Here is a 140,463-nt window from a genome sequence, read left to right as displayed (position 1 = left end):
CTGAACATCAGCACAGCTGGGATTCAGTCGCAGCCCTCAAACCAAATAGAACCGCCTCAAACCTGGATGAACGTCACGTTTCTTGTGTTTAAATTTAATTAACCCTTTGCAACCTGAGCAAACTGGCTTGATTTCTTCCAAAAAATGGACACAAAGGCAGAGAGCAGCTTAGCAAGACATGACCCGAGAGAGAGAGTCAGAAAGTCCGTTAGAAAGTCGTGTAAACAGCAGGGAAAATGTCCATACCTGGTGTGAACATGGGCGATGGGAGCCTGGAGCTCCTGGACGATGCGTCTCAGCTCGGCGATGGTTTTCTCCATCTCAGCGATCTTGTGGCTGCTGAGACGCTCCTGGAGCTCCAGCTTGTCCTTAAGGCCCTGCATCTCGGTTTCTCTGGCCCGGTCTCTCTCCTCCAGCAAAGCCAGCTTCCTCTGAGCCTCCAGCAGACTGGGAGTCTGATGGAGGCTCTGTGGAGCCGGACGGAGCTGTGAGGAGCACGTCTTCCTCTGATCGTTCACCTCCTTCAGTGACATGCTTACAGTAGGTGATCGCTTTGGAAATGAAACTCCAGACACACTCGCAGGTCCAGAGGTCTGCTGTGTGTCGCCGACGTCACAGAGGAGCTTTGTGACGGCGTTCCGATGCTCCTCTGTGACGGGAATTCTGGAACTGGCCGAGTCAGAATCAAACCTTCTGAGACCTCAAAGGAAGAAATATTTTAATATATTAATAACATATAACATGTGTCATATGTATGCAATGCTGCATACATAGTAACCTTTTAATTCACTGTTTAAATATCTGTTCTGGCATTTATTCCAATTAACGCATGTCAAATCAGATAATGTGTGATATGCATGTGTAAACAAAATAATTCAAAGAACTTGTAATTGACTTTTTTTCTTGTCTTTGTGTGTGCAATCAACTTGTGAATTTAAAAAGTAAAATTTTGAACCCCTTTCACCTGTGTGTTAAAAACCTTGTTTTTGTGGTATTATATGGTCATATATTGGTGACTTTCAAAACTTTCCACCAACGGGATTCCTTGGGTCTTTTTTTCCCTCCCTCAGGACAAACTGAGGATACAAAATCAGCTGAGTTTGCTTCTCTTGCAATTTGTCCTAGGTTTTTTCATAAAATGACTGGACTATATCCTACATCTTCAATTTTCATCAACAAATACTGAGGTTGTGTTCCGATTGGATCGCTCCACTCTTCCATGTGAAAAACTTTAATGATTAAAAACCATGTTGAGACGCTAACCTTCACCCTGTTGTATGTATTTGAAGAGCGCGGCCACCTGAACAATTCAACTGGAGTTCTGACCATCACAGGTTTGACCATAAGCGACAGTGGATCGTACGCAGCAGAGATCAACAACCGTGTCATCCTTGAGACTGAGCTTAAAGTCATCGGTAAGCGGGTGTGTTGTGTTGGCAGGTTTGGAATCACTTGTGGAATGGGTGTTGTGCAGGTTATGTGTTGTTGTTTTTTTTCCTGGGGTTCAGATGTTGATTCAGCCCTGGAGGTGCCCTAAAACCCTTAATTACCTTCTATGTGGCACAAAAAAAGTGTGTGTGCATGTGTTGTTTCATGTTTTGCGATCTGTTTGCATTGAGAGATGTTGAGATCAAGGGAAAGAGAAAGAAAGACTGACAAATGAAAATGTCTCAGAGATTCTCCATCAGTGTCATGGCTTTTTTTTTTTCCTTTTATGTCAGCTCCTGTCCCTAAGCCCACCATCAGCGTGTCGTGTGATACTGAACTGACCTCTTGTGTTCTGAGCTTCTGAGCCACACATACTCTTCACAGAGAATGATTCTGATTGGTCAGTGAAGTCATGGTTGATTTGTAGTGAAAGGCGTTGGTCACTGGGTTACTGCATAAGTCCTGTATTTGATGTATTTCATGTGTTTCATGTCAAATGGCTAATATCTTTGGTAAACTGTTTTATTTTTTTTTGCTGAGTCATCCTGCGGCTTATTTTGCAGTCAGTTAATATATAATCCCTGACTTGATGTTGGAGAATCTGAACATGCAGGGACTCAGATCTCATATTAATCAGACGGCAAAGGCACTAAGTGAACAGTGTTTTAAGTTAAATGCGGCCGAGTGATTGATGTTTTTGAACTTTGAGAAAATGATAACTGGCTGACTCATGTCCTAGGAGGAGGATTCGACCTACACACAGTTCAGCTGTACGCTGCAGAACAAAGTGAGCGAGAGCACCAGTGAACCCCTCAACAACCCCCTCGTCCCAGGTGAGTGACCACACGAAAAAATATCCACTTGAGAACTCATTGCACACATTCACCGGGCGATATATATCGATATCGTGAGATGAGACCAGAAATCAAATGTGGAATAATGAACTTTTTTTTTTTTTTCAGTGAAGTCTCCCGATCCTGGTGAACTGAAGCTGAAGACAGGGGTCATCGTCTTGATCTCCCTGGTAGCGGTGTTGTTGGTGCCAGTGTTTTATTGTTTTATCCTAAGCCAGCAGCTGTGCTTTATTTTTTTTATTCAACTTTTTAATTGCCAATCTGCTTGTTAATAAATTATCATATACACAGTTTCATCTCTGCTTCTTGTGTCTGTGTGGTGTGGCCCGGGGATTTTCCCAAGTTAGTACAACCTTGACACAGAGTGTCTGGGAGAACAGCCAACAGGTCGTGTGCCTGTAGGAGAAAGTCTCTACAGGGACATGAACAGACACCGTCCCCGACCGGCGCCGGTGCAAAAGCCCGTCCAACGCTGCTTGCAGGAATCTTTCCTGCCTCCCAAACTTTATTAAATACATTTAAAACCTTCTGAATTCCCTTATCACTTAAATGTCTTAGCATGCTATAGCAAATTTCATCTTTGCCAGGAGCTGAATTCTTACACCTATCCAATGCATTTCTTAATTCTCTTAATATAAATGGAACATTATATTTATCCTGTAGTTTTCCTTTCTTTTGAATAACCTCAGCATATATACTCCTTGTTTCCTCCCTACTCCTTCTTTCTTCTTCTGATAAATTATCAGAACTATGCACCTTACTCAGTGTGTTCACCATCATTTCTGCTTTTTCTAGGTTTGATATGGCCAACTGCTCTCCATCTGAATATCTCCATATCTTGGATAATTCCAATCTCTTCTAGTACCTTCCATTTTCTTAATCATTCCCCATACATCATTTATATTAATATTACTTCCTATTGAACTATAATAATCCCTCCAGCATGTCCTTTTACTTTGTCTTATTGTCCTTCTCACTACTTCCCGTCTTCCCGTGCTTGCTTATATTCAATCAGATGTTGAAAGTTATGGGTTCTTTTTAGCCTTCTAAAGGCTCTGTTCCTTTCCCTAACAACCTCTTCACATTTAACATTCCACCATGGGACTGCTTTCCTTACTAGTTTTCCTGAACTTTTTGGTATTGAAGCCATTGCAGCCATATAAATACTCTGTCGCAACTCAATTTCACTTCTATCAACATCATCCATTTCCTGAACTGAGCTAATATAGAATACAAGTCACTTGTTTTCAGGAACCTCTCCCAATCTGCTTTTTTGAAAATCCACATTCCATGACTATATTCTGTGCTCAACCTCACATCAACATCCAGTTTACATATTATTGGGTGGTGATCACTTCCAATAGTGCTTTCTCCATGCACCTCCCATTCACACTTCAGAGCCAATCTACTAGATAAAAATGTGAGGTCTAACACTGATTCTTTACCAGTTCTGATATCAGTCCTAAACTCTGATTCCACCTGTGGGCCACGAAAAGGGCACAGTGCAGACAGGGCAAGGTTGCAGATTGCTGGGTACCTCTCGGTCTTCCTCACAACGCTCCACCAAGAAATAGCATGATCTATGTATATGGCATTTTCCAGCAATTCAACACTCATGGTAGAGTTTGTTCACTTTTGGATCTTTGGATTGAAACAGTAGGGGATGTTGCTACAGTACGCAATTACTGCTGAATAGAAGTGATGCTCAAGGAGGGTTTTCTTGTCCTCATGTAGCACCTGCCAAAACATGGAAAAATATTTTCCTCACGGTCTAAATCTCATACAAACATATGCAGGGCTTTAATGTGTTGCTTTACTGCATTTCCTCTGCCATGCACCAACGTTTACCACCTCCTTGCAACTACAAACACACACATTGTCCCACTGCACAGTCCATGTGTAGATTATGAAACTGGTTGGAACTGGAACAAAATTATCTTTAGAGCGTCTGAATGGTCAGTTCCCTTCATTTGGACTGACAGCCACAGATGGACAAAGTATTTCTACTGCTAAAATTACAGAAATAAAATGATCTGGACATCCTTATGCAAAACCCAGGCTGTGGACTGATTCCTTATTCAATCTGTTCTGTAGCCTTTTAAGTCAGGCAGTGTTGGACGTCAGGACAGGTAACCAAAACTTGTGCAAATGCCCCATTTGATTACATTGCATTAATTCATACATCAATGCTCTATCTGTTACTTTAGTAATACAAACTGTATCAATCGCAATTTTCACAGGCATGTTAAGAGTCTAAAGAGGGAAGCTGTGTGGCTGCACAACTTGTGGGAAAGATTTCAGACAGATTAGAGCGATGACAACACAATGACAAACATTAGTCCAGGGCTCTTGGTACTATTAATATACTGTCAAGGAAGTTGGCTTAATTCTTTGCCACATACGGTACAGCAGTGTGTCACTCCTCATGTGGCACTTCAGGTGGCCAAGCTATTCTTTGTCACATAATCCTCGGCAGTACAGTTTCTCTCCTGTATGTGTCTTTTTGTGCATCTTCAGCTTTGTGGAAAAGGCTTGGCAACATATGGGACACTTGTATGGTTTCTCTCCCTGCTGCACTGTAGTGGGACGTTTCTGGTCAGTGGCATTATTGAAGGATTCGCCACACTCGTGACACTTGTATGACTTCTTTTTGTGTGTTGTCATGTTTTTCCAAGCATTTTTTGGCTTTGCGTATTGTTCATAACAAGAAGGACACTGGAATAATTTGAAATCTCTTGGCACTCTCTTGGAAGTCTTCTCTCTAACTCTCACTCTCAACTTTGGTTTTGGGTTAGACACACGCCTGTCTCTGTGGGGGTCCACTCCATAATGTTGCCACGCACTTACAAGAACAATCTGAACCAGTCAGTGGTAAAAACAAGCACTGTAAGTGGACGTACTTTGACAACCTGTTAGTGATCTCCCGCAATACTCAACCAATCCTAGACATTTTTGTCCCTATTAGCCACTTAGGCAGAGCAATGTTGTGCACTAGTGCTCGTGCACAAAGAAGATACTCAATAGCAAAAAATGTATTAAAGAATGTACAGTACAATAAATATATTTTCTTCCGGTAAAGTTTGTTTTCACAGCTTCCATTTATAGCCAGATGTGGGCCCATACAAAAACTACCAAAGATGCTAAATATCAAAAATTGTATTCTGCTATGAATTCATTCTCTACTGGGGTGCAAGAAGAGAAAGACAATCAGATAGACAGGACAGATAAGTGACAGAGATTGTATGAGTGAGATTATGAGTGACACTGTTGACATGAGAGGGAGGGAGGGAGGGAGGGAGGTGGGACTGCCATTGCAACATGCAGTTACTTGTCTAAAACCCAGACATTCAGTTTGTCAGATTACAATGTGAAAGCGTCCCCTGTGCTCTTCCAAGTAAACAAGGTTAGTAGGAATTACAATGTGAGAGACAAAACCCATAGTTACATGCTTCAGCTTCTTACTAACGGTGTGCTAATGATTTATCCAGGCTGGGAGTGTGATACTGTAAAAAATGTTAGAATAACTGTGAATAACTGTACCTGACCCAAGGGGATCAACAAAGTGTTTCTGATTCTGATTTAATGTAATTATTATGCAAGAACCCAATAAGGTGTTATGTCTTTTGAGTCTTTTTTGACTCAGTGATTGAAGACAAGGGCAAAGCTTGGAATCAGTTCAGAAGTCATTTATTCTGTCATTTCACTGTCTACTTACTTCACATGCTTGTATGATTCTGTATGTGTATGACTGGAATAGCGTCAACTAATCTAAGTTCAAAAGCTCAGTGGAGAAATATTTCTCAGGCCTGTCAGGTGTGTCTCCACAGGTTGAATATGTTGCCCTTTGCAAGCCAGTTTTACAGGTTTTGAGTGTATTCGGTTCTTGATTTGATCGAATAGAATTTCCATACAATTTTAATTTTGTTTCAGCCACTGGAATAACAAAAATACATACTGTGCAAACACTTGGATGTGCAAAAAGACCCATGAGCTAAAAAAGAAATGTTTGCTCTTCTGCTTCTATCTCTCTATTGCATCTGTTCTCTATTTAACTTTCTTCATTTTTTTTATTCGCTCTTCTTCCAGCTGACACACATAGCGTGCTCCTCTAATCTCAGGATGTCTGTGGCGGGAGCACTCGGTGGCCTGTCCTCCTTTCTGCCCTCTTCTATCCTCCAGGGCGGCCTCTCTCAGGTCCTCAGCTGGGCCGGCCTCTGTCAGGTCCTCTTTGCCATCTTCATCGGGCTTGCGGGCGTGGTGGCGTTTTGCACGGTGAGGCTGCTGGCGCGTCACGTCTGGTACACACACAGGCTGTCCTGCTTCAGCAAGCCACATGCAGACTCTTGGTTGCTGGGCCACCTGAGCCAGGTAAGACACACACACACACACACACACACACACACACACACACACACACATACACAGGTTATGCCCGCATTCAGACATGCACACACTGTCTCATTTGTAAACTGCCAGGCAATCAAAGGCAACATTTGCTGTCTTCATTTCCTTAAAATGTTTCAACTGTAATGCCCCAATTGCACACACAGTGAATTGTGAAAAGCAACTGTAACCTTCCTCAGAAATGATTCAGGACGGTCTGTGTTGCAAAACATGACTCTTACAAGATATCCTCTTCGGCTCTGCCAGCTTCTCTTAACATGCTGCTGCAAGGATTTTGAGAAATTGGTATGAGCTGTAACGTGTGTTGTAAATTGTATTTTTGTTTTGTATTTTTATTTTTGTTTATATTGAGTGTTGTATGCCTCATGATAATCACTGACAAGAGATCATGTGATGTAAAGTATATTTGCTCTCAGTATTTGTGAAGAGCTCAATATTTGATTTTTGCGTGACTGTGCCTACATCTGCTTCTGTTTATGTGTGTCACACATGCAAATATGTGCCTGCATGTGTGTGTGTGTCTACCAGATGAAGAGAGGAGAGGAGGGCCTCCACCACACGGACAAACTGGTGCAGACCTACAAACACTCCTGCTATTGGTTCATGGGACCCTTCTATCACCTGGTCAGAGTCTTCCACCCTGATTACAACAAACCCCTGCTGATGGCCCCTGGTAGGACAACACACCATGGGACCGCATAGCAAACACTAATGTATCATCTACAACACACTGATACCATTGCCATAAATAAATCATCCGACCATCATCATGACCATTGCCAGTAGGATGTTGTATTGCCTCTCATGGCTTGTTGTGAAAGTTGTTCTCCCATTCTTTTCTGTCTGTCTCCATCCAGCCAACATTACAGTGAAAGACGAGCTTTTCTATGGCATTCTGCGTCCATGGCTCGGTAAGTGGAATGGATCGTGTTGCTCTAAATACAGTTTTGTGGGTCTTTCATAAATTCTCCACATGCTCTTGCTAATCCCATGTTTAATAACACAGCCCATCGAATCCTTATGAAAGTCAATGTGTAATATGAAAAAACAAACACACAAAAAACCAGCCTTAACAGAAGACCCTCTCTCTGCGGACTTTCAGGACTAAAAGAGCAGCTCAAGGATTTGTGCTCTAATTATATCAAGAAAGTGAATCAAAAAAACCATTTGGCAATTATCATAAACTGATTTACTAGAGAGCTGGGAGGAGCGAATTAGTCACTTACAGGTGTTTTATGGTGATTATTTTTTTGTACAGCAAATTTTGTAGAGGCTGCATTTATTTAAGCGAGAAAAGATGGAATAACTGTGAAATTTGAGCAATTAATTTATGGTCTCTGTTATCTTTTAATTTGTTGTTTTATATATATATATATATTGATACAGATATAGATATATATAGATATATAGATATAGATATAGATATATAGATAAAGTTTATGTTTTATAACAGTGATGAGTCTTCTTGTATTCCATATGGAATCAATTGCTGGTCTGGAAAAGTAGGTCATCAAACACAACAAACAACAAACAAAAAACTCCTACAACTTCCTACAATCTAACCCTGCCACCCCCGACTATTTGCCCCAGGACGGAGTCTGTTGCTAAGCAACGGAGAAGAGTGGCATCGCAGGAGACGGTTGCTAACACCAGCTTTCCATTTTGACATCTTGAAGAACTATGTCGCCATGTTTAACAGCTCAACTAACACCTTGCATGTAAGACACATACAGATGCACACACGCACACACACACACACACACACACACACACACACACACACACTACAAGTCCAGTGTGAAAAGTTTTCAGCAGTCAGTGCAAATTATTCAGTGTTACCTGAACGTGCATGACTGTTGGTGTTTGCAACAATGACAGCAGCTGTGTGTTTTCATTGCTCTGTTCTGTCTTCATGTGGCTGTGCTGGGAGACCGCCGGTCACACCACAAACAAGCCAAGTTTGATTTCTGTTCCAAACCAGCAGGTCTTTGTATTATTTGGTTTCTCTGTATTTGGTTGTATCTCTCCTCACAACCTGAGCAGGCCCACTAGTCCATCTGTGTTTCCATGTACACTGTGCTCTGAATTTTAATATGGTCTCTCTCTCATTGTGTGTGTTTCAGGCTAAGTGGCGCCGCCTGGTGGAGGAAGGTGAAGGCAACATGGAGATGTTTGACCATGTCACTCTGATGACGCTGGACAGTTTGCTGAAATGTGCCTTCAGCTACAACAGCAACTGTCAGGAGTAAGCACACCTACTCTACTATTTTCTACTGTGATCTTCTTTTAAATTCCTTTTTTTCCCAATGCGGTTCTGGAGATGTGCCTTTCTTTCTTTCTTTAGGTCTACCAGTGAGTATGCGTCTGCCATAGCAGAGTTGCATGACCTGATAATAGAGCGTCGCACAAAGATTTTACACCACTGGGATTGGTTGTACTGGAGGACACGGCAGGGCCAGAAGTTTAAAAAGGCTCTAAGTGTTGTAAACAGGTATGGTACAATTTGTGACACCAATGAAGCAGCACTGCAAGAACTGGCACTGCTTTTGAAACAAAATAGCAGTAACTAGTTTTTTCAAAGATCATTACCTCCCGAATGCACTTCAGTTTTCAGCATCAGTGGACAGAAATTGTGAAAGTCTCTGGTGTGTGCAGGTTCACCAGGGAAGTGGTGCAGCGGCGTCGTGCCCTCATCAGCCAGCAGAGGGAGACAGCAACACAATCTGACTCCACCACAGAGCCACGGAGGAGGAAAGACTTTGTTGATATAATACTGCTGGAAAAGGTAGGAGAAGGAGGAGGAATGGGAAGGGAGGGGAGGGGGAACACAGAGAAGCCTCAAAAAGGGAGTGAGGTTTACAAGATGTGTGTTTGTGTGTATATGTGTTGCAGGATGATGAAGGAAGGGGCCTAACAGACGAGGAGATCCAGGCCGAGGCCAACACCTTCATGTTCGCAGGTCAGACAGCTGGTTTAAATCTGCGCTCTTTGTGAATTTAAGCATGAAAATAACCTCTCTTAAATGAAAGCATGAACTGAGATGCTCTGCAGATGAATCATCATTTGCCATCCAGTGAGACGCCTCCTTCCTGCTCCTCAGGTCACGATACAACAGCCAGCGCAATTTGCTGGGTGCTGTATAACCTGGCATGCCACACCCACTATCAGGAACAATGCAGGCAGGAAGTGATGGATCTCATGCAAGGACGAGATACAGAGGAGATAGAATGGTGAGGAAACACACACACACACACACACACACAATTCAGAACCCGACACACAGAGAAATAAAGGTGCCAGGTGGAGCTGGAAACAGTTCTTCATTCTTTAATTGGTCTTAATGAGCCATAAAAAACAACAGTATTTTAAGGAACCAACAGAGGTTTCTTGAAAGAAGAGAAAAGGTAGATGAAATATCAATTTAGTTTTAGTTGTTAAAAGAAAAATAAAAGTGTTATGTGGAACCAGAAATGGTTCTTCTAAAAGTCCTCTAAAACAAACTTTTCAAACGAGTTCTTGGTAGACCCAACTTTTCATTTTTTCTTCAAATGAGAAACCATCCACTAAATTAAGCGTTTTTTAGTCTTTTAAAGAACTATTTTAGAACCATTAGTTAATTATTTTTACATACATGTATTTCCTTGTCAGGGTGAATGTAGCAGAACCAAGGGATTAAACTGTGTAATTTTGTGTATTTTTGTGAAAGTGTGTATGTCCACATATGTGTGTTTGCCTACAGGGACGATCTCTCCAGCCTCCCTTTCACCACCATGTGCATCAAAGAGGCCCTCAGGCTCCACTCTCCTGTACTGGCTGTCACCAGAAAATACACACAGGACATGAAGCTGCCAGGGGATAGGACCGTCCCAAAGGGTGAGACAGATATGTGAAGTCCACACACTTTAGTCTAAACCCCAATTTTTTTTAAAAACTGTCCACCACAATGATGTTTTCTGAAACCCTCCCCAGGTGCAATCTGTTTGGTCAGTATTTATGGAACACACCGCAACCCCGCTGTCTGGACAAACCCACAAGTAAGGAACCCAAAAACTTAACTTTTGGCATTTGATGCTTTGTGATCAATTCCATTTTGACTTGGCTGGCTGATCTGTGCCTCTCTCCTCCAGGAGTTTCAACCTCTGCGTTTTGACCCTGCCAACACAAGGGGGCACTCTTCTCACGCCTTCATCCCCTTCTCCTCTGGCCCGAGGTACAGTCACTTCACTGCTGCAGGGGTTCAAGTACAGACTAACAAACTGTGGCATGAATTTCAAGTCAAGTAATGAAACTTTCATTGCTGATAACATCACATTGAATGTATTTTATATTATTATATTATATATGTTAGTTATTAGTTACTCATTTATAATTTATTATCTGGACTGCCCATGTCAAATAGGAGCTGATTGCAACATCCAGGACTTAGTCTGGCTTTGATAGACTGACATTAATGATATGATATGAAACATTTCTGACAGAAAGTCATGGTATACATAGGCTACAGTAAATACAGTGCATACTGTATGTATTATACTTAGTATTAATTATATGGGCCATTCCAAATGCTTTAAGAGGTACTACTGTTTTAAAATAATTAAAAATAACAATGATGATGATGATGGTGGTGGCTACTTAAAGGCCCCATGGCATGAAAAATGCAATTTTTGTTGTTTTTGTGTGATAGGGAAGGTCTTGGGGCCACATACATACTGTCCCATGCATTAAACCTGTCACTGATTCTTGGGAATTTGGATAAAACAGGTTTTAATTTTGAAAAAAAAAAAAAAAAAAAAAAAAAAAAAAAAAGTGAGTTAAATTACAAAATCTGAAGGTATATCATGATAGGCCAAGGTCTTGGCTGTTCAGCAATGTACCGGTGCAACCTCCTCATTTTGCATTTTTTTCATAAAATAGGTTTTTCCAGTTATTAGGCTACTTTGTTTTTGTCAACACCGTCACCGTAATGTTTTTTTTTTTATTTGAAAAACATATTTTTGTATTAAAATAGACTAATACTTTATTAATTCAACAGCACCAAAGAAACATATTGTAAGCATATTCATTTAAAACCAATATAACTGCCTCTGACGGTGGTGACACTAATCTGACGGTGGTGACAGTCGCCTCATTAAAACATACATTTCCAAAATTTATACCACTCAAATCAATGGCCTCTTGCTTAACAACTTTATTTAACTATTTGGTACATAAAATAACAATCCTGAGCATTGTTATAAGCATTTTTCAGACTTCAGTCATCACCGTCAGACAGAAAACCTGACGGTGGTGACGTCTGACGGTGGTGACAAAAACCTGCTCTTTCACATGATAAGAATGAGTTGTTCACATTAGCCAGCTTGTTTTCACCCTGTTGCTACCTGCATCAGACCTCTTCTTAAAAAGTATACATTTATTCCATAATCTAATTTAATATTTTTTATACAGAAGTGACGGTGTTGACAATTTATGGTTGTGACAGTAGCAGTGTCCAAAAATATGAAGAGATTTAAGAGAAAATAGAAAACTTCCAGGAGCCTGAGCGGTCTTGAAGCATGCAGTAGAGCTGAAGGTTCGAAAAGGGCTCCTCAGGAATGTAGTTGACCTTGTATTTGTAGATTTTTTTTTTTTTTTTTTTTTTTTTAAATAAATATCTGATGGTGGTGATGAATATGTGGGACACATTTTGAGCAAACACAAAATAATAGTAAATATTGCTCAAAACTCATCGTTTGTAGTTTTTAATACATATTATGATGTACTCTTTCATGTGGTAAATATATTATTCAATGAAATTATTACTTTTTGTTGTTTTAATCAAGTTGAAATGATTATCTCCTATCCAAGGACAACTGGTTTTGTAGGCCATGGGCCAACATATAATCATTAAATTAATAAAAATGATAAATAAACCTATAAAAGAACCTTACAAATGTGCAAAGGACCCCCTGATTATGCCCTTGATTCTTTTTATTCATTAAAATGTTGTAAATTTCCAACAGAAATAGCATTTTTCTTAGTGGGACATGATTTATCCAAATTCCCAAGAATCAGTGCTGTGATAAATGGAGAAGTGCACACAGCCCGTTTTTTGAAAATCTCCCTGTAAAATGAGCGGATTGCACTTCAGTTAACTGATGATGTCATGAGGACAGTGACTCCGCCCACAGCTCACCTTCCCTTCCCTGGGCAACCAGCTCACAAGCCAGCGAACTTAGCCAGTCCGACTCCGTTCCCCGGCCAAAAAGCTTTTATCAACCCGACACAATACAAAGCCAGTTTTGTCTGTGGATCGGGATCGGAGTCGGGCTCAAACAAGTACGGTTGTATAACATCACGCTCAGCAGTAGCCATGACAATCATACATAAGATGATAATTCATCTTATGTATGACTGTTACTTGCTTGTGATTGGCCCGACCATATGTCACTCAGAAAACAGTCAGCCAATCAGTGGAGAGCGGCTGATTCTCTCTTCTGATTGGCTAAACGAACCGTGCTCTGCAAACTACAACCTCAGTAATAAACTCAGAATTAAAAAGTGACACATTTTCCACAATGTCAACACAAACTGAACCTTATAAACTTTCTTTAAAGGTAGACTTTAAGGCAGAGCTGCTGACCTGAACTGCATCAGATGGGACAGCTGGAGCTGATAAAGTGACTCTGAGTGTCTATATTTATTGATTCAATTCTGATGTGCACACATCAGAAGAAAAATAACCTCTTCTCTTCTCAGAATTATGATAGAAAAGTCAAAATTTTGACCTTTTTTCTGAGATAAATCTCAGAACTTTATTGATGTATTTAATTATGTATTCACTGTTTGGTTGGTTCCTTATAATTGCACTTGATGTGTGATTCTTGAAATAATGTCCTCCTTCCTTCTCTGAGTAAAATTTAACTGGCAGAACTTATAATAAAATATGAAATAACAGCATCTACCCAACAAATGACAGTAAAGAGACTTATTCACTAAAAAGCAGCAATCAGGGAGCATCAGCTGAGGGAGAGACAGATTATTTTACTGATGGGGGGAAATTTAGTCGTGTTTTTGGAGTGTGGGAGGAAACCGGAGTGCCCGGAGGAAACCCACGCAGACACGGGGAGAACCACGAAAACTCCACACAGAGAGGGCGGGGCCGTGAGTCCAAGCCCCGCCCCCCTCGCTGTGAGGCCGCAGTGTTTCCACTGAGCCACCGTGCCGCCCGCGGCGCACTCTTAAAAAGGACGTGGCGCTTCTCAAGACGTCCCGGCTCCCAGGCCAGGACGTGTGGAGCGCTGGAAAATAAACTGCCGACGTCCTTTTTAAGAGCGCACATTCATCTTGAAAAAAAAAAATCTAATCTGCCAATCATGATGAGACCTTTTGGTGTGTGTGTGTGTGTGTTTGTGTGTGTGTGTGTGTGTGTGTGTGGTGTTAGAGTGTGTAGGGTTTAAGGGGAGTGGAGATTGAGAGGAGTGAAGGGTTGTGGTGGTGGTGGTGGTGGTGGTGTGTGTGTGTGTGTTTGTGTGTGTGTGGTGTTCATGACTGTGTAGGGTTAAGGGGAGTGGAGGTTGAGAGGAGTGAAGGGTTGTGGTGGTGGTGGTGGTGGTGTGTGTGTGTGTGTGTGTGTGTGTGTGTTAAAATGAGAAGGGATGCTCAAAGGTGAAGTTGGTTTGCAAACACAAACCGACTTCAACCCCGGGATCCTTTTCTCAGTTTAGGACAAAAGGTCTCATCATGAGGAGATTTTTTTTCAAGATGAATGAAAAAAAAAAAAAAAAAAAAAAATTAGCATTGGCCCGAGAGGTCCTCCTTCTTCTTCTTCTCCTCTTTCCTGCAAGCCTTCTCCTGCTGCTTTTCCCTCCACTCATCCTCTCTCTTCTGTCTCTCCTCTTCCTTACGCAGCAGCTTCTTTCTTTTCCTCTGCTGCCGCTCAGCGACCTCCGGGCAGCCGTCCACTGCAGGAGGAGGGGGACAGGTGGACAGGTTAGTGTGGAGTGTCCCATATGCAAATCTGATATATGGCCATATATGTAAATATGTCTCATACATATATGATAATTATATAGGCATATATGACAAATAGATTTTAAAATATAGCAAAAATGGCCACTTTCAAATATGTTCCATATATTTTTCCAGATATACACATATATGGCAAAATATTTCTATTGCATAAATGTTAATATATGATTTAGTCATATACTGTTAATCATATTAAGGATCCAGATCATACTTGCCAACATTGGGTTGTGAAAAATAGGGAGATTTTTTTTTTCTTTGAATGTGCTTGCCACCCTTGCAACCGTGTGGACATGTGATCAACCAGCAGCCCTACACTCCCATATGCAAATCTGATATATGGCCATATAAGAACATATATATTAAATAATGGGACATATAAGTTCACATATTTGGACAAATATTTCAGGATATGTGTGCAAATATGTGGCGTAAATATTTGGTCTCTGACATAAGGTAACATATATGCATATACTGGATTGCATTATTTAGTTTCCACATATATTAAGAACTTTAAGTGTGAATATGTGGCAGATGTATTTGTTTTGCACATATATGATGCAATTATCTATACATACATGCATTGTATATTTGGATCAAACTTGTCAACTCTCCCGATTCACGCGGGAGACTCCCGATTTTTAACCCTATCTCCCGCAATGCTCCCAGTCAGTAATTTCTCCTGCTAATCTCCCGATTTGCAGCGGCTCTGAAGGAGGCCACGCTGCCGTCACACCTCCTGCTGAGTGAGCGCACTGACTTACCTTCACAGCTGCAGCAGACGCCGTGCTCCTTCCTCAGAGACCTGGCCATCTTATTCAGGTGGCGTTCTCTCTGCCACCTGAAGGTCCAGGCCTGGAGCTTCTCCCTGAAGCCGAGGTTCAGCTCGTCTTCAGGGAGTCCTGCTGCTTTGGACGATGCCTCTTCCTCCTCCTCCTCCTTTACCCGGGCCGCTCTCTCTCTGGCCTTCTCCTGCTGCTTTTCCCTCCACTCTTCCTCTCTCTTCTGTCTCTCCTCTTCCTTACGCAGCAGCTTCTTTCTTTTCCTCTGCTGCCGCTCAGCGACCTCCGGGCAGCCGTCCACTGCAGGAGGAGGGGGACAGGTGGACAGGTTAGTGTGGAGTGTGACGGAGCTGCAGCAGACCTGAAGGAGGCCACGCTGCTGTCACACCTCCTGCTGAGTGAGCGCACTGACTTACCTTCACAGCTGCAGCAGACGCCGTGCTCCTTCTTCAGAGACCTGGCCATCTTCTTCAGGTGGCGCTCTCTCTGCTTCCTGAAGGTCCAGGCCTGGAGCTTCTCCCTGAAGCCGAGGTTCAGCTCCTCTTCTGGGAGTCCTGCTGCTGTGGACGACACTTGTTCCTCCTCCTCCTCTTCCTTTTCTTGGGCCTCTCTCTCTCGGGCCTCTCTCTCTTGGGCCTCTCTCTCTTGGGCCTCTCTCTCTCGGGCCTCTCTCTCTTGGGCCTCTCTTTCTTGGGCCTCTCTTTCTTTGGCCTCTCTTTCTTGGGCCTCTCTTTCTTGGGCCTCTCTCTCTCTGGCCGCCTCCTCCTCCTTCCTCTGTCTCTCCTTGTGGAGCTGTTCCTCCCTCGCCTTCCTCTCCTGGGCCTTTTTGAATCCAGGAGGAGGCTCTACCATCCACTCCCTCCTTTTTTTCAGGTTGGCCCTGAACAGCTCTCTTTGGCGGCTGAATCTTTCCTTGGAGAGCTGGGGGCCAACATGGATGAAGGTCGGTTTGAGAGCTTCACCTTCCTTCTCTTTTAGTTTCTGCTCCAGAGGGGCGAGGGAGCTTTGGAGCTCTTCAGTCGTTTGTTCTGGCTCCTTCTCAGCTCTGGTGAAGCTGAAGGTTAAAGGTCAAGAGTCATACATCAACAGCTGTCCAAACATCACAAACTAGAGCAACAACATAATTAGAGCAAAAGAGCAAATATAATATACCACCATACATGTCAGACATGATACAACAGTTTGTTAGTGGCTCATTCTGATTGGACAAGAGGCGCTCAGTGAGTGCTGATATACAGTATAACAGCACTCTGCTGTTTTACTGTTATTATCACTAAATGAGTAAATCATAATCTGTCGTGTCTTATTTCCATTATTTGATGGAAGCTGTTTGTGGAAGTGTTGTGTAAAAGCAGCATCGCAGGAGAGCGAGCGCTGTCACTCTGAACATCAGCACGGCTGGGATTCAGTCGCAGCCCTCAAACCAAATAGAACCGCCTGAAACCTGGATGAACGTCACGTTTACTGTGTTTAAATTTAAGTAACCCTTTGCAACCTGAGCAAACTGGCTTGATTTCTTCCAAAAAATGGACACAAAGGCAGAGAGCAGCTTAGCAAGACATGACCCGAGAGAGAGAGTCAGAAAGTCCGTTAGAAAGTCGTGTAAACAGCAGGGAAAATGTCCATACCTGGTGTGAACATGGGCGATGGGAGCCTGGAGCTCCTGGATGATGCGTCTCAGCTCGATGATGGTTTTCTCCATCTCAGCGATCTTGTGGCTGCTGAGACGCTCCTGGAGCTCCAGCTTGTCCTTAAGGCCCTGCATCTCGGTTTCTCTGGCCCGGTCTCTCTCCTCCAGCAAAGCCAGTTTCCTCTGAGCCTCCAGCAGACTGGGAGTCTGATGGAGGCTCTGTGGAGCCGGACGGAGCTGTGAGGAGCACGTCTTCCTCTGATCGTTCACCTCCTTCAGTGACATGCTTACAGTAGGTGATTGCTTTGGAAATGAAACTCCAGACACACTCGCAGGTCCAGAGGTCTGCTGTGTGTCGCCGACGTCACAGAGGAGCTTTGTGACGGCGTTCCGATGCTCCTCTGTGACAGGAATTCTGGAACCGACCGAGTCAGAATCAAACCATCTGAGACCTCAAAGGAAGAAACTCTGTTTATTTTCAAAAATATTTTAATGTAATAATATCTATAACATATAATATCTATATCCGTATGTAATGCTGCTTTCTCAGCTGTAATATTTTTTAATGTCAGTGGGTCTCAGCCTTGTCCAAATTTTACCGGCTGTCTTGAATTTTAGATTGAAATATTCCTTGCAAATTTCTAATTTTCAGATTTTTTTTCCAAATTTTCCCCTTGATGCACAAAACATCTTTGTTTTTGTTTTTTTTTCAATCACAAAAGAACAAATGTACCTTTTCCATTTGGCAGTCTGTTTGTGTTCTCTCACATCTCTCTGGCCTTAAATAAAGGTTGAAGGAAGCTGAAATGTCGATTGTCAGTATTTAGGCTTGATCTGCTCAAACTTCACTCTCCATCCTGCTGGACTGACACATTTTAGCAGATAATGTGGAAAATCATAACTTCGCAATTACAAGTTATGTAGTTTTTATAGAATTTTGCATATGTTTGGATGCTTATGTTTGCAGTTTACATATGCATATACACTCAGAGACCACTGTATTAGGTCCACCTGCACAATCTAATCTAATCTAATCTAATCCAGCTGTTGTGCCATAAAGTTTCATCTCCTGCTGCCTATAATGCTCAGCTTGTCTTGTTGTCACAGTAATAGAGGTGTTCATTCACTTCTGTGTTCGGCACTGAGCTCATAGTGCTGCTGTTGGACTGGACTGCATTTTACTGACAGTTGTTTCCAATATTCTGTCCCTCCTCATTTTATAGAAATGGGGAGGACAAAAAATTGGAAACACCTCTCAGTATAATGCAGTCCAGTACAAGACCTCTGCGAACTACAACCTCAGTAATGAACACAAAATTAAATTTACACATTCTCCTACACAAACTGAACATTATAAACTTTATTAAAAGGTAGACTTTAAGGCAGAGCTGCTGACCTGAACTACATCAGACTGGACAGGTGGCCACTGAGTGTGTGTCCATGCTGACTTTGCCGTGTTATTTTACAAGTGGCTTATTTTGATTTCATTTGATGATTCTACTTATTTAAAGGCCCCATAGCATGAAAAATGCAATTTCGTTGTTTTTTCGTGATAGGGAAGGTCTTGGGGCCACATAAATTCTGTCCCATGCATTAAACCTGTGATAAATGCCTTTAATACTACTACAGATACACTTGATGACCCATTCAGATTGTATATTTTTAAAGGAAACTTAAGGGAAAAATTATTTGCCTGTTATTCTTTTTGCCGAAGTGTAAAATTCAAAACTCAGAACTAGTCTAACAATGTGTGCGTGGGTCAGGGCATGAATACACCTGAAGTTTTTCTTAACAAATGTGACAAATGTGTGTGTGTGCCTCCACAGGAACTGCATTGGTCAGAAGTTTGCCTTGGCCGAGCTGCGTGTTGTCGTGGCGTTGACCCTGCTCAGGTTCCGTCTGACCCCGGGGATCAACCCTGACCTCGGGACGGCCCCCGGGGAAGTTCGTCGTCTCCCCCTGTTGGTGCTGCGCGCTGAGGGAGGCCTGTGGCTGCAGCTGGAGTCTCTCACTTCACACACCTCTAGGGATGACTGATCCCGATGACATGGAAATGAAGCACTGCAGCTGTAAAGAGCAAAAGTGTACTGCAAAGAGAAATATAATGTATCTGTAAACATGCAAGGACACTCTATTGACAAATACACTCTAGAACTGTAAATATGTGGAAAAATTAATAATGTCTGATTTAAGAAAAAACAGCAAAACAGCAACAGCAGCAGTAGATCAATAATGTGAAACAGCTGCAGTAAGGAATAGATAGGGACAAAAAAGGTGAAATACCTGCACTATAAAATAAATAATGCCTACACTGTGTGTGCTTGTGTATGTTTATAATTCTACCAGCTTAATGTGTGCACATCGGGTTTGCACACATTGAGATGAATATGTTGTGGACAAATCTGAAAAGGTCATTTATTGTGCCAGTTGCAGCTTACTTTTCTAATTGTGCTTTGCCCTGCTGGTGCCTGACTGCTGTAATTTGCATTCGCACACATACACACTGTTAACAAAGAAAAAAACAAAACAACCAATATCCTCCTGACTACCAGTAGTTCAAATTTGTCCTCTGTGGAGGGCAGTTGTAAACCTGAATATCTCCCACCCACTGCTTACTACTGCATTAACTCCTTTTGCTATCTACAGAGGACATTTAGGGCTTTTCAGTGACACCAAATGTGAAGGGGTGGGGCTTTGGTACCTTTCACTTTCTCATTCAGGAAAATGGCATCCGTCAGTGCAAGCACATTTTATGGGAAGACCTACATAACACTTTTTATTGAGCAAATTTTGGCTTGAAATGTTGTTGGCATATTTTATATAAGTCTCTTAAGAACACATTAAAACATTTTCTGAATTATTTTAGCTGTATTTTAGCATAGTATTTAAGTGTTTAAAAAATGTCCTCCGTAGTAGACATTTGTAGTCATTTCCTCCATTTTGTCCATCCTATTGCAGCATCCTCCATCCTCTGCCTATGGCATTGAACCTCAGGACACACACAGAAGATGGTCCGAGAAAGACAAAAAGTTTGTCCAGGTGTCAAGGCCACTGGCAATTGCTGGCAATTGCTGTAAGAGAAAGAGAGAGAGAGAGACCAAGTCCACACCAACATAGGTGGTGTGGACTTGGTTGACCGAATGTTGAGTTCCTACAGGACGGCCTCTCGCAGTCAGAAATGGACAGTGAGTGCAGTTTTCCACTTTTTTGACCTGGCAATCACCAACTCATGGCTTCAGTATAAGAGTGACTGCCAGTTTCTGGGGAAGAAACTACTGAAGTTCCTTGACTTCAAACTGCTCCTTGGTGAAGACTTGGATGTCCACTGTGGACACATGATGTCTTAAAAGCACAACAAAGCAAAACAAAAGTGATGATGGACAGTTATGTGGATGTTAAACTCATTCTTATGTTGACTTTTTGGTATTTTCTTTGGGACTAACTAGTTGCCATCAAGGTTTCGTTTCACATATATGGTGTCCTGATGTCCACTGTAGTGGACACATGATATCTTAAAAATAAAAACTTTTTTTTTTTCAAAAAAAAAAAAAAAAAAAAAAATGTTTTCAGTACTCTAATTACCTTACAAAGACTGGGGATTTTTTTTTTTTTTTTTTTTTTTTTAAAATTGTGATTGGACAATATTTTTTCTCCTGGTAGTCAGGAGGATATTGAGAGAATGAGGTAGCTGAAGGAGGGTGTGTGTGTGTGTGTGTGTGTGTGTGTGTGTGTGTGTGTGTGTGTGTGTGTGCGTGCTCCCTGTCAAAGGCCTATCCCGGCCAGGGGCGGGGACACTGCAGATGCCGCTTTCCGGGCTGCTCGCTCTTACTTTCAGTTTAATTTTGAGAAAACAGCCCTCTCCCCTGCGCGGCGTGTTCACACGACTTTTACGTAACTTTCGGACACTTAACATGCTGCCGGCGGTCCAGGGGCGCAAGTGCGTGCGTGTGAGTGTGTGCGTGTCCTGAGTGTGTGACGGTGTAATGTCCAGCGGGCTACAGAAGAGGATGTCTCCCTCTGGGACGCTGCTCGGGCTGTGCTGCGTTTGCCTGCTGGCAGCGCTGGACGCAGATTCACGTAAGTTTGTGTGTGTGTGTTTGTGTGTGTAAGAGAGAGAGAGAGTGTGTGTGTGTTTATAGAGTACATTCATTGTTTGTAACACTGTTTAATGTAATCCAGACGGCGTTACTGTGCATTGTAACAGCGAATACTGCGCTGTCTTTTTTCCTGTTGCTGGCCGCGCCCATTGAGCAGAATCAGAAGCAGCAGGTAGGACGACTGATATGAATTTAGACAAGAGGCACAGCGATTTTAATGGAGCCGAATCATTAAATAAAAAAGACGATAACACACAGTCATGCACGGGCTGCACTACTTTGTCGGCCATGTCCGCCTGAGTCTACAATAATAAAGAGCATAGTATAAGTTCATAGAAAATAAAGTAGCAAAATAAAGTAGAATAGAACAGATGAGTGCATGTGTAAAATGGAATATGGTACACTTTTCTGCACACATTAGTGAGACTACATAATGAAAGAAAGGCAAAACGGACGGAGGATATTTGGGCATCATGCCTTTTTAAAAAACTTTTTCTTATAAATACATATATTAATGCAGCCTATGAAGTGTTTTTGTATTTCTCTATATGAGTGTATTTCAGACTTGTCTTCCAGACTCATTTTTAATGAATTTATTCATTTAACAATGTTATTTATTTATTTATTTAGTTTAAATGCTGAGAAATAGGCCTGTCAATTATCCATGCAGCTGAGTCATCTTCTCTGTGCAGCCATCTTCTCCAGTGGACTGAGTGATTTGCCTTCTTCGCCCCTGTTTATTGATAGGCTGTTGAAGCAGGTGCGCAAAAAGTGGTGTTTTAAGCACCACTTGCACAGTTTTATTATGTGATGTACTCTTAAGAAAATAGAAAAGGTCACAAAAGGCGGTGTATTCCACAGTTTTGTTTTGTTTTTAGGATATTGTTGGATTCAGAGTCCCTCAGCTGCCAGGCACATTCAGGTTTGTCCTCAATGTGTGAGGACACTGGTTCCAGTAGGACTCCAGGGACTGCCAGGAGTCCTTGACAGGCCCCTGAGCAAAATCATGACAGCTAAACAATGAAATACCTGAAGGAATATTCAACCGTAAAACACATGAACACTGTGTAAACAAAATATGCCTGTTTATCCTTGTGGTTGTGGTGCTGTTTTGTCGTTTTCAAGTTCAGTTTACTTATAAGTTCCTGAAAAACCCGTAGGATGTATCTCGTCATGGGTCGGGATCAGGTGAGGTATTGAACACAAGGAACATATTTGCAAACCTCAGCCAGTCGCTCTTTGATTGGCTCTTTGTTTTCTTCACAATCAGCAGAAAGCAACTGGGCACTTCTGTAAACTTGGGAAATGTTGTGGTCTTGCATTGCCTCACTAGGAGTTACAGTTTTGCTCATGTGCATGCCAACCACAGCAGCTGCCTTTGTGGGCTTCGTCGATACTGCAGACACTTCCTGTGTGGCAACTGCAGCATTTTGACTTAGAATCATAAATCAGGTTTTAACACCTGAATTCAAGATGCCACAACATCCCTTGCATTTGACTGATTTTTGTCATTGCAGAGGCAACACTGTACAAGAAAGCAGGCGACACTGTCATGCTCACTCTGGACCTGTCCTCTGTGACTGGCCCCATCACCAGTATCGTGTGGAAACATAACCGTAACTTGGCCATGGAGTGGGATGGAAAGGAAACTGATTCCTTCCGTAATTTCAAAGGTAAACCCTGACTCAGTGGGAGATTTCATTTCACTTTAAACATGGCGGATGGAAAGCAGAAGTGGCAGTTCTCTCAGATTTATGCTAAATGGTGCAGTGTTTAGGGTTGGATTTATCTGTAAATAAAAGAAAGTTTTTGTTCCTGGGAGTTGTGAGCATAATAAAATCTCCACTCCCTCAGCAACTGCTGTTGAGATGCCCTTGAACAAAGATGCTCCGGCAGTAAGATATCATCAACCTGCGATGTTCATTAACCGCATTCCAGGAGTTACGTCGTGAAGAAGTTGTGCTTTTAACTTTTCTGATGTACCCACTTTCCCTCAGGCTCTGTTGTCTCCTTCTAGATGAATCAGCGATATTAGTCCAGTAATTTTAGGCCAAAATTGGGGTCAACCTAGGACAAATTGCAAGAGAAGCAACTGATTTTGTATCCTCAGTATGTCCTGAGGGAGGGAAAAAAAGTCCCAAGAAATCCCATTGGTGGAAAGTTTTGAAAATCACCTATTTATGACCACATATTACCAAAAAAACAAGGTTTTTAACACACAGGGGAAAGGGGCTCAAAATTTTACTTTCAGATATCACTATAAAAATTCACAATTTGATTACACACACAAAGACAAGAAAAAAAGTCAATTACAAGTTCTTTGAATTATTCTGTTTACACATGCATATCACACATTATCTGATTTGATATGCGCTAATAAGGAATATAAGGAATAAATGCCAGAACAGATATTTAAACAGTGAATTAAAAGGTTACTATATATATATAGTAACCTTTAAATCTACTGTTATATAGTAACCTTTTAATTCAAGGTTACTATATACATAGTAACCTTTTAATTCACTGTTTAAATATCTGTTCTGGCACTTATTCAATTAGTGCATATCAAATCAGATAATGTGTGATATGCATGTGTAAACAGAATAATTCAAAGAACTTGTAATTGACTTTTTTTCTTGTCTTTGTGTGTGTAATCAACTTGTGAATTTTTATAGTGATATCTGAAAGTAAAATTTTGAACCCCTTTCACCTGTGTGTTAAAAACAGTGTTTTTAGGTATTATATGGTCATATAGAGGTGATTTTCAAAACTTTCCCCCAATGGGATTCCTTGGGACTTTTTTTTCCCTCCCTCAGGACATACTGAGGATACAAAATCAGCTGAGTTTGCTTCTCTTGCAATTTGTCCTAGGTTTTTTCATAAAATGACTGGACTATACCCTACATCTTCAATTTTCATCAACAAAAACTGAGGTTGTGTTCCGATTGGATCGCTCCACTCTTCCATGTGAAAAACTTTAATAATTAAAAACCATGTTGAGACGCTAACCTTCACTCTGTTGTATGTATTTGAAGAGCGCGGCCACCTGAACAATTCAACTGGAGTTCTGACCATCACAGGATTGACCATAAGCGACAGTGGATCGTACGCAGCAGAGATCAACAACCGTGTCATCCTTGAGACTGAGCTTAAAGTCATCGGTAAGCGGGTGTGTTGTGTTGGCAGGTTTGGAATCACTTGTGGAGTGGGTGTTGTGCAGGTTATGTGTTGTTTTTTTTTCCTGGGGTTCAGATGTTGATTCAGCCCTGGAGGTGCCCTAAAACGCTTAATTACCTTCTATGTGGCACAAAAAAAGTGTGTGTGCATGTGTTGTTTCATGTTTTGCGATCTGTTTGCATTGAGAGATGTTGAGATCAAGTGAAAGAGAAAGAAAGACTGACAAATGAAAATGTCTCAGAGATTCTCCATCAGTGTCATGGCTTTTTTTTTTTTTTTATTTCCTTTTATGCCAGCTCCTGTCCCTAAGCCCACCATCAGCGTGTTGTGTGATACTGAACTGACCTATTGTGGTCTGAGCTGTGATGGAAACACTACAGACGCTGAACCAGTCACCTACATCTGGAACAAAGACGAAAAAAAGGAAGAGGCTGGATTACTCCAGCTATATCAAATCACAAAGGTAAATAAGAGTCATATGATACTGGTGATGGAGTGTGTTTTTTTTGTCTATATATGCAAGTTAGTGAATGCCTATTGGTCACTGTGATTCTGAAAAGCAACCTGTGGGATTTTGAGAGTTGTGTTCCTGACAGGGAGAATCAGAGATTTTGATAAATTCTTAGGGAAGTAAGAGCACAACTTTTTTTTTTTTTTTTTTTTTTTTTTTACATATTCACTGCATTAAGTAGTTGTTGTAGTTGCTGTAGCTATATATACGATGCAGTTTAAGCTGCCAAACATACTCTTCACAGAGAATGATCCTGATTGGTCAGTGAAGTCATGGTTGATTTGTAGTGAAAGGCGTTGGTCACTGGGTTACTGCATAAGTCCTGTATTTCATGTATTTCATGTGTTTCATGTCAAATGGCTAATGTCTTTGGTAAACTGTTTTTTTTTTTGCTGAGTCATCCTGTGGCTTATTTTGCAGTCAGTTAATGCATAATCCCTGACTTGATGTTGGAGAATCTTAACATGCAGGGACGCAGATCTCATATTAATCAGACGGCAAAGGCACCAAGCGAACAGTGTTTTAAGTTAAATGCGGCCGAGTGATTGATGTTTTTGAACTTTGAGAAAATGATAACTGGCTGACTCATGTCCTAGGAGGAGGATTCGACCTACACACAGTTCAGCTGTACGCTGCAGAACAAAGTGAGCGAGAGCACCAGCGAACCCGTCAACAACCCCCTCGCCCCAGGTGAGTGACCACACGAAAAAACATCCACTTTGAGAACCCATTCCACACATTCACCGGGCGATATATATCGATATCGTGAGATGAGACCAGAAATCAAATGTGGAATAATGAACTTTTTTTTTTTTCAGTGAAGTCTCCCGATCCTGGTGAGCTGAAACTGAAGACAGGGGTCATCGTCTTCATCTCCCTGGTAGCGGTGTTGTTGGTGTCTGTTTTCGTACACAGATGGAAAGCAGGTGGGAAGCCATGAGACACCGTGTTAATTTATTCTTGAATTAATGTTGGATTCATTTTATTTTATCAAATTTGCCTATCATTGACTTCCTTTGTGTCCTGGTTACTGCTGTTTCTGTATGTATATCTGACTCGTTGTCTAATCTTGGATTATAATAACTCTCTTGATGTCTTCCAGGAGAGTGGTTCTTCGAAAAAGGTAAGAAATCCTCTAAGCAGTGAAAAAGCCAAAAGTGAAACGTCTCATTAAAGAGCAGAGAGGAATGAAAGCTCAACCTCTTCCACTCCACCCCCCCTTTTTTTTAGACCCACTTTGGGAATTTTTAGACGCAGCTCAGCACTGTGAGTCTAGTTTTTCTAGTCATAAAGCTACAATAAAAATTTTTTAGACATCAGTTCAAATTTTGAAAGTTTATAATGTCTAAGGGTGAGCAGTATCATTTGTTACACAGATTTGGTGCAAAATTTAAGCATTTTTGTCCACTCAAGAATTGATAAATGTGGTCAAAAAGCCCTCCAAACTACCACATTAGGAAAAATTCATGCTGTGATTTGATGTCAAAAACTTTCCGAAAGAATTGCATTTTTCGGTGATTGAATAGTGAGCACCTCCGTCTGGAAGTTGCTCAGAAATGCCCCTTTATTGCCAATATACCTGGAAAACTAGACATCCTCTGAACGGCCTCACTCTCTAGTTTGTGGCTGTAAAGTTTCATGTGGCTGTGATCATCCTAGAGGTCACTATAGGTCATTTTGTATAGTGATGTCAAGTTTCAAAAAACCCACCCGAAGCTGTTAGTTAACATTAAAAACCATTTAACCATTAAGGACAGTGTCAGTGAGATGCTTTTTGTAATTTCTTTGTATAACTGGCTTAATGTAGATTAATTACGCCATGTTCAGATATTTCCACAGCACAGTCATTTTTATTATGCTGACATTGTGGAACATAGTGGCTTCTTTAACATATTCTTTGTTATAATTCTGTTCCTGTAGCATCAATGCCGTGGGAAGCAGGTCAGTGCCGAAATTACTCATTATCGATGCATTCAAAATAAAAGTATCAGGTCACGGTTGACTTTCACAGTCTGAAATCATGGCTATGTTTCTCCTCCTGTGTTGTCTGCCGATGTCACCGTCATGAAGACTTCTGGAGGAAGCAGGAGACAAGTGAGTTTCAGCCGGAAAGCATGCCGCTTTTGTCCGGCGTCTTTCTCTGATTGTTGTCAAATTTCTCTTTTCTCTGCTCTCATCGTCTCGTCTCCTCTTCAGGGAGAGAAAATAATGCAGATAATGTTGAGAACTCGTCGGCTACAGGCAAGTCATTCACAAGCTGACTTTTTCAAAATCCTGCTGCAGACATTTGTTGTATCCATGTATCAGTAACAGTTCATTTTCATTCAGTCTATTATGATTATCTGACATTATACTGTACTGTATGCAGAGGGCATGTTGCCACTCTGACTACATTTACAGCATCACAGCAGATTTTTTAGTGAACAGCCAGAATAGTAGGCGTTTGTCCAATTTACTGCTAATTCCTCTGCATTTAATCCTTTTTTTTAGAATGGGAAATTACAAGAAAAAACAAAAATAACTAACTGCAAGCTTTTGGTTATTGGTCTTTGGTGTTTTCTGGGTTGAAACTGTAACTGTTAAAACAGTGACAAAGTGAAAAAATCAATTCACTTAAGTATCATAATTTTTTTTTTCATTTTTTTCAATCGATATAATGCAAAAAAAAAAAAAAAAAAGGCAATACACTGTAATAGTGAATCGCAATTTGTGGAGAATTGCAATGCATAAGTGCTTAAATGCTTAAATGCTCAATGTACATTGTTCTTGGCAATATGACTCATCACATGTAGTCTCTAGAAGTGTATGATTAAACTTTTTCCCCATGGTCTCGTTAAAAAGGCAAACAAAAATCAACTTAAGGCAAGATACTGTCAGTATACTAAACAAAGTTCATTAGTTCATTCATTGGACATGTTAACTAATAGACTGTTATAAGTTTGATATGAGCTACATGACCTAATTAGAGCCAACAGTGCTGAAAAATTGCTCATTAATCAGCTTAAGTGACTGCATTGTAATGTTTGCCATTGTCATACAAAAACTGCTCAAGGCCTTTGTATGGCATTTTATGAAATCATTGGGAATTCCTGCACATAGTTTCAAATGTACAACAACAATACTACTACCACTACTACTACTACTACTAATAATAATGATAATCCCTTTAATTTGCTGTCCATCTGTACCATTGACCATTGTAACATCGATTTAAGACAAAAGCACTCTAAATGAATGACATTTCTTTTCACGTTTTGCAGAGAAGAGGCTGATCCCTGGTGCCCACGCAGCAGCAGAGTAGGAGCTGCGACTGTGTTTACAACCGGAGGATTTTCCTCCCAGGCCAGGGGATACAACCAGAGACAAAGCTGACAAACCTTAAGGGATTCAAAATGACTGTACAGTGCTTAAAACCTCTTGGCACAGCAGGGTATTACTGAGGTCTCCAAGCTGTGTAACAGTACTTTTTACAATTATTAAGCCAGTAGCTTTAAAAGTCTGAATCTTAGATGTACCATTTCCCTAATACGTCTGTTGGTGTGGTTGTTTACAGCACACATATATTGTGTTTCTTTCCAAAATATCTGTCATAACAGCCTGTGGATTAGCACTAGATACCAAGTCAGAAATGAAACAAAAGAAATCGACATCTTTTATATTTATTTTGACAGACATGGTGGCCTTTTTAAAGCAATGTAACCTCCTTCTTCTTGTTAATGTTTCAGGTGAAGATGATAACATGCAAAGATCTTCATAGATACAGACTTAAAAATGCGTCATAGGAGTATCTGACTTGGTTGGGAATCTTTTCACAGCGCTTCTCGTTCTCAAACTGCAATTTTTGGGAGCTTTCTAGGCTTAAGGGAAACAGAGTTCACCATGAAACTGAGTACTGTTTGCACATTTCATCTGTTTTTTCAAACAGAAACAGACCAATATTCTCACCAACGTCCTTAAAGTACTATCAAGCCTGAATTAACAGAAAAATCCAAATCTTGGATACGCCAAAGATTGTAAATCTTAATTAATAAAAGTCCTTGTTAGATGACAATCTCAAGGGCAGCAGACGTCCTTCATTCAGTCCTCGAGGGACCAACTCGTCATGTTGGCTTGTTTTTCTTCAGCGTTGGTCCCTCTGTGATTGAATAAAGGACCTTTCCTGTATCATTTAACAAGGATTTTTTTTATTAATTGAGTGAAGTTGACAATCTTTGTGTTATCTTTGTTATTTTTGCCCTGATATATATTTTATCCTCACACTACTATTGTCTTGACCCACTGAAGCACTCTCTCTTTACTCTTTATGCTTTCCAGATTTGGGAGTTTTAGATATTTTGTGACTTTTAATGGCATAGAACTGACATCAATAACAGCAACAAAAAAAAAAAAGTATGGCGCCATTTGGTGTCATTTTTTCAGGCCCAGTCCTACTCCTGCCTGCAGAGTTTACATGTAGTGGAAAAACATAACGGACAAAAGCATCAAAGGCGCCTTCATGGGACCTGTGATGAATTTTATTTCCAAATCCAGGTTTATTTCATCCTGCTTGGCACACCAGGGTGGGTGAGCAGCACGATGAGGGCCAGGAAGTTCGGACAATCACAGGAAAGTAGTCGAAGCTGGAGCGTGTGTGTGCTCTTCTGTGACTCACAAGCCACCTGACACCACCTGGTACACCAAGCACGTTAGAGGAAACGGCGAGGATGGTGTGGTGGTCCGGCGTGAGACTGGTGCGGCGTGGACTCATTGAGCCCGACGGCAGAGAGCTCCTGCCTCGCTGTGTGGAGAAACACTGCGCTGTGCAGAGGCGGGAAGAAAGGACGCCATTGTCAGGCCGGGGCCACCAGCTCAAATAACAGCAGCCTTGTACATTACAGCTGACTCCTGCAACACTTACTCTGTGTGTGTGACAGCATGTGTGTGTGTGTGTGTGTGTGTGACAGAATATGTAAAGTCCCTCTTTCATCTTGTCACTATTAGTGCCTCTTTCTTGTGTGAATTTGTGATGTTTTAGAAGTAGCACTCACAAAACTATTGGGTAGTGAAGTGTTGAGTCCAGTGGATTTGTCTTTCGTTGAATGCTAATAAATTTCTTTTTGATACTACAAAGACACTTCAGCTCTAATGTTGGTCTCTGTCTTGGTGTGTATTTTAATGCTCATGTTTCTCAAGTTCATGATTCTTGACGACTGATCTGAAGTTTCAGTACTGTAATAGTCGGCATTTTGCATATCAGACAGACACTGTGTGTGTTATATGCTGTAGGGGCTCTCTGAAAGATACACTGGTATGTTAAAATTTGAATGTATTTTAACTCGAAGGCATGACCCAACAATATCTGTGTCTAGTGGCCCTGGAGAAGGAGAAGGAAGTGTGTTTTGTTACTTGAATGAAGGAAAATAAAAGACTTATGTCCCATCAACAATATAGATATCTATCTGTCACTCTATATTAGGGGTGTAAAATTAAAAAACGAACCTTAAAAAACAAAATGTTCAATACACAATACACCCTACAAAGTACAGCGAATTTTAAAGTTTGTTTTCAGTAGTAGTAGTAGAATTTGCCTTTGAAAGAAGGGTTCATCATGTTATCCCAAATCTATGAATGAAAAAAGGTATTTTGCAAGAGGACACTGGAAATGGTAGTGATTTTTTTTTCTCTGTAATGAAGAAAAAAATTGAACTGAAACCAAAAATTGTGACCCTAAAACCGCAACACAAACTGCACTGTGGGTTGATTGAACTGTTACAAATCTACCTATCTATCTATATACATGTACATATCTATATATACATAATATATACACAGATGGAGAGAGCATGTTTAATTAAATTTCTCTGGTTAAAGAAACTTGGTTTATTTGGCTTGTCATATTTTCATTCCCAGATAAGCCGCAGTGATGAATACACTGTCTAATAAATCTACACATTAATGCAATACTGCTTCATTTATCAAACAAGCTATGAGGTTAGAAAGAAGTATCACTATTCATGTTGAGGTCAAGCATTGAAAAAGCAAAAAAAAAAAAAAAAAGTGGGGGTGTGTGACTTCCCTCTCCTTCTCATGCTCAGCCACTATGGCACCTCACCAGCTCAGGTTTCTCCTCTCTTGTTGACACTGGCCACCAGATGGCGCTAAAGGTCTACTTATGTAGGCTGGCGTGGTCGCTGGGAGGCCTGGAGGCTGCCAGCAGAGACAGGACCAGAGTGTCTCGGCCCTGCATCAGACTTGTGACCAAACTAATTCAAGGTCAACTCATGTAACCCTGCCGCTTGCTCTGCTCACCTGGACAGGTTCACTCAGAGAGTCAGGTGAGCGCAAGACTGATCCTGGAGCAGCAGGAGGCAGGAGAAAGTCCAGATTTGAACCACAAGACCTGGTGTCAAGTGTTTTCCTGAAAAGCTGCCTTTGGAAAATACCATGATTTAATTCACATTTACTTTATCAGTTACTTTACCACAGGAGGTGCCACTTTTTTTTCAAACAGGATGTCTTATTTTGAAATCTAACTCTTAAAAATATATAGAATTGGTGTATTTTTAGCTTCTGTTAATCGGGAACGTGTGCATTAGAAATCGCTGAAAGTGCTGAGTGATAGCATTTTGGCTGAGATACTAAATTCACAAAGTTTAGGTCCCAAGAGGAAAAAAGTTTATTAACTCCTGCCCTTGAGACTAGATAGAGTGTGTCTGGATACACGTACACACATCCCACCCAGAGGACACACACACACACACACACACACAACCCCATCCCTCCATCTTGACCTTGACCGCTGCTCTGTGTGTGTGTGTGTGTGTGTGTGTGTGTGTCAGAGGGAGAAGGCGAGAGCGAACGTGTTAAAGCGAAAAAGCAGAGAGAGAGAGCAGGGTGATCGAGACCCAGGGAGAGAGAGAGAGAGAGAGAGAGAGAGAGAGAGAGGGAAAAGAGAAACATCAAACATTTTCGTCAGGTGACCTCTGACATTTTGGCTCCTCCCCCTCTCCCCGCAAACCTGCGAGCGTGCTGGGAGAAACAACAAGGGATTCTGGGAAAGACAGGAGGAGGGCTCTCTCTATATAAACAACATCTGTGTGTATTATAGAGAGAGAAGAGGAGGCTACATGTATTAAAGCCCCAGTCGTTTTCATTATTAGATATTTTCTTCCCCAAGAAAAACTGTTGTGGTTGGGAGGGATTTTAGCTCTGGATGAAGGTTTGATCCCAGATTTAGCTGTAGTTGAAGATGTGGCACTGAAATTTGCCACGTTTTGACACGTTGCTGCAATAAAAGCACTATTTATATAATGAAATGTCATTTTTTAATTGTGGCGGTACAGCATCATTGAACAAACGCATTACAAACCTGTCTACATATTGTAAATATCTTTAACTGTTATCCTTTTTTGGACAGTGTTAATGAACTATAATCGAATACACTGCATATTGGCAAGGAAAAGCTCAATTTGTATGACTGTGGTTTGTTGGAGCATCTTTCCACCTGCTGGCAGACGGGCCTTACGGAGGAGGACGGTGTTGCTCCCCCCCTCTGTCCCACCCTGCTGGCTTTATTGCAGTGTTGGTTAGGAAGACAGCGTTGGTGCAGTGCGCTGTGTGGAGTCTGCACTTTTCCTTTACTGCCGGCTGCATATTGCCAACATTTTCTACCGCTTCAGGCTGAGCACTTGGTTGTTTTCCACGTTGTCCATTCCAGTAAATGGGGGAAAAATGGTGCAACTTTTTAACTCTTCATTTTGACTCGTATGATGCAGTTTATGGCCCTGAAACCCAGAAATGAGTCAACATTTTTAAGCCCGGGCCACATTTCTGATGCTTTTTTTTCCCTTAGGATTTTTGGTGCATTGTTGACATAAACCGAAGAGAGTTTGAGGTTTTGTCCTATGACAAAAAATTGCCTTGTTAATTTCTCAACTGCAAAATTTAAGCTGTTATGTTATTTTTGCTTTTTAAAAAGTAAGGTGCTCATTTTGGTTGTACTTCTAGGTTTTGGGGTCATCTAGTCAGCTTCACTCATCTCTGTCCCGACCAGGCTTGTGCCACGATGAAGGCCGACTGGTGAATGGAGATTTCTTCTGCCAGAAAGTAGAAAACACAAAACGACTTCGAGGGATTTACCTGTAATTTACCACGTCAAACAACAAGGTGAATGCTGAAAATATGGACTCCATGGATTACATGCTTTTACACGGACACTGCATGATCCACAGATGTTTTATGGGTCAAATGTTGTTAATTTCCACTTTAAGATTTATACATAACCAGAGCATTGAATTGAACAGTGAGGGCCACTGATGGTTTCGGGCCTGCATGTGCACCATGGAGCCGGTAAGTCATCCTGCCCCGGCTGGTGGTGACACGACATTTCTCCCTCTCTCCTGTTACAGTCTGACCACGGTTGAGTGCTTTGCTCCGGGACACTTCCACAGGATCCGTAACAGGGATCAAACCTGTGACCTTTTGCTCTTGCCGTTGTGCTTCGACCCGCTCGGCCACCCGGCACCTCTCATATTCACGTCTCACGTTTACCCGGCAGTCGCATCGAGTGCTCCGCCAAAAATTTCCCAAAGCAATTGTTTGGAGCGCTTTTGCGTGGCTGTGGTTCAGTTTATTTTAAAAAATAATCCTCTGTTCTTTTCAGTCTCTAAGCTCTGCATTGTCATCCCCTGTCCGCGGTCATTACCAGACTACTTGCAATTCTGGCGATTCACAAATGCGGATTTATTCTGCTGTTTACATTTAATCAAAAGTTGCTCATGATGACTGAGCTCTCAACAGGACGGCGGGGCTCTGCAGAGCTACAGCCGCATTTTGAAGGTATTCTGAGGCTCTCGATGGTTCACGCTTGTATTGTGTGTAAACTGGGACCTGTATTTTGTGTTGTGGTGTGTGTGCACCCGAGAGTCGATATACTCCGATCCTGGATTTGGCCTTTAAGTCGTCTCCATATTGTATGTGCTTTAATAATGCGAGTCAGCTGTTGTGTTGGATAAATATTGTATTAGTTTTCATGATCAGAAGCAGATGTGGAGCGATGTGAATAGGGCTCCCTGAGGAGAACGAACACACACACATTCACACATACACACACACACACACACACACACACACACACACACATGCATGCACAGTCAATACAGAAGGATGAAGAAATATCTCTTTCTCACACACACATATTACACAAAAACTTAATCTCTGAGAATTAAGTTAAAATACAATTATATTTAACCTTCTGCACTGACCCACTGCCACAATTTGAGAAGTTTGATAGCTGTAATGAGGTTTCGCTCAATATTTTTTGCCTGTACATAAGATCCATGTGTAAAAACTGTATGTAAAAGGTACAAATATGTATTTACTGTTTCATATGTTCCCAGTTTTTGCTTATGAGGTTGGTAAGATACAAAACAATTCCTTAACTGATAGCAAATTATCAGCTAATTGATTGATTTATTACATTTATGAGCATACTATATGATGAGTAAGCTTCCCATGAATATGAATGACCTTTCTATTGAATATATACGTGATTGCCTGTATGTGGCCTGGGACATGCAGTTCAGTTACATTCATTCATTCCATCCTTAATCTATACATCCACCCTCAAAGGTTATAAATGAACATGCAGTTACATAATGAATGGCATTTTCTTAATCTGCCCATCTGCATGCCAAACCACCGTATATCTATCTGGCATTGTTGTGCCCAGATGCAGTAGCGACAATACTTTGTGAATGACGTGAGCTTTCAGCGTTATTATTGGCAGTCAGCTGCTCCGAGTGCTGCGGAAACGCCACGGAGCGAGGAGGAGAGGCAGATGTGAGAGGGTTAAGCACGTACTCTTCCTCCACTCACACATGCAGTCGTGTACAAAGGGCTTTAGCGGCAGATGTGAACGCAAATTACATACCATCACGCACATACCGTACAGACAGACAGACAAACACCCACATACACACACACGCACATACATAGAGGGGCGTGGTGACAGATGTGAGCACAGTAGATGCCGTCACATCGCCGGGTCGCCACTGGCAACCATCTGCCATACACACTGACCCTTCATTTAAGCTGATCTGCCTCCTTTGACTCATTCACACTCTGACTTCCTCTGCCCTCCCTGTCTTACATTTCTGAACAAAAGTCTTACATCATATAGTTTTGTTCATTTTAATCTGCCATGTCATATCATACAAAATATGCAGGTGCATAGCATGTTGACAAAAACTGTGTTTTTTAAGTGTGTGTGTGTGTTGTAGTGAGTCAACCGCCTGTGTGCCAGAAACTGCTTATCTTACAGTGCCAGACTCCACATCCCCACTTTTGAAGTCCAAAATGGAGTTTTTTGAGACGCCTGTATCATCCGTGTGTCCCTGGTACAGACACTATATGGACAAAAGCACTGGGACACGGCTCTTCATCATTGAATTCGGCCGTTTCATTCAGTCCCATTGCCACAGATGTGTAAAATCAAACATCAAGCCACGCAGTGAGAAAATATCATAAATTTGCTGTTAGCAGTTGGCAACATGTGAGCACAACCAGATTTTCCAAAAGCTGAAAAAAGTAATTAGTTTGTCAAAATGCTAAACTATAACTGATTTGCTACCTTTTCTGACATTAGCTCAATTAAAACACTGTCCAATATTAATCTGCAACGAGGAATCTGCTGCAACAAATGAGGGACCGGGCGGCTGGCTCACATTGGATCAAACAGTGACATAAATACTGCCAGCTTCTCATCATTATCTTTGTTTTTATCCATCATCGTTGTTCAAACTGCCAACTTTTTTTTTTTTTTTTTTTTTTATTATTGCTAAAGGGTCAGTCTTATTTGTTTTGGATGAAGCATAGGCAATCAACGCAGTGCATGCTGCAGTGTTTGGCGTGCATGTAGCACCAGAGCAAAGGATCTGCCAGGCCAACTGCTCAATAAATACTTTAATCACATGTAGTGCAACTGTTTCCCAACAGTGCATCGACAGTACTCAAGCTGAGAGGATAAAGAGTGAGCAGTTAAAAAGTTTCAAGGGGAGAGGGGGTCAAATATGGTTAACGACCTTATATCTTTAATTTTTATCATATAAAAATGGAGCCCAATGAGAGAGAATGTATGTATCTGAGTGTGGAGGACAGTCCTATACTGATAAACTGTATGAAAACCCTATTATAATTCAGCTCTGAGCCAAGTCCCACAGTTAACACGGGCAGCATGTGTTCAGCCGTATCCCACCAAATGTCAGCTGTATGCTCACAAACACACACACACACACACACACACACATGCACACATGCACACACATGCAGGCAGCTGCTCATTGTGAAGCTCACGCAGTTGGTTGGCCCTAATTAACTGAGTCTCTAATTAGTGACAGGTTATCTAAAGTGTGTGTGTATGTGTGTGTGTGAGAAATGTGTTTGCTGTGTGTGAGCATGTGCATGTGTGTGTGTGTGTGCGCTAAATAACATGCCTTGCCGTGACAGAGTGAGATGCGTGAGCTGTTCTGCCATGAATTCCGATACAGCAATCGTTTCACTGTTTCTGAATTAATTTCTATTTTTGTGAGACTCCACAGCGGTGTAAAGGTTTCCTCACACTAACTAGGCTCTTTTTTTTTTTTTTTTTTTTTTTTTTTTTTTTAAGAGCATTTTATTTGAAGTCCCGGATGCCAAAAGGCTCCCGGCTGAATCAGAAAACACAAACCTTGAATGTGAACCAATGTTTGTCTCAGTGCACCTGCAATGTAACACCGCTACACACACTACATTCTTATTTTTTCCCTTTTTTTCCCTTACTTTCTGAAAGATGAGGGTTATTTAAGGCACACCTCCGGACTCTGGAGCTCCTGTGACCATGGCAACCGGTCGGTGAGCGTGCATGTGTGTGTGTGCAAGAAAGAGAGAGAGAATATTCTAGACAATGATTCATAAAGAAAAGATCTATACTACAACACACACACACGCACGCGCGCTCCTTCAGTGTCTGTCTGTGTTTGCATGTGTGTGTCCTCCACATGAACTCTCCTGCAGCCTCCAGTTTCCCTGCTCTCCTTTTTGGAGTTCAAACTGAAGAAAACTGAATTTGCACTCATAAATAAAACATTCAAATTAGCAAAATGCCACACATTCACGCTCGTTCCTGTTTTATTTTCCAGCTTTGCTTGTGAAATAAAATCCGTATTCACAGATGTCCTCAGCCGTGTTTGTAACTTTGTGTCTTGTTTTGCCTTGTTGCCAGGTGAGAGCACATGCAGAAAACTTTTCATGATCCAGGAGCCGAGCCAAGCCGTTGATAAAAAGTCGTAGGGACAGTCTGACACTCTTCTCACAGTTCCTTCAGAGATGTTTTGTGCAGGACACGGAGAAAATGCCGACTCATTTTACAAAAACATTTCCATAAAGCATGGAACTGTCACTTACAAGTACAGTACGTTCTGTCAGGAAGAGGATTTGGGACCTGATTCAAGCCGCAGCGAGGAGCAACAACAAATTCATGTGAGAAGGTCAGGCTTCAGCAACAAAACATCTTGGTTCTGTTAATGCATGAAAAAAAAAAAATGATCGAGATCAAATAAATCAATAAGTTCTCAGAGAGAGCCTGAAGTTAACAGGGTGAAATTTATGATTAACTGCATTGTCAACACACAGGTAGAATAAATCCAACATGTTCAACACTTGAACTGGTGGCAGATAATCTCACTTGAAATGAATGAACTTCAACTTGCACGGGTGTAAACTGGCCTGAATCGATCAGTTTCTAGATATGATATACTATAATATAGCAAATAATCAAAAATCAAAAATCAAAAATCATAATCAAAAGCAAGTAAGTAATAAAATAGCTTTTTTTTTTAAGTCACAAAAAACATCAGTCAAGTGCAGAGAAGCAAAGGAAATCCTAATTCAGTCACTGCACGGAACATAAAACTAAAGAAATGGCTCAAGATTTGAAAAAGTTCCTATATTTATACAACACAAGGAATTTGCACCATATTTTGTGCATTGGTAAATGTCTGATTTCAAAATCCTGGTCTATTAAATCTTTTATTTCTTTTCATTTTATGTATCTTTACCTCTCTTCTTTTGATTGCATAACCGTCTTCAGCTGTTCGGCTATATCGAGGATGTTTTGTGAACTCATTTCTTAGGGGCGGTTATTTTAAAATCCTTCAGCGTCTCTTGGACAATTTTTTGTTGACATTTTATGTTTTGTTGTTGTCGTTGCTGGTTTATGTCAACCGTGCCAATGATCAACTAAAATGAAATGAAAGTGCATTTTACTAGTGTTAGCTAAAAGATGCCTTTAATAAAAAAAAAAAAAAAAAATGTAAATTAATAATAAAAAAGGAATATTTTGAAAAAGGATAAAGAGATTCATTGGGTCATTTGCACATATAGATAATGCTGACAATATGAAATTTACATTTCCACAGCTCAGGTCCCTGGGGTACATACACACACACACACACACACACACACATAAACTGCAGTTATTGATGACCGTCAACTGTAGCATTTGTCAAGGTACCTCATTATATTAAGCTGATTTTCCATATATGTTGTTTCCTTCTCACACACAATTTCATTTTCACTGCCTTTTCTCTCCTTTGATTTCTCTCTTGTTGGTTATCTCATTTTCTCCTTGTTTTCTTTTTGGTTGCCTTTTTACTCTCTTTATGTTTTGCTCTCTCTCTCTCTCTCTCTCTCTCTCTCTCTGTTTCATTAAAAATGAAGTTGGCCCACTTCTGGGGAACTTGCTACAGGCTGCAATGAGGAGCGATAATGATAGCCTGAAATACTGGGTTCCCCAGGGCGTATGTACACACACACACACACACACACACACACACACCAGGGCTGTCTCCAACTAAGTGTGTCTCTGGAGATTTGGTACAAGCATCATGGAAACAGTGTAGTCTATCACTGGGGACAGGCGCATACACCCCCCCACACACACACTCTCTCTCTCTCTCTCTCACACACACACACAGATGGCATAGTAATCATGCTTGTATGTAACATGGAAGGGAACACACACACTACATGGAAGAGACATGCCATACTGATGCAATCTGGTTGAAAATGTCCATTCAGCAGAAAAAAGAGGGTGGGAAAACGGAGAGAGAAGGGAAGGAAGTGTAAGAGGCGCCATGTTGCTGTTTCCAGTGTGTGTGTGTGTGTGTGTGTGTGTGTGTGTGAGAGAGAGAGAGAGAGAGAACGAGGAACAACAAATTGGTGTTTGTGCATACACACACTGTGTATGTCAGCCAGTTACTTCTTGAGGAGAAATGAGAGGAGAGGGGGCGAGAAACTTGACGGACTGAGAGAGAGAGAGATAAGAGAGGGAGAGAGAGAGAGAGAGAGAGAGAGAGAGAGAGAGAGAGAGAGAGAGAGAGAGAGAGAAGACAAATAGGATGCTAAAAAGAGAGAGAGGGAGCTTTTTCTTTCCTCATTAGTCTGTTTCTAAAAACATCTTTCTCTGTTCCTCCCATCCAATTGCCATGGTTACCTTTTCACCTGCCATACAAACACACAGACACACACACACACACACACACACACACACACACTCAACAACCAATTAGCAACTTTGCAGCCGTCTGTCAGTAAAACCTCACTTGCAACGTGAACTTGGCAGCGGTGACGTCGTTGTGTTTTTTCTCTCTCTCTCTCTCTCGCCCCGTCCTTTCAGGAGGCAGGAGTTCCACGTTCCCCCGGAGCTGACAGGTCGCTGAGATTTGCACAGCAGTGTTGTCACTGGAGGAGGCAGAGACACTCGGGGAGAACTTTCCATTCACATTCTTTGAAATCAAACCCTGGCCTTAAAAGGAAAAAAAAAAAAAACACGCCAAACACTGCTGTGACTCAGCTTCACACTCCCAGCTCCATTCTGCTCTTCATATGTTGCAGTTTATATTATTTTTGCATCACCTTATACATGTAGTGAAATTTCTGCAAACCAAGAATACATTATAACGTCACTTTTTCAAATTGCATGATGCAGTAAAAAAAAAGTGAGTGAGAGTTTACCATGAACTTTTCCTAACCTTAACCACGTCAAAGCGCCTTTTCCTAACATTTTATTTTTGTATATTTTATGGCACCATAATACTACAGCAGGAAATATAAACTCTTAAAATTGATTTATTCACTCATCAGCTGAAAGCCATCATTCATGAATCAAACTTGAAAAAAGAGGATTTAGATTCTAAAATAATAATGGTAGAAGCTTTAAATTTATATAGTCTTATATAAATGAATGTCATTTCACATGTTTTTTAGTTATTTTTGAGTGACAATTTCATGACCGAGAGTTCACTTGAACAGTATTTTTTTTCCTCTACAGTATATATGAACCCGACTTAAGCATTTGTAGCAAAAAGGCAAAGTCCTGATGGAAATAAATGTAGAACTTGCAAATAAGGAACAATTTTAACATGATGACGTGCATGACATCTGGGCATCTGGATTAAGGAAAAGAAATGGATTTTATCCCCCTTCACATGTTTTACTAAGGCGCTAGCATCTGTTTTGGTTCATGGCGACTACCGTTTTGAGTTTATTTGATCATGAACAAGATGCACATGTTTTGCTGAAACGCGGAAGTTTGCTGATTCAGTCGCACACGTGGATGAAAAACTCAAACGAGGGAATAAAACGTTACATAACGAGCATCCGGTTTGCACGCCATGGCAGCACAAGCGCTCCATCCAGTAAACCATGATGAAGAAAAATCCCCTGTCCTGGGACGAGATTTGTGCGTGTGTGTGTGTGTGTGCATTTGAGTGAGTGAGTGAGTGAGTGAGTGTGTGTGTGCATGTGTTTGAGTGTGTGCCTCCAACAGCTTAGATTGGCAGGCTGCTTGCAGTGAAATGTCAGCTGCCTACACCATATGACATGCTCTGCTTCTCTCTGTGTGTGTGTGTATGTGTGTGTGTGTGTGTGTGGGCATGTGCGCGTGTGTGATCGCATGACTCCATTTACAAGTGTGTGTGCGCGACAGTGACGGAGGTAGAGACCTAGATTGACAGAAACAGGGAGAGACAGATGGAGAGACAGCAGGGAAAATCAATACAGTGAAACGTCCAAAGACTTTTGTTCGTAATATTAAATTGATACATCGGCGTAATGCTCTTATTATCTGTGCAAAAACATTTTCTGCAGATTTAAAATTTAAAGTGGTAAAGCATACTGAACCTTAACTTGAGATCCAAAGGTTTCCGAAGATCCCAAATATGTGCTGCTGCTGGAAATGTGTATAAAATGATGCACAAGATATTTTTTCTTTGATGTGATGCTGCAGCCAAAAAACAATGACATCTTGGGTTTTGATATGTCACTCAACATTAAGAGTGATGCAGCTTCTGTGGGAAAAAAAAAAAAAAAAAACAGAGTTCACGGGGTTAAATTTCATGCCATAATCAGGTTAAATGTGTCAAATGTGAGTTTTCCACCTTTGTTGCTTTTTTTTTTTTTTCAAACAGCTGACCTGCAGAGAATGGTGACACGCAAGCTTTTTCACTTGGTCGAATTATCTTCTGCGTCCGCTTTTCCGCTCCCAGGCTGTGCTTTTGTGCATTTGTTATTGTTTTCAGACACTGCAGCTGCTGATGACCCGAATAAATTCTTCATTATCTGCATGTACTGCAGGTTCACGGAGTTATTTTGCAAACATATGTATTTTTCTCACATTCTAGGGAAACAGAGAAAGATATGCTTTTGAGATATTTGGATACATATCTTTAGGATGGATACATTTTTAGGATAGATAAATTCAACATTATAAATATGTATTTTATTTCTAAGTGCAGGGTACAAGCTGCATTAATTCAGAAGAAAAACAGTGAACTAGAATTTAGAATAAAATGACTTTCAGATAGATAGATAGATAGATAGATAGAGCAGCTGCTGAGGACATGTTGTTCTTGCTTTGCTAATCTCATCATCATATGGATGTCCCTAATCCCACACACACACACACACACACACACACACTTTCACACTCAAACTTTCTTAGACACATCCGACACTTGATTGTCAGACTGTCAGGTTTGCTGAGTGAACCTGTTTGTGTGTGTGTGTGTGTGTGTGTGTGTGTCTACATGTAGAGGTCTGGCGCTAGAGTTGCTATCCCAGTGGACAGGGTGGGGATGGTTGTCATAGCAACCGAGTGGTGGGAGCTAAGGCGAGGTGTGTTTGTTTGTGTGTGACAGGGAGAAAGAAAGAGAGAGAGAGAGGGAGAGATCCCATCTCACAGGTCTGTTTCAGCTGTGGGAGTGTGTTACGACATCTTTCTCTCTCAACATGCAAGTGTGTGGTCACATTTGTGTGTGTGTGTGTGTGTGTGTGTGTGCAAAGATGGCATGCAAGTCAGATGAATAGAGGAGAAGAGTGAGAAAACTGTCTGCACTTGACCAAAGATGTTACTGATCTTTTGAAGGATTACTTACTGTGCCGACTGTGTGTGTGTGTGTGTGTGTGTGTGTGTGTGTGTGTGTGTGTGTGTGTGTGTGTGTGTGTGTGTGTGTGTGTGTGTGTGTGTGTGTGTTGTGTGACCGGTTGTGTCTCCTCTCATCCCTCCCTGCTGCAGTAAATCCATCTCTCTGGCCCTGTCGTCATTAAGAGGCTCGGTCCCTCAGGCCCCAGATACAAATCCATGTGCGCACAGTGTGTGTACGTGTATATGTGTGTGTGCGTGCGCGCGCGTGTGTGTGTCTGTGTACAGGCATTTAGATGTCGTGTTACATTCTCTTTCTGCCTTTTTCCGCAGCAGCAGCTCAGACTGGGTCAGGATATATTTTACGGCGCGTCCAGCATCATATCGGCCCCTAGAGGTTCCCGCTGACAACCCCTTTCCATCCCTGTGTGTGTGTGTGTGTGTGTGTGTGTGTGACCAGTGAAAAAATCCATCTGCTCTTTCCTTGTTAAGATCGGCCCCCGAGGTCCCCTCTGGTGCAAATCCTCTCCTCTCCTGCATCCACTTGTTTCCTGAGCATTGGGGAAATGAGAAACGGGCTGCTGTCATGGATGAAGACATGGACCTCGACTTTTAAAGCAAACCGTATGTCTTTCCTTTCACCACGGACAGGAATAAACAAATGAAGTCCTCAAATCAAGGATTTAAGGACTTTTGAGGATGAGGATGCACCGAACAGGCTGCTTCCCATCAAACCCAGGGGCCACCAGCAGTCAGGGCCCATGGACCAAATAGTATTCCGTTTTTTCGTTTTCAGTTTAATCAATACTTGACCAAAATACTGTTGTATACCTTTGAACACTTCCCCTGTTCACCCTGGACCATACCATTGGCACTTACATACAAGTACATATCATATATCATACACCAGTGTAATAACATATTTTTTGAATTTTTTTTCATATATATATTTTGTTATAGGACTAAATAAAGGGTTCAGTTTCAAAAAAACTGGAATTTTCTGCCAATTCTTTCATAGTTCAGGCTTTATAGGGTTAAAGCAATAATATCTCCTTTCTTCCATGACATCAACATGAACACACAGTCAACTTAAGCTTTGCATTGTCTCCAAATTTACTCTCACCGAGATAGATTTTAAAATAATAAGCTGCACTTCAAACAGTCCCTGTGTAAACCTCAGGAAGAGTTGTGCTAACAGTTTATGACTCTTGTCAACACAAAGCGTCACGTTTAAAAGCCTGAACAAAATCCAAACAGAGGCACACTCCGGACCAATCTGAGCATTTTAAAGTCTGAATGGTTTAAGCATAAGGATAATAATAAAGTTTACAAGCACTTTTATAAGCAAAGTAAACAAAATGATGTGGACTGTAAGTTTGAGGGAACTGTATCAGTGCTCCACACCCATGTTCTTTGTGCTGTGTCACTTTAAAATCGCTGTGACGTCAATTAGAAAATTCCCCGGTTCCCCTTTATTTAATTTCCCAAATCAAACACAAGTGACAGCACATATTTGAAATGGAGAGAGGATGAGAGTTCAGCTGTGTCATTCCCTCAGAGCACCACCCCAATGATGCCACACTCGGCTTGTCTTTGTGTTTGTGCTTTTGGGTGCATTGGGCTGTTTTTTTTTTTTTTTCTTTTTTTTAACACACACACACACACACACACACACACACACACACACACACACACACACACACACACACACACACACCTATGTATGTGTGGTGTGCCTGCAGAGCTGAGATGTGTCTTGAGATCTGTGGGTTATCTGAAGCTCAGAGAGGCAGCTGCACACACCAACACCCCATCTTTTTTCCCGTCCATAGAGTTAAATTATGACTTTTTTTTTTTCTCTTTTCCTGTCTCTCCTACTCTGTTTCACCCTGTGCTGTCTCCCTCTCCCTCTTTCTCTGACACACACACATACACGTGCACAAACACACACACACACACCCATATGCACACTCTCACAAACACACACCACCACCATGCCAGCGGTTTGGACAGGACACCTAGTACATCATGTGTGAGGCCTTGTTGCTAAGCAACACTGGCCTATGTCAGAATGTCCCCGCGTGAGAGATCAAGCTCCTGGAATGCAGTGTGTATAAGTGTGTGTATGTGTGTGTGTGTGTGTGTGTGTGTGTGTGTGTGTGTGTCTGTAATTTTCTGAGCATTATACTACATTTTTGTGGTCCAGTTTGATTGCTGATCATAAGGAATGAAGTGTGTGGGGGAAATTAGGACATTTTCTCTCTCTCTCTCTCTCTCTCTCTCTGTGTGTGTGTGTGTGTGTGTGTGCGTGTGTGCATGACCTCTTACATCCTTGTTGCTTTCCTCCACTATCTCTGATGTGATCTTTAAAGTCACACACTGTCTTTTGCATTAAAGACAACATGTGTGATTGTGTGTGTGTGTGAGTGTGTGTGTGTGTGTGTGTGTGTGTGTGTGTGTGTGTGTGCATGTACGTGTGTGTCCCTAACATTATCCCAACAGGACCCAATGTTCCAGAGAACAACAGATAGTAGGATACTGTTGTGACTAATCTGGATTGCTGGGCATGTTGTGTGTGTGTGTGTGTGTGTGTGTGTGTGTGTGAGCGAGCGAAAAGGAGAAAAAGAGAGGATGTGTTCATGTGTTTGTGTGTGTGTCATCTAGTTATTAATAGAGCTATAAAATCCACCTTTCTCGTCAATGCATTAAGCCTTTATTTGTTTTCATACAATTCCACTGTAAGCCTCGCGACACCACACTTGGAAGCCGTTTTTTTTCTTCTTTTCAGATTAACGACCATGTATTGTTTTTATCTATATAGTGTTTTATGCTTTGGCTTAAAGAGGCAATCTGTGAAATCCGTGTTTTTATTGAGGCGATTAAGGCATCATGGCTGTGGGGCTTCAGAGGTCACCTGTCAATCACACTCTGGGACTTTTTCCTTGGATTCTCTGTTCATGGAGGCTGAGTTTCCCGTAGGTGGCGCTGTTTTTGCTCAAGCTAGTGCTGCAATTGGGCGGACCCTTTTGACTGATTGGGTTGCATCTCAAGCTGCGCCCCAGTCAGTTCCTGGAGTGTGGCTCACTGGTTTGGCTCCTGAGTCGATGAGCACTGGGACGCTGATGAGTTGGTGATGAGTGATGTGGTCCCAGCTGCACCTCATAATGATGGTTAATGGCAACATCTTCCAAGGTGTGCACTAGCTGAGAAAGCGTGACATTGCTTTTTGTGTAAAATGTACTTAAAAATAAAGCATAAAGTGTCAAACAGTGGTGCGGTAACAGTACTTTTGTTTGTAAATGAAGAAAGGTCCATCCACCATGAAATCCAACAGGCTGCAGTTGCTGTGGTCCTGAGGTTTGGAAAGATGCTATTTTGAGTCAGTGAACACACTGAGCAGAGATGTTCATATAGATTTATGTGAACGAGACCGAAATAAATTGAGCTTGACGGCACAATATGACCAGTGACTGTTACAAGCCTTTACGCACATTATGAGAAAAAGCCACATTGTAGGAATGTTATTGACCACTGACCTGGTTCACCATTTTCAGTTTCTTGTGCTGATATGTCACAAATCCTAATCTTGGTAATATGGAACTGGCTCGAGTATACCATTTGAATTTTATGACTTATGATGCTGTTTGAGTGCAAATTTCCAGTAGTTGCCTTGGAAATCTCTGTTTTAATGAGTCGACGAGGACCACCCAATTTGCACCATGTAACTACTCGGCTCTTTTTCTGTTTATTTCAGTCAAAACTGCAATAAATCAAATCAAAATGTTAGTTAACAATAAGTTCTGAGTAGAAAACCTCTGTGTCACGTACATTTAAGTTTAACAGCATGGAGCAAATGGGGGCAGAAAAACAAGTTACAGCGGAGATGGGATTTCAACTTGAGAGAAAATGGTGAAAAAATGGTGAACCCCCCGCCCAACCCCATTGATAAAGCAAGAAATTCCACTAATTAACCCTGATAAGGCACACCTGTGAAGTGAAAACCATTTCAGGTGACTACCTCTTGAAGCTCATCGAGAGAATGCCAAGAGTGTGCAAAGCAGTAATCAGAGCAAAGGGTGGCTATTTTGAAGAAACTAGAATATAAAACATGTTTTCAGTTATTTCACCTTTTTTTTGTTAAGTACATAACTCCACATGTGTTCATTCATAGTTTTGATTCCTTCAGTTAGAATCTACAATGTAAATAGTCATGAAAATAAAGAAAACACATTGAATGAGAAGGTGTGAACATTGTTAACACTAATAAATAATTTTCAATAATATAGTAATGTGTGTGTGTTTTTTAGTGTTAAAAAGTTATGACAAATACTGAGCTTTTTATTCTTTCAAAAAGTCTGTCAGGATATTAATGTCTTAAATAGTTCATATTTTACTGATATTTTGAGTTTGTCTCGAGATAGATACCTTTTTTTTTGTATTTTAAGTTGCATTTTTATGTGGCATAGTTTGCTTTCATTTACTTATTTTATCTAAAAGGGACAGTGTACAGCTCAAACATATACTGTATGTAACAAGTTGATGCCATATCTTGCTTTGTTTTTTGTTGACACTACAATAAATATGTTTTTTGAATAATAGTTTGATGTAGTTGGATTAATCAAGGTATTTCCTCTAGTTTTAGAGCTTCTTTTGAGTTTCTAGTTCCTGTAAAGCTACTTTGACAGACTGTAGTGGAAATAGAACAGTGAGCAAAGAAATTTGGTTAGAAGATTATTGCTTTTAATAGCATTATTTAAAACATATGAACATGTTGAGCGCTCAACACTGTACGGCAAGTTTCAAAGGAGTGTAAGAGAGAAAGAGGGAGGTACAGTCGGATTTTCGCTCCTGCATGACATAATCACGCAAAAAAATCTGATTTTTCAGACCATCATGTTCAACTGTATATCTCTGAACTTTACAATTATGGCTGAATAATGTCCAAGAAATAATTAAATTTGCTTATCGCACAAGCCTCCGCAAATCCAATGAACTGCCTTTTTTTCTACTCAGAAGTGGCAACAGACAGTAGCAAATAGACTTTTGTGTGTATGCAAAAAAAGATGCCAATTATCACCTTAAAGTTTCCTAGAAGTGTGAAACGCACTCATTGTGCAGTTTTATGTAAAGACATGCCACATGGAAAAAAAAGTGACAAAACAGAGATGTCATTTCCAAAGATCGTATTATTTCTGCTATTGATGTCATTACACAATTGCCAGGAAAAAGAGAGATGTGGCTCTTCCACATGGTATTACATAATGAGGCTAAAAGAGCTGGCAGCAGAGAGAGGGCGACAGTATGTATTTTGTACAATGCGAATGATCATTCTGCCTAATCCTCATGTTAATCTCTCAAGTGGAGATCAAAATGCCACATGCCAACACATCTGGATCCTGCTGTGTTAAGTTTGAAACAGTATAGCCCACAACCGGGCATCAAGGCAATGGAATAAATAGTTTTCAGTCTAAAAATAACATTTTAAACGCGTTATTATTCTAAGAGGTTGGTGTCTCTGTCACTCTCAGGATAATCACGTTTGAAAGGTTAAAGAGGGCTGCCCTGAATAAAATGTCAATCCTAATCTAAGTTATTTAGGTCATACTTAGTGTTACTTTTCCACTCGTGAACACTGGGTTAGGGCTAATGTATTGGCATAATGACATAAAAGCTGCACTCACAAACTGTGTGTCACAAAAAGCTTTATTTTATTTTATTTGATCTGATTTCCTCCAGTTCAACAGCTTTGTTGGACTAGGATGTTCAGGTTACCCAAACCCTAATCCCAACCTTGAGACTAAAAGTGCATGTTATACAATTAAAAAAAACTTTTTGGACAGGGCATATTGACTAACTCTGCCCACCATTTAGACAAGAGAAATGTTTGTTTGGTTATAGCAAAACATCATCAGCAAAAATCATCCTCAGTTAGAGTCACAAGAACAAAAAGAGAATGTAGTAGTGTAAAATGTAGTAAGAAAAACTGCACATATGTTGGATGGTTGGGTGTAAATATGTGATCAGGAGTGAATTAATATGTAATCAGAATACTTACTAGAATACTAGAATGTAAAGAGGGTAATTGGTACGGAAATGCGGTTACAATTTATATAAAGTAACAAATAACTTGATTATTTTTTGTGTAACTTCCCCAACACTGCAGGGGAACCCACACAGTGGTTTTGCGTCATGTTTGAAGACTGTCCAATGGGCTTCCAATGACAATTTCACAGTAATCAGTGTACCTTAACACATGTACCAAGGTGATTTCCTAGTCAATCTGCATCAAAGGACACTTTCAATTGGAAAACATGGGCAAACATCCACAATCACTGGACCCCTGAGAAGATCTGACTCATGCCACATCCCAAACTCCTGCACAAGGACATCAGCAACCATAACAGGCTCCTTAGAGAAAAGCAACACATCACCATAAGAAATAGGGTATAGACTTAAAGCTCAGACTCACTAGACACAGAGGCCAATTCTGACACAGGACTAGACGTCTTGACCAACACAAACCCAGGACACTATATTCAGGACTCAGACTTAACATGTGGTACGTGCTCTTCCAGGTGAGCCACCTGTACGTCCCTGTTTCTTTCAATAAAAACACACTGGGCTCATAGGCTTCCCTTCTGCACTACTGGAAACACTGATTTTAGAGGGCACCACAGAGGTCACCAGCTGGAGTTTGCACAGACTTCTCACCAAATACAGACTTATTGGTGAGTACATATCTATCAGCAAGACTGGCAGTATCAGATACCTTTACAGCTCCCTGCCCATTCGGATAAGTGATAACTCTGTCAGGCAAACAGTTTTTAAATTCCTCCTTAAGCTCCAAGGCAGTTACAGCGCAGACAGAAAACTAGTCTGTCCAGATGCTCGGTTACCACAGGGGTGGCAGCCACCTCAAGGTTTACCTGAGGTGACCTCCATGTTTACTTTGCTTTGTCATTTCAACTTCCCCTTCAGGGGATCAATAAAGATAAATCTAATCTAATCTAAAGATCTTTCACAGTTTTAACCCCTTATGCTGAGCTTAGCAAACAAATAGTGCTTCTTTCTCAAGAGCAAACTCGACATGTTTGAGACTCCCACTTTTCATACATGCAAAACCTCTGGCGATAAGCCTGCGTCACGAGCTCATATGCCCTACAAATACTAGCTTTGCTCATAATCAAATACACACTGCAGCAGGAGTGTCCACGTGTCTTTAAGCCATGTTGAAATTGTCGCAACACGCTCAACAGGAATGAAATATTTATCCCTTCTTGTGAAGGGCTGGAACACGGGATATATTCCTACTCACATCAAAATTAGTCGATTGCTCAGGTGAAAGCTGCGCAGACTGTGGTGACAAGGTTGCATTCAGTTCTTATTCCTTTAAACACAGCTCGTGGTTGATCTCCTCCTCAAGGTTTCTTGCCTCAAGATTACGACCAATCAGTTTCCTTTTCCTTTAAATCAAGCCAATGCAACTCCAATCCAGGCTCTTTCAAACTCACCTGTTTGCTGAGACCTGCTTTCTCAGATATTGAAGTAACCATACCCCTTGCACCCTCACCAGCTTTCTTGCCTTGCATCTCCAGTAGGAATGTCAAACCTTATTACAACGAATTTAAGATTTTCATTGCACCCCCCTAAATTTTCACAAGCTGGGCCACTAACAAAATCTTCCTCATTAAACTCCATTGCAACATAAACCACTCGATTTGTAAAGACAATACAGAGCCAGGTACTAACAAAGCTACTCTTGACAAACAGCAAACTCACATTTCGGGACAGCATCCCTCAAACAATGCTGCCATTGTTTGGAGGATGTTATGAAGTTCCAAAAATAACACCAGTGGTCTTATTGTACAAACCAAAGCCAAAACAAAATAACCACCAAAGCCACTTGATTACAGTTAAGGAAAGGTTAGATTAAAAAACAAAACAAAACAAAAAACAACAACACAAAAAAAAAAAAAACACAGCGTAACGTAACATGATGTAATGTAATGCAACGCAACACAACGTAACTCAACGTAACATAACATAACATAATGTAACATAATGTAATGCAACATAATGTAACCTAACATAATGTAATGTAATGTAACGTAACTTAATGTAACGTAATGCAACGCAACATAATGCAACGTAACGTAGCGTAACGCGTCACAACGCAACGTAATGTAACGCAACGCAGCGTAACGCAACGCAGCGTAACGCAACGCAACGCAACGCAACGCAACGTAACAAACAAACGTTGTTTCATGCTTAACTTGAACTTGCGTCACCTGGGCGGAAGTCCATTGTTTGACCCAAATTTTAGTTTCAAAGCGAAATTATTTTATTTACAAATGAACAAATTAAATGTGCCACAAGTTGACCAAAACTGCAGGGGTCTGCAGGCCAAACAGAACAAAGGGATGGGGAGGTGTGGACCAGTCACAGGGTGGACTGTCAGAGACCCTCATCACCTGATCTGGAGCACCTGAGAGACAGAAGAGAGGGAGAAGAACACAAGAAGAGGGGAGCACGACCAGACTGTTTAGTGACATGTTTTAGTTTTGTTGCACAGTTAAGTTCAACTTTCTCTTATTGCCACACACTCGCAGGGCAGATCCAGGAAGTCCTATCAGCACAGATGACAAGTGACTCATGACAAACTTGAGGACAATGGGGAAGGTAAACACAAGACACCATGTGAGGAAAAGTACCACAGTGTTTCAACCATGCAGTCAAGACGATGGAATCATTACTCACATAGGTATATAAGCATTAAAATGATACTTTCTCACCTCAGCAATAACCTCAACCAACTTAATGCTCACTATTTACTGTGATAGACTAGTTTGCAATGACCATTTCTTGCTATTTGAGGCTTTACTGTGCTTTTAAACTCAACTGATTCCCTTATTGACAAGAATTGCTTCTACTTTTTAATATTTATTTTAAAAAGTGCACAATTAAAGAACGGGATATGAATACAGTGACAAGCAGAAAATGGTAACAGGTTGTTGGATCGCTGTAGGAGAAGTCATACAAACAACAGTTTTCCAAGAAGCAGATATAAGAACAAAAGGCTTTTGGTGAACAGATTTGCTGTTACGAAATTTAAATTTGTTGAAAGATAAGAGCTGATAATGTACTGCACATGCACTGCACCTTTTCTGTAGATGGCTTAATTCCCACTTCAAACATTCTGCAGGTGCTTTTTTTTGTATTTTTTTTCATGGATGCAAAATGTAATGATGTGGTGACTTACAGTGTTTGTTTCATACAGCTTGGAGACTTGGGGCCCTATCTTGCGCCAGACTCCCTAAACCCGCTATTTGCGGATTTAGGATTTAGGAAGAGGCGTTCCCCCGTAAAAGTTGCTATCTTGTGCACCTCCCGCTATCCGCAAAACACCTCCGCTACCCGCTATATTATGCATAGGTGTGTTTTGGGCGTTACGCCAGTTAAACCAATCAGTGTGCCAGGTGCCATTGCCTTTAAGGGCAGGCTGCGCTATCCTAAATCCTAAATCCTAAACCCGCGATGGAGAGAGGGAGGTAGATTTTCTCAGGACTTCTACTGAGGCTAAAGCAAGTTGGCTTACATATTATATATTATATTATAGGCGAGTTAATTCGGGAGGTGGAGCCACATGTGTCCAAGTGGACGTGTCACAAGGTTGTACTGATTGAGTAAAATCCCGGGTCACACCACACACACACAAGAGGCAGAGGTAGAACTATGTGTAAACTAATTTATTGACAAGGTAGATTGGGCAAATAAAATATTAAAAATAAAAATATAGCACAGCTGCTGGCTTATGATAAAACAATAAAACGTGCTGGCGTAAGTGTCCAATTAAAACAGTCTTTCCTCTATACTATACTCAGTACTATACTCAGTCCATTCCGGCGGCGTCCCGGTATCAGTCCGACCGTGTGCGTGGTGAGGCTCCGTCGGGGCGCGCATTGAAGCCGCCTGGGCGCGCTCTCCTAACAGCCCACACTTAGCGGATAGCGGGTGGTCCTGACCACCCGCTATCCGCTATCCCTAAAGTGTGTGCGCAAGATAGCAACTTTAGGGATAGCGCATGAAACACGCCCACGACGCACCTCCAGGCGCAAATGATGCAGTCGGCATAACGGATAGCGGGTAGCGGGTGGCGCAAGATACCGTTTAGGGATAGCGGAAGTTCCTAAATCCGCAATTTGCGGGTAGCGGGTCGTGGCAGCGGATAGCGGGTGGCACAAGATAGGGCCCTAGATGTGAATTCTCCTGGTGACAAAAGTTGACCACCATGTTCAGTGTCTTCAAACTGTAGGCTAATTCTCAAGCACTCCGATTTTATAGATTTTATAGAATGCTAAATGAAGGCTTCACCAATTACTTCTTTGGTTTGTTTCTATGCTGAATGAAAACTAGGCCTGTGGTTTTGGATCTTTTTCTCCCAAAGGAATGTTTGCAGGGATGTGGCTAACACCGTTTTCTGCCACTTATCCAGGACCGGGTCGTGATGGTCGCAGGCTGAGCGTGGTCCTCCTCCCTGGTCACTGCCACCAGCTCCTCCTGGATGATCCCAAGGCATTCCCAGCCTGAATCCCAGCAGGGATACATGATCCCCCCCTCAGTGGCTTCTGGGTCTCGGTCGTGCCCGGAACATCTCCACAGGGAGGCACACAGGAGGCCTCCTGACGAGATGCCAGAACCACCTCAGCTGGCTCCTTTCAATGTGCAGGAGCTGCAGCTCTACTCTGAACTCGTGGTGGATGTCCCCTCACCCTGTCCCTGTGGCTGCACCTAGCCACCCTGCAGAGGAAACTCATCTTGGGTGAGGGGTTTAGTTACTCTTTTATCTCATTTGTTGTTGCACATAGTTTTGATTGTATTTGAAATGTTTAGTGTAACACCTTAGTTGCATGAAATTGATGCAATTCGCAGCCAAATAGTTACATTAATGAAAAAAAAATCAAGTGTAATGATTTGTTCATTCTAATGCAGTTCTAAGGCTAAGCCCACAATAATCTGTAGAAATCTGAAAATGTATCTTTTTTCTCGCTTTGCCCTCTCCATCAACACTAAAGCAGCATTTTCATCCACCGAAAATGGAACTTCTCAAACACACTCTCCCAAGTGGATAAACTGTATCATGCTCGTTTTGTGTTGTGGCATAGTCAGGGTTGCCACCTTTAGCTCCGAAAAATAAGAGACACTTAACCCTGCGTCATCTCGGCTCCCACGACCGCCTACCCAGGCCCCACGACCCCCCGCTCAAACGAAAAAGTAACAATTTCCCTGATTCTGTGGAAGCACACATAAGTTCAGACAGGTTCATGTAAAGGAAACTATAAAACATTCAAGGCAACTGCATACATCAAGAAGACCTGGTCAGAGTAAAATGTCTCTAGAAAACAGACATGTAGCTACATAATGTTTGAATTAAGAGCTTTTTTGGCAAGGAAAAGCAACACAAAAAATTGTTGATAATAATAAATATACAATTTTACGACTTAGGCCATGTGCCCCTAGTACCCCGGAGAAACTGCTTTGGCAAACCACTGCAATTTTCAGGTGACCAGAGAGGGGAGAAATATGGAGGCACTGCCTGTGTGTTTTCCCTTTTCTGGTTGTTGGATTTGGGGCTGCCTGGAGAATACAGAACAAATCATGTTTCATATCCGTTCAGCAAGGAAAGCATCATTTCCTTCTAAAATACAGGACAATTTCATGTTTTAAGGGACAGGTGGCAGCCCCGAGTGTTGAGGCCAAAGTAATACAGGAGTGGGTCTGCATGCCTATTAAAGACAATTTGAGTTTTGGGTGTTCTGGTGTGGATGCTGTTACTGGGAGGTGCTGGTCCTTTGGGTGGGCTTAATTGTCCGGGACACTCTCTCTCTCTCTCTCTCTACCTTCCTCTGTTTCTCATCACGTGGCTCTCCAACACACTCTCTCCCCTTTGTTTTACTGTCCACTATTAACACAGAGGTCACTGTGTGTGTGTGTGTGTGTGCGTGTGTGTGTGTGTGTGTGTGTGTGTGTGTGTGTGTGTGTGTGTGTGTGTGCGCGCACGTGTGTGCTAGTAGTTTTCCATGAGGGAAGGTTGTGAAGGCCCCGAGGGAAAGTCTTCACAGAGGGGGAGGAGTTAGCAGAGGAATTCTGTGTGTGTATGTGTGTGTATATGTGTGTGTGTGTGTGTGTGTGTGTGTGTGTGTGTGTGTGACAACAGGATTATGATAATGAGGAGGAAGAGGCAATGCGGGAAGACACAGGTGTGTGGTTGATGTGTGTGTGTCTATAGTATGTGTGTATGTGTTTGTGTGTGTGTGTGTGTGAATGCACCTGCCAATTGGACAATAACAGCAGTAGAGCAGAAAGCGGAAAACTCCAAAGTAAAATGGAGCTATGTATCTATGTGTGTGTGTGTGTATGTGTGTGTGTGTGTGTGTGTGTTGGGGGCTTGTCAGGAAGCAAAAGATTTCTGTGTCTCCTTATTTTCTAACTTTTCACACAGGAAACTTCCTCAAGTTTACTGAGGTGAACTGAGAGAGAACGACTGAACTTAGAGAGAGGTACTGAGGATCAAGGAGAGAGAGAGAGAGAGAGAGAGAGAGAGAGAGGGAGGAAAAAAGCATGAAAGAAAGAGAAACCTAGATGTAGAGAGCGAGCGAGGTGCAGACAGTCAGGAGACAATGAACTCGTTTGTTCTGAGACGCCGGTGTCCTTCCCAAGGACGACCAGCCATGCCACTAGCGTCATGTGAGGCGACTCCTCCTCCTCCTCCTCCTCCTCCTTGTCTTCTTCCTCCTCCTCCTCTGTCTGCTCAGCTCCTCCCTCACTGTCCTCCACTTGTCCCTTCTCCTACCCCTCTAACTTTCCCCAGGCTCCTTCTCCTTTTAGGTTTCTCTCCACTTGTTGCCTCTTTCTCTTTTCTTTTCATCCTGCTCACCTGCTGTAGCCAATAAGAATATAATCATATGGATGTTCAATCAGTGATCATCATAAGGCAAAAAAAGAAAGAAAGAAAGAAAGAAATACAAAACGTCTACACATATATAAAAAGAAAACAAATGTATTTTCAGAAAAGCTGAAAAAGAGCCTGTAGTTATGTAATATGGATTTGAATTGAGTTTAATTGATCCTCCACAACGTCCATAATTGTGCTCTCTCTCCTCCTTTCTTTTGCTTCCTTGCATTTTTTCCTCCCTCCCCCAGACTAGATAGCGTCAACATTTTCCATGACATTTCTCTCTCTCTCTCTCTCTCTCTCTCTCTCTCTCTCTCTCCAACTTATCCAGTTGCTCCTACACATTACCCAGACTTCAGTTAAAAAATGTTTGTTCTGTGTCATCCGTCCCCCCCCCACTCTGTCTCTGTCATTTTCCACGAGGCAGACACAGAACTGCTGACCGATCGACCTTCGACCCACAAAGCACACCGGGGTCATGCCGCCGTGACGTTTTCCGGGAAGTGAAAAAGGGCCCGTCACAACACAATCCAGCGAGCGTTTGACGGATGGCGGCGTGCAAGGATGTGGCCAGGTTCAAATTCAGCCCAGGCGCGCACAAAAGTTTCCCAGTATCCCATCGTGGCATGCTTAAAAAATCACTTTAAAACAGCTTTGAGAGCTATAATGAGCTGATATCAGAAAGACACTCTCTCAGCAATCGATTCAGTTTTCATTTTAGCTCTATATTTACACAAGTTTTCATGGAAGTGATGACAATTACCAGGAGGACTATATTTCCCCTGCCTTCTATATTTCCCACAGCCATGACTCAAACAGAACGAGCACTGTGACAGCAGTGAATGAAAGCTGACGTACGGACGGCATGAATATTCATGATTGTGTCATGTCGCTATTACAGGGCTTTTGTTTGACTGTTGTGAAGGTTTTGGACAGTGTTGAGTTATTTAACATTATACTCTCACCATGAATACTGAATAACATAGTGGGGAAAAAAAGCTTTATTTTGCACATGTATGTAATATAGATACCAGAATATGATGCATGCCAAAGAAATCAGTGACTGCAATTGTTGAACTGCTTGATTTTTTTTTTTTTTTTTTTTTTTTTTTTTTTTGTGGAGTGAGGTTTGTTTTTGCAGCTTTCGCAGTTAGATAATTCCCTGTCTCATCATGCCCACTTTCACTATCTTTTTCTTTATCTACTGAAACACTCAGGTCATGTTGTGCTGACTCTGGGCTCTGCTGTTTAACTCCATCATGACTACTGCTGCTTCATTAAGCGTAGGAGAAGTGTGTGTGTGTGTGTGCACACTGCAAAATCACAAAATCTTACCAAGAATATTTGTCTTATTTCTACTCAAAATATCTCATTACACTTAAAATAAGACATGATCACCTAAGAAATAACTTGTTTTTAGACAATTTTCACTTGTTTCAAGTGAATTTTCACTTTTTCAACCGGCAAATTTTGACAGTGAAACAAGCAAATTTTCAAGTGAAAATTGTCTAAAAACAAGTTACTTCTGAGGTGATCATGTCTTATTTTAAATGTAATGAGATATTTTGAGTAGAAATAAGACAAATATTCTTGGTAAGATTTTGAGTTTTTGCAGTGTGTGTGTCTTTGTACTCACACATTGCACTCAGTTTTAAAGTGTGGCTACTTGCTTGCAGCCGCTTTCAGCGTCACCCAAGCTCGACTTGACATGCAGTTTGTCACTGACATAATCTGAGTTCAGGACAAGAACTGTAGTTTGCAGTGAAAAAAATGACAGCCAGAGTGTGTAGGCGCTGATGTTGTGGTTGCGATCAGAGAATAGTTGTAGTTATCAGAGCCGAGGAATGACTGTCACACAGAGGCGATTAAGCAACACTTTTCCTTCTTATCAGGGAGGCTGAGTTCATGACCCTAAAGAATTTGTGGCATTGAGTGGTGATTTCAACACATTCACTGACAGGAAACTCCTGAGTTCTGCCCTTCTGACCGCAGTTTGACTCCCACCCAGTCTTTGTTAATTTTATAACCTGCCATGAAAACTAATGTGCAAGCACTGGAATAAGCCACTGAACCGATTTCAGCTGGATCAAACAGAATGGAAATAAAGTGAGTCCTCTTTTTTTTTTTTTTTTTTTTTTGGATGTCATGTTCTGCTCACTTTTCATCCCAAAACAGCAACAACAACAACAACAAAACAGAGATCTTAAGGAATGTTCCGGGAGCCGAGTTGTCAGAGAGCCACCCCTTTTATGATGATTTAGTTTGGAAAGTAGGCTGCAGTTGTGGCAGCTTCCAAACCGAGCCCCCAGTGTGCACGGGGCAGCTCTTGTAGCCAGCAGGGCTGAACAGATGATGCATGTGGGAAGTGCTGGTCATGGCTCCTGCCGTTGCTAAGCGACGATTGAAAAACCCATTGGAGGCACATCAGTCTTTTGCTAAAAGATAGATTATTTTTAACTTGCAGCGCCCTGCGTGTGGGGCTTGGAAAACTTAATGCACTTGTTGGGATGAACAACAACCATGGCCACCAATCAACAGGCCTTCCTTGCATTTATACTTCAGTTTGAGCAATTAAAGCACCTTTGTTCATTATTGCAGTGTTTGCTTGGGCCATATAACAAGACGACAAGCTTCAAGTCATTTTATCGGTGGAGGATACTGTTTTTGCTCATCACTCTCGGGTTAACCGATTGGGAACATGTTTGTGTTGTGTTTGTGCCTCCTCTGTAAATTCTTTCAGTCTTTTTTTCTACAAGAGATCCTCACTCTTCTCCCTGTCACACATGTTCTCTGTTGGCTACTGCAACGCCCTCCCAGCTGGACCCCCAAATAACCCTCCACAACCCCTATAATTCACAGAGGACGCTGTCTGCAACTCTCAAAATCTCACGAGCTGCACCTCCAAATCTCTTGGTTCCATCCAACCTGGACTCCTCGCTCCCCAAAGGTGAAATAATCTCCCTGCTTCAGACATCGGAGTCAAACCCCGGTCCTGCCGTCTGAGAATAAAGCTCTGTCTAATTTGCAAGGAAGCTTCCGATCACCTTGGCGCCTAGTTAGGAAGATTCCTCATCCAAAAGGTTACATGACTTCCAACAGCCTAACAAGGGAGCGTCTTCCATCAGGCATTAAAAGTAACCTGATGTGAGGGCTTTCGGCTCGCTGCACTGTCTTGGAATGGGACTTTGCATGCACTTCATGTTTCCTTAAAATTTCACCAAATCAAGGAACCTCATTAGGATGTGTCATATGCTTCCTACTATAATGGGACAGTCCTAAGTGACCATATTTCAACCATATTTCCTAAAATGCGACCTAACTAGAGAGGTTCTTTTTCCTACTTTCCTCTGTGCTTTACATCCGATCTTTCCCCTATTGCAAGTGACTGATTTCTTCTCTGATCCATACAAATATCCAAGGGACACTGGATTATTTATGTTCTTGTTTTGACCCTTGCACTTGTGACCTATAATGTCTCTTCTCTATAGGGATTGAAGCTTAATCTACTGTTGCATTTACTGCAAATTACTGTAAATAAATGGATAAAAGCATAGGCTAAATGGCTATCTATACATGTAAATGCACCGTATATTGTGCATTAGATGAGCTCTGTCATACTAAATCTCCATTTTTGTCTTTTCCACTCCTTTTAATCCTTTCATTCTACATTATCTGGCTATCTTTAGAAAAATTTACTTCTGCTGCCCGGCAAGAGGGAAATCAGTGCAACACAATACGCAGTGGCTGCTTAGGTGTGTGTGTGTGTGTGTGCGTCCATCAGCAAACTCGCTTGTGGTGGGTCCATGTGTGTCTATACAGTATGTGTGGCGGTGTGCCTGTGCAAGCGTGCGGGAGAGAGAGCAGAGACAGTAGCTCTTTGTTGCCGTTGCCAGGGTTTTGGAGCAGTCAGGCTGGCAGTGCCCACAGAGACTCTTTCTGTTCTTTTTTTTTTTTATGCTTTCATTCACTCTTTCACTCGCTTTCCCTGTTGCTGTCCCCCTTTGCTGAGTAAGGCTGATGAATTAAAGTTACAAAACGACATAATCACAAAATTGCACAACCAGTTATTGGTATTTTATGTATTTAATGGATTTATTTTCGTAGACTGAAACATTTTACTCAACATATCAATCAGAGAGCTGGGGGGTAACAATATTTTAGCTCTGGTCTTTTCAGATGGTGCATTATACAGAGTGGAGGCTACACCCTGTTTCACTGCCTCTTTCTCTTCTACGGAGATGGCTGTAAAGTAAAAATAGACACGTGTGTGCATTTGTGAGTGTGAGTGTGATCGGTAGTTGAGTCACAAAATGACGTCCTAAACTGATAAACAAACTAACACGAGCCAGCGCCCTCCAGCCAATTGTTATTGTGACTTTTAAAAATACATTTTTTTTCCACTTCACCAGTGTCTTACCAACACTCGTTATGGAAATCTAACACTTTAGAAGTCCTCATAAATCACGGAAATATATACAAATTCCTATTATATGCACACATAAATATGAAAAAATGCCAGTGTGTCTACAGCACAAATAAAAAACAAGTCATTTAGTCTCATATTCAGTGTTAAAATCTTGTTTTTCTTCAAACAAATGCAAAAATCTATAAGTGGGATGAGATAATTCCACTTGTTTCCAAGGCAGTTTCATTTTTTTCAGGATTTTTTTTTCTGGAAACAAGTATGAATCTCTTGAAACAAGGCAGAATAAGGCATATCAGCCCACTAGTATCTCAGTATGATGTGTCCAAGTCTAGAATTTGTCTTTTCATTTTGTCTCTTTGGTTTCCAGGTTTGTCTAAGACTTGACAAACGTTCAAACTTGCAGGAATAATAAATACATGGAGGTGTTGTTTTTTTTCTCCTTTTAACGTGATTACAGGTTCTGTTTTGGATCTCCCAGCTACAGCTTTGCCTGTGGGTGAAAATCCCACCTCCGTGCCACAGTGTAGTAATGCCACTCCAGTCCTCATGTTGCCGTACCAATCAGAGGCAGAAAAAGACATCGCTCCCCGCTCTCTGCATCCCGCCCTCCCTTTCCCTCTCCATCGCTCGCTCTCATTCCTCTAATTGAAGCCGTAATCCTCAGCCAGATTAGAGGGATGTGCAGTGTGCATGTGTGTGTGTGTGTGTATGTGTGTGTGTGCCTGTGTGGTCTGATTGTACAATGCATAGATCTCTGTGAGATTACTCGATCCCTATCATCATCACCTGGGCTGAGACTGACAAGAATCCAAATCCAATTTAGCCTCTGAGGGCATTTACTCGGCCGAGGAATCTGATCCGGCGGCTTGTGCGGCGACAATACAAACATTTTGAGCGTTTCTGAAAGGTGTGCTGTCATGTTGGTTTCACTTCCAAGTCTGATTACATTCATGTATTTTACTCGATAGCTCCGATTTGAATCGCAAAACGTATTTGTGCTGCAATTATTTTACACAAGAGAAATCTAATTAAGAGACACTATATGTTCATTTTGAGATGTTGCTGCAGCTAATAGGCTCTGGTCTTTCTTTATTAACCTACTATATCTTTAATACAGGTTGGCCTGGTAGGGACAGAGATTCTGGCAATTGTTTGGATCTATAAATAGCTCTGCCTTCCCTCCCTTCGCTCTCTCTTTCTGTCTCTCTCTGCTCTATGTGACCTGGTTGCCATGTTCCTTAATTTGTGTTTATTCTTGGTTAATCAATGCAATGGTTAACTGTAATTTTCCGGGCTTCAACGAGAGGCCGCGGCATCTGAAATCCATTAGTTAACAGCTCCTGAATGGAGGTGTTTCACCGTCAAAGCCGTCGCCGCTTTTGTAAGACAAAGCACTGAGACGGTTAATCACTTCAGTAGTATTCCATTGTTTCACGAATGCAATAATTTCCTGGGAGGCGTCTCTGTTTTCAGTGGTGGGTAGTTCATTTTGGGTGAGCAGAAAGCCCAGAGGATGAACTGTCAGTGCCTTTATGTTTTTCTTTTTTTTCCCAGCAGTGAAGCACTGCCGCTAAATAAAGACGGGAGACGTGCTGCCAAGTAAATGCAAGAATAGCCAAATAATTTGAACAATGGAATATGTCATGTTTATGCCCCAGTAGATTAATTTGCTCTGCGCGGGTCAACGTTATGGAGAACAAAGAGAGTGGGTGTTATAATAATGAACATTTACTACCTTGTCTCACTGCCATTATCAACAGAGCAGAGTTTCCACCTCTTAATCTGTCACACTGATGTACAGAGCCACAGAGAGAGGATGGCAAATTCAAATAAAAGCTTTTCCAATCCCACAGGAAAACTGGATCTTTGCACGAGCAGATGGTAATATATAGATATGGATAAGAGCAGAGCAAAGATAATATATTGAAGATGAAGTTAAAATTGAGCTTAATTCTTGCCATATTCGCTACAGACAGATCAGGTTTCCTTGATGTCCACTCATCAAGTTTGCTTTTTACAATGTGACCAAACACTTAGAGGAGGCGGGCCTTGGAGACTGGATGACATCATCGTAATCAGTCATTGCCATCCAAATTTACCAATGTACATCTGAGACTCTCCACCAATGCTGGTCATACTGGCAGAGGGGCTCAATAAATCCATCAGAAATGGGTCAAGAAATAGTATAGAGATGTACAGAAAAATGTACAAGTCTTGTGTGTGAAAACAGGGCAGATCAGTAGCTGTGGAGCAGAGAAACATGATTACACCTTGGATGATTTTCTGGGGCTAAAGGTTAATTTTCCAGTTGAGAAAAGATGCTGCTGTAAAGCTCATTGGAGTGTGAAAGACGGATTTGAGTCTTTGAGCTGTTATTCATGTTTTCATGTCCTTTTCCGCTGTAAAAAAAAAAAAAAAAAAAGAGAGAGAGAACCCACTTACGTATGTACTTACATGTATTGTGCATGCAGTTGTATGTGTGCATTGAACTTACAATACAAAACACAGCTTCAAACAACTTGAAGTTATTTGAGCAAGTTTCACAGTTGATTGTTGTTTCAGCATGATTTTAAATTCATTTTGAATGAACGCTGTGTGTCTCTGATTCGTGCTGGCTGTGAGCTGCTCTCTGAAAAAGCTGACTGTCCAAAGGCAGTGCCCCTCATAGGTATTATACAATCCCCTCTTGCCACTGACTTGTGTGTCCATCATCAGATGTTCTCTGCTTTATAAAAGCACGAAGGGGGAAGAGGAATCAAGCCATGCAGAATCGCAAGCATCTGTAAGTTTGACGAGATCATGGCAGCTCAGTCGATTATGATTTTTTGGGCAGTAATGGCGGTGATGGCTGTTTGGCTTCCTGTGTTGCTTGTTTGCCGTGCCTCAGGTCCACACAACTTCACATTGTGTTGTTATGTGGCGGTCCAGGAGGCTCAGTGGGCTAAGGCGCATGCCGTGCTCATGAGGCTGTGGGCTGGAATCTGACTCATGACTGCTGCTGCATGTCGCCTCCTCTCTGCTATCATTCCCGTCACTCTCCATTGTGCGTTGCGTGTGTAGTTTACAACAATAGAAGAATGCTGTAAACAATGAAGCTGGGTTCTGGTGGCTGAGCTGCTGGGATGTGTGCCTGCCTCGTGTAGCTGCGATCATGTAAAAACAGAAATGGTAGGGAGTGCAGAAAGAGGAGGGAGTTTGTTTTTGTTGTTTAGTTTGAGCAGCTCAGTGGTTGAGCAGTCAAAATGTTGCGTTGGCTGCTGGCTGTTTTTCACCTTGTGATCAAAACAAAAGCACAATAGGTCCTTGTCTATCCAAACTCCTCTGGAGGAGGCACAATTTCACAAATTTTCTCATCATGTGGATTTGCTTTTTGGTTTTCGATGAACACGGTAGATGCAGATGTATCGCTCCATAAATATACAAATACATGGAGAGGTTTTAAACAGGTGTAATCCAAAATGAGATCTCATATCATATCATATCATAATTTTTACTCATGCAAAATGATGCAGAACACAATATATGTGGCACTGTTTTCAGTAACCATTTCACAAAATACTAATAGTTTTACTGACCAAATCAATATTTTAGAGATTGAATGATGACATTCAGGCAATGTTTTTTTTTTTCTGTTTTAAAATAGAACTTGCCATAAATAAAACAAGCTTTTAATACATCAGGTGATTTAATGTTTTAATATTGCACTGCATAGAGCAGTGTCCTATGATTTGGGTCAGCAGTAGGAAGAATTTTTATTTTAGCTCTTCAACCTTGGCATTGAAATGTTGTTCTCAGTAATAAAAAAAATGATATAATCCTCTCACAAACACACTTCAGACAGCCTGGCAGTCGTCATGCCTGAGCCTAAAGCCGAGCAGGTGCCATCGTAGAAATTTGGAAGTGAGCAGGATAGATGCTGAGTGGAGGCCTGAGCACCTGGAGTCTGCCTGCCTCTCTCTCCTGCTCTCTGTCAATCAGTGCCGGCCTTCGATTAAATAGTAACAGCTATAAAAACAGAGGAGGTCTTGGTTTGATTATTAAACAGTTGAATATGCGTAGCTCACACACTTCGCCTGGATCAAAGTTCAGCTTTATATTGTAGTTGTGGAACGTCGAGTGTGCAGAGGAGTGTCCTGCAGACGTCCACTATTTCAGCATTGGGGGGGACAGATATGCCTGAACATTGAATTGCTAATATATCCCAGCATTATTTTTGGGGGGGACATTTTTGGAGTGCCTGAACATTGGGGGGGACTTGTACCTCTCAATGTATATGGGCGTTTGGGCCTTGATACCGCAATAAATATGTCAGGCATTTGGATTTATTTATTGTGTGTTTGGTTTTATGTTCTCTTGATTCTCTTGATTGAAACTATTTTGTCTTTGATGTATTTGTTTTCAAGTTAAAATAATAATCTTGAACCTACAGTACCTACAGTAAATACATTTTGTTGGAGTACTATGTTATTTAAATGATCTAATTCTAAGTTGCGTTTCTCTGTTTATATTGCCAAGTCCTACCACATCATAGTGATTCACCATATAGAAATAACACAACTATTCTTCCCCCTATTAATACTAGTACAGTAGCAATGCTAATACAAATACTAAACTTTAATGCTGATGCTAAAAGTCCTGGTCCTGCTGGTACTGTGTGTATCAATGCCAGTACTTCTACCCTTATAATATTGCCTCTCCAGTACTTCTCGTGCAGTGACATTACAGCTGCTGTATTTTATGTTGCTCCCACACTGTTTATGTATAGCAAAGCATTGTTTTGGGTTAAACAAGTCACTACGCTGCTTTAATTATAGAGCTGTAACCCCCAACAGCGGCAGCAAAGCCCCGAGAGCCTTGAGGCTCACACTCGGCTTGGTTTTGGTTTTATCGGTGCAGCAATGAGATGCAACGTGGGAGGTCGATTTCCCAAAGACTCCGAGTCTCAGTTGGTTGCAAGGCTGGCAAATGCTTGATATACAAATGCACATATAAATACAAACCCTGAATGCCCGTGTGTGCGTTTGAATAGAGGGCGTGGCCATCTGACAGTGTGAAGCCGCAGAAACAGGCTACGGGTAATACACCTACATGGGGAAGACAAGTTTCTGTTAGCACGTGCACAGAAACACACACCCACTCTCTCTCTCTCTCTCTCTCTCTCTCACACACACACAGAAAACCACTTTTCCTAATTTTCCATCCCTAATAGCTTACTTTATCTTTGTCTTGATCTGCCCCCTCCTCCTCCTCCTCATTCCTTCTTGAGGCTTTTCTCAGCCTCCCTCTCGCTCACACACACACACACACACACACACACACACACACACACACACACACATGCACACACGTCACCCGCCTTCCTCCTGGCTGCTGTATCTCTCTCTTCCCCCTGAAAGTGGACAGAAATGAGTTGAGTTTCTGTTGCAGTCGGTTCATGTCGGCCCCTGCCCACACTGCCAAACCAGCCTCTAGATTCATGATGCAACAACTGGAACAACCACACTAAAGATTTAATCCAGTCTCTCTTCCTCTTTCTCTTTCTCTTGCTGTCCTTTTTTTTCTTTTTACCCCCCCTCCCCTTGCGTCCTTTCTTCACGCATTTCCGAAATTCCAATTTTCCCCATTCCTCTCTCTGTCTTACTCTCTCTTGGTCTCTGTATCACCCCCTCCCCCGGCTCCTCTCCACACGGTGACCATAAACACACAGGAGTTTACTACAAACACATTTCAACCGAGCAGCCGTCCACCCGGCCAGCCAACAAGGACACCCCCGCCTGCCTCCACGGGGCCCGAGTGGACAGGAAGGGCATTTCCTGGTTCCATCAGGGCCGTGCATGTCCTTCGGTGCAGCCAAGATGGCCTCTCTGTATCTGTGACAGCACTGTGAATGTCTTCCCCAGCTTTTTTTTTTCCAAGATCCTATTCACTCCTGTTTGTCAGAGGGCATCAGTTAAACTAAACAGAGAAGTATTCGGATCCACTGGCTGGTTCGACCACAGCTTAGCCTTAAAAGAGGGCACCGAATCATCTCTTAATTGAACATAAATGCTCAGGGGTCTTAAACTTTTTCAGCCCACATGGGACCTCAAATGGGTCTGGAAGCCGGGCTCATTAAAATTTATTACCCCCGTTGCCATGTCGGGACCAGCAGGCGGTAATGACTCAGGGCAGTTTGCTTCTATCCATATTAACTTTTTCAACTCTCCACTCCACTCCCACAGGGGGGTTGGTAGTGGAGCTCCTAAGGCTTCCAAAGATACCAAATATGTCCAGCTGAGTTACAGGGAAATGTGTATAAAATGATGCACGGGGCACGTAGATGTTTTCTATTTGATGTACTGCTGCAATGGCATCTTGGCTTTGAACATTTCCACTGCAGCCAGGTGTGTCTGCGACGTTGTTATACAGCATGGGGAAACGGTTTGTTTAATTTAACAGGTCATCCCAGGAAGTTCAAGGGGTTAAACAGTGATTTAGTGTGAAACTCTGTGTATGTTCAGGTTCCTGTGGCCACAGCTGCCGTCCTTGAGCTACAGATAAACACCGAACCGTTCCACCACCTCTCTCCTGAAAATTCAGGTTTTGACCGTTCAGAAATGTTGGCATATAATCTTTTATACTTTATTTTTTGGCTCTTATTTCTCTCTCTCCCTCTCTCCTCTCTCTCTCTCTCTCTGCAGTTACAGTGAACCATCATTAGAGCTAAATACATTCCAGCCCTGCCCTTTTGACTTTTCCTGAGGTGGAAATACTTCAGAATCAATTACCAGGTAGTTTCAGAGTTTTAGAGTATACAGGGCGGGCTGACCTCCGAGAGCGAGAGAGAGAGAGAGAGAGGGAGAGAGAGAGAGAGAGAGAGAGCTGCTGCAAGCTCAGTGGATTCTTCCCATGCATTCCACGTGTTATCTTTGCTGTGAGCAACAGTTTTGTCCAATCTCTTTGTCCAATCCCAATCCCTCGTGGCCAAAAAGTCAGCTCCTGTTTTATCAGCTTTTATTTTTTTCTTTATATACCTTTTCTCTTTCAATCTTTGTTATGGAAATGTCACATTAAGCTCAGGGCAATCACCTGCAGAACTGGACTTCTACCTTTCTCTGTGTGTATTCCTCCCTCCCTCTCTCTCTCTCTCTCTCTCTGTGGCTCTCCATTCACTATTCCACTATCTTGTCTTTTTCCGTTCCTCTGTTTGGACTGTAAACTACGCACTCACACACACACACACACGCAGACATGTTCCTCGGTGGGAGGGAACGGTCACCCGTACGACCTATACCTGAAGGTTGACGCTGAATGAAGGAAAAGAGAGAGAGAGAGTGAGGGGAGGTGGGGGTTGAAGAAAGAGGAACGGGTGGAGGGAGGGAAGGCTATGAAAATGAGTAAAAGTAGTAGGGAGGAGGGGAAGCAACATGAGTGAAACAGGGAAGTGAGTGTGACAGGGAGCCGGGAGGCGTCGGGCTCACCCCTCCTCCCTCTTTCATCCATTACCCTACACCCCCCCATCCCCCTCCTCCCCCTCTCCCGACCCCACCCCCCTCCACCGCTCACCTGTCTCACTCTGACCCCAAGCTCCTCCTCGACAGGGCAGGTGAGCCGGTTTGGGTATAAAGGTATGTTAATGTGAAGTGACCCAACTGCTTCGCTCTGGGGAGTGTGGAAGACACAGCGAGTGACGGAGAGGGAGAGAGAGAGAGAGAGTGTGAGAGAGAGAGAGAGAGAGAGAGGCGGAGTAGAGAAGTTGCAATTTAAAAAGACAATTGGATTGACTGTTCTCCCCAGAGTAGCGTTGCAACCATGGGGCTGGGAGTAAGTATTGGAACTTTCTGTAATGTTTTCATATTTAACTCTGTGTTAATAGTTATAATTCTCTTTTTCTTTTTCCTCATGTGAGAGTTCAAAGCTCAGTCTTCAACTTTATGTCACAAGTTATTGATTAAGCATGACAGTTGCGGGCTGCCTGTAGTTTGTACCTTGGTTTTGAAATCAGCCCTGTGAGCAGAGTGTTTTTTTTTGGACTGTCTTTGGTGTTTCAGGATTCATAAGAAGTTTGACATTTGTTGTACAGTGTTTTTTTTTTTGGAAAACCAAAGTTTTAGAAATTGCTCCTTCGCACGGCAAAAGGGGAAGTTTCGGGGGTAATCATGCCACATTACCAAGTGCACAATCCCTATTCTTCCGAGAAAATAACGTGTTTTGTCTCACTCTCTCTCTCCAAACCAGAAAGGGAAAGATGATTACAAACTGGCGGCGACCTCGGACAGCGGGGACAGAAAGGACAAGAAGGGAAAGAAGGATAAGAAGGATATGGATGAGCTGAAAAAAGAAGTGGACTTGGTGAGTACAGAAGCAAAGCAAAAAAAAAAAAAAAAAGCCTTGCCTTTGCTACACGGATTGGGCAACTTGAATGGTCATTGTCAACTCAAGTATTGCTCAACTTCCTAAATAATTTACAGAGCATTAACAGCTTGAGCTAATGAAGCTTTAACTGGAATGGCATTCTGCAGTTGTGCTTTCTCACACCCATTGCCTCATGCGTTATGAGTCTTATCCGGGCCTTGCTTCACTTTGGTCGCAGGCGTCTTTGACTTCACCGTTAGTCACTTTAGATCCGACCGTCTTGACCAGTGCTTTTCAAACACGCCTTACATCATTGCTTGTACTGTCACATGTTATTTAGTGGCTCACAGTTACTATACTCAACTTCTAGCTCATACTTATCTGTGTTGCTTCAGCGCTGAAATACAGCCTGAGAGACAGAGGCGTCATTGTTGTCTCCTCTGTTTTTCAGACATATGACCTCTGATGTCCCTTTACCTTATTAGTCTCAAAAGTGCCTCACTGAAAAGTCATCCTTGTGATATATATATATATATATATATATAGGGTGCTGACACCACTACAGTGCGGTTTCTAAACAAAGATATGACACTAAACATGTCCACTACTCTCTCATAGGCGTCTAATTCCCTTGAAATCTCGCAGATCATGTGTCGTTTGATCAGCGGTGCGAGACCAGCGGTCCGTTCTCCCGCTGGCGGTCTTCGCTGAAAAACTGAACATGTCGTTGTTCTCAGACACTTTGAACGCGGCTGCAGTTTGCAGAGCGGTGAAGTTGGATGTGTGTTAAATTGGGTTTCAAAGAGCCTGTGCAGTTGAGTTAGGGCAGTCCGCCGGGGTCGCTTGTTCCTGTGTGTGGATGTGTAGGTGGCCAAGGTCATTTCACAAGGTCACCGACGCTCTCTTCCTATAAGTTCAACTCAAAGTCCAAGATAAGGGCTAATAAAACTGTGCCGACAGCTCGACGTTTAAAAGTGCAAGAGTGGCATTTTGAAGAGACACAAATCTGTGCTTTTATTTGTGTTTTGATAAAGATGTGACCCGGAGGTTACATTCTTTCTCTGGGACTAAATCTTATTTTCGTTGGCAAAACCTCTCTCACCGGGAAAAAAAAAAGTTTCCACAGTTGTCCATCAGCTGCCCTGATAATGTCTCCCCATAGCTGTTGAATATGTGCTGCTTAGTGTCCTTCACAAGGTCATGGAGCAAGATTCAAAGTTCACGATCATCTCAAAGTCCAAATAAAACTCAAGTGACAACCCCACGATTGAAGAGATTAAATAATACAGTGAGAGTGTTTTATATGGAATAACCCAGTAAGGTATTAAATGTATGCCCATCTGTGCCTTTCACAAGGTCATGGAGTGTAAGGCCATAGATGCATGTGTCAGCGTCTTAGCTTGCGAGCATAATGTATACTCCAAGGTTAAGTGTTCAGAAAGTGAGACGGTATTTTTTTACAGATATTAATGGCATGGCTTAGTCTCTTCTTTTTTTTTTTTTAAAACTTTAGTTATGGTTTACAGGAAACCTTTTCTGCCTGGTGTCATCCACAAAGTCGCACAGCGAGGCTGCAGTATCATGTTCAGCATGGTTATTAGGCAATAAACTCGCATCTAAGTGACACATTAATGATTATTGTCCCCCATACTTCTTAACTAGATCTCAAAGTCCTGCTGCAGCTGAAGGACGTTGGTACACCACAGCAGTGGTATCATCAGCGTGCCATAACTTTGACTCCGCAACTTAGCACATTTTTTAAACTCTAATTTACAGCAGACATCGGCACCCATGTGTAGAAAACATTTTAATGAGTCAAAGATCAGGCCAAAGCAATGAAAGTGCATAATTAGATCTCAGAAACAACATTGCCACATTCAATATTTATGATCTACAATCTTCTGAATTTGATAAGGCCTAAAAGTGATAGTAGTGAGGGTGTGGGTGTGTGTAACCCTTCTAGTTGACATGTTAATGATTATTGCGCCATCATACAATTGAAGGAGACATCAAAGTCTGGCCAAGGACAAAGGACAGGCCTGCCATGGCAACAGCATGCAGCTGGTGATTTGTTAAAATGTAACACAGTCCAAAGGAAAAGTGCTAAATATAGAAAGATATTCAATCTGATTGAGAGGGTCAACAATGGAGTGAGCATTCCTCTCAAGACGTATTTCCTAATGGTTCAAGAGTGTCATTGACCAGGCGGGTGGCTACAAGGTTAAAGTGTGTGTGTGTTACTGAGACCGGCCATCAGAGCCTGAAAACACTGAGTCTCCTCTACGTGGACCCAAAGCTGCAAAGGAACCGCTGACTGAGAGTTAAAAAAAGCAACAGTGGTTTGGGGCATGTGATAGCACATTATGCATGGCACATTTGGCATGGCACATTTTGCCCGCCTTATTGTAACATAAAGTCATGGTAAGGCAAGCAGACATGGCAATTACACTCATTTTCTCCACCAACTGTAGGGTAAAGAGAGCATATTAACATAAAGAGACGCACTCCATCCGCCGGCGGCTAAACTAAACTCAAATATCTCAAATGTGTTTCATCGCAACAAGTGTTATGTAATCACATAAACAGCGAGCAGTGAGTGACGGACATAAAATTACATATTAGTGCAAATACATCATTCTTTCAGAGGACAAAATAGACTTGTATAATGTTTATTTCTGAATGCATTCATCTGAGCAGGGTGAATACTGAGTGCATTCATTCATTTATTAATATGCACCAACTGTGGCTGAGGTTGATAATTTTTAGCAGAACGAATTGCAAGAATGATCAAAAATGTTTCCAATAATGTGCTGACAGTAAAGCGGAGAAATAGTGTGTGTGAGTTTAGGCGTACAAAATGTTGTTTGTTACACTGCATTTTGCCAACTTGCAAAAACCTCTTGTTCCATTTTATGTCATGGAAAAAGTAATTACTGTGAGTATGAAGAAATCAGCCTCATGCGTGTCAGAGTATAAAATACTGAAATGGAAACCAAATGCTCGCACATTTGGTCAATGTTCCCTTTGTGGCTTGTTTAGCAATATCTCCACCACAATAAGCATCGGTCACATATTTGAGGTCAAAACATAAACTATTGGCAGGGAGCCTTTACTGTGGATGCATCAAGTATCTTGTAAAGATTGCATGACCTCCATCCACAATGATGTTAAATAAGGAACAGGCAGATGATATGCATGATTACAATTTCCTTATTCAGTCTCTCTCTGTGGGTGGTAATTGAAAACACAGTGCGGGCCCATGACTGTACAAGTTTGATCATTTGCACATCCACTTTTATTTGCATTATTCCCTTTAGAAAATATTCATGAAACCTTGTATGGTAAGTGCACACATTCCCTGCAGAGTGCTCAAAACCACACAATCAAATGCAGGAGTGATCAGCTGGATGCTTCGGCGCCAAATTCATCTTGGCGATCGTGTTGGTGGTGTGTGCTGTGTAGAAGAAGTTTAACCATGAGTCTGAAAGAATAAAAACAGACAGGTTAACTCTTAATGAAACTCGAAATGAAGTTTGATCTTTTGGACCCTTCACTCGCAACAAAGTGTGCCTACACATGACTGACTAAGTTCATGGCTTAGTGCCCACATTTGGCTCTGTGCCTGCTTTGACTAATGTGAGATCACACTGCATGGATATGCATTCATATTCCATCTGTGCGTTTATTAATTGTGCGTGGCCAAATTTTGCTCAAACCTACATAACATACATACATACATTTTCAGGATGCCAAACATATCCTGCTGCATTACATGGAAAATGTTTCTAAAATGCACAAGACATCTAGATATTTTCTATCTGATGTGATGCTGCAGCCGTGTCAACAATGGAGTGATGGAGCTCCAATGAAGCTGCAATCAGCAGATACAGAATATGTATATCACATGGTCATACAATATGGAAAAAACAGGCTTTTTTTTCTAACTTTGAAGCTACTTAAAAGTAAATTTAAGGGCAATCAGAGCTGAAGGGGTTAAGAATACAAAGATGACATTGCAAAATGCTGTGTCATGTTTGGAGGAAATGGCAGGACATGTTTTAATCCTCATAGCATAATAAGATAATGTCTGCAATTTGAAAATGACAGGATTTTGGCTTTTTTAATGGAACATCTCCAATCTCTCTCTCTCTCTCTCTCTCTCTCTCTCTCTCTCTCACTCTCTCTCTCTCTCTCGCTCTCTCACCATAGGATGATCACAAATTAACCTTGGACGAGCTTCACAGGAAATATGGAACTGACCTAACCAGGGTAAGTCTACATTTGTGTCTGCATGTGTGTGTGTGTGTGTGTGTGTGTGTAACGTGTCTTCAGAAGGAACTTTTAGGAAGAGCTAGTGGGCCTACAACACAAATCTTGTAATTGAAATCAGAAATATTATAGATCCATAACTAAATAACATAGATTGGTGGTTAGAAATAATAACAATAAAAAAAAAAAAACAGGATTAAAAAATTCACTGCAGTTGGGAGTGCAGGGTATCCAGTGCACAGCCAAACAGAGGAGAAAAAAGAAAGTAAGAATACAGAAAGATGAAGCCTGGAGGCGATTTCCTCTCCCTGCACTGGAGAAGGAAACAAAAGGCAGAACCTGAACTTCAGGGGTTCTGGCAAGTCCTGATTCAAGGAAAGTTCCGGGTTCACCTTTGACAATAAAGAAAGGCCGTAAGTAGTTCAGCAACTCACTTGTGACAATAGAAGGAAAGTTTACAAGCCCAGAAACCAGGGACTCTCTTGCAGCGCAAATTGAGGCCAAACATTAAGACACACACACACACACACATCTGCCCACAAATTTCATCATTTGTTTATCCAACATTTCTCAACCATCGTGCAATGCATAGGTAAAGCAGTGCTGCAGCAGAGGCTTGCTCACGTGGGGATGATTTCAAGGGTCAAGGCAGTTCACACCGAACAAATAGACACACACACACACACACACACATACACATATGCACACACACACACACAGAGAATTCTATTACACAACACAATACAACTGGTCAAATGCTTGACTGATGATGATTATCTGCTGAAATCTGATCTGTCTGAGTTTGCCCCAAAACAAGGACTTCATTCACTCAGGAGCACTAGTCTAATTTGATTCCAAAAAAAAAAAAAAAAAATGCTGCTTCTCACACTTGGTTTCCCTCCAACGAGACATTTTCGTGACGCTTTGGGTTACAGCTCCATTTCCTATTATTAACACTGGAACAAAACGCAGCACAGCATTGCACAGGTGGCCCCATTAAAGGCCTGTGCTTTGCCTTAGCATGACAGAGGGCCGATCATATTGATTTGCAAGTAAGAAATCAATGGTAGCAGACAGACGAGCTATCCCTGGTCTGATTCTCTCACACCAGTGACGCAGTTTCTGTGTCACAGATCATCATTTAGCACACACAACGCCTTAACTGTGTAATTACAGTGACTTTGGCGAGTGAGAAAGCTTTCATTTAAAGATTAGTCAAATCTCCCTTCCTGTCCTCGGTGTCTTGTTTTGGCTGCCTATCAACCAGATTCTTTATCCACCACCTGCAAAGGTAGCAGAGCTCTCCTGTTTAGCAAATGAAACAAGCAAGACACGTCTCCTCAGTGTTTTTCTCTCCTTGTTTCTATCTATCTACCTATCTATTAAGCTGTCTAGTGAGCTGTCGAGGTGCAGTGAGAGTAGTGGAAACAACCGGACTTACAAGTTTTTCTTGTATTCCTCTGTTCCAAAGTTTATACACACACACACACACACACACACACACACACACACACACACACACACACACACACACACACACACACACACACACACACACACACACACATATGCACACACACACACAGAGGAATTTGTTTAAGTGACCTTAGTTAACTCTCCTTCCTTATTCCTTTTCTGTCATGGTGGGATTATTGATGTATTAGGCAACTGGGCCCAAAGAGTTGCCTCAGAATTGTTATATATTTTTCACAAGAAAAGTTCACACTGAAGTACATTTTCCACTTTTCATTTGCTTGTTGTGCTTTAAATTTAGGCCAATGTGTGTGTTGCCGTTCCTTATTTTCTCCATGTCCGTCCTTTTTCCTTCTTGTCCTAATTGCGCCCCCCCCCCCCCCCCCCCCCCCCCCCCCCCCCCCCCCCGCTCCTCTCTCTGCAGGGTCTCTCCTCCTCCAGGGCGAAGGAGATCCTGGCCCGTGACGGCCCCAATGCCCTCACCCCTCCCCCCACCACGCCAGAATGGGTCAAGTTTTGCAAACAGGTAAAAGCAACTGCTCATCTTTACAGTTTTACATGAACTCATTGTCCCGTTGAAGTGTGTTTGACATGCAAAATATAGACTTCAAACATGTTTTTAACATCCAAATGTGGGAAACACAAATTCATTCTAACTGTAGGGGGTTTCTCCAGTATGTGGATGTAAGATTTATAGATGCATTTGATGTCCAGCTTTGTGTTGACCTAGATCATATTAACACCTAAGCCCTTTCCTGCCATGTTCAAATTCCTGAATCTGGAATAATGAATTTATTTGATCTTGTTGCCAGCTGTTCGGTGGTTTCTCCATGCTGCTGTGGATCGGCGCCATCCTCTGCTTCCTGGCTTATGGTATCCAGGCTGCCTCAGAAGATGAACCGGCCAACGATAATGTAAGGAGAACCTCATTATCATATGGTAGTTCTAATTTTTTAACCACAGGATTTATGGCTCTGAGGGTGAGGGCATCATCATCATGATAGAGAGAGAATGGGAAATAAGCTGGCCATGTAAAACGCTTGTCTTTCCCCCTTCATGCAGTTGTACCTGGGTGTTGTGCTTTCTGCTGTCGTCATCATCACTGGCTGCTTCTCCTACTACCAAGAGGCTAAGAGCTCTAGGATCATGGACTCCTTCAAGAACTTGGTCCCACAGGTGAGATCTTCAACAAGCTGCTCATCACCATCATTCGTCAGCCTTCATGCAGTCTTGACCAAAAGCTTCCAGTCTCCTGTGGCTCTGAAGACTGCTCACACATTATCGCCTTTTAGGCAGTGATACACAGCAGGGCATTTTGCATAATGCTGATAAGTGACATTACTCAGTGAGCTGTCAGTGAGCATTGTTGCACTGATTACACATTACCCAGGGTAATTTTGCTTCCTGCTGCCGGGAACATTGCCCATCCCCATTGTCCAAAAGCTCCGGAGTGTGTCACCAACATTTGGCAACATTTCCTATCAAGAGAGACAAACAAAGAAACATGGCAACGATATTTACCCAGCTTTCACCTCCTTTTATATATTGCATGTAATTAGTAAAGCAAAACATTTGAATCAACTCTTGGAACAATGTCGCTCAACAAATTACAAATGGTATGTCTCAGTCCACAAAAGCAGAACCTGCTTGGGAAAAGTAATAGCCCTTGAAATGTCAGCTTTAGAGCTCAAATGTATTGAGAATTCTTGCGTCTTTGGTTTGGTAGCAAGCTCTGGTCATCCGTGACGGCGAGAAGAAGAACATCAATGCCGAGGACGTGGTGGCTGGAGATCTGGTGGAGGTGAAAGGCGGAGACAGGATCCCTGCTGACCTGCGTATCATCTCGGCACACGGCTGCAAGGTTTGTTGCTGCAAGTCTTTCATCTGTCCGGACAGACATTCCTATGGACCAGTGGTTTCTGTAGAGGGGGTTCTTAGTGGCACAGCAAGGACTTTTCAACAGAACTTTCTTAAAAACCTCCAATAAAACCACACTTAAAAAGTTTTTAGATGGAATGGCAGAGCAGTCCATTCTGGCTTTGGAATGGGGAGACCAAGATGTACTCACATACCACACTGTCTAGCTGTAAATCAAATACAAACTTTTTTAATATCACATGAGAAATGTTGGCTGTTGCCTTGTTTATTTCTTGGGTTAAGTTCCTCTTGACCCAAATGTGTCATCATCCACACTTTTGCTTTTAATATATTGACCCGCATGCCAGTCATTGTTTTTGATTTTGTTCTGTCTTGATCCCTCCTGTGGCGTGAAACCCTGAAGACATTTTTTTCAGGTCTGTTGATGTTCATTCATTCTTTACTTTACTTACTTTTACTTTTCTCCCTCTCAGGTGGACAACTCTTCTCTTACTGGTGAATCAGAGCCCCAGACTCGCAGCCCAGATTTCTCCAATGACAACCCGCTGGAGACCAGGAACATCGCTTTCTTCTCCACCAACTGTGTTGAAGGTAGGGAGCAAGGAAATAGTGGAAGATACACAAAACAGTGCACACGAAAAAGGATTATAGGGTCAAAATTAACCAGATTTGATGAACCCCCCCCAACAACAACAAAAAAAAAAATCAAACATAAAATCCCTCTCTCCATCTAGGCACTGCAAGAGGAGTCGTCATCAACACTGGAGACCGCACTGTCATGGGTCGTATCGCCACCTTGGCTTCCAGTCTCGAGGGCGGCAAGACTCCCATTGCTATTGAGATTGAGCACTTCATCCACATCATCACCGGTGTGGCCGTCTTCCTGGGCGTGTCCTTCTTCATCCTCTCCCTCATCCTTGGGTATGGCTGGCTGGAGGCTGTCATCTTCCTCATTGGTATCATTGTCGCCAACGTGCCAGAGGGTCTCCTGGCCACTGTCACTGTGAGTTACGACTTATTTTGTGTCTTGATTGTTTTCTCTTTGTGTTTGTGTGCATTAATATACATGATGTAAAGAAGGAAGTATTTTTAGTGCAATTACTATTATTAGTTTGAGTCTGAGAACCACGCCTATATAGTTTTTCTTGAGAAAATAATGCAGAAACATACTTTTGTAATTTATTTTCCAGTGTGCTGTTTTCACCTAAAGAGCTACAGGTCATTTTTTGCAGCCTGAAAGAGCCCCTACTCTGATTGGCTGGCAGCACTCAAGGTTCTGCTATTACCAATAACCAATAACATATTATAAAAAATACCAGTAACTATTGCTCATTGCTCATTTGTGCAATAGCTGTTGGCATCTTTGTTGAGCAATTCAAAATCTCAGACCCATTTGTGCTAGGGTGGTGTAATTACATCACCATTACAAATTGTCATGTCTTATATTATCTGCATTTTCTTGTCTGATATCACTGAAAACCTTGGAATATCTGCATCAGCTTGCATTTGGCTGCTGTACTAATCACAGTATGATGCATGTACTTCTTGTCAAGGTCATAATCACTGATGAAACAGATAGAGACACAAAGCCAAAACTATCTACTATCTACAATATACTGATAGAGTGCCTTATCGAGAAATTAAAGATGTGATAGCTAAGTGTCAGCTTGCCATCTCTAGGTGTGTCTGACCCTGACCGCTAAGCGTATGGCCAAGAAGAACTGCCTGGTGAAGAACTTGGAGGCTGTGGAGACTCTGGGCTCCACCTCCACCATCTGCTCCGACAAGACTGGCACTCTGACCCAGAACAGGATGACCGTGGCCCACATGTGGTTTGACAACCAGATCCATGAGGCTGACACCACCGAGAACCAGAGCGGGACCTCCTTCGACCGCAGCTCTGCCACCTGGGCCTCCCTGGCCAGGATCGCTGGACTCTGCAATCGTGCTGTCTTCCTGGCAGAGCAGGCCAACGTTCCCATCCTGAAGGTGGCAATCTGTCTTGCACACAACACCCTCCATTAAAACTTTAAATTACCAAACAATGTTCGTTTTGCTCTACTTCACCAATTGACACCAGAACAAAAGGCCCTGAATAATTTAACACTGGAGGAAGATATCAATAACCTTGATGTGTATGGGAGCTTTGGCTTTTGGTGTAACACCATCTGTGAACCCTGATTGTAAAGGAGCACATAATATGTTATGATACCAAGCCAAAGGTATAATTTACCCACAGTACCTCTTGGAACAATTCTTACTTCCCTGAAATGTGTTTGTTGAATAGGATACTAGACCTACTTGATTTATTATTCAGCTGAAAGACGAGATACAATTACCGTGTGAGAAGTGATTGATCTTGTCTTGGCAAGGAACCGTTGGGACAGTAACAAAATACAAACCCAGCCAAGTGGCACTACAAGTTACACACACAACAACAAGAACAAGAACAGCAACAACAACGAGAAAGATCCCTCTCGGTGTAATTGAATGTTTCTTAATGATACATAGCCAAACCAAAAAGTGGGCTGGAAGACCAGAGGAGTTTGTTTTGTTTGATGAATTGTGGCAGCCAAGCATAAGTAATACAACTGAAGGGTTTGATTGAAAATGGCACTTGAAATTCACCAGTACAGGTCACTGTCCCTGTAAAAGTCCTTGTAGCTATTTTCCGAGCAAACATCTTAAGATGAGGCATAACTGAAATAGTGCCCAATAAGGTGCCTCAGTTTTCGATTAACAATTATTTGATGTGTCCAGTTGTCTGTAGTTTTCAGTTACAGAGATGAATCGAGGTCAACTGGACTTGTTTGCAGTAGACCATCTTGTAATTGTTCCTGGTCATTCAGCTGGTTGCTCTTGAATGGGAAGTGAAACATCTTCAAGAAGCTACAAACAAGTCTAGTGGCCCTTGATTCAACTCTGTGTGGATGCGTCCATTTTTTTCAAATGGTCTGATTGATTGAATTTTGGAACATACAGTATCTCTTCAATTCAAACATTCATTTGATCCAAATATTATACTGTTATCCATCGAAGAAAGAACTCATTTGTCTCTGTCCTGTAGGAAACTTCTGTCTCTAAAATGTCAGCTCTTGAGGAATTGACAAAAAACATAGAACATATTCTTCATTTGATGTTTGAGCCAGTGGTTTGGCTTGGTTCCGAACATTATGTAACAGCATGAAACATTTTTCATGACTTTGCAACCAGGCTGTCATGCGTAATAAAAAGCAGAACAACTCAAGTGTCTGGATGCTAACAATGTGATGTACGATACAGGCCAAAGCCGCTGATCCAAATCTTTATATTTTCAATCACTCAACAGAGGGATGTAGCTGGTGACGCCTCAGAGTCTGCCCTGCTGAAGTGTATTGAGCTGTGCTGCGGATCCGTCAAAGACATGAGAGAAAAATACGCCAAGGTTGCTGAGATCCCCTTCAACTCCACCAACAAATATCAGGTATGTCCAGGTTATTTACAACTTTTAGGTAATAGACACAAAATACCCAAAATGACTAGGATGTTTAATAGGTTTAAACTTAATTATTCATTATTGCTTTGTTGATCAGTTTTTATCAGCTTTCTGAGTTGCAGTTGTGGGAAAAAAGCAATGTTCGAAACAATTTTCAGTAGGCTGCCAAAACCCACAGACAAAAGAACATTGTAAGACAGTATTTGAAGTGGGAGCCATGAATTGATGCACAATGAAGTGCAATATTCAAAGTTTTGTTTGTCTTACCGTTGGTCTTTGCTCTCAGTTGTTTCTCTTCCTGACTAATTCCTGTCTGGCTTTTTGTTTTCCATCCTGTAAAGAATATTTGAGTGTGCTGATGAAATCCTTGCCTTCCTGCAACCTCTTGTCCCACAGCTCTCCATCCATAAGAACTCGACTCCTGGGGAATCCAAGCACCTGCTGGTGATGAAAGGCGCCCCAGAGAGGATTTTGGACCGCTGCTCCACCATCATGATCCAGGGCAAAGAGCAGCCTCTAGACGATGAGACCAAAGACGCTTTCCAGAATGCCTATGTTGAGCTGGGAGGGCTTGGAGAGAGAGTGCTGGGTACGGTCCAATTCAATTCTATGGATAAATCCTATAGTCTGGAAATGATTGAACCAAGAAATGCATCAGTCAAATCCCTAAAATCCTCAGCACTGGGATGCAGTGTAACAATGCATCTTTGTAGGATTAGTGAAACAATAAAATTGAAAATTAGAAAGGCTTCTTGCCAACTTCCATGGCTAAACAAAGGGTTGAAAAGACACTTGTGTTTGGTTATTTTACAGCTACAACACAATTAATAATACAAAACTGTGTAGAACTGTAAACAAAAGTTGACATGCTTTTTTCCATTTACTGTCCTGTCCAGGTTTCTGCCATTTCAGCCTCCCTGATGACCAGTTCCCAGAGGGCTTTGCCTTTGACACTGACGAGGTGAACTTCCCCACTGAGAACCTGTGCTTTGTTGGCCTCATGTCTATGATTGACCCTCCTCGTGCCGCTGTGCCTGACGCTGTGGGCAAATGCAGGAGCGCTGGAATCAAGGTATGTCTCTGCAGTGTTTTACGGCTTTTGGCCCAGAGAAGTGTGCATCTACTAATCATTTTCAAACCTGGACCAAATCCACATAACTAAGTTATGAAGTACAAGTTAATGTCAAATGATCCAAATTCCTTAAACCTTAAACCAACACAATATGTTTAATTCAAACCTCAAAGGAATGTGAATGATGCTGCATAATCCCCAGTTAGTTCAGTAGTTTGGCCACTTGCAATGCCCTGCTGAAAACCAACATCTTCATTTTAAAATTAGTATTCATTATTAAGAGTTGCAATGGAAATTGTGCACTGTATGTAAAAATGTTAGTGCATCATCAGTTAAATCTGCCATCTTTTTTAAATTCCCAATAAAGTTGATGTAAATCACTTGAGGGACAATGACGTGTAAAACCTGCCACAAACTTCAGCTTGACAGTTTTATCTCATCCTCTGTGCCTCAGGTTATCATGGTAACAGGTGACCATCCAATCACAGCCAAGGCCATTGCTAAGGGTGTGGGCATCATCTCTGAAGGCAACGAGACAGTTGAGGACATCGCTGCCCGTCTTAACGTTCCAGTGTCAGAGGTCAACCCCAGGTTTGTACACTTCCTTCATTGTTTTTCTTTTTTTTATTTGTTTAATAATTGTTACAATGCGCATTCATTGAAGGACAAGGGTATATTTTTATTGAAATATTGTTTTGGGAATCCCTCTTAACATTGGGAATATCATGATAAATGTCTGAATGAGGAAGTAGTGCTCAGCTGTTCCTGCTGAGTTACAGTGACTTGGGGGGAAATTATCCTCTACCTGTAGGAGTGGCAAGCTAATTAGAACTGGCCCTGTTCAGTTCTAGCACCCCCTGGTGGCTGAGAAAATCAAGGCTTTATTTTCTCATTTACAGTGGAAAGTATGTGCTGTTGCATAACCCTGACAAACTGAGCAATTAGCATATTTTTTTTAACCACTAATCTAAATAGGCAGTGCTTAAAACCGGCTTTCAAGCAAGAGCAGTGACTGTGATTACTGCTTCCCATTCTATTGTTAATCTGTAATAATGTAAACTAAATGAAAATATGGCAAAAAGTCTTCAGTGGTGTCTCATCCCATGTCTGAACATTTTATACCAAGCGATCAATATTCAGGTCTCAAAGTAACAAATTTAATTCGTAATGGACCCATTTCTGGCTTTCAAATTTGCTGAGGTCCACCTGTCTATAAAGAAAAAAAACTTGAGTTTAAGTGACTGGACAGCCAGGAATTTATAGAGTTGCTGAATGGGAGATTGGAAGCCAATTAATTAGTACTAATGGTACCAAATTAAATTAGCAGAGGCAAACAAGATCTGCAATCTGCTTAGCCAAAAAGGCTTTTAGCATTGAGCCAGAAGAGACACATAAATCTAGAAATGGCTCTGCAGTGGAGGCTTCGCCATTTTCTGCCTCAGCCATTAGTTTTCATGTTCAGATCATAGTTGCACTGCAAAAATAAACAAGCTACCTAAGCGTGGACTAATTTACATCAGAAATACTCTCAGTTAAGCAGATCAAGAAACTCAAGAGTAAAATGGATATTTTGGCTAGACTGCAGGAAAGTCATAAATCCTATTTACCTTTTTCATTGTAAAATAGAACTGTCATTGAAATAGACTGATGTCGCTTGTGTTGGCAAGATATTATAAAATATTACCCAGCGACCAAGATAAACTATTGAAGGTGCTGACAAATGCCAAAACAGTGTGGCTATCATTAGGAGCATCATATAGTTTTTCTCAGTTTCTGAACTTTAGTCCAAATCTAGCTTTTCGCTGATGACTCAACCTTTTTCCTCTCGGGGGATGCCAATGCGCTGTCTGTTTACTTATGCAATTTCCTGAATTCCCTGTTTGCCCTTTCCTGACGTCAGTGCGCCCGTGTCATCCTGATCATGTCCCAGCCTCAGTTTTCTTCTCAGAGACAGAATCTCAGATTAGAAGTGTTGTCCTAACCCAGACGTGGTTTTCTCTGCAGGGATGCCAAGGCCTGCGTGGTTCATGGTGGTGAGCTGAAAGACATGACCTCAGAGCAGCTCGATGATATCCTGAAGTACCACACTGAGATTGTATTTGCCAGAACCTCCCCTCAGCAGAAACTCATCATTGTGGAGGGCTGCCAGAGACAGGTCAGCACTCAAGGACAATCACAGCTATTTTAACAGTCGAGGACTAGCTATATTGGTTTTTGACTTTTTTCTGGCCCAGCATCCCAACACACAAGTTTCTTTCCTCAACTTGATCACATGAAACAAATATTAATGCTTTTACATGAGTTAAGTAGACACCCAACAACCCATGATTCACAGCAGGACCTGAAGAAAACTAACCTAAAGAAATGAATCCTTACTGTGGGACTAAACTGTACTGTTTTCTGTAGAAGTAAGTCATATTTAGCGTTAGAATCTAAAGACGTTTAACATTGCAAATAGCATTAAGCCACAATCTAAAATCATATTTAGATTGATTCAGCTAAGTAGGCAAATATTGCTGCGATATTAGGATGGTTTGCTGGATAAATTACATTTACAGTTGTTGTGGGGAAACAACAGGACAGCAAGGAAAAAAGAAAGCCAGGATGTCTACAGTGATAGCATCAGTACATCTAACCCGTCTTCCCTCTGTCTGCAGGGAGCCATTGTGGCTGTGACAGGTGACGGTGTGAATGACTCTCCAGCTCTCAAGAAGGCTGACATCGGCGTTGCCATGGGAATCGCTGGATCTGATGTCTCCAAGCAGGCTGCTGACATGATCCTTCTGGACGACAACTTTGCCTCCATCGTCACTGGAGTGGAAGAGGGTGAGTCTTACGTCCGAGTTCCACTGAAGCATTCAGCAATGGAGGAAATGCTGCCTTTCAGATGAATGAAACCTGCCCTGCTGTCCATGTTGCATTTGTCTTACATCATATCTGCTGGAAGTGACAGAACTCAGTGACAGAACTGCTGATGGCTGACACATGCTCATCCTCATATATTGTATTTAAATAATGACAAATGAACATTTTCCGGTGTGTTGACTTATAACAAATGCTAACTGAACTGAAATCCACAGAAGCCATGATATGATATAGTGACATAGTGAAATAATACCAAAACTGTGAAATTTGGGGGATACATAAATAGAATTACATATGTAGTTTGATAGACTTAGTCTTAGATAAAGTCCTGTGTTTGGCTTCTAATTTTCATAGATGTACTCATAACGTAGACTGCAAGAAACATCAACTGTCACATTGTGTTTTCTCATCTCATTTTCACAATATTAATTTCTCGTGCTTGTCTTCTATCACCTTGTCAGGCCGTCTGATCTTCGACAACTTGAAGAAGTCCATTGCCTACACCCTGACCAGTAACATCCCCGAAATCTCACCCTTCCTCCTCTTCATCATCGCCAACATTCCTCTGCCTCTGGGAACCGTCACCATCCTCTGTATCGACTTGGGAACTGACATGGTGAGCATTTTGACTTATGAACTGATTAACTGAGTAACAGCACAACATGTTAATGTTTTCCATAACTATGATAAGCTCCTATTTGTGCTACAAATAGATAAAACAAAATCGGAAATGATTCAGTATGTAAAATCACTTGTCCTTTTTCGTTGCCTCCCAGGTTCCTGCCATCTCCCTGGCTTACGAAGCAGCTGAGAGCGACATCATGAAGAGACAGCCCAGAAACCCCAAAACAGACAAACTGGTCAATGAGAGGCTCATCAGTATAGCCTACGGGCAGATCGGTAAGAGAGAGCACTCTTATTTCAGCATTTCTAAATACAACAATACCAAGTTATACCCTAATTGTTTTGTAACTTCTGTGGTCTGAAATAAATCGCTCTGTCACGCCTCTGTCAGGTATGATGCAGGCCACAGCCGGCTTCTTCACATACTTTGTGATCTTGGCTGAGAACGGTTTCCTGCCCATGGACCTGCTGGGCATCCGAGTTCACTGGGACGACAAATACATGAACGACCTGGAGGACAGCTACGGACAGCAGTGGGTTAGTAACGCTCCCGTTTTAAAAAATGCCACAGTCTGCCATTGGAGGTCAGAGCAATGAGAGATCATTTCATGGTGACTACAATCTCAATGGAAGAACAGACACAGAAATAGATGTGGTAATGTGTTTCTCCTCTCCCTGCTCTCCACCAGACATACGAGCGCAGAAAGATTGTGGAGTTCACCTGCCACACGGCCTTCTTCGCCAGCATCGTCATCGTCCAGTGGGCCGATCTGATTATCTGCAAGACCAGGAGGAACTCCATCCTGCAACAAGGAATGAAGTAAGTATATACTGTAATATGTAGGGCATACTGACTTTACTCGGTCTTATTGGCTCATTGGTTGTGACAGAAGCTCCATCACAGCATCCTCACATGAGTCAACACATTAATAATTCCATATATATGATTTAAATTGTCCTAATCGTGTTCTCAACTCTTCCTCACCTCCTCAGGAACCGCATCCTGATCTTTGGCCTGTTTGAGGAGACGGCCTTGGCTGCCTTCCTCTCCTACTGCCCCGGCATGGACGTCGCTCTCAGAATGTATCCTCTCAAGTGAGTAAAACAATCTCACACACACGAGCGCACACACCTCATTTAAGTAAGGAAATTAAGCCTCATTGCTGTCTAATGAGAACTTCATACACCCACAGAGTAAAATCTTAATGATATCAAGAACCGTGCATTTGTGTAATTAGACAGTAGGCTTTTGTTATTTGCAAGAACCACAGGTGGCATTTTTAAGCCACTCCAGTGTCCACTCCATATGCCATTATGCTGCTTAGAAATACCCCATCTAAACACCAGCACAAGCAAACAGCATGCATGATGATGAAGTTATTATTTAGGACACTGAGGTATACCTACAGCACATCGTTTCACTCCCGTGGTCTCATTTTCTATGCAGATATTTGGAATAATCTGTTTCTGTTCATGCACATGGGGATAATCATGAGCATAATGACAAATTGCATAAACAGTTTATCCTTATTAAAGTGGTAATCCACGAAATCCTGTTTGCTGTCATTTTGTCAGCACCGCTGTGGTGTTTCTGCACCGCACGTCCCACAGATCACCCGTCATTCAAACAGAGTGGGCGGGACTGGTTTGACTATTTTTTTTTTTTCCTTGGATTTTCTCTTGGTCAAGGTTGAGTTTCTGTAGGTGGAAATGTAAAACACATCTCTTGGTGTGAATTTGTCACAGGAAAGAGCAGGAGAACGGCAGATGTGAAAGATGCAAACTATTATCTGGAACACTATGTGAACGTAAAAGTACTCCATGAAAGGTCTGAAAGAGTCTTTTGAAGCCTTCACTGATGGACGAGCCTTGTTGCGCTGTTAAAATTGGTGGATATTATCTTGCAGATGGTAGAATTTCTTGTGATTTTCACTTCAGAGGCAGATCTAGTAATGAGATTTTTTTTTTTTTTTGGCTTGACAGAAGAATAGAAAGCAGCCTTAGACCTGTGAGGGTGTGTTAAGCTCATTAGCCCAGCAGTTTCACATCCAACTTAAACTTTCTAGTCTCTGTCTCATTACTGTTCAACCTCTTGTCTTTCCCTCTGCCTCTCTATTTGCAGTCTTTCTCTCTCTGTCTTTCTCTTTCCATCCATCTCTCCTCTTGGTTCTCCCCTTCCTGCCCCTGTTTCTGCCTCATTTGCTTTTTGCATTTCAATGTTTGTCTCTTTTTCTATTTCTGTCTCTCCATCTCCGTCTCTCCCTTGATTCATATTCAGATATCTCCCTGAAATGCAAAGGTGCTTTTTGCTGAAGTAAATTCAGGGCTAGAAAATAATTAAGATAAAAATGTATGTCACTACAACCTTGATGGCAAGGACAGCGATGTCTGTAAGTATTTCAGTAAAATTATTAGCCTGTTTCCTTACCGAGCCAATAAATTAATTAATCAATCAGTCAATCAAAACATTTTATTGGATCCTCTCTTTGAAAGTGTGTCAGTTTCTCCCCTAAGGACATGCCAAATCTTAAGTTTCCATTCATCTTTTAAATTTTTACCCCACATCACTTAAGCGACGTGAGATGATGAGCAAAGATAAAATATTCCTCAAATCCTCACACCAGTCATCAAAGTCATTAAAAGACACTTAAAACCACAAGAGACAGTCATACAAAACCAATAAGCAGCATTTAAAAATGACAACACTTTGATGGTGTGTGTGTGTGTTTGGGCACATTCAGAGCTGTGGTGTGTTTTGGGACACTCTGATAATCTGATCACTTCAGGCAGAACGGGAGTCCTTTCATGCACATGGTTCTCTCGGGCACATCGAGTGAACTGGATGCAACCCTGAATCCAACACTTTCTGTGACTTATTTTGCCGACACAAAGCTTCTAAATGAATTCTCACAGCTGGTCTTTGGATAAAACAAACAAACTCTAAGACATGAGCCTAATGTTTGCTCCTAAAGCTATTTGTGTGTTCTTGGAAAACCCTCATCCACTCCGAATAATGTAAAACTCACTGTTAAGTTCTAACTGTCTCTTCTTCTCCATCCGCCCATCCCAGGCCATGCTGGTGGTTCTGTGCCTTCCCATACTCCCTCCTCATCTTCCTGTATGACGAGGCTCGAAGATACATCCTCCGACGCAACCCAGGCGGTAAGATACGACTGTTTTTTTTTTTTTTTTTTTTACATCTGTGATGAGTAGTGAAACCTCTTGCCGTGAAAAACAGTGCCTCTGCTCTCTGTTGGAGCTAAATGTCGAGAATCCGATCATTTCAATCCAATCAATGGAGCAGATCATAATGCATATAGTATAAATATAATGTGCGGAAGACGGTTTTATCCTTTGAACACTGGGTTTGGTAAAGATTGTACAGTTTGTAAAGAATTTTCACAGTATATTAGTGTTGTCACGATAACTGTATTTTGACTGACTGACCAACAAACAATTGCACAGAGGTTTTGCACAGAGGTTTTGATGTCCGCCGAGTGCCAGTTTTTGACTCTGGGCACCAGTGTTGTCAGCTTCGTTGAAGAGTTTGCCACATTTTTCGTCGTTTGACTCTGTGATTTTCCGCTGACTCCTGCAGCCCAACTGTCAAAGCCAGGCCGTGCGTTTATTCCAGGCCTTCCTCTTCTGTTAAAGTCAAAATGAAACGGCATTTAGATGGTGCCTTGTTGCAGTTACTTCAGTGTGTTTCCAGCAGCAACAGGATGTTCATGAGTGCTCAAAAAGTTCAAAATGAGAGGTGTGCAGGCTGTTTAAAAATCTGTGATGGTATAGCTGGATGAGATTTTTATATACACCCTCTGTTGTGCGATGAAGAAGCAACCACTAAAAATCTGCCACTCTCCAGGATGTGAAAGTAATCAGATTTAAACATAAAAATACAAATTTTTGGAGACATTTGGTGAAAGAAATGAACATTTACTGTCTTCTATGTTAATTCAGTCTCATGCAACAGTATCGTGACAACACTGTGCTGTGTTGGGAAATATGAATGAGAAATATGTCACCTCTCACAACAGCAGTGACATGCTGCCAAATACAGAGAGCAGAGGCACTGGGAGATTAGGAAAAGAGGGAGATGTCAGTGTGACAGACAGACGAGACTGTGTGTGTGTGTGTATTTGCTGATGTATATGCGTGTGTATGTATTTATGTGGATGTGCGCATGAGGCTCTGTTTGCATTTTGGAGTCTATTTTTGTGTGTGTGTGCATGTGTCTGTGGATTTGTCTGTCATCACTGGCACAACTGAGCCTCCACACAGACCAGTGAACCGTGGCATATGGCTCAGCCCCGGTGGGAATTGAACCCACAACCCCTGCCATTGTTAATGCCAAGTTCCACCCACTGAGCTGCACAGAACCTGCATGCATGTTAGCTCTGACACAGCTGTGCTTGCATGCGTGTGTGTGTGTGTGTTGTGTATGGGTGTGCTTGTTTGTCTGCTACATCTGAGTCTCACAGCACAGATCAGTGAACATCCAGTTGCCCATCCATGGTGAATAATGTGTTCTGTACCCACGTTAATATCACAGGGAAAAAAGCCACTTCATCCTGTTTGAATCTTCCTTAAGAAAACAACGAATCCAATCCTTTAAAAAAATATATATAACCAAAAATATTTATTCAAAAAACATTTCAATAATAGGGTAAAGACATTCTGCAGACCAGTGCTAACTGTATTCCAGCTTTTTTTTTTTTTTTTGAGCACTGGGCTCATGCAAGCTTCTCAATTTCACTATAAAGCAGGGTAACCATAATTTTGGCCTGATGGTTTAAAGTCACAATGAAACTTGTTGGCTCATTTTCCATGCCAGAATGTTTGCCTATTAAACAATATGCCAAATCAGTTTAAAACGTTTATACCAAAATACTTTTACTTTTGCATTTGCATTCAGTGGTGACATCATGCTTAACTAGCAGGCATGAACAACCAATAAAATCATCACATTTCTGAATAAAATAAAACGGCCTTTCACCTCCCGGCTGTTCACTCATTTGACACTTATTAAAGATGCCTCTCCATGTTACGGGTTGTCTTTACAGCCTGTTTCAACAGGAAATGCATCAATTTAAGGAAGCAAGATGATCTCAAAATGCAGTTTCCATTGTGACTTTAAGTCCGTTGCAGGGTTAACAATAAAACTCCAAAATGTAGACTTGGAGCAGCATTTAAAAAAAAGAGGCTAAATCACATAAATCAAGCTTGGAATCACCTTCACTTCCTGCCCAGTTTTATCAGATATGACATGTGATGGACACGTCTATCCAAAGGGCAAACATCAAATGATATGACAGGCGAAGATGGGAATCAAATCCCAGTGGATGGCGGTGTTAGTGCTCTACCTATTGAGCTACAGGACCAGGTCAGAGTGTCAGCAGCTTCCGCCTTTTTTAGCCACACAGCCGAGTCATTTCTGCCCAGGGACTTTATGGATCCCTGCTAGCCGGCCTGGAGGATGATATCATCGTCTCATGACCAGCTGCGAAACAAAAATGCCACAACCTCTCTCTAAGTCGGCTTGCCAGTTCCCCGCCAAGGCAGCAGCTCCGGGAAAAATCTCTCGACGACATCATGAGGAGAGCCTTGGCGGCCTCGCTGCTAAATTCAGGAAGTGACTCGCTCGCGAATGCTCCCATGCAGCCTCGCTCTTCTTCTCGGAGACTGTGCATCACTGGCAGCCGGCGTGAGAGGATGATATCATCTTGCAGATCGCACGCAACGTGAAAATGTCACGGCCTTTTCGTCCGCCAAGACAGCCCTCTCGCTGCGTTGTGAAGGGAACCCTTTTGTCTGTGAGAGACGCCGAGGAGAATTTTGGACAAACCGTCCCCCCCAAACTCTGTCCCTAATTGTGTCTCCTTTGGTTTCTAGGTTGGGTGGAGCAGGAGACGTACTACTGAGTCAACGCCACCGTCACAGAGGGAACGTTCAGTGTTTCATCGTTATTTAACTGCCATGTTACATTTCTGTCCGAGCTGCTCGTCAGCTCAAAAAAATGAGAAAAAAAAAGAAAAAACAAAGTGTGGATGTGTAAAGGACATCTTGGTCATGAGAATGTCATTCATAATAAAACTTTTCAACATCATTGTACACTGAGGCTGCTTGGAAGTTTGTTTCTTTTGCACACGCTTCTCCTGCTGGGGAGGAGATTCTGCCCGCGGGGCTTTTTTTGTTTGCCTGATTAAAACGCACGCAGGGTAAAAACAGGATTTCAGAGTCATGGTGCAGAAGGAGGACGTTGTTACAAGGTTTACCCCGGGACACCGCCCATGCACAATGTTACATGATCAATGAGTCGGGTCTGTGGAATGTGATGACCCATTCAGAGAGGGATCATTCGCATCACCGGTTCCCAAACTTCAGTCCTGGGGGAGCGATGAAGATTTCAAAACAGGGGGCATGCGGTCTCAGGAACAAAACAATTAACAGTGGAGATAGACGGAGAGCTCTGCAAGCTTGCACATGCCATTTCCACAAATCCATATTACCAAGTGCCATCGCCTACAATACCACCAGCGTTAAAAGCCTACAAGTGCTTTGCGAGGTACAATACCCGTTGTTACTGCGTTAACAGGGTTTCAGTAAAAACAGGGAGACATGAATGACTTGGGCGAAACGTATGTGCATCAGCCAATCAGAAACGAGTATTCACCCACACCATGGTGCACGGGAAATTAAAGTGCATTAAAGTGCTATCTATGCCATCTCTGCTTTCCATGTGCACACTTTGCTTGATGGCTCTGTATTACTGCACTAACCATATGACACACTCATCTACTGGGTTGGATTTTACCTTTAAGTGTGTGTGTGTGTGTGTATGTGTGTGTGTGTGTGTGTGTGTGTCCATTATCTTGAGGGTCAGTCTGCCACAATAGTGTTTGCAATGGATTGCTCTGCTGACCGCTAATGCAAAGAGGCCCTGAGTGAAAATTAACTGAGACCACTCTAATGCTATCTACTCTGTGTTTACGCTGGCTATTATACACCCCCCTTTCCCCTCTGTCTCTCTCTCTCTCTCTCTCTCTCTCTCTCTCTCTCTCTGTGTGTGTGTGCACATGGTATCCCATTATACAAACACAGGTCACAGATGGCCCGCTTCACACACACTTTAGCGACACACAAGGTAAACGTGTCTGTGTGGCAGAATACACCAGACAATGAAGATCATCCTCTGTGAAAACTCTCTGCAAATCAATTAACTGAATCAATCAGCCGATCAGTTTATTATCCTCCCAACTTCATATCCTGAAGGTGATCTGCTTTACACCAGAGGGTGCTAGAGTAAGACAGTGAAAGCATGGAAACAAGAGTGATGGAGGGAGTGATGGAGGATGTAGAGAGATGAAGAAAAAGAGGAAGAGAGAAGAGAGAGGATGTGATGTGTGATAGATGTTTTCCAAGCCAAGTAATTAATCAGCTCAGTATGGTTTGATTGTATAAACTGTTTGTGGGTTTGGAAAATTTACATTTTCTATACTGCCCTGGCAATATTGCACCTGTTAAACTGTCATGCCTACACAGAAAATGAACTGAACTGAATGGAAAGCAATAGCTAGAGCAATGAGAGAGAGACAGACACAGAGAGAGAGAGAGACAAAAACAAAGAGAGAGAGACATTATCATGCCTTCATTCTTCGTTCACAAGCAGGGCCATGGAACGTGCCTGTTGCTATGGCAACTCATTTGAGAGCTCTCCCCCTCTCTCTCTTCCTCTCTCTCTCCAACATCTAAATAAAATCTGGGCTATTTATAGCGCACACCGGCAACATGCGAGCTCCACTCAACACACATGCATGGATGTGGATGCGTTTGCAAAAAAAAAAAAAAAAAAAAAAAAAAAAAAAAGGCGTAGACATACACATAGGCACATGCACACACACACATAAACACACACACATGTACACACACACACACACACACACACACACACACACTCCTGCACAGTGCCAGGACTTGCTGCTGTGTGTCCATCTGTGATTTAGGTCTTTGTGCACGGGACGGAAGATACCGCATACAAAATTCATAAGCAGAGATGGAGAAGATGATCAGGTCGGTGTGTATTCAGCGCCACTGGCATGTGAAATGATGGGACTGTGCCGGTGTGTGTAACAATTAGAAAGGGAGCGAGTGACAGATAAAGATGAAATGTCATCAGTGCTGTCAAAGCCAAACAGCGAAATCACGCCGTCCTTGCTTGATCTAGCCGGGTCTTATCTTGTCAATTGCTGCAGAGTGCTCTCCATGCGGCTGATAAGGCCTGCTGGAATACACAGAGAGCCAGACAGAGAGTGACACAGTCTACCTATCAGGCCACAATAGCTCTCCAATAGCTCAGTCTGCCCGAGTCACGGCTTAGGAGGCCGCTTTCAAAACGTAAGCTGTTACAGCCCGCTGATACCGCTGGATTAAGGTGCAGAGGTGCACGTAATCCAGGGAATTTGTTTAGTAAAAGTGGCGATAAGATACAGTGATGAGAAACACAGAGAGAAGAGAGAGACGGCTGCTGATTGGCCGCAGATGAGGCAAAAAACAAAAACAAAAGACATGAAAATAACTCCCTTTTGGTTTTCTGATCCATCATCTTTCTCTTGACTGTTGCGTCGTTTGCAAAATCCGCATACTTGTTGCAAACTCGATTCCCATCCTCTGACATCATTGCATTCACAGTGTCAAACTTGGGAAAAATGGATGCAAAAAGAATAAACACTGCCTTTAACAGCAAGGTGAAAACTAAGGGAAACTTATTTTTCTGGGCATTTTATTGGGGGTCGTGCAATCACTAACAGCACCCCTGCCCTTTTACCATCACCAGCTGCCTTTAGACCACTAAAGTGGGCATGCACTGGTGCTGGGCAAGTGTGTGAACCCTGCTGGTGCGTCTCTCCTGCGCAGATCCCATCTCCACCGCAACACAGGACGAGATAAATGTGCTTTTTAAGCTCTGGACGCGAGGGGTCAGGAGCAGAAGTAGGGTGTCCTCTATCAGGGCACAGCAACCTTGTCAAAGCAGCGGGGAAGGTGTCTGCGATCCTCGCTGTTAGCTGGCCGAGGTGTCGATGAATCAGCGGCGTGTGTGTGTGTGTGTGTGTGTGTGTGTGTATGCGTGTGTGTGGGGCAGGATGGGCCTCTTTGCACAGAAGAGCAACAACCCAAGTTTAAAGCTGAATTGAGGTCAGGGTTTCAAAAATAAAGTGTCATGAAAGAACTAAACATCAGCGTAATGCAGGCTGGGAGCATGTGTGCAGTTGTGTGTATGTTTGTATGCTCTCTCTCTCTCTCTCTCTCTCTCTCTCTCTGTGTGTGTGTGTGTGTGTGTGTGTCTGCTGCACTGTAACAACAAATCAGCATCATCCTAATGCCACTGTAGCCACCCAATAAGTGAGTTTATGATGACCTTATCACACTTTATGGCATTTTACTTGCCATTGTGCCATTACACTCTCCCTGTCTCTACAGTCACTTATCATTTTGCTGTGTTATGTTTTGTTGTCCCTCTAAAATTTATTACACTTCTTTTATTCATCAGTTAACGTCTCATTGCCCATCCATGGTGAAAAATGTGAGCTGCATGTGTGTATTGCTGAGGAGGGAAAAAAAAAAAAGAGAAGGCAATGCAATAACGCCCAGTAATGGTGGATGCCCCGCCCCCATCCGTGGGGTTACCATAGCAAACGGCGTCTACGTCAGAATGGAAGAAACGCCGTCTATAAGTATTGGAGGGTCTGCCGCGGCGGCTCGCGAGCTCGGATGCGTGTCCTGGAGGAGTGACACGTGCGGAAGAGAGAAACCCCGACTAAACTACAGGGCACATCCAGGAGTGCTTGTATTTTTGAAGAATCTGTGTGTGTGCGTGTGTGTGTTTTTTTTAAATTGTACATATTTTTAAGTGGAATTTTTTTGTTGTTTTCAATTTTTACTTGAACTGGGAAGATTTTAAGTCTCTGGCAAACATGGGAAGAGGAGTGAGTATACCTTTTTTTCTTCAAATTCTGCCCAGACAGGCGCTTAGGACGCTCTGTTTTGGGGATAAAAGTTGTAACAGTTCAAACAAGTGGCTTGCTAAATCCTTCTTGTCACAAGTCACAGGGGGTGGAATCACATGTGTGCCTCCTCTGTGTCTCAGAATTACCAGTGTGAGAAAGTAGCGTTTAGCACTTCCGCGTTTTAACCCCAGAATACAAGACCTCCTGTAATGTATTCCAGCATGGCAGAGAAAATGAGTCCCTCAAAAGAAGTTTCCATCGCTCACAGAGATGCTTCTCAGCTCTCTCACACGGCTCGGTGTCCGGTTACGCAACGGGATGTTTTCAAACGCTGCCTTCGCATTGACCAAGTTATAACTTTGTAACGGCACTTATGTTTTTTCCCCTGTTACAACATATCCAACTGCGGAGATAAGACGCGCTTGAACGGAAGTACAACCGCGTGAAAGACAGCGGAGGGTTATTTCACTGCCCGCGAGGGTGTTTTAAGTCTAATTTTGAGTCGAAAAGTAAGCGAGAAAATAGAGCCCTTGGCACGCACGAAGTCCTGTGACTTTTGTTAAAGCGTGATCCATATAAGAGGCTTTCCACCATTGATCTCACACAATTGAAACTAACAAACTTCGTGCAAATCTCCCATTCTGTTGTCTTTTTTTTTTATTATTATTATTATTTTTCAATACTTTGTTCAGACGACTTTGCATATTTGCCACTGTGGGAGGGATATGTCAAAAGGTCCAACCCATTTTCTTCTCCTTGGGAAAATAGGACCAGTGTGACCAACTCTCTTAGGGGTGTAGTGGAAGGTAATCCGAGTCTAAAATGTGTATCCTCACCCGTTTATTTGAAATAGAGACTATTCACTGCAAGTCATGACTGAAATAAGTGTGGCTGCGGCAAATTAAGAGGATACGTTGCTGCAAATAGTGTCAAACCAATGCAAAATGCTTAAACATAGTGTGTTTTAATGAGTGAAAACATAAAATAAGTGATTTTTGTTTATACTGGCGGTGGTTCGGGTTACAGCTCAGCCATGTTTTTGGATATCAGGCTTGGGTATTAAAGCCAGTAGGAGATTTTGTGTAGGCTTATATGGATCTCTCCAATATCTGTTTTTCTCTCTCTGCCTTATTCCCCTTGCATTGGACTTGATGGCTGCTCTTTTTTCCCCCAAAATACTTGATCCACTTTTCCTCATTGTTGCCATTATCCGCTGAGAAATATGCACATATGACATTCCTCTATGGGAATATTGAGGCGATCATGTCCAAATAAGAATAATTTAAACCCTAACCTACCACTTTACCAGGTTTACCACTAGCCGTAATTTTCTTTTCTGCCCCAGGGTTATTTTGTAGGCACAAACAACTTATTTGCCATATAATTGACTTGTATGGAATGATACTGAACCCTATTGTATGCAATATGAGCAGGCTTACCACGCCCTGCCATGCTGCGCAATAAAAACACTCATTACTGATTCAGCCTTCAAGAGATGGAGCGATAGCGGGACGGATAGATGGAGGGATGCAGTGAGACGCCTCCCAGAAAAAAACAGAAATCTGGCGGGAGATGTGAAGCGGAATCGCTCATTCAAGTCTTCCTCCTTTCTTTTTTCCCTGACGCTCATTTACAGTTCTCATTCTCCCCTCTCTCTCTCTCTCTCTCTCTCTCTCTTTCTTTCTCTCTCCCTCTCTCTCTCTTTGCTGGTGTCTTGGCTGCTGGTGTTTTTTTCCTTCTCTTCCCCATATGTGATGAGAGCCATGCCCTGCCCCCATCTCACATCTCACATCCCACCTCTCCATCTCCCCTCCTCTTCTTTTGCACTCCAGTCTTCTCCAGTGCATCCACTTTTGGCACAGACAGATAGCTAGACTTGGACGAGGTAATTGCCGCTACACTGCCTTCCTGGAGCGAGATGAGGGGGAGCAGAGGACAATGAGATGTTTTTCATGAATAGGGTGGAAAGGAAATAGGAGAAAGTAGAATGGGGAAGCACAGGTATGAGGGGAGGCTGGTAGTGATGGGTTTTTCTTTGTTTTTTTTTATTCCCTTAAGTGTTTTGGCCATGCAACTTCCATTCATTCCTAATGTGAGATCACCGTTTCCCTGCTCTTTTTTTCTGCTGCATGGTGTATCCCGTGGCATCCCGCAGAGCAGGGCAAAAAACAGACAAAAGCAAGTGAACGGAGACGAATGAGAGGTGGGGAATTGATAGCTGGAGAAAAGGGGGTGGGGGGTGGAGTGAGGGAATCGGGGAGGCACCAGTTGCCGCATTGCTGCCTCAACTTGGCTCAGATGCGAGATGGAACAGAGAGGGTAGGGAAAGGGAGGGTAGGGTAGGGTGGGGATGAAAGCACTTTTTTAATGCAATATCCCTCATTTACTGTAACAAAATGAGTCATGGTACAACTTTAAATCAAGTAATCATTTCGGAAAGGGGGGCGAGTAACTTCTCAGGTGGCAAAAAAACCTGGATCCTCCTGTATTTTAAGGCTGGGACAATGTTAATGTTTGTTTTTTCTTTCCAAAATGGAAGTAGAGTCCGGGCTTAGAATTAATCAAACGCATGCAAAATCAAAGGATTAGGAACACAATCATGCGCAGTAATACTTCATCTCTCCAAACCACAGCTGCTCAGCTCTTCAGAGATGTAGAGCAGGGACTCTCAATTATAAATGTGTCGAAATGACTCTGGATTTTAGTATCACCACCCTTGTCTCTGCACATAGAGAGCAGGCAGTTATGTAATGCAATGCTAAACCAGGAACGGCAACAAAAATCATTACCTGAAACAAAATCGCACGAAAAGGGGGGTGTAGGTTGGTTCGGGATATGACGATGTTTGGTTTGGACTGATAATGATTGACAGGTCACATGCATCCTCTGCTTCAGCTTGACTGGGAGAGTAAAGACTGTGGGCATAGACAACAATGTGCGACAGTCTAAATGGGATATTAAAGTAATAAAATATCTACCAAAGTGTTCATTTTAAGTTTCTAGTTCAATCAATGAAAATGTTATCAATCATAATGTGGCCAAGAGAGATGTCCAAGTTTCTATTTTTTGATCAAGGTAAAATGTGACAAAGTATTTTTGTGAATTAAGTATTATGTCACTACAGAGATGCCCCAGCCTTAAAAGCATATTCTCCAGGTGTTAGAAAACAGGTTTGTTTGGTACAGACCTCAGCAAAAATCACATCATTTCTATAGTTTTTCAGTGAAAATGAGAAATATGATGCAAAAATGATCATTCTTGCTAAAATTGTAAGTCCTGTCACATTTGCAATAGATGTCAAAACTATATCTTTCAGACCAAGAGCAAACACTGCTAACCTGTGGCACCGCACATGATGACCTTCATAACTGATAGTCAGGTGTAACTTGAGAAATTTGCATAACAGTTGAAGAAATAGTGGATTGTTCATTGTTGTTTTTCCTGGTTCAGTCAAGTCTCTTCTGTCGCTCCCACCTCAAACGGAGCCAGCAGGTTCCTCAGCTGTCCCCAGCTGCCGGTTCCCTAACCCAAGGGGGCCTCTCTCTCTCTCTCTCTCTCTCTCTCTCTCTCTCTCTCTCTCTCTCTCTCTGTCCATCCTTGCCTCCCTTCCTCGCATCCTTTCTTTCACCCGCTTTGCCTCTCTCCCTCCCTCTCTCTTTCTTTCTGTCTCTCTGTTTTTGTGTCTGATTTTCCTTCCCTCCCTCCCCCTCTCTCTCTCTCGGCTACCCCTTCATCCCCCTCTCTCTTTTTCTCTTTCTCTCGGAGGATTTAACATTCTTTCCGCTTGGCAGTCATTGTGTATTAACCGGGGCTTTTGTCACACGCCACCCCATCCCTGTGACAGAACACAGCGTACTCTTTCTCTTTTCACACACTCACTCCATCCCTGACTCCCTTTCTGACTTGTTTCTCGTTGCCTCTGCCTCCGTGGCGTGATTTGCTCTCCAGCTTTTCTTTTTGTTTCCATCATCAGCTGTCCTGCATCAATCCCTGCATCTCGTGGTGTCTTCGTTTCCGTCCGGCTCACTCCAGTTCTCTTGCTTTCTCTTGTTCTTTCCCGATCTCTCTCCTTGCTTTTCTTTTCGGACTCCCTCCCTTTCGCTCCTTCATTTTTTCACATGCTGTCTCTCTCTCTCTCTTTGCCTTTGTTTGGCTTAGCAGCTTGAGTCGGGCGATTTATTTTCTGTGGTGAGTCTTTGAACTTTCACTGCAAGCCTGTTGCTCAGCTGAAGTACAACATTCACGTTCAAAAACAAACTGCAGTGTCCTCCTCCTCTTGTTATTCTTTTTCTCCTTTTCTCTCTTGCCCTCTCTATGCCTCTCCATAATGAGGAGCAACATAAATTTTCCATGCCCAAACACCTGGCACACTGCAACGTCTTGTCCTGTCATTTTGCAACAATCCCTGCCTTGATGTCAGTTTCCCAATGAGTCATGATTACAGAATGTAACATTTCAGTGGAGCTAGCCAAACCCACCTTGATTTCAAAATTACATGTAGTAACACATAAAAGACAGTTACGATGATTTTGAATACTTGAAAAATCATGATTTGAAACTTATCATGATTTGAAACTGCAACAGGAAACCACATGGAGTTTGAATATTTGAATGAAATGTATATACAAGAGATTTTTTTCCTCCCAGTTAGGGCAGTGATGCAAGTTGTGTGTGTTTTGGCCAGTTAAAGTTGTGGAGGTGTGGCCAGAGCCAGGAAGTAAGAAAGAGCCATTGACAGACTGATTCATTCATTCCCGTCCACAAAGTCAGACTCCAATTCATTGTCTTTAGAGCAGCTCAAAGCTGCCACTTCAACTTTGTGTTCCCACATAAAGGGCAATGTGAAAATAGGACTTCAGTTCCACAGTGAGTTATTCACCTTTTGAAAAAACCTGACGCATTGACTGATGAGTTCTAGTCGGCATTTCTTTTCACCACGTTATTTTGAATGAAACTCCTCAAATACGTCCTAAAAAAATGAATAGCTTTTTCTTTCCCAGGGCTTTTGAAGGAATCCCAGTCATGCCCATTCTCTGCAGAGGACTTGTGACTGGATTAAACTTCATTTTTGTATTGACGCATGAAAATTGTTGTCACCGTATTGGCAGCAGGGTGACATGTTAAGCAGGGAAAGCAGCCTTCAGACAGGAGGGTTCAAACTCTACTGAAGTGTCATTGGGCAAGATGCCGAATCCCATCCAGCTGCAGGATGCTGTTCTGTATCTGACCTCTGACCTCCGACCTCCTTTTGGAAGAGGGGAAGTGTTAAGGGACCACTACTATGAATATATCACCAAACATATTAACAGCAGTCTGATTGACCAAGGCAGTCCGGCTGTATGATTTTTTGTGACTCCCTGGTTTGCATAGCGTTTGTGATCAATCGGGACTTCATAACTGAGTAGGAATAAGTAGATTTTCAGTTTGAAAGTTTCTGAGGCATACTGGCAGTGTTCCCCTCTAACCTAGCTGCAATCAAGTTCCTGCAAAGTTTCAAACAAGGAAAGGCATTGATTCATTCATGAGCTTTTGTTCTGGTTGGGGGAACACTGAAAGTTGCACAGGACGTGGTGGGAGTGTTAAATGCGTCCCCCATGTAAATTTACACACTGCTATTCTCTCTTCAAACAGAAAGGAGGTAGTTAGAGGAAATGAAGGAAGGAAGGAGGAGGGAGAGAAGCAGCCAAGGAAAGAGGGAAAGAGGGAGGGAGGGAGGGGACAAGAGGAGAGAAAGACGAGGGAAAGAGAGTAAGAGAAGGAATGCAAAGAGAGAGAGAGTGAGAGAGGGGGAGGCAAAGGGGGGAGGGGTCGAAACACGTGACTCTGTCCATTCACATATCTCAAGAGGTGTGGCAACGGTCGCTGGTAGCAACCGGCCAAAGTCCCAGAACTGTGTGTGTGTGTGTGTGTGTGTGTGTGTGTGTGTGTGTGTGTGTGTCAGTATGGTTGAATGGGCAGCTTGTGTATTTGGCATAAGACCCAGGCACCGGGAATGACTGTTCATAGGAATTCAAGTCTGCCTGTGAAAAGTGTGTGTGCTTTAAAATATGCGGCCGCTTGACCGAACTCTCTCCTCTGATGTTTGTTTGAGCTTCAGGACGTTGTTCTCTCAGGCGAGAAAGAGCGAGAGGCCTCCTCTGTTCACAAACTCTCGGCTGAGTTGTTTTTTTTTTTTATTGCTATGTGTAGAGGCTTGTTCATTCAAAACCCGTTTGCTCTCTCTCTCTCTCTCTCTCTCTCTCTCTCACTTGAACGACTTCTCACCCTTCTTCTCACACATGTTCATGCTTCTCTCTCTATCACCGATTTTCAAATGCATACACACACACGCTCCTCCTCTTCTCACCAGAATCCAATTAGCCGTTCGGTTTCCTCATCTCTTCTAGGCATGCCAGACAAGGCCTGTAGTGCCTGCTTCAGCCTGCCTTCAGAGAATGTTCCCACACTGCTCAGCTGCACCAGGATCAGTGTCGTTCAATTACAGTTCAATCTACCCAGCATCAAATTTTAACCCCCTACTCATAGATGCTTCACTTTGATTGGAGAAATGTGGCACAAGTTTGCTTTTGAACTTAATTTGTGACGTTGAAGAGAAGAAAGTGCTTCCTGAATTGGCTGAATTGAGGAAAATTTGAAGTGAAAATGAAGTGATCACAATGCACATGGCTTGACTCATGGGGTTTGAATCCCAAAAAGCGACGGCAAATTACTACATATACCGCTTATTCGTCAGTTGAGTCTAAATTAAACCATACTAGCCTATGTTACTTTCAAATATGGTGTTTTTGTTCAAGTAAAGTCTTGCTCATTGGTGTTTGTCTCATTGTAATTGAGTGGATTTCACAGTTGACCCAGTTTATTTTATCAGCATTACATCATTGAATGTTGTGCTTCGGTCTGCCATGTGCAGTCAATTTAAGTTCTGAACTGGCTATTTTGATTCACCATTGTGGAAACACTTAAACAAGGGTAAACAAGCGTAATTTTTTAAATGGATATTTTTGTCTTCCATTTCCTCTTGTGTTATTCCACGTAAATGTGCTGCTCAGGCTGAAGGCGGTGTCTGCCAGCTTCATCACTGAGCACGTTTACATGCACACCTTATTCCTGTATTAACCGGAATATTCGCAATATTCCGGTTGCGCACGTGTCATGTAAACACGCACCGAACCCGATTAAGGTCATATTCCGGTTGGAGAGAATTCCGAATAAGCCCCCTGGAATATTCCTGTTCCAACCGGAATATTGGGGCATGTAACCACCTTAGTCGGAAAACTCCCCGAACCGGAATATTCAGTCACGACTGCGCATGCTCGACTCACAAGGACTTCTGTGGCGTCTTCGTTGCTATGGTTACCTGCAAGCGGGGAAAACGGCAGGGCGAACAGCAGCAAGAGCCAGGAGACTGCAGTCCACCTTCAGCTAATGAAAGACTTAAATATCACGGAGTATATCGATGAGGGAAAACATAGAAATAGCGACAGAAGAAGAAGAAAAAGTAGAATAAGACGAGGAAGAAGACTTCTTCGTCTGTTTTTCCGGCAGACCAGACGCCTATACGCGTGCTGCTGCCCCCCGCGGCTGAGTGTCGCATTACGTCAGAGAGTGGAATACGCCGAAACACGGGGGCATGCCAAGTAACATGTAAACGGAATATTCCAGTTGCCGCGGCGCAGTTACCTTAACCGGAATATTGAGCCGAACCGGAATATGGTGTGCATGTAAACGTACTCACTGAAAGAAGTTGCCCACGTGTCGACGGTCTTAACAGTCACATGAAAAGATTTCTGAGCCTTCTCTCCTCTTGTTTGTGTTTTTGTAACTGACTTGTTGAAAGGGCCATTGTTCCTGGCCCTGGAGGTTGTGTGTGTGTGTGTGTGTGTGTGTGTGTGTGAGATTCCACTCCAGTTTGTTAGTCACTATGTTGTCTTGTTTGTTTTCCAGAGTAGCAAATGCTGTTCCACTCCGGTTAGTTTCTCTGCCTCTCCTCTCGCGTGCCTTTTCATTTCTCCTTTTATCTTCTTCCTTCCCTCTATTCCCCAGATGTCAGTACAAAGTAATCACATGCGTCATGACTACTTTTTGATAATCAGTGAAATAAAAACAAATGAGAGGCACCTTTTCTCCATTTATTTGGATTTGACGTCCAACAGAACAGAGGCTCGCTTTCCATTGGCTTGCATCTTTTGCCTCTGCCAGTCGTGCCTCTCATGGTTCCTCTGTCAGTGGTGGAGGAGGTTTGTAGTGTTGGAGTCTGAAGTGGGAGCTAGTCTGCGGTGTACTTTGCAAAGCAGGCTAACGTTTTCTGGTCAATGTGTGATTTCTTAGAGCCAAACGACAGAAGTAACCCCCTCCCTTAGCTACAATTTCCTCATCTCATTGTGGTGGGGTTGAGTTTGCTTCTGTATCAGATATTGTGGCGTGTTTCGTTCTGTCATGCTCCTCCATGTCGTTTATTATTCAAGCTCATGTGTAGTAATAATGCATTCAAGACAACGAGGAGCTCCGACTCAGTGATGTAAAATACTGCCCAAAAGCGGCTTTTGCAACATTAGTGACAAAAATAATAGAGAGAAATCTCTGTATATCATTGTATATCATGTATATCATATATCAAAGAGCCCTACTCCATCACTTGCTGCTACTGACCTTGAACACTACTTCTGCTAAGTTTAAGACTGTCAGCAATGTCACACATTGCTGACAAAATGGTGTCTAGCTGTTAATACAGTCTGAAAAGAATCTAGATAATGTCATATTTTCATATTTTTCACTCAGTGAACTATACAAAAAGTGTATTAGCATTGTATGTGTTGAATTTTTGGGCATGGATGCTGCTAACTGCAAGCAAGCACGCCAGGCTTCAGTGAGGAATCCTACTGATGACAGTGCCTGCACGGCCACAATTACTTTATCCCCACATTGTGACAGAGCTCTTGGAGATGGAAGAAAAAGACTTGAATGTCAGTTGAAGTAAGTATAAACTTTATGCTGCAGCAGCCAAAGCAAAGCTGCGATTGAATCAACAAAGAGAGAGAGAGAGAAAGAAAGAGACACAGAGAGATGAAGACAGAGTTTGTCTTTGGTCTAAAGGGAGGAATCACAGTCGACCACGCTTTGAGACAGCTCAGACGGATAAACTTGACTTTTCAATTTGCTCTGTCTTTTAAGGAAATGTCAAGTGCAGACGCAGGGGACTGCTGCAGGTTAGGCTGCCCCCCTCCCCCTCCTCTTTTCAGAAGTAAACAACTCCATGTTCCGACATGGGAGCAGCCTTCCAGAACAGCAGTTTGAATGTAAACTAGTTTGAGTCGGTAGCCAAGGATGATGTGCTCTGAAATTGGCTAAAGCTTTTTTTCCCCCCTTGGTGTTTTCTTGGTCTCCACTGATTTCCATACTTGAAATCGTGTACTTAAAATATTAGGGTATTGGATTTTTGAAGAAATCTTTATCGGTTGCCATGCAGTCTGTTGAGGAAGCCCGGGAGCCAGTAAGTGACCCCTCTTGTTTTCTCATGATTTTTTGATTTGTTGTTGTGTATTGTAACTTGGTAACTGCTGGATAAAACCCTTGAGACTGTTTTTTTTAAACTGTGATAATAGAGATTTGATGGATGTTCATGATACCATGGTGTCTGCAGGTCCTGTTAAAGTATTAAAACATCTTACATTGTCATAAATTATCATTAACTCAGTCCAACATCTTTAAAGTGTTCAGCACAAATTAATGTACGTTAAGTCATAAATTAATGTAGAGCGATTGGAGCGATTCAATATGGATATAATATAAAACTTCATAACAAATGTCATTTTTATTGTAGGTTTCTCATCAGTTAACATTAGAACCAATCAAGCCCTGTTTGTCTTTTTTTTTTTTTTTTTTTAAAGTTGATACCATGGTTACCTCATCCTGTACTACTTTTTTCTTCCACCCCTGCAAAAGAGTGATGCAAAAGATTTATTCAGGTCCAGGCACTCAGTTCATTTTATGTTGGCATCAATATGAACTTTTCCTGTACCTTTCATAACCCATAGATGCAAAAATTACAGACGTGGTCACCAAGACTTATTTGTCCATTTCTAAACCAGTATCACCTCTCTTCACTTTTATATTCATTACCATTTATCGATCCTCTTTGTATCAGCCCAAAATGCAGCCTCATACACGTCAGCACTTATTGCTTGAGTCTAAATTGGTGTATGTTTTGAAATTTCACTGTCTCTAGATATTTATGAAATTTGGCTTGTTAAAATATCTAAGAATTAGCAAAACTCAGCCAGTGCAGTCTGGTCTTGGTATCACGGCTCAGTAAAGTAGTGCAGAAGTCACATGTGGAGTTGACAGAAACAGGCCTCTGGGCTCAGTTTATAAAGTCTTTGCCTAAAGCCGCGCCGCCCTCAGGGGTCCAGAGGACAAGACCCGGCCTCACTGATCCAGATCCAGGCTCGGTCTTTTCCCAGCTTAGCTGCACGGGGGGCTTCAGCAACAACAACAACATGTGCTGGGATCAGACACACTGCTCTGCTTGCTCCCTGGGAATCTTTTAAAGGGCTAACTCGCTGAAAATACATACATTTTCATGACTGGGAATGCCAAAGTCAGCTGGAGGAATCTTATGTGTGGCTTACCTCGACTTTTAGGTCTTTGTATTTAAATTGTGCCTTGTATCAATTCAAAATGGCTGCTACAGTTTGTAGTTGTGTGAAGACAAATGGCTCATTAGTAGCCACTTGGTCACTGTGTGGCCTCTCTCTCTCTTTCTCCTCTGTCTGTGCTAACGTGCTAACACCTCTGATCCCTGTACATGGTGAATTATAGATGAGAGCAAACCGCTAATCGATGTCAGCTTCTAGTATTTCACTCTCGTTACTCACTCGCGCTCTCTCTCACTCACACACACACACACACACACACACACACACACCTTGTGCTGCTCTCTGATTTGCACACACACTTTTCGTCCTCTACGTCAACACATTGTTTTCGAGCTTGCCCTGAGACATTGCCTCTCTGCTCTCCCGCCTTTCTCTCTCACATTTCTCACTTTCCCTCTGTCACTCTCTCTCAGCACACCCTCTGGGTTGCAGCCGTCTAGAAGACACTATCTTCACCGCGGCCTTTGTTGCTCTGTCAGCTACAGTAACAGAGCTGATAATGAGAGGGGTGTGTGTGAATGGAAGAGCAAGAGGGGGAGAGAGAGAGGGACTGTCGCGCTGCCTGCCAAAGTACCACAGCTCGCGGTTTGATAGGGGAAGTCAGAAAAGAGAGAACGAGTCAGACCAAGTGCACGGGGAAATTGAGAGGGTGTTTCTTTGTGAGCTTTTATGACTTACTCAACAGGAGAGAGACCTGGGTGTATGTGTGTTCCAGGTCCTCAATTCAACTCAAACCTTTTTTGCGACATACAAGGGGAGGGATTGTTTTGAAGGCATGGCTGGACAGCTAAAATTCATAAAATGTTCCCAAGTGATTACCAGAAAATGACTTGAAACCGGTTAATTAGGCCACAAAATGGAGCTCTTAAGGTCAGCAGAGGGATTTATTGGACACGATTAAGTTTAAAAATAAAGGGTTTAGGGAATGAATGAAACTTGTGTATTTTTGCCTGAGACAGACATCCTCTATTGCAAGAGTGTGGGGTGTCGTTTGGTCAGTTTTGTTTAAGCAGCACCTTTAAATTGCCTTACCATGGAAAAAATGTGCTTAACTCAGAGTTTACCCAAAACCACGCGTGCACACACTTCCCGCTGGGTTTGACACCGACAACAAAGTGTCATTCTTCGACTTGATTGAGTCCAGTTATGGGGCTAAATTTAAATACCTTGTCAGTAGGTTTTAAAGAAACTTATTTGATGATCCAAAGAGTTGCTCTGTTGTGCATACAGATCTAAGTGAAACTCTTAGATGAGTGCCACAATTATTAGTCAGTATAAATATTTAAATTTAATTATGTAGCATGAAGCTGTTTGCTGATTATACATTTCTGCACACAAGCCTGTGGGTTAAAAAAAAAGTGTACACAACTTAGCAAATTAAGTCCAAGCAGAACAACAATAAGATGAGAAAGACTTAATGTTTATTTTTAAACTGGATTCAGCTTGTAGTCAAAATTGTAACCCTGAAATAATAAAACAGTGTATTGGTCAGGTGAAAAAATGCTAAGGTGGAGTGAAAGATTGATGGTTTATGTTGTGTGAAAAGGTATTCGCACAACAAAAAGGCCCACAAATCTCAAAATTGTCTCGAAAGCGGCTCATTGAAGTGCTGTGTGCAATGCGAGATGGGATTGGTGTCCTTTAAAGACAGGATTTAAGCCCTTTATGCCATGAAGTTGTCTGACAGGACGCCTGACACCACATCTAAACTGCATGTGACAAGTTAAGAGGTGATTCCGGCTTTTATGTATTGTCTCAGTTTAAGTTTATGGCACTTTGTCGTTCCAATTTAGGCCACTGTTTTCCTGGTTATAGGCTCGCCCTGTTTACTCCATTTTTATCCTGTTCCAAAGCGCAATGACCCAGATGGGGTCTTAAAAAGATGTGCGATGACAAAATGTCTTGTGGCATTTTGAGTCATCGTCAGGCATGCTCACATTGTGCCAGGAACACCTCAGCATTAGTCAGTGTGTTACTTATGCATGGTCTTGTTTGTTCCTCTGCAGTAAAGTTCCCAAAAGTGGGCTTTAAAGTTTTGGCCTGAGGCCAGGGGAGCACGGGATGCTTTCAATATGATTCATGTTTGTGAACCACTGTTTGATTTGCACAAGTGCAATACAAAGTTGTTTCATGGCTGGAGGGTGACTGAGAACTTCAGACTTATTTTGTCCTTTATAATTTAATATTTGTACAAAGACTTGTTGACAAAAGAAGTTCACAGTCTGTGCTTTTCTCCAGAGATGTCTACTGCTCCACTTCTGCATCTCTTGAGGAGACTTGCCACTACATCTTGGTGATACTTCTTAGATATTATATTATGGATATTGTGATATAAACCTAGATATTGTCTTGGGTTTAGGATATTGAAGTATGATAAGACATATATGACTGAAGTATGATAAGACATATATGACATATATGACCTGTGCTTTTTCAAGTCTACATTATGGTAAGGCGACACTGTATTTCTTTTTAATTACTGAACTAGTTCTAGCTGATTTATCTATTTGTCCTTGAACCCGGCCTTCTCTTCTGAGGATCCCTTTCAGTCTCTGTTCCTCTTAAAGAAAAGCATCTCCACTCGCCAGTTCTCATCTCAGAAAAAAAAAAAAACTTAAAGAGCATTATGACAGAGCCCTCATCTTTTACAGCTTATATTGATATTGATATTGTGATATGAGACAAGATTGTGTCTGGTATTTTGGTGATGTAACGCAAGTGTTGTCTTTTATTGGTAGTAAAGGCTTTGATTGTTTTATCAAAAATTTCTTCTGTGTAAATATCTTACAAAGGCCCCAGTTGTCATCCCCACAATATATTGTTTCAGTATCTATATCATCAAGGTATTCAGTCAAAGATATTACAATATTTTATTTTTGTCAGTGTCTCCTAATCCTTCCTACCACTGGATTTTGTTTGCTCTTTCATGGCTGTGATGCCATAAAAGACATCCTGCTGGACAACTCTGGTTGACATCATCATGTACCGAGTTGTGCCAACAATCGCTGCTTAAACAAATGCTGGGCCTGTTGCCTTTTTTTAAATTCCTCCCACAACCACCGAGTGTAACGGCAGCCCAGCGGCCATGACATGCGAGCAACATTTTTAGAGGTAATGGACAAGTGCTGTTTTGAGAAGTATGACCAACATTATTTGGTTGTTATATGTAAATATAGCAACAATGTGGTGCTGTTGAAAGGCAGCCAAGGGCCATGGACAGCACAGTACCCATTATCACCGTAAAGACTATCCTTATGTATTACAGCTATTATGCATGTTTTTTTTTTACAAAGTATCCACACAAGAATTAAAAACAAGAGTAAAGGGAGATTGCTAACTAGCTCCTTTGTTGGCACATGAGCTGGCACGGCAGTGAGTAAAGTAAACATAAGACCAGCTGGGCTGCGGAGTCCTTCATCGCCTGTTTGACGTCCCAGTTTAGTTCAACTCTAATATCATCCACATATCAACAACGTAAAGATCATGGTAGACCAGTTTTACCGCCACTTGCTTTGAGAAGTCACTAAAAAAATGTTTTCTCTCCTCTTTTCCCCCCTAAACCTTCTTCACCTTTCTGTTTTCTTTTAATTCTCCTCCTCTCCCTCATTCTTTTGCATTTTATTTTTCTCCCTCTACTGTTTTCTCCCCCTTTTCCACCGTGTTGTGTTTGCAGGAAGGACGTGAGCAGTATGAGCTGGCTGCGACCTCGGAGCAGGGAGGCAAGAAGAAAGGGAAGGGGAAAAAGAAAGAGAAGGATATGGATGAACTGAAGAAGGAAGTAGATATGGTGAGTCTCTCCCCTCTCGTCCATGCTTTTGTTTTCACTCATCTTCCTCTGTGTCAGGATCTCTTCCTGTGATTATCTAAGGCCGTCATTCGACTCCCTCATTGTTCTTTCAGTTTCTGTCCCCCTGCTCTGACTGGTTACGTTTCTTCCCCTCCTCCCTGACTTCTCTCTTTTTCATAAGACCAAAAACTACAGACTTGCATAAAAGTCCTCAAAACATATTCAAGGTCTTAAAACATTAAAATGCCTTAAATGTCACTGTAAGTAGTGTAAAACACTTCCCATATTGTAGGATGTGACACTTCACTGAAGCTACATCTCACTCATATTTAGTGATATATTCAAAGCCAAGAGGCCATTGTTTTATGGCTGCAGCATGACATGAAATAAAAAGTATCTACATGTCTTGTGCATCATTTTATACACATCTCTGTGGAATTCAGCAGTACATGTGAGGTGTCTTTGGAAATCTTTTCTCCTTGTATCTACCTCTTCCTCACTTTCCTCCTCACTTATTTTCAAGCTCATCTTTCCTCCATCCCTCCCTCAGTCTCTACCTACTCCCTTTTCATATTTTTCTTCCTCATTTCCTCCCTCTTCTCCTGTTTCATCTTCCCTTTATTCTTTTCTCCCACACCTCCTCCTCCCCCTTCTTTTGCCGAGCCTCTCTCTGGCATTCTCCTCTTCCTCTCCATTCTGTCTTTTGCCATTCCCCCATTTGTTCTCTGTTCCTCCGGCCGCCGACAGCTTCTGTGACAGTGTGGTAGTTAAACCTTGTGAGAGGTAGTTATTTTAAAATGAAAGGTCAGAACACAATGCGCCGTAAATGTCACCGGTTTTTGACATATCAAACACACACACACACACATGCACAGGACTGATACACCTTCTTTTTTGTGTTCCCACAGGATGATCACAAGCTGACCCTGGATGAGCTCAACCGCAAATATGGGACAGACCTCAGCAGGGTGAGTGACGGAGAGAGAGAGAGGATTCTGCTGTATACTTGTTTCTGCATAAATGTGTGTATGTGTGTGCATTTGTGAGTGTGTTATAGCTGAGGTGCATCTCACCTGCTGCTGCCTGCCTTTTTAAAAGCTGGATGTAAGCCAGATGCGATATGTTTTGTAAATGTTTTGTGGCTGGTATTTCTCTATTTTGTCCCACTCATAACAGCCAATACCAGTATGCATTTATGTCCATCCATCCATTTCCTATACTTGCTAACCTTAATCAAGGGGGTGGAAGCATATCCCAGCATGCATAGGGCAGAAGGCAGGGAAACCTTCACAGTGTGCTTTTTTTCTTTTTTTTTTTTTTTGCATGAATGGTAATGCAATTGCAAATGCAAAACGTTTTGGACAGGCCTGTCTCAAGATTAAAAGACCATGTTGCTTTTACTATGTTGCTAATTTGACAATTTGGTCCATCGCGACGTCTTTTGATTATTGGTAAAATTTCTCCGTGTTAATCAGTCGGTACAGAGGAATGAGTGCTTCCTCGCTTAAAACAAAACAAACAAACTGAGCTGCTTGTTCAGAACAATCAGCCTACACAAGCGACTAACATGGTCTCGAATTACTATTATTATAAGCCCTGTACTGCTGTGTCAGTGGCGGACGGCACCAACTCTTCCTGCTCATTTTAATACAAGCTGTATTCATTCCCAATCCTGTAAGGTCATTGGATTAAACAGTCCACTTCATTAATCCTGACTGTCTCTTCAACCTGGTGCACTGTTGGAGTAAATACTAGCTGCGTGCGCTGTGCTTTTTTTCCCCTGTTAATTTCCATTTTAACTTTGTTTTTGTATTATTCATCTCTGCCTCTGATTGTTCAAATGAAAATTCAGAATCTCAATTTCAAGCCGCTGAATGATTTATGAGGCTCAGATGAAATAATCAGAGGAGTTCTTAAAGAGGGAGGAAATATCTTTCACATCATAAAGGAAGAGTTATTGATTGTGTGATCAGCCACCACAGGCTCGGCGGTCTCTGGGTTTATTAAACAAAGAGCGTCCATTGATCAGAGAGACTCAGAGGGAGAGGAGGAGGAGGAGGTGGAGGAGGTGGTGGAAGGTTGCAGGGAAAAGGAAATGGATGGAGACAAAGAGATTTTCTTCTCATCCCACTATCGGTTTCTGGCTCACTGTCTCTCGAACACGCCTCCCCACCCCTGCTCGCCTCTGCTCATGCAAATGTGCTCTTGGTCATGCAGGAGAGATCAAGGAGAATGGTTAATCAGTGCCTCCAAACTTGGGTCTCGAAGCTGTGTGTGTGTGAGTGTGTGAGCACAAGTGGTGAATAATTCAGTGGCTCCAGAAGTCCCTCTGCCCTGATTTCGCATGATCTCCCCCACCCCACTTCCCTCCTTTTTTCCCCTTCTTTACTCCTGCCTTTTACTTCTGCTTTAATCCTCTGTCTCTCCTCTTCCTCCTTTCCTTTTCCTCTTCTGCTCATCATCTTCCCCCCTCCTCCTGTCTTTGGATGGAGGAGATGGTCCTGTTTTTCTGTTGATGGTTGCTGTTGCTAGGCAACTAGTAGCACCTAGCATCCCTCCAGATCTTGCATGTGCAGTAGTGATAGCTGTGTGTGTGGCTGTCTGGTGAGCAATAATGATGTTATTAAAAGTTGAAAAGTTTTTCACTGAGTTCTTGGATACGTATATACATATATAAAAAGACATGTAGACGATTAAGACGATTAAGACACTATCTCACCTCCCCAAAGAATGATTTTGTTAATTAATTACAGCACCGTAGAGGAATCTGTTATTGAGTGAGCCATATCAGGCGAGAAATCTGGAGTTTACCACCAAGTATAAGTGAAAACAATCTCTGTCATTTTTCAGGGTTTGACCAGTGCAAAAGCAGCTGAGATTCTGGCCCGTGACGGACCCAACGCCCTCACCCCTCCACCCACCACCCCCGAGTGGGTGAAGTTCTGCAAACAGGTAAAATCCACTCTCATTTGAATCATGCTTTAGTGAAAACAAACGTCAAATCTTAATCATTTCTTTGACGTAGGTTCATTCTCCTTTCTCCCTTGTAGAAATTAAGTAAATGTAAACGCTCTTACTTAGAGCTTGTTTCATGTAGCTTCAGCTCTCGGCCATCAGTTTACAAATGCTCAGAAGTTGGTATGATAAGACTCGTGATCGGGCCTCTTCCTCTCTCACTCAGATGTTCGGTGGTTTCTCCATGCTACTGTGGACCGGTGCCATCCTATGTTTCCTGGCCTATGGAATTCAGGCAGCCATGGAGGATGAACCTGCCAATGACAATGTAAGAATGGATCCTTAAAATATCTGTGTATTGCCTTGACTCAACAGTATGCTGCATTTGAAAGTTAATGTAAAGTTCCAAGAATCACAAACCGTCCGATCATAACTTATAACTTCATAACACACTGATTTTTGTGAAGGTTTTTATTTTGTGATCATTCATTTTTCAAAAGGTCATTTGTTTGTACAGGGCAGCAAATGTAGGAATTTTAAATTCTGTTTTATTGGTTTATTTTCATATTTAATGGTGATATGTTAATGTGTCTCATGTTTGTTACTGATGTAAGTATACCTAGCTATATATTCATCTGTCTGCCTAATATGGGAAGATTTAGTGGGGGTTTTTATTGTGGTAATATATCGATAAAGGACAACATAGTAAACTCCAAAATAATTAGATTTCATGTCATGACTGGACAGTTAAAGTTGTCCTTGAGGCCAGCTAGATGTATCATGCAGAGTAATATGGTTAATTTTTCAGAAAATTCATGAAAAAACCCTCATGTTGGTAAACCTTCTCTAAGAATATTTGGTGATACATTATATATGCTGCTTTAGTTATTTGTCTTAGGCTGTAGACTTACTGTAAAATGTTAACATCCCAGATTGTCTGTCTTATATCTGCCTTGTAGACTGTAAGATGCTAATTTCCATTTGTGAGAAGTTGAGGGGGTGAATTACTTTTTTTTAACCCAGAGAATTGAAAAGGAGAAAGCGTCTACATTCCCCAGATTAATTTCAAGGTTATCATGGCATGCAAATCTAAATCTGCTATGTTTTTACCTCCACAGTTGTACCTTGGTGTTGTGCTTTCGGCTGTCGTCATCATCACTGGCTGCTTCTCTTATTACCAAGAGGCTAAGAGCTCCAAGATCATGGACTCCTTCAAGAACCTGGTCCCACAGGTGAGCCCACATGCATTTCAAAAGGGCAATTTCCTTCATTCATTTGTTCTTTGTTTTCAGTCAGATGTTTGTATTGCACTTAAAGAATGAAGATGATGTTAAAACACATGAAGAGACACAGTACGACACCACACCAAAGTCACTAGTCTGAAAACACTTGATTATCTTGTCATGCCTTAATTAAAATACAAGGTAAGATCTTACTTAATTTGCCTTACAAAAACAATGGAGTCCTCTTGACACATGAATCTCATTAGCCCTGATGAATAATTTGAAGGCTGATAATGAAAATCACTTTCATTGTAATAGGAAATTAGGATATACACGCAGGAGGTGCAAGTGAAAAATGTAAAACAGAGCTGTCTCACTTTGTCTTACAAAAAAGTGCTGTCATCTCTGTCTTGTAGCAAGCCTTGGTTGTCCGTGATGGTGAAAAGAAGAATATAAATGCTGAGGAGGTGGTGGTTGGAGATCTTGTGGAGGTGAAAGGAGGCGACAGGATCCCTGCTGACCTGCGTATCATCTCAGCCCACGGCTGCAAGGTGGGTGCTTTTGAAAAGCAGTTTTTCCTGCCAGGGACTCATTTTTTAAGAACTTTAACCTCGAAACTTTAAAGGGACACCCAGACTTCTTGAATTTCAGCCTTGAGAAGTTTTTGTATTTGTTAAACGTGTTTGAGTACCTCTTTGAATTTGTGGTATGCAGTACTTTACAGTTCAGCAGTCCTTGATGAAACCTTTTCATATTATAAGACATGAGATATTGGTAGCTTGTTGCACCCCCCACACTTTTTCAAGAATCCAGGCAATGTCAAAAAGCAGCGTTTTGGTGCCATTTTGTAATCCCTTTTACCAAAATGTGCCATTTAACTGTTAAGTTTAAGTTGAGCTTCAAGTGCCAAATTATCCTCTTAAATTTCGACCCAATTTGGGAAAAATGAGTCACACCTTGCAACACGAGGACATGACTAGTACTCATATGTGGGACCAAAACAAGTCTGTGACCCATTTTGGGTTTTGAACTAAACTCGAGACCCAAGAGCAACACTTGACCCACTTATGCCCAGTGCCTTTTTATCAACCTCTGCATCATTCATTGTTATCTGGCCACCTACCTCTACATCATTTAGTGCTGCTGTTGCTCCATTATGGACCTGAAGAGTGCCACTTGACCCAAATCTGCCATGTGCCCTGTCATCCATCTGCCCCTCAGTTGTTGTTTTAAACATAGAAAAAAGGCAGAGGAGACAAGAAATAAACTTTCAGTTCTCTAGAAGGGAACTCTGTGGTAAACACCTGGTTTGTCCTCTTCTCCCTAAAGTGGACATGGCCATGTTGTTTCCTTTTTGCATGCATTCAAATTCAGCATGTCATTCATTGCTCCATTCCTTTTCCCATTTTCCAGGTGGACAACTCCTCCCTGACCGGTGAATCTGAGCCCCAGACTCGCACACCAGACTTCTCCAATGAAAACCCACTGGAGACTAGGAACATTGCTTTCTTCTCCACCAACTGCGTTGAAGGTATGATTGCAGGCTACATCAAAACAAGGTTTTTCCATTACTCAGGGCCAAGACAGCTTTTTGTTTGGCTGCCCGGGACTTGATGTTGGGACCAGAAGTGTTTTTGATGGAGTAAGATGAAGGTAGTCAAACACCAACAAGTGAATTTTTGAAGTTTATTGTACTTGAAGGAGCTGCAGGAAATACAAGTACACATGGCTGTAACCCAAAGTAACTCAAACAGAAGTCAGTGTGGTTTAGATGTATTTTTCATCTCTATCATCCTTGCCACAGGAACTGCCCGTGGTATTGTGATCAGCACTGGAGACCGTACTGTCATGGGTCGTATCGCCACCTTGGCATCTGGACTCGAAGTCGGACGCACCCCCATCTCCATCGAGATTGAGCACTTCATCCACATCATCACCGGTGTCGCCGTCTTCCTGGGCGTGTCCTTCTTCATTCTCTCCCTAATCCTCGGATACACCTGGCTGGAGGCTGTCATCTTCCTCATTGGTATCATTGTCGCCAACGTGCCAGAGGGTCTCCTGGCCACTGTCACTGTGAGTTGTGATTGTACATGGTGCCCTAAAGGTCCAGAAATTAAATTAAATAAGCTATGAATGCAGATTTTGGGTTGCTGTGTACTTGCAACTTTGACTGACCCAAGACCTCCCATCTCTAGGTGTGTCTGACCCTGACCGCTAAGCGTATGGCCAAGAAGAACTGCCTGGTGAAGAACTTGGAGGCTGTGGAGACGCTGGGCTCCACCTCCACCATCTGCTCCGACAAGACTGGCACTCTGACCCAGAACAGGATGACCGTGGCCCACATGTGGTTCGACAACCAGATCCACGAGGCCGACACCACCGAGAACCAGAGCGGGACCTCCTTCGACCGCAGCTCTGCCACCTGGGCCGCCCTGGCCAGGATCGCTGGACTCTGCAACCGTGCTGTCTTCCTGGCAGAGCAGAGCAACGTTCCTATCCTGAAGGTAAGTACTTAATACATAAATGTTTAATTTTTCCTCAACTCACCTTCACTTTCCTGTCACTTAAATAGTTTCACTTATAATTGGTCATATTTTTCGGGAAATATTTTTGTAGCCGAAATTCTGGATATAGGTATGCTGCAGTGTGAGTGCATCAGTCCGCAGATGAAAAGGCATAAAAAGTCTCTTGATTTTTATGCTGTCTTAAAAAAGAAAGTCAAAATAACAGCAAAACAAAATGATGCAACGCTGATGATCCATGTTTTTTTTTCCTCCTCTTATTCTTGACTACTGCTCTGTACAGTCATTACATAGAAGGAATTTTGAAGTCTTGTGATTTTCTGCTCGTTCTCGCGTTTTATTCTTAGTGCCCCTTGCTAGAAGTGTTTCAAATTACAGTCAAACAAAATTATTTGATAGACTAGATTTTGGTAGACTTTGCCAATCTTGTGAAGTCTGAACTTCTTCTGCATGCACCTTTATACCAAGAAAATCAAATTATGGTGAGACAGAATGGCCCAGTGCTGTAATTACAATTTTATTTGGTCTTGCTTCTGCCAAGATGTTTACAACTCCAGCCAGCAGGGTTGTTTTTCAGCTTGCACATCTCTCCCGAGTGTACACACACGTTTTTACCATGTCATTATTCCTAACCGGCACACACATACACACAAATATACACACACACCTTTGCTCTTAGATTTCCTTGGAGTCTAGTCTCTGGTTTGCACCCCTGCATTAATCACCTGTAAACGTGTGTATATACATGGGTGTGTGTGTGCATGTGTCTGTGTGTTAATCACCTTGTAAATGCCTGGCTAGCATCATAGCCCTAATTACGGCTTATTCTCTCACCGCTCATTATTTTCTCTGCGTTGCTGTTACTGTTACAATAACAAGAGGAGGGTAAACACAGGTTTTGTGCTCAGGCCAATAATTATGTAGAAAAAAAACTGTAAAATTAGCATTTTAATTTAAGCACCAACTGCCCAAACAGAGCACAGTCGCTTTCTATTTCTGTCCAGAAATGTGTTGTATTTGTCATTGGAAACAAATGTGCACTATGCTGGACAGTTTTTGTGATTTTTTTTTTTTTTTTTTTTGTGATTTTTTTTTTTTTTTTTAAGGTGTTTTTCTATGTGTGAAGGGGTAGGAAAAAAGGTTTGAGATGGACTGTTGAGTAATTTAAGTCTGGTTACGGTTAACTACGGCGCTAAGTAAGCTAGCTACAGTAAGAGGTAATTCCAATCAATAAACAGTATATCCACCAAATCACTCTATATCATCTGTATCTGTACATATCAGTGTCATATCAGTGCATGAAGCCTGTCATTTACCTTTTGAGTCATATCATGTTTCAGTACATGTTTTTCATGAGTTTGATTTTTACCTGGACTTTTGTTCTGCAATTTTTGAATGACTGATGTTCTCCCGTGTCCATGTTCCTTCACCAGAGAGATGTCGCTGGTGATGCTTCTGAGTCAGCCCTGCTGAAATGTATCGAGCTGTGCTGCGGATCAGTCCAGGAAATGAGAGACAAAAACAACAAGATTGCCGAGATCCCATTCAACTCTACCAACAAATACCAGGTATGCCAGTTGGCTGACTTGTGGCTAATGGTTTTCCTGATGTCAATATGGAATGCTCACAATTATTTTTTTAGGTTGTAACCAAAGCACCAGCACAAGAAAGCTTTTTCATTCTTTTACTTTCCTGCTTACTTTTGTAAGTGTACCTGTAAATAGCTGACCTCGACTTGAAAGCTCATAAGATTCCATTGATTGTAAGTGTTGTGGTGCTAAAAGCATCATTTTGATCGTTTTTAAGACTCTTTAGGGAAACTTTTGCATTTATTACACTAAATCTTTTCAGGACCTGCAGAAACAATGAAACAAATTTGAATATTTGCTGATGCTTAAAAATAGTTTCTGCTTATGGAATCAGTTTTCTTCTTGTAATCTTTTTTTCTTGGTTAAGTTTTTGGAACAGCTTTGAAGTTGATGCAAGCAACTTATATTAAGTTCCTAGTTCTTTTCTTTTCTTGTCTTTTTTTTTAATCCATCATGAAACACACCCCCAACCCTCATACACATTGCTCAGGTTGAAGGTAGAATCCTCACAATGACTGTTTGTTTTCTACTTCCATTTCCACAGCTCTCTATTCACAAAAATGGCTCACCTGATGGAGAAACCAAGCACCTGCTGGTGATGAAAGGCGCCCCAGAGAGGATTTTGGACCGCTGCTCTACCATTATGATCCAAGGCAAAGAGCAGCCTCTGGACGATGAGATGAAAGACGCTTTCCAGAATGCCTACCTGGAGCTGGGAGGCCTGGGAGAAAGAGTTCTGGGTAAGGATGGATGCAGGGCTGAATGGCCAGACAGTTGAATAGGAGGGTGAGGAGATAAAAGGGAATGTTTGAGCTGGGATTAAAACTGCATCTGAGAACATTTATTACTTTGAATTGGGTGACCTTGGAGAGTGTGTGTGGGTTCAGGAGTCAGGGATTGAGATGGATTAACTGTACAACATGGTCAATAGAAATCTGAAGGCGGAAAAGGTTACGGATGAATGAGCAAAGTAGCAAGTAGAAGTTGGAAAGGTCACATAACCACACAGGGAATTTGTCTTGTCTATCTAAACTGCTTCTTGTCCTGTGGCCTATCTAGGTTTCTGCCATTTTAACCTCCCTGACGACCAGTTTCCAGAGGGCTTTGCTTTTGACACTGACGAGGTGAACTTCCCCACTGAAAACCTGTGCTTTGTTGGCCTCATGTCTATGATTGACCCTCCTCGTGCCGCTGTGCCTGATGCTGTGGGCAAATGCAGGAGCGCTGGAATCAAGGTAAATCCTAATTGAAATCACTTGTTACACTTAAAACCATTTATTCATCACTGTGTGGAGTTTTCCAACCTTTTTTTTCCTCACCATGCACTCAAATTAAAGCAAACTTTTCCATCATAATGGCTGTACAAATGACACCAACACATCAGAATATCAACATGATACTGGTGCTGTGTGGGTCCTTGATTCACTAAACTCAGTACAGTGCCAACATCCCTTTCTCTCACCTCTTCCCCCTTAGGTTATCATGGTAACAGGTGATCATCCAATCACAGCCAAGGCCATTGCTAAGGGTGTGGGCATCATCTCCGAAGGCAACGAGACCGTTGAGGACATCGCTGCCCGTCTGAACATTCCAATCAACGAAGTCAACCCAAGGTAATGACCATACTTGAAAGCATTTATGCAAAAAAATCTAGGGCTAATGTCTTCAGGTTATCATGAAATCAACAAAAAACAGCAGTTTTTTTTTTACCTTCTAAGCACAGTTTACCAGTGGGGTACCCCAAGGTTCTGTCCTGAGCCCCATTTAGTTCTCTGTCTTAACAGGTTAAAGAAGCCTTATAAGTATTGTCTGTTTCTGATTTATTAGTAGCACTTTTACTAAATCCATAACCCAAAGCCTTCCTTATCCTTCCTTATCTTTGGACATAACCATTCAGTAGATAGTAATATTCTTTGAATATTTATGGGTTAATCCATATTGTATGAAAAAGTGTGTGGGCATTAAAGTGTCCTAATGGCATTGTTGTGTTCTCCAGAGATGCCAAGGCCTGTGTGGTCCATGGTGGAGACCTGAAGGATCTGTCCTCAGAGCAGCTCGATGATATCCTCAAGCATCACACTGAGATTGTCTTTGCCAGAACTTCCCCTCAGCAGAAACTGATTATCGTGGAGGGCTGCCAGAGACAGGTAGGAACAAAACCATGTACCATGAAAGAGTTCACTGCCTTTATGAGCTGTCATAGTGTTTGTACTTGAGTTTTTAGTTTGGTGCACATAGCAGCAGGGTGTCTGAGCCTTCATATGTAAATGCATCAGTGAATATTTGATCTGCCCCATCCCCTGGTGCTCTTTTTTGATTATTATTGACATATTAATATATATATATTTTTTTTTTGGTCTGATGAGCAATTTGACAGCAAAATCAAGCATAGCAACTGTCAAGCTGTGAGCCCACCCCTATGCGTGAATATTAATGACAAAATCAGTAGGCTGCGCAGAGTCCTTTTTAATGTTGTGTGGAGTGAGCAGACATAATCTCTGTTCTTACCAAACATTAAATAAAACAGGTAAAAAACTTGTTTTGTGAGCCAGACAACTCTGTGCTGTCCCTCGTGGTGATTCTGGTGTTTTCTTCAGCTTTATTTCAGCTCTGTCAGCAGGGATGATTATTGATGACTTGTTTTTGACATTTCAATTAGCAATCCCAGTAACTTTTTTTTTTTCAGGCACTCAAGTCTCCCAGTACAGTATAAGCTAATGACATTGCAACATTTGTTGACTGTTATGCTTGCCTCTGATTATTGAGGCCACATTTCAAAATGTCCCTCCATTTCTGATAGTGTTGGCACTACCAAAAGGTGGCTCAAAGGAGCACAGATGTGCTGTGCCATAGGTGCAATGAATTACGGTCACTGGAATTTGCTAGCATGCTTTTGGTGCTTGGCAAACTTAAATCTTGATAGCTGCAGTGGAGAAAACTGACAGCTTTATGCAGCACAACACCCAAAATGAATATAAAGTTATGCTAATTTGCCTGACTTGACCCCCCTCAAATTTGAACATTGTCTGGGAAACACTGTATTTTCCGTGATATGTTTGTTGCAATACAGGCAAAAAGCGGGCACTTTTTCCTTTGTGGAAATCCTACTGGTCTTTGATCTGAGGTCATTAGCACATCCTCTGAGTAGATTTGCATCCAAGTATTAACATTTTCACCCCACATTAACACTGAGCAATTTCCCTCTGATCCACCATTCGTCACTCCTCACTGTACTGCACAACTGCACTGATTTTTTTTTTTTTTTGGAAACACTCTTGCCAATGCTATCTTTCACACTACAGAATGTTATTCTGTATAAAATGTTGCAACTCAAGAAATGTGAAATGTTCCTCCAAACCTCTTGTTTTTGTCCTAAAGAAAGTAGCACCAGTTACCCCCATGAAAGGATTTTTATAAACACCTCTTTTTGAGGTGACTTTCTCATCTCAACTGAACTCAACTCTGTTTTGCTGAGAAAACTTCATATGAGGCATTCTTTACCCCTCATTTCCTCTTTCTCCAAAAATACATTTTGCTAAAGCTTCTCACTATGGCCTCCCAGCATGGCTTTTCCTATCCCCATCAAATCATTTTTGGTGCTGCCAGCACTCAGTACATAGTGAGTGTTTAATTTACTCTGCAGCTGAGCAAATTAGGAAAGTAATTGTATTCATAGACATGCTTCCTGCGGGTACCTTTTGATCTTGATGGAGCAAGATGTTCCCATAGGGAAAAGGAGAAGTGAAACTTTTCCTCTTTCCTCTCTTATTTCCATTTTTCTCTAATTTGTGCACACAAACATTTTTTTTTTTTTACCTTGTTAACACTTTGTCTTCCCTCTGTCTGCAGGGAGCCATTGTGGCTGTGACAGGTGACGGTGTGAATGACTCTCCAGCTCTCAAGAAGGCCGACATCGGTGTTGCAATGGGAATCGCTGGATCTGATGTCTCTAAGCAGGCTGCTGACATGATCCTTCTGGATGACAACTTTGCCTCCATCGTCACTGGAGTGGAAGAGGGTAATGGATCCATACTTTGGGCACTTGCAGGCATAAGATGCTTAATTGAACAGAAATAATTAAAATCTCACTTAATAAGATTTTATTTACCTTAGGATAGTCCAGGCCAGTTTGCATGTACTTGTATGATAACGCATCATATTCTTGTCAGGCCGTCTGATTTTCGACAACTTGAAGAAGTCCATTGCCTACACCCTGACCAGTAACATTCCTGAGATCACCCCCTTCCTCCTCTTCATCATCGCCAACATTCCTCTGCCTCTGGGAACCGTCACCATCCTCTGTATCGACTTGGGAACTGACATGGTGAGCACCAACATGGTTTTAGTGTGACTCTTGTTGCTGGAAAGTTACATTTCTACAATATAGTGCAATATTTTATGAAAGAATGATTAAAAATCAAATCAAAAAAGTATTCCTGTAGTCAGCTTATGATATTAGCTTCTGGGAACACTGGGGTATAATAACACAGGTTTTATGAATTTTAGCCTCACGTTATTTGGTTTTGAGACAATGAAGTTCAGCTTCAAAGGTGTGTTGTGCATCATATCGAGTGAAGCGCTAATAACGTTGTGAAAAAGGGAGGAAATTCCACTTTGGGTAGTCATGTCAGTATGGTTATTGCTTTCTCCCTGTGTGTCAAACGAGTAATTGCTTTTTATAAGAGCCAGAAAAGTGAGGTTGTGTTTAGATGTCCATTCAAAATGATACCTGGAAGTCATGTTTCTCCTACATTTGGCTGGCACATAGTAGCACCATAACTTGGACTTTCTTTTACCTTAGGCGTATGATGTCACTTTTAATTCTCTGAACCCATGTGTGACTCCCTCACCGTCTAATCTGCACCGTGTCCTGCTTTTTGTTGCCTCGCAGGTTCCTGCCATCTCCCTGGCTTACGAAGCAGCTGAGAGCGACATCATGAAGAGACAGCCCAGAAACCCCAAAACAGACAAACTGGTCAACGAGAGGCTCATCAGTATAGCCTACGGGCAGATCGGTAAACAGCCCTAAAGCTCCTACCAGTCTTTTAAAAACCCTGAACAGTTGGTCCTCTTCAAATTCAAAGCCAACATTCACAAATCACCCCGCTGAACCTAAACCAGAATCTTATTTTTGTCTGAATCTGTTCATTCAGCTTAATGCTATTTAAGCTGTTTGGAGTTGCTCTCTGTTGTGGCTGGCAGTCGTGCCTCGGTAGATTTTCCACGAAGGCCGGTCAGTATCTGGGTGGTCCTGAGATAACGAGAAGAGAGGCATGCACCAGAAATAGGCTCCCACTGATAGAGAACTGGGACTGTGCGTTTGATGATAGGCCAGTGCCTCTGGCTTTTGATTTTTCCCTCTTCGGTAATGAAGCCAAGAATAGGTTTGCGCTTCCCGAACCACCTTATAAATACCCCAGTGGCTTAATACCCTGAATACAAATCTACATCTCTAACTAGTGATTTAATCTGGTGTTCAGTCTTAATTCCTGTTTCTTTCCCTTGAAACATCTGATAGTAACATGAATCAGAATGAGGCACTTTTATATTTTTGTACTTTTGAACTTTTTCCATTTCCTTAAAGACTGGAGTACCAGTAATGGAAAAAAAAGGTCACTCCACTTCTTTTACCAATTTCACTTCACTTGTTGTAGTAACTCATTTTCTTGTTTCATGGAGAGAATTTAAGGGTGAATACAAGTTCATGTCGGTGGCTAAGATGGAAATGTTCTGCAGCGTACCCGTGGGGACTGGTGGTGAAGAGCAGCCTCTGGGAGGGAGGCTGAAATGGCTCAGCGTGACACTCGTTTTAGCAATCAGCAGGGGATCCAGCTGATAGTCTGTTTATGGACTCAGAGTCACTGGCATCGTTTTGACCACTCTGTCCATCTGAAAGAATAAATGTTTAGTGTTTAAGTTGAGGGTCAAAATGAGAAGTTGTGTGTCTAAGGCAGGAATACTTATTATTATTATTTTTGATCTGTAGATGATCTTGCTTGCCAAATTTTAATCTGACTCCAACTTAACATCCAGCTCAATTTTGAATTCACAAAAAGGCCGATGAATTGTATCCATTTGTGTATTCGTTTTGATTGAGCGTCAAAAGTTAATTCCTTAAAAGGCAAACTAATCTCATATTTATTTACTCTGTTAGTCATCCGCAGATAAATGATTCAGCCTCCAGATTCCCCAAAAGGCCGACTAGGCAAATGTACTGACACAGCCAATCACACACGCAGTCATCTTAATTTTCCTAAAAGACCAGAAGGCCCATTTTCTATTAATTTGTTTATTTAATCATTAATTGATCCGCGGTTTGATCTTCAAATTCCAAAGTGAGAAATTAATTGCATTCATTCAGGCTAAAGAGTCCTTAAAAGACAACATGATGTCATTCAATCATTCATCAAAAGCTCATACAGTATCAAGTTGCTCCAAAAAGACAGCTTAACTGCAATTAATTACAAAATTCGTCACAGATTCACAGATAATTTATTCTGTTAACTGACATGTTTTTGCCCGACGCAGGTATGATCCAGGCTCTGGCCGGCTTCTTCACCTACTTCGTCATCCTGGCTGAGAACGGTTTCCTGCCCTCCACGCTGCTCAACATCCGAGTGTCCTGGGACAACAAATACATCAATGACCTGGAAGACAGCTATGGACAGCAGTGGGTCAGTAGCACTAATCTTAATGGTAATACTGATTCTAAAAATAAAAATTCCAGCCTGAAACATTATTGAATTGGTGTAACATTTCCAATTCAAGGACAGTTATACACCCTAAAACAACAAAGCAGTTCAGCATTAATGTGTTTTTAGGGTGGAATTTCCTTTAAAGTGTACAAATACAATTGTTACTGCTTCTCTCACAGACAAGAGTGGTGAAGTGGGACAAGAATGTGGAAATGTGCATTTTATAATGTGTAGCTGTTTGGTCACATGTTTAAAACCAGGAACCATCGCTGAGGATGTAAAGAGCTGTATGTTTATGGCTGAGCACAAACCTTCAGATACAAGAAGCCTTTTATGGATTGCAATGTGAAAGAGGTGGCCAAAAAATTGGCAAGATAATATTTTGGCACAGTAAAAAAGGTCATTAGTGCAGTTTTGGGAACCATTTGCAGCTGTTTCCCAAATTGATAAAACGATGCGTGTGTTAGTGCGTGAAATTGGGTTCAACACCTCAAAGTTTTATCAGAGGAAAAAAAAAACATCCAGAGACATTTCTTCGGTGCTTATTTTTGCTCACATATATTAAGATCTTTTTCCTGCAAAGTTCAACGTGTCTTCTTTCGTCTTGAAATGCCTTCTGTCTTTGAAGCTGGTCGTGGTTCGGCTGGCACCGCCTGGTCTAACAGTGTTTGATGTCTGTCTTTCCTCTCAGACCTATGAGCAGAGAAAGATTGTGGAGTTCACCTGCCACACGGCCTTCTTCGTCAGCATCGTCATCGTCCAGTGGGCCGATCTGATCATCTGCAAGACCAGGAGGAACTCTGTCTTCCAGCAGGGCATGAAGTGAGTACAGTCACCCACCAAGTTTATGTTAAACACTTGAATATATTATGTACATGGGTTTCTTCTCCCAGCACAATGAGAACTGTGAGCTCCGGCTGCAGATTTGTTTGATCATAAAATACTCTCCCAAGTCTATTTTCGGCGACTGAGGCAAACACAGCTGCCATTTTGAATGTCACGCCTGCTTTCCCAAACGTCGTCCCTCTGTTTCCCTGAGAAGAACTCCAGTTAACCTCTCCGTGTTTATTTTAGGCTTAAAAGAGATGAATTGTATTAAAGAACCTCTTAAGACTGTGTTTTAAATCAGTGCCTTGGCTCGGTGTCAAGAATATGAAATCCCGAGAGTCCCCAAAGAGTTGCCGAGGAGGTTCCCGGCAAAATGAGGAACGCTTTAATTTGGTAGCTGTTTTTGTTCCCTCGCACGGAGCATGAGGAAACATCCGTTCAAGACTATTTTGGTTTCAGGTTTGACTTTCTCTTCCTCAGCTGTTTCCTCCAAAAAAAAAAAAAAAAAAAAAAAAACAGCACAGACTAGGGAATCTTCTCTAACAACTGAAATGATCTCAGATTTTGCTTCCTTGGACAACCACATCTAAAAAAAAAAAAAAAACAAGGCCCTGGTAGAATGTATGGGAAGTCATTGGTTGCATCTGTAGGCCTACAATTTGACCTACATAAGGAAATCTGAGCTCTCATCTTTGCTACAGGAACAAGATCTTGATCTTTGGACTGTTTGAGGAAACCGCCCTCGCTGCCTTCCTCTCCTACTGCCCCGGCATGGATGTAGCCCTCAGAATGTATCCTCTCAAGTGAGTAAAACACAAACACACACACACACACACACATCAGAATGTATCCACTTAACCAGGTCGAGTGCATATGTGTCTGACCGCAGCTCCGCTTCTTGCGTTACCTACCACATGTTGATCCGTCCAGGCTCGGGGCGTCGGATCAGTTCAGGGCTGTGATTTCTCATCTCTGTTTTGTATGCGTGTGTGTTTTCCAGACCCAACTGGTGGTTCTGCGCCTTCCCCTACTCCCTGCTCATCTTTATCTATGATGAAATCCGTAAGCTGATCCTCAGACGCAGCCCAGGAGGTGAGACCAGAGTCCGCGCTTTTATTACGCCCCATTCTCTTCCCTTATTTTCATGTATTCTCCACTCTTGTTTGTCTTTCATCTTCTGTTCTCCTCCACTTTCTCCTTATCCTGCTCCCTCTTGTTTTCTTCTACATTTTTCTCCCCCACTTGTGATATTTTTGAACATGCAGCCTCACAAACATCCATCACTCGTGGAGCAATGTTTGGCATTTGGCATTAGTATGGTTTCTGTGATTGCATAAAACATAACTTTCAATTAACATAACTCAATTAAAAAAAAATCATTTGGTAATGTTCCCTATTAGGGCTGTACAATATTATGCATACAGCTTTGCAGAAAAGCAAAAAAATTCAGGAAAATGTTAGATGATATACTTAATAGGCCTATTTGTTCAGATTGGATTAGTAATGTATAGGTCGGGAAACACTTTGCAACACCTTTTCCTCTTGAAAAATGCGGCCCATTGCAGCTGGGAAACTGCGGCCGTCAGAGCTGGGATGTGCAGTAAATGAATGTGCAGCCCGGTTACTGTGGCAGTCATTCATCATAGAAAATGTGACAAGTGCAAATTAGTGTCTGCGCTTCATAAAGCCAGCTGTATCTTACTGGAGGCTTAAGTAGCATCAGGAGATTATTCAGCCAGAGCGTCGAGTGTCCTGCTGTTTGAGCAGGCGCCGCTCAATCCTCACAGCGTGACGGAGGCAAATCTGACACATGATGCAGCGTATACGTCCTCCCCAGTGATTTCATCTCATCTGTCCATTACCCAGAAGTGTATACTTTGGAATCAAGTGTAAAGAAAACCACGTTAAAGGATGCTTTTGAGTAAGCAAAATGCAACGAGTTGACTCTAAATCCTGTGTGTGTTTGTTTTCTCTCCCTCTGTGTCCAGGTTGGGTGGAAAGAGAGACTTACTATTAAGATCCGTCAGCCTGTCAGTCAAGTCAGCCCGCATCTTCTCCTCCACTCCCGTCTTTGCATGAATATTGTCTTGCTGCTCGGATTAAAATTTTAACCTCTGTGAAAAAAAAAATTGGAACGTGTTTTTATATTAGGGAATGCTTGATACTACTATTAGACAAAACACTGAGATGGAACGTGCTGATGATGATGCTGATGATGATGATAAATGATAATGCTAATAATGACATGAACAATGAACATTGACATGACTATGCGTGCCTTGTTTCTGAAACAGGACCAATTTTATACATGTTTTTAACAGTTATAAACGTTCAATAAAAATGCGCTCGAGTCAGGTCCCACAGATGTTTTGTTTTGCTGGTTTGTTATATGTGTGTGGCTATAAGAACAAGACTGATATTCATTAGGATGATCTTAGCTTATCCTGATTAAGACTGTTAAAATCTGAAGGATTGTCTATATCTTGTATGTTGTCATGCATGTTTGTATTAATATTTAGAGATTTGTCGAAGACCAGTGGTGCTACATTGTTTGTTTCCTCTGAACTGCTTTTGATGTCACATTTGATTGCTTCCCTTCCCGGCTGCTTTGATGCATAATTCACCAGTCGAAGGGAAGATATTTCTTCAATCAACTAGCAGTCAAACGCTGGAACTCCAGACTTGGATTGCAAAATTTCAGTAATTTAACTTCAGTGCATCTTGGGATGAGACGTGAGCTTTTATCCTCGGCAGCAGATGCGTTCACTCAGCTTGCCGTAGCTTGGATAAACACCGCAGTGCTGCGAGTAAGTGAGGACAAAATTACTTTGCAAACTTTTGTGTGTCGAGGTGAGAAAACTTGAGTCATGATGTGCTTTTTCGTCTTATCCTGTAAGTGTGTGGGATCGGCCTAATTACAGTTAAATATAGTAAGAGCCTGTTTAGGTCTGCTTAAATTATCCTACGCAAAATTCAGAGGATTAAAGAGCTACATCCTAGTTTTTCCTCGGATGTCCTTTCTCTGGAACATGGCTGGGATGACCACTTTGTGCTCAATTTGTTCAAGTCTTTATTTCATTTTCATATATGTCTGAGAATGCTGTAACCTTCTACATCTTAAGCAATGCAGGTGTTGCTAAATAATCCCAAAATTTCCCCAAAGTTTCCTGGCTGGACTTAGCGTTGTTAGGAAGTTCGCATGGGAACAAGTCCATGAGGATGTGAGCGCACACTGGATTTCTATTTGCTCAATGTCTCTCTAGTGTTTTCTCTTGTGTTCTAGAAACATAGGCCTATATCGAAAAACTGCTCATGAATATCTGCAGCCTGTTGTTCACTGTTGGAAATAATCTTAAATGAACTGACCTCATAGAAACACCACAACCAAAGAGTAGAATTTTTTTTTTGTGTGCCTCCCAATAAACTGCTAATTTTCCTGTCCAAAGTAATTTGACCACATGTCAGCACCTCATCAGTCCCACACTAACCAATATGTGTTTATATTAAACTAATTCATGGATTAATAAGCTACAAATCAAAGGTTTTTCGCCAAAAATAAGTGACCACAGAGAAGTCTTTAGTCGTCCTGTTACAGCCTACATCAAAATGACGCCGCCGTCTTGGCACAGTCGGCTCATTGGTTAAAGTAGGCTGCTATCTCTCTGTGTGTGTGTGTGTGTGTGTGTGTGTGTGTGTGTGTGTGTGTGCTGTTTTTATCAACAGAACAAGGGCAAGTCTTATCAGTCAGCCCCTCTCAGTGGAGTGCTGCTGCTTGATAGCATTCCTCTGGCAGATAGAGCCGCTGTGTCGACTCCAGTGTTTCCTCAGCTTTGGGTCAGGAGCCAGAACGTGGCGTCGTCCCGTGTGTGTGTGTGTGTGTGTGTGTGTGTGTGTGTGTGTCACGGCGTCAGAGCGCGGTGACGTTTCAGCAAGCCTGACACCGAAACAACTGCACCAAACGCACCACGTTCCACTCCAGAGTGAGAGATCCTCATTTTGAAAAGCACATATTTATTTGAATTCATACTGTAAAAGAGCTTTGTGCTAAGGTGTAGTAACACCCTGTATCTTTTGCTAAGCATGGAATTAGTGCACTAGTCTGGGCTCTTTGCCATTAATTCACCTTCTCTGGATAAAACTCATGAAGAAAAAGCCGTAAAGCCTTAATTCCTTGCAGCTGGGGTGAGAACATCGCCACTTGTTAGAAAACCAAGACCCAGATTTTTAAGTGACTGAATGGCATTGTTCTCTCCTGATGGATTTAACAATCCAGATCAAACCATCCCAAACATGCTTGGTATTCGCCAACCGCGTTTGGAGCAGCTGAAGATAGCGGATTGATCGATCGGTCGATACATAGATGGATGATTCATAACCTTGCGTGAACTTTGCAGAAGTAGTCCGAGGTCTGTGTGTTGTGTACGGCACTGGTGGGTGTTCTGGTTTCCTAAGAGGCGCAGGAATGTCTAATCCATTATCCAATATGGTTAAAGCCGGGTGTTCGGAGCAGCTATGTGATCTCTGTCCTCCTACACACTGCTGAGTCTTGACACACACACAGAAAGAGAGATGAGGCGGGAGAAGAAAAACACCAGAGCTCAGCACACTCTCACCCCTGAATGCACTGCTTAAGACTAAGAGAATTAGATTTAACATAAAACATGGCGTATCTCGGCGTATTCCCACCTTTGATCTCTTCTGAGAGAGAATAAAAGATCTTGCCTGAAGCGAGCAGCGCGTCGAAGCCACCGGTTTGGCCCCGACGAACTCCCACCTCAGGCGGAGGCAGGGAGAAGTTGCAAGTCAAAGCCCGCCGGGGCAGGAAAACACTCCCACTGATGATGCTGCTGCTGGAGAGCCTGCACACGTCTGGAGAGGCTTTTGGACCCTCTTGAGCTGACCAAGGCAAAACAACACAGTCCAGTTTTCAGCATTTATTCTTACAAGCAGAAACCCTTGATTTCTTTGGTTTACGGGTTTTATTTAGGCGTCATGCCGTCGACACCGGCCCCTCATCTCCCAGCATAACATCCTCACAGCATAGTCCCGGGTATCCTGGGACCTCATTAGAGGGACGACCTCATGATGTATCTGATGTCTTACAAATGTGGGTCCACATGCGACGCACAGGCAGCCGGTGTTCTGCGTGTGGCACAGGAACACATCGCCGCTGCCGGTAGGAAACCTTGCATCTCCAAAATGTTACCGCCGCAGGAACCGAGGAAAAACAACAACAATACGGTTTTTGAGATGATCCAAAAAGGTTTTAAAAGGCTTTTGTGAGCCCGAGAGGTTGGAGAATTTTCTCAATCCACGGAAAACATGAAAACCTTATGGCCTCGTTAACAAACTGCGCTTGGATGTCTTTGATTACATTCATAAAAGGATTTGTCTTCACTGTCAGTAGCCAATTGCAACTGGAGAAAGCCGCACCCACGCATTTACGCTGCCCACGAATCTGAGAATTTGAACACGCGGGACTACGAGCACTTTACACATCATAAATTTTAAAATAATCACTGATTAAAGTGCTTGTTCCAGTGCTGCAAGCTAAATACTGAATACACTTTTATCTCAGCATGAAGGCCTCTGAGTTAGGACTGCATGTGCTTTGGGTTTCCATACCATTTAATATTCATAAATAATGACAGTGAAGATCTTATCTGCCTGTTTCTTTTAATGCGGGCTTTGATTAAATTCAGCTATTTTAGCGTTAAGAGCTTAAACTTGATATGTATAATTCATGGACACATTTATGAACAAAAGGAGGGCATAAAGTTTGTTTATGTGATTTTATTTGACAGATAGGGTTGGGGAAAGCTCGTCCTTGCTTTGGCCAATGCAAGCAAAGGCACGGGCCTTCACACGTCACTCAAAGCAATTACCTCTGTGTCACCTTCAGGGTTAAAGTTAGGGTTAACAAGTGGTGCGGGTGTCTTCATCAAGAGGTTATGGCTGCAGGGGACCAGGAGCACGCCAGGAGATGAAGATGAAGAAGGACAAGAGGAGGAAATTCAAATGGAAATGTCAGACCTTTGGAAAAAAAAAAAAAAATCTTTATTCCAGATGCTGGTTTGAACTTACTTTCTCTCCAGGTTAATATTCTGCCTTAAAGTGATCCGCCGACCTTCCAAGCCCAGGTATCAATCCAAAATATCAATCCAAAAAATCATATTAGTAGGCTAATGCATAGGCGATGACGGCTTTTGCGACAAAATTTTGGACTTTGGATCCAGAAATTACATTATGTGAAACAGTACATAGTGGTAAATTATGTGCAAAAGAGCTTTTCATATAATCCATTCAGAAAGACTATCTCTGTTCAAGACTATGTAAATGTAATTGCATTAGTGGAGTATGAAAAAAAATTAAATTCTAAGAGTGTCCAATAATCCTCCATGCATATAATCAGAGTATAGATTTTTTCTTATCTGGGCAACGGTGTAGCTAAGAACAGCATCACATCACAATTAGATTTACAGAAAACATAACATGTAACTTTTTAATGGGACGACAATACACGGTGACACTGAGGAGAAGAAGCCATTCATACTGTAGTGCGCTCAGGATGCCACGAAATACACTTCAATCAAAGTGTGACTCAGTGTTCTATTAAAGGCAGACATCACTTCAAGTGGAAGGGACACAGTCTCTCTCTCTCTCTCTCTCTCTCACACACACACACACACACACACACAGGGACAGGGACAGACTGCAAGGCTCTGGGTGTGTTTCTGTGTCAGTGAACACTTCGGCTCTGTCAAGATATCACACGTATCCCAACTGACCCGAGTGACAGCCGTGGCACTCAGGATGTCAGCTGTGTGTGTGTGTGTGTGTGTGTGTGTGTGTGTGTGTGTGTGTTAGAGAGCCTAGTTCTCCAGAGATCATGCATTTGTTTGTGCGCTGACAATGCTACACCGTCCTCCCTCTCTCTCTCTCTCTCTCTCTTTCTCCCTGCTTCTCTGCGTCTCAGAGGATTTGCTTTGCTCTGATATGGTTAGTACAAACTGACAGATACCATATGAGCCTGCAGGGCAGCGCCGTACGATCAGCACTGACCGAGCACTCGGAAAATAAATCATGTTACTGTGACACTGGCCTGTTGGTCATCTTCTTCTCTTATTCTCAGATGCACCTCGGACGTGGACCACAGCATGTTAGTCTCTCAGTTCCCTCGTAAAACAAAGACGGGTAGGAGCTAGAACTACTTTTTCCTTAGGCAAAGAGGGTATGAATAGTCACTTGAATGTTTCACATGAACATATGAATAAAATAAGAGTTAAAGGGCTGTAAATAGTGAAACAGCCCCAAGTCCAAAGTCCAAATCAATATTATGAAATTATTCCTGCACCATAAATCCAAATTGCAGTTTGTACAGTGATTAAGGTTGCACTAACACTACTCAAAGTGAGCGAGTGATTGCCTGAGGACGTTGCGCTGGGAAATTCAAGCTCTGACACCATCTGGCAACGTGTCAAAGTCACAAAAATGAGAAGGAGTCACACTGCAGAGTGGCTTTACTTATGTTGCGCTCTTTTCCCATCTTTTTCCTGACGAAAATGTTTATCCTGTCTTCGTCGATCTCCGCTCTTCCACACACGTTCAGCGCTGGTTCAAGGTGGTAGAGGTTTGGTACACCTGCAAAGCATTTTTTTAAGCCAGTCTGTTGCCGTTTTCTTCACTCGTTGATGCTCCTCATTGAAACTCCTGGCTACATTTTTTTTTATTTTTTGTGCTGCTAACAAGCACACCGTCTCCCCTTGGCCTCCACATTCATTTTTTACGGAAACAGAGAACAGGGCGTGCTGTATTTTTTATGTCACATTCCATGTAAATTTCAGCAGCCCTCCTACACACGGCAGCCACACATGGCCATCCATAATGAACAACTGCTTTCGATTTAATTTCAGAGCTGCTTCAACCTTCACAAACTTTATGCTGAAGTGTTTACAAGGAGCACCGGAGCAAATGCAACACACGGATGATATGAAGGTCTGTGTTCTCATCACGTAAACTGATCAATATGTCAGTCTCTACAAAAGGTGGTATAAGTTGTACACATATACTATATTTATGCAATTTGCCTGAGGCAAAGGTGTAGGACATATGAATGTGGGTTCAGAGATGAGTGTGTGTGGGTGTGGCATGAGGCCTGCAGGGAAAGACGGGGAAACTTGGATAGCATAAATTATCCACATAACATATATAATCCATTGTGCAAAAGTGATACATTTTCATCAGTCGCACACTTAAAGTTGCCTGTTATCCTTTAAAAAGTACCTGAATTTATTTGTGCTGTCAGTTATTATATTAGAGTACTGCAAGTATCACATTTTACAAATAGTTGGTATTTCATTTTGATGTTAAATGCACTTGATTTTATGGCATTTTGTTTTATATTGAATCCCTTTTTACCTGTTGTGTGTTTCCTCACTCGCTCTCATTATGTATTTTCTCATCATCATTACCGTTTTTGTTATTTCTCCATATTTGTTATTAATTTGCCTCATTCTTGACTTGCAAAGCACTTTGCAACTGCTGTTTTGAAAAGTGCTCGCAGATCGCTCATGCAGTCATGCCGACCAGCCTCCGCTTCGATCCACAGCCCCAATTAGACCGGAGCTTTCTTCATATCTCCTCGTCCATAATTTCAGTCCGGCTCGTGCCTACTTTATATCAATCCCTGCCTGTCTCTTGCCGATCCTGCCTGTCTCTTTTTGCCGTGTAATATGTTTACTAATATCATAAAGCTAATCTCATAATAAGGAAACTTATCCTGTCTGAGGTCTGAGATTTGATATCCTTGCTCCACATCAGCATCCGTCAGCATCCATTTGACTGGTCAGCGCAAAACAGAGAAGACAAACAGACATTCACTTTTGGTGGATTACGGCTGTGTATCCATACACAAGCAGGAAAAATCAGCTTGTATATTAGACACCAATCATTAATATACAGGATACACGGCTTCCTGTTCCTCCTGTATCACTGTTTTGGTCTTGGTAATGGGCTGGTAAAATGCTTTTCTGTTAATATCATGTAACAAAATATAATTGCATCAACACTCCTCCTTCCTCGATTGTGAGGCTGTAACTCTGTCAGTGTCTGAATGCAACAGGGCTGTGCTACATTATGGCAGAGGCCTGCATCTGGAAGATTTGTGGCGCTCTCTGTGTCTGGCCGCTGATATTTTAAGCCTCTCGTGATCCATTTCTTATGTCCTGGAAGTGCATGCTGCCGCGAAGCAAAGCTGAAAACTTTGCCCACCGGTTGAAACTGTGTTTTTACGGGCTTTTACTGCAAAATGAGCTGATGCTCATGAGTCAGTACTGAAGAACTGCTCTTCCAACTCTTTCCCTGCGTTCCAAACGCATACTTATACTTTTTACTTTTAGAATGTACTGCAGCTGCCCTTAAAAAATATGTAGTTTAGTATGTAATATGCATGCTAATTCTTTTTTCCCCCTACTAAATAGTATGGTAGTATGAGTATTGGAACACAGGGTGTGTCTCCCTGTCCCTCCTCAGACTCCTGCTTCACGACCTCACCTGCCTTCAATCAACTCATTAATGCAGCGCTGTAAAAAGCCCGGCACTCCCTCCACTCATCACCAGATTGTTCAGCTGCTGCTGTGGTTAGCGAGTTCTTCATCTCTTATTTCTCTGTTAACTCATTAGCTGGCTTTCCACTGTCCTGCCACTGTGATGCTGGGGCTATCTTCAAGCCAAACCCTATTAATGGCCCTAAGCTGCGCCAACAAAAATCATTTGTTTTTCCACTGTCGCGCTGATCGCCACAGTCTCGTCCCGTCCATGCAGCCAGTGGGCAGCAGGGAGTGAGTGTTAAATTCTGCCCCCCCCAGCATTCACTAACTTCCACTGCCTTGCGCTGAGACCGCAGTGTTTTCAGTTTTTTCAAAAGCGAAGTGATGCGCTGACATCTGTACTTATCAGCTGCACCCGTCTCCCCACTTATCACCCTTATCTCTGCCTCAGAGCTCGGTTAGCCCCCGTGTGGCCCATGGGTATTTGTTGGGCCATTAGCACCTGGAAGCTGGCCCGGACAGCCCCACTGAGGCACCATCAAAGACCAGAAGTGACAATAGAAATGCAATTGGCCTTGGCAGACACTACCACACCCACGTTTGGTGTGATAGTGGAAAGGCGGCTCTTGTCTCCCTGTGCCCGGGATACCTCCGGCCCTCCGTATTGCCTTGCCTGCCCACGCCTGCCTGTCTGCGATTCAAATCATAAGTGTGTCAGACAAAGCTGGTCACAGAACAGCCAGCTACGTATTTAATTTACACTGTAATGTTCGCTTTTTATTCATAAAATAAATATTCTGGTTGGAAAGTGGCAGAGAAATTCAGTGCATCCAGTCCTGCTTATGGAAGAAATGTGCAGATAAAAACAATGTCAATGTGCAAAGTTGCCTCTAAGAAATACAGATGATTTTATTGCCAAGGGAAAATATATATATATATATATATATATATATATATAGCTAATAACATCAATGATTTATTGCTAAGAGTAAATTTGTACGATATTTCTGAGGTGTTGGCACTTTGTGGGTTAATTAAAGCTGGAAGAATCTTTTGCGGCCCATATATGAGTTTCTGACTGTTTGAAATAGGAGAAACCACAGGTAACATGGGCTCTTCCTGTTGGGGTATCGCTACAATAAAATGAGATCTTTATTTCAAAGGCTTAAAAAATTAGATTTTTTTTTTTTTTTTTTGAGTGTGTAAATGCCGGCTGACGTCAGTTGAGTGTGTTGTCGTCTGTGTTTGTCTTTCCAGACAGCCCACTAAGTTCTTCAGTCTTCTTATACCCTGCATTTGTTCTTGGCAGAGGCTCGGATAAACTGTCTCCTCTCCTTATAAAGCCATGATGTTGCATTGTCACCACACACACACACACACACTCACACACACTCACACAAATATGCGCACATTCATTTTATGATGAGGTGTGCCAGTGATGGAGACACTTTCTCTTTTCAATGGCCGTGTCTTGTCTGAACGTGTCGCTTCACTTTAATGGTTTGTATTGTCAGCACACCTCATTCCAATCATATGTACCATACTTTTTCTGCAGCATATACACTGAGACTTTTTTTTTTATTCCAAGTGGTATCCTGCCAAAACAGAAAAACACTTTCCTCTTTACATTGTACATCTCTTGATTCCATAAAGGACAAATGCAAGGATTTTGCAGGATGTGCACAATATGACAGAGCTGTACAAATAAATAAATAAGAGAAATAAAAACTCCAGGCAAAGACTAACATGAGTCCAGATGGACACCAGCACAAATTAGGTCTTGCTGTCGAAATAGAAACAAAACAGTGAGCAAATCTGTCAAAACTGACATATGATCATGCAACTAAATCTAACAGTTTTCGAAGAGGAAAAAAAATAAAACAGTGGAGAATTCGCGGCGGGAGGGAGAAGTGATGTAGCTCTCATTTATTTTCACCAGCAAGATTTCCCCAGCTGGTCCCCGATCTGAGCCTGAGAGCACAGTCCATCATCCGGCGCGGCGCACTCGCAACGGCGAGGTCACGAGTGGCTGCTGCTTTCATTTCGGGCATCAAAAAAAAAAAAAAAAAAAAAAAAAAAGCTCTGGAAACGCACAAGTGCAACAATCAGGAGCTGTGCACGTCCCTTTTCATTAGCAGGGAGGCTCTGTGCAGCCTGGAAGTGCCTTATATAGGTCTGGCCAGGCGTGAACGAGGGACAAAGCCATAAAGCAGTAAACAGCTCAGTATATTTAGCCGAATGGGCCAGTAGCTGCCTATCTCACTTCAAGCATCAATGGACGCAGCCGACAAGCCTCACAAATGAACCCTTTTAAACGCCTGTTTGCACCGATGTCCCGCAGAAACCTCCTATCTTCAGCGTCTCCTGGCTTTGTGTCCCATGTGCGCAACATGTGAAACGACCCCCCCGGCAAAAGCGCACCGCTGCAGATGGATTGCATAAGCTCAAAACGTACAAAGAAGTTGTTGGGGGGGGGCGGCAAACGTTTCGTCAGCTTCTGCAAAAAAAAAGGGCCGAGTGGAGATGTGGGGATTTTCTGGGACGTGAGGGATGGGTTACATGGAGCATGAATGGGCAGGGGCCACGGAAACAGGACAATAAATGGACTTTATGAGTTTATGGGTCTCATCGTTGTTCTAACTGCAGGCCGACCCTTGCGACGGCCGCTGCCTGCCGTTCCTAAAAGGACGCAATGAGGCGGAAAATACGTCCAAGAGCTCAAAAGGAGCCGCCGTGTGTGTTTGTGTGTGTGTGTGTGTGTGTCAGGGTGGATGGGTTTCTGTATCGTTGTTTGGTTGTGTTTCCCCGGGGCAGCAAACCAAGTCACAGAAATGTTTCCCCTCTTTCCTTCCTCTTTTTTTTTTCTTTTACTCTCTCTTCCCCCGTCCACATCACTCCCTCCCTCTCTAAATCTGTCCCTCATCTCACTGTTACTAGGAGGCAGGAGGCAGCCCTTAAGCACAGGATCTTTCTTAGGCTACTGCAGCTCTCGGCTCTCTCGCTGCAACACACACACACACACACACACGCACGCTGAAACTTTACAGACAAATAAACCATGTCAGTGCAGTAGGAATAACAACAGGAGCTATATCGGTATGAAAAAAATCCGTCTAATGATGAAACTGTTGCATGCTGGGGTGTAATTGCTTTGATTTTAGCTCTGAATTACAACAAAGTGAAAGGACACAGATCTGCGGGAGCTTGTTAACTGACTCGCTTGATCACTCGTCTCTCTTCATGTTTGTTAACGTTCCAGCATGTTCAGCTTTTAATATTTTACTTCTAGTGTCTTATAGCCTCCATGTTAATGTGTTTTGAATTTTAACATACAGCATCGATATACCCATAGAAACATAGAATTAGGGAGATTGATTGAATTTTATTTCATTGCCAACTACCATTTTGGCTTTCAGCGACCAGGGCCGCCGCTCCCTATACGCAGACTACGCACAGTGCGTAGGGCCCCGAGTACCTGCAGAGGGCCCCAAAAATTAAGGTTGATAAAAAAAATTACAGTGTCGGAAACAAGTCCGACACTGTAATGGGGGTATTTGTCGCAGTTTGTGGCAACCCAGGCCTGCCTGCTTCCTGAGCCTCATTTATGACTTGGCAGGCAGAATCCCCGATAGCACGCGCTGGCTTTATCATAATGGATAGTGTATCTGCCCAACATGCGGGCGACCCGGGTTCAACTCTCCTCTCAGGAAACAGCAACACTACACAGCATAGGGCTACTGTTTTACCACACGTCCATGCGATCGCATTTGAACTTTCTTCAGAAATTTTACAATAAGAAAATCTCCCTAATTTTCACAACCCAAGGTTGGCAAGTATGATGTCATGATAATTATAACATTATTACATAACAAACAGGCTCACCGTTGTCTTTTTAAATTGTGTACCCCAAAGCGCCCCCCGCATCCCCTCCTGAAATGGTACAGTCTTCAACTGCACGTCTTTTTTTCCCCATCGGAGTTTGCTGCTCTACCTCCGTGCACCGTGCAGACCGGTGACTGAGGCATAATGGCAAGTAAGCGACATTTTGAATCTGGAGCTGAAAAAAGAAAAAACAGAGAGATGACGCCCGTGCATCCCTTGCCGGTAAGTCCGTGTTTTGTAGGTCTGATTAGCTAGCCCACAGCAATCTAGCTAGGCTAGCTAACCTAGCAATTTGATTTGCTAAGCTCAGCTAAGTTATGGATTTTACACGGCATGTGACACGTTTGCAATATAGTTGACAGTTGTCTCGGTAGATATTTGGAGCTTTATAAGTCAACATAAAGCAGTCTGGTGTCCACAGTGCAATGTCCTGCTCTTGCCTAAGCTTTTCTGCGTGCACAGTGACACATGATCAGTGAGCTGAGATTAGACAGGCTGATGAATTTACCAAGAATAAATTTCAAAAATTCTTTTTTAATCATATGCATGTAATATGTCCATTGCTTAAAACTGGTGTGCGTGTCATAAGCATAATGCTGGAAAAATAAACACACGGCGTAGTTGGTCAGCCTTTATACTGTATTAGGGGTCAATTTCATCTGAGGCTATGGAAGGGGCGACATCTGCTGGTGAAATTTAAAACTTGTGTTGGTTGAGCCAAAATATGGTATCCTTTTGGCCATTTACAAAATGCTACCATTGGTAATGTACACAGCATATAATTATTTGAGACATTTGTTTATGTCCCACTAAATAAATATAATAGTTTAATATAATTGTCATATCATTTGACTCTGGAATATCTCATCTTTCATCTCTGACCTGGATCCTTTAAAATCAAAACTGAAAAATTATTTATTTAGGGTGGCTTTCTATACCCACTAGTATGGTGGCATGCTTATTCTATTTTATTTTATTTTAATGTATTTTTTTTTTTATTATTTTAATGTATTTTTTTTTTAGTTGTTTTGTTTATTGCTGCTGTTTACCACTGTTAAGCACTTTGGTTCACCTGTGGGTGGTTGTAAAGGGCCATATAAATAAAGGTTATCATAAAGTTTATTATTGTGAGATACACATGCTTCTAGATAGCTCTGACACAATGAAGTGTTTTACAGATAAACCGCAGACTTAAGCTGATGCATATGATGATGTTTTTGAGTCACCACTGCACAGTAGTGCAACATGATAATTCTGTCATCAGAAGCTCCTAATGTTTTGGTATTTTCATGTAGCTTTTGCTAATAAATTTTTTTGTATTTCAATAATATTCACAGGGTCAATGCTCAAGTATGTCCAGGGAGCACCAGATCCTCAAGATTCAGAGCAGCCATCAACTAGCCAGTGGATGGCAGGTGAAACAAATGTCAGTGCTTGCACTTCTGTAACTGGGAGCCCTCCAGCAGATGTTGTGCCATCTCCAGCAGACGCTGTGCCGTCTCCAACAGATGTGCCATCTCCAGTAGACCCTGCCCTTTGGCCCGAACATATTACTGATACAGACATATATATATACTACGTAGGTATGTCTATTTAAAAATAAATAGCATCTGTTTGAGTGTATTTTGGACCACATTGTGCGTGTTTGTACTGGGTCGGGCGGAGGGGCCTCCCCAACCAGTCCAGCTTAGGGCCTCCAAAAGCCTAGCAGCGGCCCTGTCAGCGACTATGGAATCAAGATAGTCCCAGCAATAAATTAACAGTTGCATGAATTGTGTTATGTTACAGGTTAAATACACTAGCTTTTAGTTGTTTTTAAAAGCCTGGTAACTTCAGAACTGTCCGTTATTTCCCAGCGGTCGACACGGGCACGATGTTCACGCCAAAACCGATCGAGCTGAGCCGTTTCCGTGTAGATTTGTGCCGTATTTAATCCATTTTGGCAACTCCGCTGTGTCCACCGCGCTGTGGCTCCAGCTGAATAACGTCAGCTGAATCAGACTAATCGCCGCTAAGCCGTTCCAGAATCCAGATATCAGTCTGGCCCAAACAAAAGTAGTGCACGCAGAATTTTTTTTCATTTCTGGAGTGCACTGCTCTCCAAATAAATTAACCCTACCTGTCTTATAATTGCCATTTCGACACCTTAATGTGGACTTTGCTTTGCTTTATCACTTGGCAGCATCCCTACTTTGCTCATGTCTGATTGGTAGCTGCACCGTGTCGGGTCAGTCAGACCTAAAAGACAGGGAGGCATTGTTACTTTTTCATCATCATGATGCCAGACGAAACATTTCTAATGAAACAATTTTCGGTGGAAATTCACTGTCTGCTCTTTTACCCAATTCTCCCACAGGGATGATTAAAATTTCATGTATTCTGATCTGCTTCACTAAATTCTGTCTTGCATGCGAGTTACAGCGGCATAGGCACCGCCGCAAAAACATGTGAGAAGAGTTTGAAGTTAGACTTGTGTCTCCGGATGACACCCTGTCAGGGTTTAGCACAGGCTGACTTATGAAAAGCAAGATCTGACTTCATTTTTTTTGTTTCCTTGGGATTCCTGTTAGGAGGTTTCTGCTCTTAAAAGGACTCAGACTGAATTTTGGACTCGGTGGTGCAGTACAGTAGGCACCGCTGAACCTGTCTGCTGTGCCACTTAAAAAGACTAACGGAGAACAGCGGGGGCCCGTGGGGTTTAGCGCACTTTTGAAGAAAGTCAAAACCACTGAAAGTTACTGAGCCTTTGTAATTGCTTCCATCAAAATCATGAGAAGAGTTTTTCCAGGCTTGTTGTGGCGTTAAGGAGCTAAATGAGCTGCCGGTCTAATTTACAGCTCTCAAGTTCATACCTAAGGTTTTTCTATTGTTTAAGCACTATACTGTGACCACTCTTGAGAGGCTGGACATGACTTTCTTAACAACGTATTGTGTGGTTGTGTTACAAAATGGGGCAAAATTACATGGGAACAACGGCAATCTGAAGTCAGTCGTGTTGGACAGACACATTACTGGTGGTTTAGAGAGCAAAAAAGTCTGCATTAAGGCCAGTTCATAGTCCAGATGTAGCATACATGGACGGG

General features: G+C 42.2%; 3 protein-coding genes across 5 annotated transcripts; all 3 read left to right on the top strand.

Annotated features, from left to right (window-relative positions):
• Positions 1-6,452: 6,452 nt before the first annotated feature.
• cyp4f3 (cytochrome P450, family 4, subfamily F, polypeptide 3) lies at positions 6,453-19,395 on the top strand (the record flags this gene model as incomplete). Its single annotated transcript, XM_030075490.1, has 13 exons — positions 6,453-6,650; positions 7,215-7,359; positions 7,544-7,597; positions 8,277-8,404; positions 8,810-8,931; positions 9,031-9,177; positions 9,342-9,471; positions 9,579-9,645; positions 9,787-9,916; positions 10,426-10,559; positions 10,656-10,720; positions 10,814-10,896; positions 18,929-19,395. Coding segments are annotated over 13 exons (1,614 nt in total), but the record flags the coding sequence as incomplete, so codon positions are not given.
• A 1,533-nt stretch (positions 19,396-20,928) lies between these two features.
• On the top strand, positions 20,929-30,000 carry LOC115374497 (uncharacterized). The gene is made up of 11 exons (XM_030073457.1): positions 20,929-21,179; positions 22,717-22,872; positions 24,235-24,360; positions 24,673-24,839; positions 25,484-25,577; positions 25,706-25,813; positions 25,990-26,010; positions 26,808-26,828; positions 26,958-26,981; positions 27,084-27,128; positions 28,148-30,000. The coding sequence occupies exons 1-11, from the start codon at positions 21,086-21,088 to the stop codon at positions 28,186-28,188; spliced, it is 897 nt and encodes a 298-aa protein (XP_029929317.1). The 5' UTR covers positions 20,929-21,085; the 3' UTR covers positions 28,189-30,000.
• A 37,330-nt stretch (positions 30,001-67,330) lies between these two features.
• Positions 67,331-126,949, top strand: LOC115372609 (sodium/potassium-transporting ATPase subunit alpha-1). Of its 3 annotated transcripts, XM_030070665.1 has the most exons (24): positions 67,331-67,505; positions 67,920-68,033; positions 72,246-72,305; positions 74,203-74,304; positions 74,591-74,692; positions 74,841-74,954; positions 75,505-75,639; positions 76,130-76,247; positions 76,391-76,659; positions 77,337-77,645; positions 78,985-79,119; positions 79,528-79,720; positions 80,028-80,203; positions 80,658-80,794; positions 82,208-82,358; positions 82,861-83,029; positions 83,530-83,684; positions 83,845-83,968; positions 84,084-84,229; positions 84,382-84,512; positions 84,686-84,696; positions 124,663-124,753; positions 124,951-125,042; positions 125,939-126,949. In XM_030070665.1, the coding sequence occupies exons 1-24, from the start codon at positions 67,494-67,496 to the stop codon at positions 125,965-125,967; spliced, it is 3,075 nt and encodes a 1,024-aa protein (XP_029926525.1). In that variant the 5' UTR covers positions 67,331-67,493; the 3' UTR covers positions 125,968-126,949. The 3 variants fall into 3 exon arrangements, with proteins under 3 accessions (XP_029926525.1, XP_029926516.1, XP_029926507.1); XM_030070656.1 differs by lacking the exons at positions 124,663-124,753; positions 124,951-125,042; positions 125,939-126,949 and adding exons at positions 86,763-86,854; positions 89,585-89,718 and having other exon boundaries at positions 67,332-67,505; positions 84,686-84,787; XM_030070647.1 differs by lacking the exons at positions 67,331-67,505; positions 67,920-68,033; positions 72,246-72,305; ... (16 more) ...; positions 84,382-84,512; positions 84,686-84,696 and adding exons at positions 93,443-93,675; positions 108,025-108,138; positions 109,047-109,106; ... (15 more) ...; positions 122,956-123,101; positions 123,814-123,944 and having other exon boundaries at positions 124,652-124,753.
• Positions 126,950-140,463: the final 13,514 nt, after the last annotated feature.

Source organism: Myripristis murdjan, chromosome 2, assembly GCF_902150065.1.
Source record: "Myripristis murdjan chromosome 2, fMyrMur1.1, whole genome shotgun sequence".
Taxonomy (NCBI): domain Eukaryota; kingdom Metazoa; phylum Chordata; class Actinopteri; order Holocentriformes; family Holocentridae; genus Myripristis; species Myripristis murdjan.
Note: the sequence above shows the minus strand (reverse complement) of the source record. Positions and strands in the feature narration are given on the sequence as shown.

Bases quoted from the DNA above. Each gene is read 5' to 3' on its own strand.
- LOC115374497 (XM_030073457.1), top strand. From the start codon at position 21,086: ATGTCCAGCGGGCTACAGAAGAGGATGTCTCCCTCTGGGACGCTGCTC. The intron at 25,814-25,989 runs GTGGGAAGCCAT...GATGTCTTCCAG, and splicing joins CGTACACAGATGGAAAGCAG to GAGAGTGGTTCTTCGAAAAA. The intron at 26,982-27,083 runs GTGAGTTTCAGC...TCTCCTCTTCAG, and splicing joins CTGGAGGAAGCAGGAGACAA to GGAGAGAAAATAATGCAGAT.
- LOC115372609 (XM_030070647.1), top strand. The intron at 121,443-122,955 runs GTAAACAGCCCT...TGCCCGACGCAG, and splicing joins TATAGCCTACGGGCAGATCG to GTATGATCCAGGCTCTGGCC. The intron at 123,102-123,813 runs GTCAGTAGCACT...CTTTCCTCTCAG, and splicing joins ACAGCTATGGACAGCAGTGG to ACCTATGAGCAGAGAAAGAT.